Consider the following 135,129-nt stretch of genomic DNA (forward strand, 5'->3'; position numbering starts at 1 on the left):
GTTTTATGCAAGCTACCTTGGGGAATCCTTGGGATAGAAATCAAATAATAAATAACAAAGTTTGTGAGGAAACGGAGGCCGCCTTTCACTGTGATAATCTTCTCCTGTGCAGGTCCCACTGACATGAGCAGGAAGCTGGGGCTGCACAAAAGAATGCCTGTCCTCTTGGCTTGCTCCCTTTTGTTTCATTGGAACTTGCAAAAAAGATGTTCCTGGTGGATTGTGTCCACAATCTTATTTTGGTATAAAAAGGGGTATTAAAGGCCTGCAATTAATATAAGAAACTGGGGATATTGTACAAAAATAAACAGGATGTAGACAAACACTTCCAAACAGCAAATTATGTTCTACAAATCAAGAGTTAAGCTTTGATAACATCAGATGAGAAAGCTTCCGTGATTTCTGTGTCTCCATTTTCCAGTTGCTACCATGCCTGCTACCAACGACAGGTGGCCTGAGGAATTTGGTTTTAGGATCAGCGGGAACGGTCCCTGCTATATCTTGGATGTGGAAGAAGGCAGCAGCGCCCAGCTGGCTGGCCTCCAACCGGGAGACCAGATCCTGGAGATAGAAGGGCAGCATGTTTCGTCCATGAACTGTGAGGCTCTTGTTGCCCTGGCGAGGCAGTGCGAGAACGTGCCCCCCAGCATCGGTGTGGTCTCCCGCATCCAGCAGGTGGGCATCAAACCAGGGCACAAGGGACGCTTTGGCTTCACTCTGACGTGCAGTGGAGGCTGCCCCTTGCAGGTGGAGAGCGTGGCCCCTGACTCACCTGCTTCCGAATGTGGGATCAAAGCTGGAGACTATATCCTGGAAGTCAATGGGAGCCCCGTGAAGCTTTATGATCAGGCAGCTGCCATGATCCAGTCCTGCCAGGAACAAGGCCTCCAGTTGGGGCTGCTACGGCTTGGGCGGCTCCAGAGGTGGACCAACACCAATGTGCGGGAATTTGTCCAGAGCGCTGATGCCATCCATCAAGAGAGGAGGCAGAAGGCTCAAGAGTTCAGCAGGAAGGTAAGTCTAGGGAGACTGCCGTGTGTGTGTGTGTGTGTGTGTGTGTGAGGGCCCAGCAGAGTCACAAGCGAACAGCATGGTCCAGGTAAGGTCCAAAAGGAGCAACTGAGAGACAAAAGCAACAAAGGCAGGCTACATGGTCCCAAGACAGGCCAGTGGTTAAATTCTGGGCAGGCAGCCAAAGATCAGAGGGGCCAGAAGCATCACACAGGGGTCTCTATGTCTGTGGAAGGAAGTGGTCACCCAGACTGAGGAGCCAAGTCTGAACCAACAGCCAGGCCCGCCAGGCCCCTAGTGGCTTCCTTGGGGCTGACCAGCTGCCATCTCTGTTCCTGCCATTGTCAGAGAGGCACTGTGGAGCACAAGCCATTGCCTGCCCCTGCAAGCTGCCCTGGGTCCTGCACCTGCTGCCACATTCCCTGGCATGAGGCTGCTGGCACCTTACAGGAGATGAGTAGCAGGCCCAGGTCGTGGAGCACCATTCACACATCTATTTGTGATGTGGTACAGCAGCCTTCCCCAACCTGGTGCCTCTCGGGTGTTTTGGACTTCAACTCCCATCAGCCCCAGCCAGAAAGGCTGATCATCAGGAATGCTGGGAATTGTAATCCCCAAAAATCTGGAGGGCACCAGCTTGTGGAAGGCTGTGGTAGTCTCCACAAGGTGTTCCTAACATGTCAGTCCCTCCACGTGTCGTTCCCCTGCCAGTGTGATTCCTGAGCTGCAGCAGTTAGCGTTCCTGTGAGGGGCTTCCAGGGGGGTGTCTCCATGAGCAATTTACTCCAAGCTGGCCGCATTTGGAGGTCATTAGGGATTTATGACATTGTGGCCATCCAGCAGCAGTCACCCTGGAGCTTATCAGAGAAAACCCGGATTTCCTGAGACGGCTTAAAGTCCGATTCTCTTCCTTACGTCGGGTTCTCCACGGTATAGTTGCTGTGTACCCCAACCCTCATATTTACCTCAGATATGCTAGCTCTGCCCAGGGGTGACCCCAGTCAAGGAGAGTTTCCTGTCCCTGTGTTTCCCAGCACAAACCAGCTAGTGTCATCTCAGGAGTAATTCCCACTGTGGTCAAATGAGGCTTGTCCCCTGAATGCGAGGGAGCCTCTCTTATTCTCAGAGGGGAAAGGGGGCGGGGGAGAGCCTATCTTATAGGTTGAGCAGCCCCTGCCTGTCAGATGATGTTCACTCCAACCTCCCAACCCTACACAGATGTATGTTCTGTGAAGTGACTTTTACTGGTGCGATACATTCGCTTGTGGAGCCCTGTGCAGAGCAAAGCCGGCTCCTTGAAAAATCCCAGTAAGCCATGATTGGCTTCTTCTTCCATCTCCTTCTGTTGTCGTAGAGACACTCCCAGGTGAGAGTGCATTTACAATGTGAAATTGGTGCGGGGCCACTTTTGGTGGCATTAATGTTTGTCATGATAATATTTAGATAGAATTAATTCTATAAGCTGGGGGTGCACAGCCTCTTTGGCCCCGAGGGCCATGTGTGATGCAGGCTCAGGGATCGGGTGCTACACGCACACACACAAGCAATAGCATAGATGCTCACATACATACAGGCATCCCAGTGACCTGTCTGAGGATCTCTGTGGGAGGGAATGGAGAGTATAGACAGTCAGGAAATCACCCAGGGCTGGGGCGGGGGGGGGGGATTTCACATGGGTCAGGGCACCATTGGGGGGTTGGAATAAAGGCCGGGGGGCGGGCATAGGTTGTGCACAGCTGCTGTAAGCAGAAAGTCAGACACCAGTTTTTGTAATGTCCCAGAATTTAATACTTATTTTTAATATCAAATGCTAAAGTTGCATTAAGTTGTGTGTGGTAGCATACAGGCAGACATGAGAAACTTTAATGAAAGTAGTGATTAGTTGAAGTTAAATTAGCAGCCTTTAAAATTAACTTGAGTTAAATTGAATATTTTCACTTTCAAGTAGTTAAAAGATAATTTAAAAAGTGGATAACTAGTTAAAAGTTAAGCGGATCTGTGAAAATTGCGTGAAACATGGTGAATGCCCTATTTTAATTTGAAAATGAAAAATAAGGCTATGAGTGTGTTTCTTTTCCATAAGCCCACAGAAAGACACCGTTTTATTTGGAACTTGCCGTGCTTTACGTGAAGACAATGTTATATTTGCTATAACAATTTACCAATTCCTTTGTGAGATTTTTCTCACCCTCTTCATCTACAGCTGATCTTTGGTTTCTCTGAACAGCAGAAAACACATTCAAATTTTAAGTGTTGCTGCTGTCAGGTTCAGTGTCGTTATGAGGTAATTGTGAAAAAAAAAAACCTCTTTAAATTAGGCCACCATTGGGTAACATTCATAATGTGTTGTTTTTTAAAATAGTCCCTGGGCTATTCTGACGTAAAAAGTTATTCTCAGCGTGTGCTGACAAATATGGAGTTTTGCAGCATGGAATTGTGGAAGGTGGGGGGAGGTGGGGTGGCTTTGAGGACTGGTCTGTCTAAGCTAGGAGGGGGCACACATTTTGAAGGATGAATTTTCACTGGGGGTGACCTCCAAAGACCACTTTTATGTCATGCAAAGAGGAACTAAGTTATAACATACATTTTAAAAACCACATTTATTTCAGTAAAGAAATATAGTGATGATGCATGGATTTTAAAATTAAATGGTGGATTGTTATTTCAGAAAACTTAGTACTACTCTAAAAATGTCCAGGATTTTAAAGGAATTTTTATTACAAAATCCCACTGGCATCAATCTCTGATAGGTTTATAACCTTGTAAATTATGGTGCCCCAAGACTCTGTTGTTTTTGCTGCGGTAGACTAACACGGCTACCTCTCAGGAAGTGGTATATTAAGGATAGCTTATTTATCTACATATCTTCTGGGGCCTCTAAATGTAGCAGCAGAAATGGCTCCCACCCTTACTGGGATCAATGCCTTTCTTTGCCTGTGCTTGTTCCCTTTCCTGCAGCCAATTTGCTGCATTGCTGACTTCTGCAAGTGCACAGAAAATGCCCGCATGAGTTAAGGAGCTCTGGGACTTCTTATTCTTAAGAGACAATATCTCATAGGAATGCACACTACTGTCTCTAAAACAAGGGGTCCTAGAGTTTCAGTGAAAAAAATATTGTTCCATATAGAGTCCTGGAGTGAGACTGTGTTAGGGAAAACTCTAGGGAAGCCAGATTTTTGTTTAACTTTTAACGTACACTTTTTAAACATTTAAAGTTAACCTTTTTTAAGTAGTTAAAGAAATGGCTAACTTTTAACATTACTTTTTAACTAGTTAATTAACTAGTTAATTCCTATTACTGTATTCAGGATATATGTCTATTGTCGCACTGTCATCTTTGGCCAAATAGGAGGATAAAGAAGGCTTTTTCTCCCTCTCCCATAATACTAGAAATCAGGGTTTACCCAATGAAATTGAGTAGCGGGAGATTCAGGACAGATAAAAGGAAATACTATTTCACACAAGGCATCATTAATTTATGGAACTTGCTGCTAAAGAATATGGAGATGGCTGTGGGCTCAGATGGCTTTAAAAGATTAGAAAAATTCATGGAGGGTAAGGCTATTGGTCATGATGGCTGTATGTTATCTCCGGTATGCCCCTGTATACCAATGGCTAGGGAACATGAGCGGGAGTGTGCTGTTGGCCCCATGTCCTGCTTGTAGGCTTCCCAAAGGCATCTACTTGGCCACTATGGGAAGCAGGGTGCTGAACTAGATGGATTCTTGATCTGATCCACTAGGGCTCTTTTTGCATTCTTATGCTCTCAGGTATTGCAGATTTTTGAAACAATTTAAGTGTGAGTGATTTAAACAGTAAGGAACTAATTACTCATCATTTATTGGTAGCTGTCAGATCCACAATAGCTAGGTTTTGGAAGGGATTCGCCTTCCAGGGATTAGATTATTGGTATGCCATGATCTGGCAAATTGCCATAATAGAAAAAAATATCACACAAGTTGAAGATGGCCAGGGGTCAAAGTAAACACGATTCATTTCATGCGATATGGTTTGACTTTATCACATATACGAACAGAATAGAACATTCATATTTCATTCCCTCGCACTATAAAACCCTATGGCTCTTATAAGGAAGAAAATAGATGAAGAGTAATCCTGAGTCTCTCCGATAAAATATCTAGTAGCATTTACAAGAATTACCTGTGACCTCAGTTTACCCATTAAAATATAAATGTATGGTAAGAAGGTGTAATCCTGATGGAATTAGCTTTGTTTTAGTTTTAGTTTTGGTTTTGTTTTATTTTGCATTGCTAATATTACTGAAATTCAATAAAAAAAAAATTGGGGGGAAAAACACTACCGAAACCTGTGAAGAGAGGAGAATATGAACACCACAAACAATGTTATTCTAAACTATGTTGGTGTAATGTTATTTTAAACAACACCTTTCTAAAAAACAATATTCTGTCTCCAGCCATAGAAGAGTCAGAGTGCTTTGCACACATTATAGTAATAATCCTTACAACAACCCTGAAAGGCTGATTTTTCTCCTTCTTTTCCTTCTACTGCGGGGGGAGGGGGTGCATGCGTGTATGCATGTGCGTGCTGAGGCTGAGAGGCTTTCCTGAGACCACCTTCTGAGTTCATGACTTAGGCAAGATGTAAAGAAGGGGCTTCTCAGTTCATAGTCATAAGCCTCTATTCTACATAATACTATACTACAGTGGTTGGCTAGATGGACCCTTGGTCTGATCCAGCATGGCTGTTCATATGTTCTTACGCTATTATCTCTACACCCCACTATTTATATTTTTTCCCTCTACATCCATGTGTACAACATATACCTACAAGCTGAGGGGTATACTTCATGTTTCTCATGAAAGCTTATGCCATTAATACATTTGATTGTCTTTAAGATGCTACAAGACACCTTATTTGCAGCCACAGCCTAACAACATGGCAACCCCACTAGACATATGCTACACCAGCTACCCATCCTTCAATTGTTCAAGTCTAGGGAAGGAGGTGAACATCTCTTAAGAGTGGTGGGATTCCCTTTCCCCCAAATCTAGCATAAAGCTGGCCAGGTCAGAAGTATTTGGAGACACTGGGGATGGCAGAACAAGGAAGGCGGGAAGGAGTGGTGTTGATGATGGATGGGATTAGCCCAGAAGCGGTACAGGTGGGAGGTGCAGGGATGTGGTAGGAATGAGGATATGAAGCAAGCAAAGAAAGGTTATTAATTTTGGAAAGGTTGGGAGAGGACAGGTGGGCCTGGGGCAAGTGGGGGCGGGGAATACTGAGCTATGGCAGAGTGATGTACAGAACTGGGGCTCAGCCAAGGGATCCAAGATGAGGTGGTACAGCCTCCAGCCCTAATACCCTTATGTACCTGCCTGGATATTAAGATCAAGTGGGAATGCCCTCTTGATGGCAGCACATTTGCCCGGGGTTTGATATGCAGCAACCTGAGAGAAGGCATTCTCCAAACAGGACTGCAGAATTCCCTCCTTGCTCATATACCCGCTGTTCCAAGTCTTCCAAGCTTTTGGCACCAGCTGAAGACCCATTTGTTTACCCTGGCTTTTGAGTGCATTTTCCTCTTCTCTTTTGCTGCATTGTGTTAACTCTTTTCTGTTACTGTGCTTCCCTGTTTGATTATGTTTGGGGGCAATATTGTATTATTTTATTGTGTTTTTTTGCTTGTACCCAGCTTTGGGATTACTTTATAATTAAAAGTGGGTAAGAAATGTCTTAAATAAACCCCTTAGCCCTAGTTCTATCCAGCACAGATTAAAGCGTCCTTTGCTATGAATAGAGAAATAAATAAGTATATTGATTTATATATTTGAATTATTTATTTACTTGACAGCTCCCTGAGCAACTTACAGACGTCAAAACCAAGACAGTCTGTGGTCACAGGCTTACAAACTAAAATATATGACACAAACAGAAAGGGGATTGGGTGGGAAGAGGAAAACTTTGCAACTAGTTCTTAGTTACAAAGTTTTAATAATGACCAGCTGAAGTGCATACAGTTCAAGGAGAGGAGGGAGGGCCCTAAGAACATAAGAAAAGCCCTGATGCTGGATCAGACCAAGGGCCCATCTAGTCCAGCATTCTATTCACACAGTGGCCAACCAGCTGTCGACTGGGAGCCCACAAGCAGGACATGGGTGCAACAGCACCCTCCCACCCATATTCCCCAGCAACTGGTGTACATATGCTCACTGCCTCTGGTTCTGGAGGTAGCACATAGCCGTCAGGACTAGTAGCCATTGATAAACTTCTCCAGGAATTTGTCTAACCCACTTTTTAAAGCCATCCAAATTGGTGGCCATCACTACATCCTGTGGTGCAGGTTCCATAGTTTAACTATGCACTGTGTAAAGAAGTACTTCCTTTTATCTGTCCCGAATCTCCCACCAATCAGCTTCATAGGATGACCCCGGGTTCTAGTATTATGGGAGAGGGAGAAAAAATGTCTCCCTATCCACTTTCTCCACACCATACTTAATTTTGTAGACCTCTATCATGTCTCCCTTTACCCACCCTTTTTCTAAGCTAAACAAGCCCAGCTGTTGAAACCTTCCCTTGTAAGGGAGATGCTCCAGCCTCTTGATCATTTTAGTTGCCCTTTTCTGCACTTTTTCCAGCTCTACAATATCTTTTTTTAAGTGTGGTGACCAGAACTGGACACAGTATTCCAAGTGTGGCCGCACCATAGATTTGTATAGGGGCAGTGTGATATTGGCCGTTGTATTCTCAGTTCCTTTTCTAATTATGCCTGACATGGAGTTTGCCTTTTTTACAGCAGTTGCACACTGTGGGAGTGTTTCTACCAGCGATTTACTCCGAGCCAGCTGCATGTGGAGGTCGTTAGGGACAGATGACGTCGTGGCTATCCAGCAGCCACGAGCTTATCAGGGAAAAACCGGATTTCCGGAGACTGCTTAAAGTCCGAGTCTTTTACTCAAGTCGGGTTCTCCCCGGTACAGTTGTTGTATGCCCCAACCCCCGCACTTAGCTCGGGAATGCTAGCCGTGCCCAGGGGCATGCCTTTCCCCGTGACCCCAGTCAAGGGTTGTTTCCTCCCATTGTGCTGAATGAGGCTTGCCCTCTCAATGACCACAAAAATAACAGAGAAGCCCCTCAATTGACACGGCACATATCACAGCCCAATTCCTTAAGTGTGATTAAGGGTGATCTCAAGGCTCCGATTCATTGCTTTAGGAAGTAACTACTTCACAGCTTCCATTTAGAGATCCTGTGCATTAAAATGGGAGCTGGTTTCCATCTCTTTCTCACAACAAACCCATTAGTGTCCCCTCAGAAGTAACTCCCATTGTGGTCAGTGAGGTCCTGTGGGGTTAAAATGGGGGCTGGTTTCCATCTTTGTGTTCTCCCTCCCCTGTTTTCTAGCACAAGTATGTGTGTATCTACGTCGAAGTAACTCCCACTGTGCTCAGTGAGGCTTGCTCCTGAAATGCAGGTGCATCTGGACTTTCAGGGGAAAAGAGAAAGGGTGGGAGAGGGGGGAAGCCTCTCTTATTGGTGGAGCAGCCCCTGCCAGTCAGATGACGTTCACTCCCACCGCCACCAGGCAGTATGTTCTGTGAAGCGATTTTTACTGGTCCAGAGAATCTGCTCATGCGGCCCTGTGCACAGCAAAGCTGATTCCTTTTTAAAAATCCGGTACTCCTCCATTTGCTTCTCCTTCCGTTGTCATGGAAACACAGCCTGGGCTGACATTTTCATCAAGCTGTCCACCACAATCCCAAGATCTCTTTGCTACTCAGATCCCAGGTTATATTTGAAGTTGGAATGTTTTGCCCCAACGTGCATCACTTTACACTTGCTCACATTGAACAGCATTTGCCATTTGGATGCCCATTCTCCCAGTTTGGAGAGATCCTTTTGGAGCTCCTCACAATCCCTTTTTGTTTTAACCACCCTAAATAGTTTGGTGTCATTGGAAAACTTGGCCACTTCCCAGCTTACTCCTAATTCCAGATTATTTATGAACAAGTTCAAAAGCATTGGTCCCAATACAGATCCCTGTGGGACCCCACTATTTACTTTTCTCCCTTGGGAGAATTTACCATTTATTCCTAATCTCTGCTTTCTGTTCTTTAACCAGTTACTGATCCATAAGAGGACCTCTCTTCTTATTCCATGACTGCGGTGTTTGCTCAGGAGTTGTTGGTGAGAGACTTTGTCATTCTCTCCCTCTGCTGTAAGCTCAATGTCACTGCTGGTGACAGCTGAAGGAGGGAGAAACCTGCTAGAGGTGGCCTCTCAGCATTGCTTAGAGGCTTGGCAATAGGCAGTGGATCTCATAGTATGTTCTGGATGGAAACTGGAAGCATTTAGATATGTGTAGTAGTCAGTGGGTTTCCAGCACAAGGCGGTTCTTACATTCCATTGTGTATTTTCACAGTAGTGTCCAGAAAGTGAATCTGTTGAATGGACTGGTCCAGGCTCAGGTTGATGGTGGGGTGAAGGTTATTGAAGTCCTAATGGAATTTCTCCGGAGCCTCCTGTCTATGGATACAGAAGATGAAGATACCATCAGTGTATCTCAGGTAGAGGAGAGGCCTTGGGGACAGGAGTTGAGGAAGGAAGCCTTTTTCTAAGTCAGCCATGACTATGTTGGCACAATGTGGAGTTATGCGAGTACCCATGGCAGTGCCATTGGCCTGGGGATGTCCTCGAAAATACTTGTGGGTGATGATAAAGTCAGAGCATGCTGGGTCAGACCAAAAGCCTATCCAGTCCAGGATTCCGTTTCCACCGTGGCTGTCAGGGTGGAAACTGAGCCCATAGAGCCCCAGAGCAGTTCTGATTCTGAGGAGGAACAGCAATCCGTGGGAGAGGAGCTCACTCATCTCTCACAAGCACAGCAGCTGGCAGAGATTCCTCCTGCCAGCATTCCTGGGATAGATAGTGATCCTGGCAGTGACAGAGCGCTGGAGGGGGGCTTGCTGGACGCTCGGCGCAGACGCAGGGAGCGGCGACAGATGGAGGATGTAGAAAGGAGGCGTAGGGCTCTCTTGGCTACGGTCAGGAGAGCAAACAACGGTCACATCCTGAGGACCCAAAGGAAAGAGGGAGGATTTCTCCCTAACCCATAAGTTCAGGGTCTTCCCGTGGTTCTCCTTCAAACGGGGACCAACTGCCTTACCTGGAGCTTAGGCTACTCTGCTATCTTTCCCAGTGCTGTTCCTTGCTTTGTCGCTAGTGATTAGTATCTGAAAGAGCCATAAAGTAATAAAGGAATAAAGTCTTGGAAAGAATTCCTCATCGTCTGTGTCCTGAGTTGGCTATTGGTGGGGACTGCAAGTGGCAGCTAGGGCACTCCTGACAGTGGCCAACCAGCTGCCTGTGGTAAGCCCATAAGTGGAGACATGAGTGCAAGGCATGGCCGTAGCATCATCAGGAATAATATTCCTGATGCTCGTAGTTCCTCTGTGAGAGATATTGTTGTATTGCGCCTAAACATCCCCGATTGCCAGGATGGTGTACTCTGGGAGATTGTTGGAGGCTGAGAGGCAACTCTCCAACATCACATTTTACAGGCTTCTCTCCTCGGGATCCCACTGAGGACTACTAAAAGGAATTCAACAGCCTGATGTAAAAATTTCCTTCAGATGTGCAGGAGCAGATCAGCACAGACATAGCCCAGGACTTCAACCAGGGTTCTTCTATCTACTACCCAAAATACGCAAATCAGCCAGGCCCGGTCACCCCATCACTTTGGTATTGGCATTATCACAGTAGTGGTGTCTGGATATACATTCCCATTCTCAGGCCCTGTGCCACCAGCTCCCCAAGTTACTTGTGGGACACTGTGGATTTCCTGAGGAAACTACAGTCCATTGGTAAACTTCCCAGAGCTCACCATCCTAGCAACTATACACCCTTCCTCTATGCAGCTCTAGATGTGCAAAGGAATGGACCTGTCCCTGGATCAAACCCTGACAGTGCTTCCTGCCCTGATAGTTATGCTGAGTGCCATGGGTTCTAAAGCTGAAGCCCTCTGTTGATGTGTTGCATTCTGGTAAATAACTTGCTTCAGAATTATATTCTGTTTTATTCCGTGCTAACAAACAGGCCCGGCTTTGCATGGGTTGGAATAGCCCTTAGTCTGATACAGCGAAGCTGTCGAGCAACCTTACACAGCTGTCAGGGTTGGACACATTGAGCCTGCCCTGCCTGAATGAAACCACGTCTGCTGGCACCTGTAGGCACAGCCCCTGCCATGCGGCACCCCTGTAGCCCCCTGAGGTAGGGGTCTGCCCACTCCATCCCCCCGAGGAAGGCAGCCGCATAATTGTGCTTCAGCCTGCGAATCCGCCCTGGCCTCAAACTGTGTTCACGGCAAAGCGATGGGCTGGTTTGGGAAGTCTGCCACCTAGTGACTGAAGTTGGTACTGCAGGCTTCAAACGCACAGACACATTACGATTAATGAATGCATTTTAAAAACCAAATAATCCAGAGGTGCACACCCCTACATTCCCCTTAGTATCTGTGCCGAGTTTCAGGTGTCTGGGTTTCATGGTCTTGGAGCTATAATGCTGACAGACACACACATCCTCTTTTGTTGATTGATGGAGATAGATTGATGCATGTATTTGGTTGTTTCCTAACACTTGTTGTTGTTGTTGTAATCCTCTTCATACTGCTTGGGAAATTCAGAGTTCTGCCTCCGTCCTTGGTGCCTAGACTGCTGATGCCATTCAGGGCTACCGGGGGGGGGAGCAACTGGGGCCATCTGACCCAGCCCCCCTCAAAGCAAGGGGCCCCCTTCCTCTGTCCTGTGCATACTGCTGGCCATGGCCCCGCCACATTGCTCCCCGGAGTCTCCACATACATGGGCAGGGCCCCCAACATCGCTCTGACCTCAAGCCCCATAAACCCTCTGGGCAGCCCTGATGCCACAGCTAAACTCGGAATGCCTTGTATGTTGACTTGTTTGCCTAGAGGCCGTGGCAGTGAGGACAAGACTAGAGGATTCCTTCCTCAGGTATCCCTCATCATCGCCTGTTGCACTTAGCAATGTGAGTAGACTTCAGCAGGTGTTGAAACAGAATGGTAACTTCCCTTGGATCAGGTCCCTGAACTGAAGGAACTTGTGTGCTTATGACAGAGGCCTTTCTGGCTCTCAAGACACAGTGGTGGAGTTTATCCTTCAGTGGATAAAACCCACTTCTCCCCTTCTCAGTCCTTCAAAGAATAATTTCCTCCCAATCAACATGAGGGATGGGAAGGAGGCCAGGCGCACTGTCACTGCTCCAGATGTAGTAACCTTGAAATGTCTGGTGCCTCAGGAGGACTTCAATCCTCATCATGTGATAGAGCTTTGAAACCACTGTGTACCATGTGGTTTCAGGATATAGGTCACAAAAGCCTGTGATAATTGACTTTGGAGAGCATCAAAGTGGGACGGGCACCAGGGGGCTGGAAATGAGCCCCTTTCTTCTGTGTGCTGGCATGCTGCGCATCTCACTCCAGTTTCTGTCACCTGTCTGACATTGCTGCTGGATTGCAGGCATGGGAAAACCTGCTGTCCTCTTGATAGCCCATGGGAGAGGCCTGTGGAGGGTCCAAATGGTGAGTTCACACAGTGTTTGCAAGTGTCAGCATGGAGGGATTGACTTTGCTAAAGCCAGGGTGCCACAGAGTGAGAGCTCTCTCCTGTGATGCGCATGCGCAGTTCTCCTAGTGTTGCTTGTGTGCTCCAAAGTATCTCCAAATATGGGGAAGCAGGCCTTTGCCAAGGAAGAAATCACAATCCACCATTGCTTCTGGCCATCCTGTAGAAAAGGGAGAGGGGAACCAGGGTTCCCACCCTGGTGTGGATCCAAGTAGGGCTGTCAACCCTAGTTTGTTGACATTTTATTGATGTTTAACTCTCTTTTAGCTTTTGCAAACTGCTCTGATAATTGTATGTTGAAGGGTGGTATAAACAATCTGATAGATATCAAACTTTTGAGCTGGCCTCTGTAGCTGTCCCTTTAACAGCACTTTGATCTGAAGCAATGAGCAAGTTGAGCTCAGGCTAAGCCAGGTTTATTTTGGAGCCACTTGAGAACCCTCTACCCAACTGTAGGGGCTGAGTCAGCTCATCTAGGGGAAGGGGAGGGGAGTGGGCCTGTTTGTAAGGAATGGAGAAGAATATGGGAAGTGGAAAAGGTATGCAAGATCATTTCATGGTGATTAATCAACAAGGTTCAACTGCTGTTCAATACTTACCATGAAATGAGCACTTATGTTCTTGTAGGGGAACGGAAGTGTCGGTGATTTAAAACTGCATATTTGATTTTGAGTATGGTGTAAATTCGGTCCCGTTTAACCTCAGAACCTGCACCAAATGGGTCCGAAGCACCCCAGTGGGTAACCAAGCTAATTCCAATGGACAAACATCACTACAGACAAAAGTGTAGCTTGAAATCTATTCAAGGCTTTATTTCAGAAAAATACTAAATAAAGAAAGTGGCATGGTGGTTATATGAGTGTTGGAAACTTTATAATTACAGGGAAAGAGAATACAACAAAAATAGAAGATTAATCAAAAGGATTGCAATTGCCAAAGCTGGTATTATGAACTTGGCCAATAAGATAACGGCTTGAGCTTCTAACATTGTTATGACCCCTCTTTCCAACTTTCTTTTGTTTACTACTTGCGGTTCAAAGTTAAACTAGAACAACCTAAACTAAGTGTTAACCCTCCCGCTTCTTACTTGAATAATGGCTACGCTAAAGCATTACTAAGTTCCTCTAGGCATATGAAGAATAGAGATAGGAGTTAGAGTGAACAGAAAACCCAAGACCTAGAAATAATTCCATATGCCACCTCTGAAGATGGGATTCCGAGCTCCCATTACCTGGGCTTTTATACCCCTGCTCTGGTCAAAGGTGGGGCCCAAGGAGCAATGAGAAGATCGGCTTCCAACAGAAATGGGGTGCACGTGGTTAGAGCATTTGCCCACCAATCAGAAGCAAGGTGTCTCATCTATCTCCCACAATTTCATGTGTCTGGGGAACGTGTCTGGCACTATTACAAATGGGTTACTTTGAAATGTCCCAAAATATGACCCAAAGTCTGCCATCTGGGCATGTTATCTTGACTGATGCATTTCTCTTTGGTATATCTTCTTTGAACTCCTGGTCATCTTTGGCCATTTTTGGTCATATCCGCCCAAACACCACCTCCTAGTTGTCGCTCGTGCTCAGGGCTACACTTCCCCGCCCAACTAGCATTGAGTAAGGACATGCTGTTATCAGCAGGTGTACACCATGAGATGTCAAAACAGTACTTTTCCTCCTCTCAGGAGGCATCTGAGCATGCTCAGTTCTGCTGTTCATCTCATTTAGACACTCTGCCAGCACATCGTGGCCTTGAGCAAGCTCTGTGAAGCCGCTTATAAAGACAGCTGCATTCCCCCCCCCCCCGCCCTTCTTCAAAGACAGTCCTGCAAAATCTCAGAGTCTCAGTTAGTGAAATAACATCATTTAGCATAGAATCAAACTTCATGGTCTTCTCGCCCAGGGATCAAGAGTCTGGAATATAAAGCTGGTTACAAATCTGGGCTCTTCTAGGGGCTCTTCTTAGAGGCCTTCTTGTAGGCCTCCCCCAGATCAAATCAGCCATCTTCAATCTTTGTTAACCCTTTTAGTTCCAGATTAACATATAGAACCATGGGGTGCATGATCATTATCTCTGATTAATTCAGAATAAAAGGGTGAAGACATTGCTGATGGCACTGGGGACACAGCGGGGACCTTGTGGGGTGCATATAAAGACTGGTTTTTAAAAAATGATTTAACGAGCATTTCCCAAAGTAATTTGGACACAGAACACTTTTGTGCTTGAAATATATTTGCAGAACCCATAAATGCTAATCCAGGGGACCCAAGGGGGGTATGAAATACCCCTGAGATACAGTGGGTTGGGGAAATTTTGGAGCAAAATAGAGGAAATTAAACCTATTTTCATACTCCAAAATTGCCACACATAATGCTAAAAAATAGGTCTGAATTTTGGTCTTAAAAAAAGTTATGTGGGGATGATTTATATTTTACAAAGAACAAATAAGAGGGCAGAATGAAGGAAAATTATTTGAATGAACAACTGTTCTTCTGATTAATGGAATTAATTTGTAGAGCCTAGAGCTGCGTCCAAGCCCTAAAAATTAATTCACAGAGCCTAGAGCCTTCAAATTAAATTTACAGAACTTAGAGCTGTACCCAAGTTGTAAAAATAATAATAAAATTCCCTACTTTCTGTCTGCTGCTGCTGTCTGCTGAGGGTCTGGAAGGATTCAAGTTGGCTGCCAGACTTGCAGCCCCCCCCCCCAATTCAGAAATAAAAATTAAACATACGCACACACAGAAACTCTGCTCAGTTTTCTGCAGAAGGGACTGAGGCTTGGCTCCATCTGTGAGTCTATGTACTGAGTCCAGGCTCTGGCTGCATGCACCAGCCATGTGATGTAGATGCTGTGGTCTGATAGAGCTGTGTGTTCTCAAGGTTGCCTGTCCTGAGGGGGGTGGGGGTTGTTCTGTGTTTCATATTTTAAAGGGGAAAATATAGCTATCATCAAAATTTCCTCACAGAACCCCTAGTCACATCATGTGGAAGTGGAACACTGTTTGGGAAATGACTGGATTTAAGGCCTCTCTGCTGCCTTCCCCTGGGGAGCACTAGAACTCCCCCCCCCCCACGCATTAGAATAGACCAGTAACGGAGCAGAGCCTCTCCACGCAATCAACCAAAGTATGACCTTTGGCACATGGTATTCTTAGCAGGATAAGCCAGAGCAATTACTGGTCCAGTGGCCAAGAGCACAACATCCCGTCTTCTTGTGGTGTGATGGGGTTGGCCAGCCGTGCTGCTCTTTGCTGCCCCTGCCCCCTTGCCATCCCCCAGAACAACACACACCTGATGGAGCAGATTCTAGTCCATATTACATCTTCTGCTGTAATAAGGTTGTCCATCTTTACGGTGCCACAGGATGGCTGTTACTGCTGCAACAGGCTGACATGGCTCCCCCCCGGAAATTCTAGGGCTGTCACATTCACCCTGAGAAGACAGAATATTTGTGAAGAACAACCCTAAGACTAAAAAAGAACAAAAGTAAGGATGCATAACATGGAACATATGATGGCGTTAGGGAGCTTGCTACCTTTTGAAAAGTTGGTATGTTTCTAAGGCACTTGTAGGGTTGCGCAACAATGAACTTGTTGTTGTTCAGTCGTTCAGTCGTGTCCGACTCTTCGTGACCCCATGTATCATAGCACGCCAGGCCTTCCTGTCCTGCGTTCTCTCCCGGAGCGTGCTCAAGTCCATATTCATTGCTAAGAATTGGGGGAAATATAACCATTCAAGGACATCACAAAAGTTCACAGAATGGATAGGAGGTGGGCTGGAGGCAGACCATATGTACATGGCATTATTTCTGTCAGAAAGACACAGGCAGTAAGTTCCAGTATTTCCCATTTTGTTGTTTCATTTGCAGGTGCAAGAGATCCTGGGTGACCAGCCAGAAGTAAAAGAGAAGATGTTCATGATCCTAAAGCAGTACGCTGCAGAGAGGAAGGTTGATTACTTGGCTTATGCCCTTTCAATGATTCTCACCAAGGACTCCCACCAGCTTCTCATAGAAAATATCAGGTACTGGTAGCCCTTCCATGGTATCTTTTTCTCATGGACCACCTGCCCGCTGCATAAGTATGTGTGATGTGGAAGGCAGCGGTGTTTGAATAGCAAGGTGGCCTTCTAATGGCACATCCACTCTCTTCCTGGCATGGCTTGTCCTTGTTTCCATCTTGCATCTCTTCATGTTTCCCCTCCCCCTATGCACCCCTCCCCCTTGGGACTGCCAGGTGGCTTTGGGGTTGGGTTGGTATTTTTTTTTTAATGAGAACTCTGCACATAGATGGCAGTGCAATCTGACTGAGGCATGGGAAACAAAGAGTAGGAGATGGGGGAGGTTGAGACTGCAAAATATCTAGGAATGTGGTAAGTCAAGGGAAAAAGGGGAATCTGTAAGGATATTGGGAGAGGTGGTGGAATGTTGGTATGGGCATATTCAGATTACATGTATGGGAGAAGCAGCAGCATGAGGGATCCTGTCCTAAAGAACATTATTGACATTCCAGTGTAGTTAGGACCTACTGTGAGGATCTGCCAAGGCCAGATCCAGAAACCCAAAGACCTGTGAACTGCTCTCTCATCTAGTGAGCCCCTGGGCTGGCATTTGGGTTCAGTTGGTTAGCCACCGAGAGTACATTTTAGAGTGTCCCTTGGGTAGTCAAGGGTTACTAGTGACCCCACTACCCAAGCCAGCTATTGGCTTCCCTGACTGATCTGGAAAGGCTTCTGGGTCAGGCCAAGAGATTATCTGGACAACTACAGTTTCCACTCTGTCAGGCTCATGGCTTGCTCTTGCTCTGCGGCTGGCTGTGACACCTGCTTAATGAAATGCTGAACCTAATGCCAAGAAATCCAAAAGATTCCTCTTCTGGAATGTGGTTCCCCATGGAGAACATGCTTCCAGTTCCTCCTCTGGTGTGTTGTTCCTGATGGAGAACACACTTCCAGTTCCTCTTCTGGAGTGTGGTTCCCTCTGTTGTTGTTCAGTCGGTCAATCGTGTCCGACTCTTTGTGACCCCATGGACCATAGCACGCCAGGCCTTCCTGTCCTGCGCTCTCTCCCGGAGTGTGCTCAAGTTCAAATTCATTGCATCGGTGATGCTATCTAGCCATCTCATCCTCTGTCATCCCCATCTCCTTTTGCCTTCAGTCTTTCCCAGCATCAGGGTCTTTTCCAGAGAGTTTTCTCTTCGCATTAGGTGGCCAAAATATTTGAGCTTCAGCTTCAGTATCTGTCCTTCCAATGAGCACTCAGGGTTGATTTCCTTTAGGATTGACTGAGTTGACCTCCTTGCAGTCCAGGGGACTCGTAAGAGTCTTCTCCAGCACCACAGTTCGAAAGCATCTATTCTCTGGCGCTCAGCCTTCCGTATAGTCCAGCTCTCACAGTCATACATTACTACTGGGAAAACCATAGCTTTGATTAGACGGACCTTTGTCGGCAAGGTGATGTCTGTGCTTCTTACTATGCTGTCTAGGTTTGCCATAGCTTTCCTCCCAAGGAGCAAGCGTCTTTTAATTTCATGGCTACAGTCACCGTCTGCGGTGATCTTGGAGCCCAAGAAAGTAAAATCTGTCACTGCTTCCATTTCTTCCCCTTCTATATGCCAGGAAGTGATGGGGCCAGATGTCATGATCTTCGTTTTTTTAATGTTGAGTTTCAAACCAGCTTTTGCACTCTCCTCTTTCACCCTCAACAAGAGGCTCTTTAGTTCCTCTTCGCTTTCTGCCATTAGGGTGGTATCGTCTGCATATCGGAGGTTGTTGATAATTCTCCCGGCAATCTTAATTCCGACCTGTGATTCATCCGAGCCGGCGTTTCTCATGATGTACTCTGCATATAAGTTAAATAAGCAGGGTGACAATATGCAGCCTTGTTGTACTCCTTTCCCAATTTTGAACCACTCGGTTGTTCCATGTCTGGTTCTTACTGTTGTTTCTTGACCCTCGTACAGGTTTCTCAGGAGACAGGTAAGGTGGTCTGGTACTCCCATCACTTTAAGAATTTGCCACATTTTGTTGTGATCCACACAATCAAAGGCTTTAGCGTAGTCAATGAAGCAGAAATAGATGTTTTTCTGGAATTCTCCTGCTTTCTCCATGATCCAGCGAACGTTGGCGATTTGATCTCTAGTTCCTCTGCCTCTTCGAAACCCAGCTTGTACTTCCGGTAGTTCTAAGTTCGCATACTGCTGAAGCCTAGCTTGTAGGATTTTGAGCATCACCTTGCTGGCATGTGAAATCAGCGCAATTGTGCGGTAGTTTGAACACTCTTTGGCGTTGCCCTTCTTTGGAATTGGAATGTAAACTGACCTTTTCCAGTCTTGCGGCCATTGTTGAGTGTTCCAAATTTGTTGGCATATTGAATGCAGCACTTTAACAGCATCATCTTTTAGGATTTTAAATAGCTCAGCTGGAATACTGTCATCTCCGCTAGCTTTGTTGTTACTAATGCTTCCTAAGGCCCACTTGACTTCACTCTCGAGGATGTCCGGCTCCAGGTCAGTGACCGTACTATCATGGCTATCAGGGACATTAAGATCTTTCCTGTATAGTTCTTCTGTGTATTCTTTCCACCTCTTCTTAATCTCATCTGCTTCTGTTAGGTCCCTGCCTTTTTTGTCCTTTGTCATGCCCGTCTTTGCACAAAACGTTCCCTTGAGATCTCCAATTTTCTTGAAGAGATCTCTAGTCTTTCCCATTCTGTTGTTTTCCTTGATTTCTTTGCATTGTTCATTTAAGAAGGCCTTCTTGTCTCTCCTTGCTATTCTCTGGAACTCTGCATTCAGTTGGATATATCTTCCCCTTTCTCCCTTGCTTTTCGTTTCCCTTCTTTCCTCAGCTACTTGCAAAGCCTCATCAGACAGCCACTTGGCTTTCTTGCATTTCTTTTTCTTTGGGATGGATTGAGTTGCTGCCTCCTGAACAATGTTACGGACCTCCGTCCAGAGTTCCTCAGGCACTCTGTCTATCAGGTCTAATCCCTTAAATCTATTCGTCACCTCCACTGTATATTCATAAGGGATATGATTTAGGTCATACCTGAATGGTTTAGTGGTTTTCCCTACATTCTTCCATTTAAGCTGAAATTTTGCAACAAGAAACTCATGATCTGAGCCACAGTCAGCTCCAGGTCTTGTTTTTACTGACTGTATAGAGCTTCTCCATCTTTGGCTGCAAAGGACATAATCAATCTGATTTCAATATTGACCATCTGGTCATGTCCATGTGTAGAGTTGCCTCTTGTGCTGTTGGAAAAGAGTGTTTGCTATGATCAGCGTGTTCTCTTGGCAAAACTCTTATTAGCTTTTGTCCTGCTTCATTTTGTACACCAAGGCCATGCCTGCCTGTTATCCCGGTGATTTCTTGACTTCCTACTTTAGCATTCCAATCCCCTATGATGAAGAGGACATCTTTTTTTGGTGTTAGTTCTAGAAGGTGTTGTAGGTCTTCATAGAATCGATCAACCTCAGCTTCTTCGGCATCAGTGGTTGGGGCATAGACTTGAATTACTGTGATGTTGAATGGTTTGCCTTGGATTCGTACTGAGATCATTCTATCGTTTTTGAGATTGTACCCCAGTACTGCTTTTCCCACCCTTTTGTTGACTATGAGTGCTACTCCATTTCTTCTAAGGGATTCTTGCCCACAGTAGTAGATATGATGGTCACCTGAATTAAATTCGCCCATGCCTGTCCATTTTAGTTCGCTGATTCCCAAGATGTCAATGTTCAGTCTTGCCATCTCATGTTTGACCACCTCCAGCTTACCTTGACTCATAGTTCTTACATTCCAGGTTCCTAGACAATATTGTTCTTTACAGCATCGGATTTTCTTTTCTCCACCAGACACATCCACAGCTGAGTGTCCTTTCGGCTTTGGCCCAGCCGCTTCACTCTTTCTGGCGCTACTTGGAAATGCCCTCTGCTCTTCCCCAGTAGTATATTGGACCCCTTCCGACCTGAGGGGCTCATCTTCCGGCATCATATCTTTTAGCCTTGTGATACATTCCATGGGGTTTTCTTGGCAAGAATACTGGAGTGGGTTGCCATTTCCTTCTCCAGTGGACCACATTTTGTCAGAACTCTCTGCCATGACCTGTCCATCTTGGGTGGCCCCGCACGGCATAGCTTATGGCTCATGGCTTGCTCTTGCTCTGCGGCTGGCTGTGACACCTGCTTAATGAAATGCTGAACCTAATGCCAAGAAATCCAAAAGATTCCTCTTCTGGAATGTGGTTCCCCATGGAGAACATGCTTCCAGTTCCTCCTCTGGTGTGTTGTTCCTAATGGAGAACACACTTCCAGTTCCTCTTCTGGAGTGTGGTTCCCTCTAGTCCCCCTCAAACTGGGACTAGGAATGGGTGAGAATTTTGTTTCAGTTCAGTTTTGATTAAAAAATTACCAAAATTCACAAAGTTCTCCATATTCAGGACAAAAAGAACTTGAGATTTAAAAAATGCAACTTGGGAGCAACTGCAACCGGCAAATTTGTCCATCCAGGCCCAGGGCTTTGAGTGCTTTGCTCTTATAAGTCTGGGTTTGAATCCCTGTGTTAGTGCTGAATTAGGGTTGCCACATCTTTTTTTCTGCCAGGGTCCTCATCTTTAACAGTTGTATGGGAGACAGGCACAAAATGGTCCTCTCCATGCTGGGAATAGCTGTGCTTATTGAATTTGGCTGGTGGAAATGGGTGAGAATTTCATTTTAGTTCGTTTTCGATAAGAATTTACCAAAATTCGCAATGTTCATATTCAGGAGACACACCCAGAGTGAGAGAGAAAGAGTGGGCAGAGTTCTAGGCCACAGGCCTGCCCTTCCAGGTCTGCCCCTATAAGGCTCTCCACTCCTCAGCAAGGAGAGGGATCCTGAGAGGTCAAGAAGTAAGTAAGGGCTAAATTTGAACTAGCCCTTGTTGAAAGAAATGGTCTGCATGCTCCTAGTGACCTGGCTGTGGTGTACTAGGGGAGTCAGATACAGGTCTTCTGTATTCTAGAAGACCTGTATCTGACTCCCTGAGGACTAATGTCAGATGGGACTTTGCCTGATTTTTTCTCCTACCACAGACTTGATAGATCTACTTTCTCCATTCTGTGGGCCCCACTCCACCAAGACTGCACCATGCATTTGGCAGAGGGCAAGGGTGGGTTGCACCCAGCTCCTGTGAACTGTGGGGTGGAGTAAAGCAAAGGCAGAGGAGAAGCAACGTGAAGGCTAGACTGCTGCAGCTAGCAAAAGGCAGGTCTCCTAGTGGCACAAACCAGCAAGCATGTCTCGCCCAGAAGCCTTTTTATTGGTAAGGGAATCCTGTCTGCCTGCTTTGGCCAACTGGAGTAAAGAAATTTCCTTGCCTCCCTGGATGGCTTTCCCACAGGGCCCCCTTTGGGCCAAACTAGCTGTGACTTGTGTGAGGTAGTGGCCTCTCCCACACTGGAGGCATTCAAGACAAGGCCGGACAGCCATCTGTCAGGGATGCTCTGACTTGGATTCCTGCATTGAGCAGGGGGTTGGACTCGATGGCCTTGTAGGCCCCTTCCAACCCTACTATTCTATGATTCTATGAATGCAACGAATATGTGTGTTTTTGTTACATAGCCTCAGGGAAGCCCCAGGACTATGGAGGGGAGGTGGGTAGAATCATAGAATAGTAGAGTTGGAAGGGGCCTACAAGACCATCGAGTCCAACCCCCTGCTCAATGCAGGAATCCAAAGGCATCTACACCAGCCTAAAATCCTGCATTTAAAATGGGGCTATCTGCTTCCGTTTTAAATGCAGGATCACAACTCACTTTTTTACCTGCTTCCCTTCCCCCTCCCCTTCCCCCTCCTTCTCCCCGTGTCTGGGTCTTCCATTATCTTTCATTGATCTCATTCTTCTTCTTGCTGCGTTCACCCTTTTCATGGCAGAAACTGAAGCGGAACACAATGGGGTAATTTCACCATCTGTGATCTATTTAAAAAAGGAACAAAAGGCATTTAGTGCAGGAGATGCTTTGAATGATCACGGCATCATGTAAAGAGCCTGCAAACTTCAGTGAAGGAGCAATCTCAATCACAGGATAAAAGCTCAGTGTGAAGGAGCCCAAAGTCAAAACATCCATGGCAGATGGCTGTCCAGCCTCGTCTTGAATGCCTCCAGTGTGGGAGAGCCCACCGCCTCCCCAGGTCATGGGTTCCATTGTCGTATTGCTCTAACGGTCAGGACGTTTTTCCTGATGTTCAGCCAGAATCTGGCTTCCTGTCACTTCAGCCCAGTATTCCGTGTCCTGCACTCTGGGATGATCAAGGAGAAATCCTGGCCTTCCTCTCTGTGGCAACCTTTCAAGTACTTGGAGAGCGCTATCCTATCTCCCCTCAGTTGTCTCTTCTGAAGACTAAACATGCCCAGTTCAACTCTGTCTCCTCCTGCCAGAGTCCCAAGAAAAATGGCCTCTCTGAAGCTGCTCTTTTCATGTCAAGGGACATGCTGGAGGAGGCTTCCCTTGAAATGCAAATAGCACCTTTGGAAAGTCTAGTTTTGTCTGCATCATTGCAGGGGGAGAGAGTAAGCCTCCTGTTCCCCATCTCCCATGGTCCTGAGGTAGCTCAGCTTCCCTGTGGCTGCTGTGAACATTACGAAAATTGCATTCAGTTTGGTTCTCAGTGGAGGTGCAGAGGCTGAGTCCCTGCATGACATCCCTCTGGTCGCCAGTTCACGGTCCATTGCAGGCGAAAGTCCTCCTGGCACAGCACAGACTTATAGTGGAGCTCTGGCTGATGTCAGAGGCAGCTAGCCTGACCTTCCATGTCATCATTGCTCAAGGAGGTGGATTTTTTAGATCCATGAGTTCAGGTTTGGAAGCATGGATGAATCATGGCATCTGATAGTGCATTCATCAAAAAACTGCACCGAAGCAGACAAGGCAATCAGAAGGGCGATGTAGCTCTTCATTGTTCACATGAAGCGTTCGCCCTGGTCATCAGGGCCACTGCTGCTAACTGTTATAGCTCAAGTATCAGTAATGTGGGCATAAGCCCTGCTTCCTGAAGTTCCAGCAGGGACTGAACACCTTGGGGAACTGTTTAATAACCTTGCCTAGGCAGTGGAATTTATGGTGGACTCTTCCTTGGACTGCCTGCAGTACTTGACTAGGGTTTCTGGCCCTAGCCCATCAGAATGTAGCCAGTCATAATCTATGGCTTCGACAGTGGGAATTTGATCTCCAGTCCAGGGTTAACTTGGTTGTCAAGCCTTTTAAGTTGGTAAATTTGCAGAGGGGCAGGGAAATCCCAAAATGTGGTGTTGGTCAAGATGGAGAAGAAAACCCTTCCATTGGCTCCAAAGAAGAATGACAGTAAGCAAAAGAGATAAACTCAGTCCCTTTGTTCCAGGTGTTTCATGCTCCATACCAACCTCCCAATCAGTTGAAACATTACTGGTCTGGTCGATAACCTTTCACGTGGAGAGGCGCTCGCTTGCATGCTTTGGCTGCAAGGTATCCTGCCTGTGGATCAAAGGCAGCCCAGGAGCCTTTCTCAAGCCAGTAGCTATCCTGTATGTACACTTCCTTGGGAGTAAGCCCCACTGAATTCAATGGGACTTGCTTCTGAGGAAGCATGCACAGCAGGCTTGGTTTGGCCACAGACTCGGACTTGCACGCAAAAGCCCAGTGGAGCAGGGGAGGGGAGCCAGGCCTGGTCCAGCATTCTCTTCTCTCCCCTGGAATGTTCTCTCCAGCACATAGTCATGTTCTGAAGAAGGGGCAAAGGCAGTGTGTGTGTGTGGGGTGGGGTGGGGGGGGGAGAGTGGCTAGAGCAGCTCAGGGCCCTCCACCCCCAAACCTGGTATCACCATTGATGCTGGTGCTGCACCTTCCCCTTTTGCATCCATGGAGATTACCCTGCACTGTAATCACTGGCTGCACGTGAGGGGATTCATACATGGGATTACAGACCTTTGGAACCCTGGCTGGTCATTAGGCAATCAGGCCTCCATCTGGCTCTGTTTTCCCCACTCTTGCCTCTAATCTGTGGAACTGGGGGTTAGGCCAAGGGGGTATCAGTCACTCAGTCAAGTCAGTCAGTGAAAACCTGCACTTGAAACAAACATGAACTCACAGCAAAGCTCTTCGGGGCCTCCTCTGAGCTATTTCTTAGGGCATCTCTACACCATCCTAAAATCCTGCATTTAAAAGGGGGCTTTCTGCTTCCACTTTACATGCAGGCTCACAACAACTCCCATTTTCACCTGCTTCCTTTCCCCCCTCCCCTTTCCCCCTCCTTCTCCCTGTATCGGAGTCTTCCGTTATATTTCATTGATCTCGCTTCTCTTCTTGCAGCTTTTCCTCTTTTTCACGGAGGGAAATGAAGCGGAACACAACAGGGTAATTTGATAGCTCATTATCTGCCATTTATTTAAAACGGAACAAAGGGCATTTAGTTTAGGAGATGCTTTGGACGGTCATGGCATCATCTAAAGAGCCTACAAGCTTCTGTGAAGGAGCCATCTCCATCGCAGGATAAAAGCTCCGTATGAAGAAAGCCTTACTCTGCCAAAAGAAGAGAAGCAGCTCTGGAATCGAGTCAGGCTGATGTTCCATCTAGCCCACTTTGGACTCTGTTGGCTGCAAGAAGCTCCCTGCAGCCTTCCCAGCCTTGTCAGCTGAGATGCGGCACTTGCCATATAAAGAAGGAACGGCCCCTCCTGCTTTCCTTTGCTGCAGATTTCACCAGACTTTCCCAAACTGGATTTTAAAAGCAGCAAACATTCAGAAGTCCATTGCTGTGCCAATTGAAGCATATTAACAAAGGTGTTTGGGGGGGGGGGGCATCCTGGGCAAATGCAATCACTTCTGAGGCAAACATCCCTGCCTTCCTTGCCAGGCTGACAGCAGTGGAGGCAGAGGTCTCTGGTCGAGGTCACTTCAAGGCTGTTGAGAGAGTCCTGGCTGAAGAAGCACAGGTCTGGTGAAGGGAAGGCCCTTGGTAATTGCCGGGGAGCCCCAAAGCACTCCAGGAAGAGGCTGGCTCAGGGAGGTTCAACATTCCCTCTCCCCAGCTCCATAGAAGCCTGGTCCTCATTACCACTCTCCTGAGACTGGGGGAGGATAGCTCAACAGCCTTTTGTGGCCATCCCTGGTTCTTCAGGTCTGTTGCTTGTACCTATCCAGTTCTTTGTTGCTCCCGTGACTTCAGCCTCCCATGGGTGAGTGATCACCTCCTTTTATTCCCTGCCAGGAACTGCCTTGTTGGCCTCAACCCATCCTATGAACTTGGTCAGACTCAGGCACAGTGTCCTTCAGCCATTATTTAAGCATTATTGTGAACATCGGTGGAGTACCTTGCACATTTGTTGTTGTTGTTCAGTCGTTCAGTCGTGTCTGACTCTTCGTGACCCCATGGACATGCCAGCAAGGTGATGCTCAAAATCCTACAAGCTAGGCTTCAGCAGTGTACGAACCGAGAACCTTGCACATAGGGCACTCCATATCCCGTTCTCCAGGCAGTGGTCCACGGAGTCTTTTGGCCTGAGGTCTGTATGTTTTGCACAAATAAGAACACTTTTCTGGAAAAGAAGAACTGTGTTCTAAAACATTAGAGTTGATCCCAATTAACTTGGTATGCTTTTAAAAATCTGCAGTTAAAATTTAACCAATCATACCCATTTGCTGAGCATTAAAGCCAGAGGTGGCCCTACCCGGATGCAACCTCAGCAGCAGATTTTAGATTCCATCAATGATGGCAGAGTGGGAGTCAGACAGATCTAGCTAATGGGGCTTGATCCATCAGAAGGTTCCCCTTTCCTGTGCAAACTTCTCTGAAGAATGGGAATCCACTGGCAGAACGTCCCATTGGATTGTGCCTCATGATAGCGAGTGTGTGTGTGTGTGTGTGTGTGTGTGTGATGCTATTTGGATTTTCTGTCTTGGGCACCACCAGTATATTGTCAGTCCACCCCAAGTGTGCAGCCATTTTGGAAAACATAATATGGGACCAAGTCTGAGAGGGCCTGTATTCCTTAGCCCAAAGCAGAGCCCATGTGGCTCTCCTGGAATAGTTTCCCAAAGCTGTTGAAACCCCAGAGAAAGATTTCACGACATACAGTAGAATAACTGATTAAAAGAAGCACGGCCAGGCCTCTTCCTAATCACTCCTTGATGTGAAAGGGCAGAGCTGGCATTACAGTGTGGCAGCTCAATGGGGGCAGTTAATCTACAATGAAAATCCTTAGCCCTCTACCCTCAAGAAAAAGATTTCTGCTGTCCAAACTAATTGGACAAAATAACACACATGCACCCTGCTTAGGATGAAATGATTTGCTGTCTGGCTTCCTGGAAGCTCTGGGCATTCTCTCAGTTGGGCCTTAGGCTGGAAACATCTGTCTTGCCAATATGGACACATCCCAGGTTCATAGAATCATAGAATAGTAGGGTTGGAAGGGGCCTATAAGTAGGGAAGTTGGAGAATTCCGCCACGGACTCCAGTGAGGCCGGATTCTTTAGAATCCGGCCCCCCGGAGTCCGTGGCGGAACAGACTACCCCCCTGCCACCCCCCAAAATCCCCAGAATGGACCCACCTGGCGGTGGCTCCGGCAACAGCTCTGAGCCGTCTTCTGGGCTGCTGCGGCCGCAAATGGCGGCTGTTGTAGCGGCCGCCATTTGCGTCCCCGCTTTAGCAGTGATAGGCTATGTAAATATATACTTAGCCTATCATGGCCTAGCTTAGGGACGCAAATGGCAACCCCTGTGCAGGATGCCATTTGCATCCGCAGCAGCCCGGCAGCAGATGGAGGCCCCGCTGCAGATTGCTCCGCAGATTGCTCAAAGATAATAGACAGTGATTGCTCCGCAGATTGCTCAAAGATAATAGACAGTGGTTCTGACAGCTCTTCTGACAGTTCCTTTATTTCTCTAGGATGCAGTTCCTCTGGCCCTGGAGATTTGAACTCATTCAAAGTAATTAGGTGTTCCTTGATGATATGCCTATCAATCTCAAGCTGCAATCCCACCCCTTCAGCCTGTACTTTGCTTTTTCCAGGGGGCTCATAGACCCTCTTTCGGGAGAACACTGAGCCAAAGTAGGAATTGAGCACCTCTGCCTTTTCGTTGTCATCTGTTATCGTTTTGCCATCCTTATTTAATAGTTGAACCACCATTTCTTTCCTCTGTCTTTTACTATGGACGTATCTGAAGAAAGCCTTGTTGTTGCTTTTAGTATCCCTCGCTAACCTCAGCTCATTCTCAGCTTTAGCCTTCCTGACGCCATCCCTGCAGTTCTGTGCTACCTACCTGTACGCTTCCTTTGTAGCTTGGCCTTCCTTCCACTTCCTGTATGTGTCCTTTTTTGTTTTCAGGTCACCTCTAAGCTTTTTGTGAAGCCACATTGGCTTCTTCCGTTGTCTTCCACCTTTTCTTTTTGTTGGAATTGTTTGTAATTGTGCCTTGAGAATTTCCTTTTTTTAAAACTCCCACCCATCTTGGAGTCCTTTTCTCATTAGAGTCGCTTGCCAGGGGCCCTTGCTTATCACTGTTCTGAGTTTATTAAAATCAGCTTTCCTACAAGCCAGGGTACGCATTTGGCTACACTCGGCTTTGGCCTCCATTAGAACCAAGAACTCAAGTATAACATGGTCGCTTTCCCCCAGAGTTCCCGTAACTGCTACTTTATCCACTAAGTCATCTCTGTTGGTTAGGATCAAGTCAAGGATAACTGATCCTCTAGTTCTACCTCTACTTTCTGTAGGGGGAAGTTATCAGCAACACAAGTGAGGAATTTCCTGGAGGGGCCATGTTTTGCAGAATTTTTCTCCCAACAAATATCGGGGAAATTGAAGTCCCCCATTACTACTGCATCATGCTTCCTTGAAACATTGGCAATTTGCTTTTAAAAAGTTCGTCCTTGTCTTGTCCTTGATTGGGTGGCCAGTAGTAGACTCCGACCACCAGGTTCCTTTTATTCTTTGCTCCATTTATTTTAACCCAGATGCTCTCGATGGGGCTACCATGCTCGTCCTCCTGCATTTCTGTGCAGAGATACATATTTTTACCATATAGTTGGGATGCCAGAGTGGGAGCAGCAGAAGTGGGGGCATCAGGGGAGGAGAAGGGTTATTCAACTGTTTCCTGGTCAAAATGATCCCCTGAAGCTTCTATTGGCCACACTTGGAAAGGTTCTGCCAGCCAAAGTCGAGCAGACACAAGGTGGAGTTAACACGGAATAGGCCCTCACTTGAGCTTGAATCAGTGTCTGGTTGGATTCATTTTGATCCTTCCATCAAAATCCTTCGTCTCAATGCTTCTAGCACTCTAGGCCTCCCTCATGAAGGCTCCTCCTCCTCCTCGCTCCGCTGTCACCGCCTGCAGCCATTCCAGCAGGCTGAGTTGAGGGAGATGAGGGGAGAACAGCCATCCCAGCAGCCCCGCTAAAAGAAGATTCCCCCTACCCTTCCTTCCGCATCCCTTTTTCCTTTCGTGTTGTGTCTTTTTAGGTTGCACGTCGGCAAGCAGAGACTGCATGTCTAATGGATTATATATAAGCTGCTCTGGAAGGCTCTTTGTGCTGAGGAGTGGCATAAAAATACCGCAAATAAATATTAAATAGATAAATAACAATCTCCCTTCACATTTCATTGCCCCCAGCTCCTCAGAAGGATGGGGCTCTCTAAGCAGTGAGAGGAGTGTTGAGGAGCAGCCACATCTGTTGCTGGGTCATATCCCTGTTCCAAAGGTCGCCTAGAACATAAACAGGAGCATCATATATCCCATTAGGAAAATCCCCGAGAGACATCGGGCTTCTCTACACCAGCCAGAATCCTGCATTTAAAATGGGGCTGTCTGCTTCTGTTTTAAATGCAGCATCACAACAACTCCCTTTTTCATCCGCTTCCTTCCCCCCCTTCCCCCTCCTTCTCTCCATCTCTGAGTCTTCCATTATCTTTCATTTATCTCACTCCTCTTCTTGCTGCGTTTACTCTTTTCACGGAGGAAACTGAAGTGGAACACAATGGGGTAGTTTGGTAGCTCATTATCTGCGATCTATTTGAAAACGGAACAAAAGGCATTTAATGCAGGAGATGCTTCGAATGATCACGGTGTCATGAAAAGGGCCCACAAACTTCTGTGAAGGAGCAATCCCAATCGCAGGATAAAAGCTCTGTGTGAGGAAAGCCATGATGAGTCCCTCTGCATCCATACCTCTTTCAGAATGGAGCATCTTAATGGGCCTCCCACTCCTGCAGAGGACGATGGCCCAAATCTGACCAGGTCATGATGTGTCCATGACAGAAGAATCCACAGATCACCATTCCCCTGCCGCAGTCTATCTGACTTCGAGTGATGGCCTCTTCCTCCCCCACTACCACCAGAAGGGTATCTGAGGAACATCGTGTCCTGAGGGGATGGGAGAAGAAGCAGATTAAACTTGAAAAGGAGAAGAGAAACTGCAGAAGAGAAGAAAGAAAAGAGGAACAGCCAGTTCAGAAGGACAATAGATGTTGTGCAAACCTAAGTTCAACTGATGTATTCCCATCCCTTTGGGCAACTGAATCAAGTGTCACCATCCCTCCTCATCTCTTTCCTTGTGTCTCTTGTCTTTTTAGATTGGGAGCTTGGGGGCAGGGACTGTCTGATTGTTGATCCTTGTAAGTCCCTCTGAGAGTCTTTTGAGTGAAGACCAGGATAGACACGCTTTGAGTGAATGAATGAATGAATGAATGAACGAATGAACAAACAAACAAATAAAGTCAAACATGTGCCTAGCTAAGTGTGTCAAGCCAGGTGTAATTTGATACAGGCCCATGTCCTGTCACAGAGGCCATGAAACTCTGGGCCACTCCAGATCAGGGGCAGGGGGAGGGCTTGGTGTAGACGTTACTGTCCCCCAGGATAATATGTTTTGGTGTCTTCGGCACCCAGCCAGGTGAGATGGCTGCTTCAGACGTTAGTCAGTTTTGGGGAGCCATGACAGGATGGCTGAATGGAGACAGACAGCTCTGGCCCGTGGGGCACAATCCATCAGGACATTCTCCTGCACAGGCCTCAAGGAAATTCACCAGAGCTGCGCAACAGGAGCTGTTGCAGCCCCCGTGTGGGTCTATAGGGCCAAAAGGCAGAGTATACATGGACAAAAATTATTAGATCAAGAATATGGCCCTTTCTGGGCTTCTGTGAGAATTGCTGTGTTAATGGCTGCAAAACACTGTGTATGGTCCAAAAGTTTTATCTCCCCTCTCCCACCCTCCCACACCCATACCAGTTCCTTGCCCCCCCGACCCACCCACCCACCCAACCCACAGCATTTTATCATTGTAAAGCACTTTTTAAAACATTGTAGCACTTTATAAGTTTTCAAGCTCTTTAAACAATCCTACATGGCAGGCCTCTGTTATTCTCATTTTACAGATGGGGAACTGAGACACACACCCAGAGAGAGAGAGAGAGAGAGAGAGAGAGATCTTGCCCAAGGTGACATAATGAGACTCTGGCATCATAGTCATCATTAATGGCAAAATGAGTCCCATTGGGTGGGGAGGGAAAAATTATTATTTCATCTCTTCCAGCGCTCAGCATTGGCATCCATAATGGATTCTAGGGCTGTGCTCCAGTTTCAGAGTCAGTCCTCCTGTTTGCATGGTAGAACTGGGACATCTTCCCTGCTGCCTTTGCTTTGAGGGAGGGAGGGTGTGTGTGTGTGTGCGCGCATGTGGGTGTGAGTGTTAATCATATCCTATCTCCCTCAGTGCGCACCTTTGGCTGCTGGTGTATTTTGTGCGCCCGGCAATGCAGCTCAGAAATCCCCAGGAGAGCCAGGAACCTTCTGCAGCCGCCTGATTGGATCTTTTCTCAGTGTTGCTTTTTGAGGGGGGCGGCACAGCTGCTGTTCTGGACAGCCTCCTGTGTTGAGCCCACCATGCTCCCTCCCCCTTGCCAAAGAGGTTTAACATCTTTCTTGCAAAGCATTTTGTTTATAGCTTCATCTGGGACTCCCTTGATCTGCCACATACCAAATCTCCTCACTGGATAAGCAAACCCCCCTCTTGAGCACTAGGTTGGTCCTCCCCGTCCCCCACTGCCTTTTAATCATATTATTTGTTTGTTTATGCTTTTTCTTTCTTTCTGGTAGCTCCAGTGGATTTCCACTCATTTATCCAGAATTAAGCTCTTTCCTATTTTAATTTGCTGACATTTTCTTTATCCGCTTGGCTGTGGAGATGCAGCACGTGCTGCCCCTGTTTCCTCGCTGTGCCTGCCTGCACTCCCATGCCCCCTCCCTGCCATAGTTTTGCAGACACTGGGAAAGTGCTGTTTCAGCCTCCTGTTCAAGCATGTGGGGAAACGGCAACAAGAAAGAGAGATGAGCTGCCTTGGGTAAGTGGCGAACCAGTCCTTTTCCAGGGATGCAAGGCTGTGCGTGTGTGCATGTGTGAGAATGTCACGATGATTCTTTCTGGATCTGCTTAATGCTGCAATGAGATGTAACACAATTGTGCCTGCGAGGGTTTATTATGTTTTAGCATCCTCTGGAGCGCGCATACATATAAAAACACTTTTGTGAATGTAGATTAGTGATTCATCATTTGGACCCCGTTAAAAAGTGAGAGAAACTTTGATTTCAGACTTTGATTTCTGGTGCAGTTTGGTACACGTGTGAGAGTCCTCTGGTCCTAAAGCATTCCATGAGGGTTTCAGCCTCTTGTTGCCAGAGAAACGGCTGCTTGTATGTAGGAGGTTAATGTCACACACCAAGGTCAGGGGGTGACCAGATGTTGCTGCAACATATGTCGGTCTGGGGCTGCTGCTGGTGAGCCTGATGATGGGAGGCTGCTGACACTCAAAGCTTGTGACTTCTGTCCATTCTGGACCTATAGGCAAATTACAAAGGAATCGGGTGCCATACTCTTTTTTAAAGGTTTCTTTTAAATAGCAATTCTGGATCTGTGATCCTAGAACTATCTACTTTAGCTCCATTATTTGAATATAGATTCGTTAAGAGTGCATTGGCATTCTACACTAGTTTCCTTTCTTTTCTTTAAGTGAGTCTGGAGAAGCAAGGAAAAAGCACACACAAAACAACTGAACCAGTTTAGTTTGGTATAGGAGTATGCAATCTTCTAGTTTTCAAAGACTTCTTCAATGGAAAGGATGCAGACTAGAGGCATCATGTAGGGTTACAAGCAACTGGAAAACATTTGCACTTTTAGGGTATCTTTGCAAGCAGCCCGCTTTCAACAATGCAGATTTTCCAGCTTTGTCATTATCACTGCCAGCGTGGCAAACATTTTCCAGTCACTTCTGAGTGCTCTGCATAGACTGAAAATATTGCTACATTTCCATTCTGAAGTTTTCTGTGAAACTCAAAAGCTTGCATACTTCCATTAGCCTAAGTTACTTCAGTATAAAAGACAAGCACTGGATGTTGGAAATCAGGGTTGTTCACTGATTTGTTTGTTCTTTCTCTTGTTTTAAACTACTCTAATTAGGGAGGCAAATTGTGTTGCTTCTAGTGACAGTATTATAGAGAATTATGGCATAAGGGGCTGTAGTTCAGTGGCTGACCACTTGCTTCGCCCATGGGAAGCCTAAGGTTCAGTCCGTGGCAGCTTCTGTTTCGAAGCGATCTCAGGCAGCTCTTGGAATGGCCTGAGACCCGAGAGAGAGGATAGACCAATGGTTAGATTCTGCATGGGGCAGTTTCCTAGAGCAGCCTTCCCCAACCTAGTGCCCTCCAGGTGTGCTGGACTACGACTCCCATGCTGGTTGGAGAATTATGGGAGTTGCAGCCTAATACATCTGGAGGGCACCAGGGTGGGGAAGGCTGTCATAGAGTCTAAGGATGGCAAGTGGACAAACTCTGCTCCAATCTGAATCACCCATCGATCCTTATGGCTGCCAGGATTTTAAGGGGAAAGTGACTTGTAATGCCTGAAAGAGCAGCTGGGCCTTCCCCACCCCTGAGCTCTGCTACACCCACTATTGCCATGAGTTTCGGGGAGGGTGTGAAATCCCCCCTTGCTTTTCCTGCGGTAACTGCACTCAGAAGCCACTCTTCAGACTAATCCATTCAAACGTGTCCTTGTTCTTATAGCCACCACTTCATTGCCCTTGCTGACCTTGGGTACACTTTGGATGTAGAATATCCAACTTCTCCCAACAGAAGAAGGGTATGACCACATGCTGGCTTCCAAAATTAACTTGGATTGGCCTTGACGTTGACCACTCTTTATGTACTGGAAGGTAAACACTGATTAACCTTACAGTGTTCTTTTAAACAGGGACCAGAAGATCCTATCTAGCACCCTCTGCACTGTGGTTTCAGCATCCAATATTTTGAAAAAGTTATTTCAGGCTGCGCATAGGTTAAGAGTGTTGTTATCTACCACACAAGATTTCCAGAGACCTTTTATACTGACCTATATGTTTAAAGTCCCTTTTCTGAAAGGCTGTTCCTTGGGTTTTATTGCCTCTTCATATTAACATTCTGCAGTGCAGTGTAGCATTACCTTTCTTAATCCTTTGGCTACTCTTTAAACATTGGCCAGCAAGGATGGTTGGTTAAACAGCCTCCTCTTCTGCTAACCTGTTCTCTTTCTGTCAGGCAGTTTGAGTGAATGGATACTTTTAGAACCAAGCGGCTTTCATTCTCTGACAGATATTAAATCCATTCCCACTGGGGAGCTCTCTTATTACAGAAAAAAACATGTCACTGAACTCATTCTAGCAATAGCTGAAATACAATCTTTTTTCTCAGCTTGGGTGTTTTGTGTTAACAAATTCCTCAGAATGCAGCAGTATGAAAATGTTCCAGCCATCTGTGTGACTTACTGGATAAATAAAACTAAAGAGATTTTGATTAGCATCTCCCAGTAGGCGCGCCAAGGGGCAATCGCTCCAATGACTGAGTCATGGCTGGGGGCCAGTGTTGCCCATGCTTCACACACACACACACACACACACTTCATTCACTGTGGTTCGGAACCCAAAGGAGTCCTCTGAATATTTTTCTGCCTCTCCCTGACACCTAATATTTTATGATTTATAACCCTCCTTGCTATAGAATTCCCAGGATGGAAGATATAACTTCATTTCCTTATTCTTAAAACACCCTTTCTTTACCCTACCTGGGGGCAGGGGTGGTTATAGAGTAAAATAAGGGAAGAAACAGCATTAGGAAACAGGAAATAATGCTGCATCTTTTTCATGCATTGAAGACATGAAAAGGATCATGTCTACATGGTGAGCTTAAAAGTAGTTTGAAACCTGATGAACTGTCACAGCTCCAGGCCAGTGAGCCTGGAATTGTTTGGTAATGGGGATTGGAATCTCAAGCCAGAAATAAGATATTAGCCCTGCAGTTTTCAAGGTCCCTGCAAAGGTGCAGGGGGAAGTAATTCTCTTAGTTAATCTAGTCTGAAACTGGTTTACATTTTGTAGTGTAAATGTGCTCCGAGGTTACTGCTGCTTAGGTCAAGATTGGGTGCTGTGGAGGACAGGAGCATGCCAAAAGGCTTGCTCTTCTCATGCTTGTTGGGGGCCCACGAAATCTTCTCACTTGTCCTGCCCCCACGTGGACCTAGGAAGCTCTTGGACTGTCCAATAGGGACCTAGGGCGTGGACTGGCTCATCTAACAGAGGAGTGAGGTGGATTCCGTGTTCAGGCATGTGGAGTGAGAGGCTGCTGCCCAGTTCTGTGTGTGTGTCAGGCATGTGGAGTGAGAGGCTGCCGCCCAGTTCTCTGTGTGTGTGACCATTCTCCACATGCGCATACATGGATTATGAGGCAATAAGGGCAGCCTGTCGTGCAGGGTTGTTGCTCCAGCTTTGCCATCATTGCTTTGCCATCATTGCTTTTCTGGAAAAAATGGGAGGGGGGGCTAGCAGCGCCTGCTAGGACCTAAATAAATGTGGCCCTGTTCCCCTCCCCCTCCTCTCCTTTCAAAATGGGTCTGACTTTAGGTGCTGTGAAAGACTTAAGCAGTTTTGCAAAGGTTTTTTGTGTGTCAGATGGGAACCATTTGAGCCAAAGACCTGCTTTGCCTCCTCCACGTCATCGCTTTAGGGAGCCAAGATTGGATCTGTTATTTCAAGCATGCTGGAGTTTGAAAACTCAGAACTGGTTGCGAAAAAAATAATGTCATTGACTGTGCTTAAAGATTGCAAACAACTGCTGCAACCCAGCCCTTGGGAGATGGGAGCGGAGACTTCTGAAGCCCCTTGAAGAAATGTCCCTGTTCTATCCAACAAAGGCCAGGCCTCCCTCCTTCTCTCTTGGATGTGGCAGCACATCCTTTGGTGCTTCCTTTCAAGGCCAGCCCAAGATATTTTGCTGCCTGAGGCAGAGCAACAGATTGAGTGTGTGTGTGTGTGTGTCACTCCCCCCCCGCCCCACCCCGGGCAAGGGTCAGTACTTTAAAAGGTCTTGCTGCATCATTGAGACCTCAGTTCCTGCCTTCATCTATCCCCCTAAATCTGGGGTCTCCAGCATGATGCCCACGGACAATGATGTACCTGTGGACACCTCTTTTGGCACCTGCCAGGCTCCCTGCCCATCCTGATTCTTATTTTACATTTCAAGATTTTAATTTTTTTTTCTTTCTAACCGAGAGGCTGTCCTGCTGCAAAGCAAAATGCTGTCTTCCAGCACCGTCTTTATTTCCAAGAATGCCTCTGGAACCCAGAGACATCCGTGGAAGAAAATAAAAATGGTGGGCAGTTGCAGCTGAATGCTGCATCGTGAAGTGTGCTCAGCCACCTGGAAAAGGGAAGCCAGGGGGCCATAGGGAGTGTCCTGGGGGCTGGAGGTGGGTGGGGAACAAGGAGGAAGCTTTCCTTGTGCTGGCTGTGTGTGTTGCTTTGTTTCTGTGTGTTTTGGGGAGGTGTGTGTATGTTTCTCTGAGCATTACCAGTTTGCCTTCTGTAAAATGGGTATTTTGTTGTGCTTTCTGAGGGCAAGTATGTGATTTGGCATTTGGTGCTCAGTTGTACTCAGCTTCTTGACCAAATGACTTGTCTCCAAAGCTCATCGTTTGCCTTCTTTGAAATGGGTGTTGCAGCAGAAAACGGTGGGTTCAAAAGAGTAGCTTTATGTTTTAGGGTTCAGACCCCACCTCTGTCTTGTACTTAGGTTCTTGGCAAAGTTACTTTTCCTATAGTCTGGGAAATGAGTGTTTTGTGACTGACCATGCCCACCATGGCAGCCATTTTATTAATAGGCCAACCTCCCATAGCAGCCATTTTGTGAGAATGCCCTCAACATTCTTTGCAAATTCCAAATATTCCACCAATCCAAAAAGTTTGGAGACCCCTACCCTAAATTCTACCACCTGAAGCAACCTGTTTCTCCTTATGTATTAATTTGTTTCATTTATATCCCACCTTTTCCTCCAAGGAGCCCAAGGCAGCATATCTCCTCCTTCTCCTCCCCTCCGCAGCCCTGTGAGGTGGATTAGGCTGAGAGTCAGTGACAGCCCAGCATCACCCAGTGAGCTTCATGGCCAAGTGGGGACTTGAACCCAGGTCTCCCAAGTCCTGGTCCAACGCTCTAACCACTACATTGCACTGTCTTTCTTGGTTCTTGCTGCTACAGCCTTGATCCCTTGGGAGGAATTTTGCACTGACTTGACAAGGGCTGTATGGCTGGCCCAAGAGAGGCTTGTGGTGGCCAAAGGTCCACTTGAAGAGAGCCAGTTGCAGAGGGGGCCGAGCCTGGGCCCACCACCCCAGCAGGCTGACCATTCTTGCTTTGCATGGGGCACCCAGAAAGTTCAGATGTCCTTTGGGGGAGAATTCTGTTTGCACGCCCTCCCTCTTCTGGGCTAAAAGGGCCCACTGAGGGACCGCACAAATCCTGGATCCTGCGCCAGGTTGGAACGTTCTCTGTGGAAAGTGCCATGGTGAATGGTGGCATGACAGCTGGATTTGGAGGTCTCACAGATTGGGGATATTGGAATTGCAAGGTTGTAAATGGCTCTGCAACGCTCAAGGTCTTAGGCAGGTCCTCCTGTGCTGTCAGGAGAAAGACACATTGGCAGGTTAAGAGCCAGGCTTGTTCCTTGGCAGGGACTCTCTGAAGACACTCTAAGCGGTGCACGTACCAGGAGGATGCAGAGTGAGTGGCGTGGAGTCCTCCTTCACTGTACCTTGGCTCCAGGTCTGGACATTTGCACCAGTCTTGCCTCCCTCCTCCCTTTTGCAGGCCTTGTCATAGAAAGAACAACAAGCCAGTTATTCTGGATTTTGACCCTGGAGAGGCCACCTCTGCTCACACATGGCCTTTGAGAAAGAGGGGAGCAGCTGAGGTTAAATAGTCCCTGGGGAGCAAAGCCACCATTCTAACAGGAAAGCTGGGGACCCCCGGTAGATGATGAGTAAATTTGGTTGACGGGGCCATAGCCAGGAGCGACATAGCTACATAGCCGCTGCTTGTAGACTCAGCACTCCTGATCCAACTGCTCAACCTTTCCACAAAAAATGGCAGTGGGCAGGCCAGCTCAGGCACCCATAGCGCAGACAAGGCTGGAGGCCCAGAAGGAGCTCCTGTGGTGATGGCAGAGAGGCTGGCCTCTGTGAGCGAGGGAGGTGTGTCCGCTAGCATGGCCAGGAGGGCTTCTTAGACAGGCTTTCTCTCTTTGCTCTCCAGTTCTGATCTGACACCTCAGGTGCTGTGCACTGGGATTACCTGCGATGCCACCCCCTCTGCAACTTCCTCGGACACATGAGAAAAGCTGAAGTAGTCCACTCAGAAGACATATGTGGGGCCCATTAAGGGTGCAGTGTGGGAGGCAGACAGCCCTGCACAAGCCCTTTTGCAAGGCACGGGAGCCGTGCAAGAGCACAGCCCCACACCACTGTGCCCCCTGCATTTCAGTGGGCCTTGTGCAGAAGGAAGCACCAGCGTGTCCGGGGCCAGGCCTGGGACACACACACACCCCTTCCCCACTCCAGGAAAGGGCTCAAGAACATGAAGTCCGAGCTAGCAACCCCTGGTTCAGATCTCGGCTTGGCCCCACACTGAGCAGATCGGTTTGCTGGCCTGGCTGAGAAGGCCGCCGTTGGTGACGGAAGCTCCTGGCTTGCCAGTCCTGGTTTGCCTCTTCAGCGCAGTGTCCTCCTATCTCTCTTGGCCACTTCTCTGCCAGAATTGCCTTGGGCAGGTGAAGGACACAAGCCACTTGATCGGCATGTATAAAATTACGTGCGCAAGGAAGGTGCAGGCTTCTCTGGTTACCAAAAGGTGCATTGCAGTCCCCACTCCCATGGCTCTCCGAGGAATCCTAGCCGATTCTGGAGCACTCCAAGTTACTTCAGTGGTGGCATCCCAGGGACTGAGCACCTGTCTGTTCATAGGGAAGGTCACCCATTAACAGCAGAGCCTGTTGGACCCCCCCCCCCCCCGGTGCAGCTCTTCTTGCCTTTTGCACTGGACAAGGGTGAGCAATAGCAGTTGAAGCAGATGGTGGCAGGATGTGTGTGTGGATGGGATTAAAGGGGGAGGGGAGGTTGCCCTACAAAGCCTGTGATCAGAGACGAGCGTAGGACGAGTGTTCCCACGGCAGGGCATGTTGTTGACATCTGACTTCAGCCAAAATCATGTGCTGGAGTTGTCACAATACAAAAAATTCAAGTTCTGTTGGCAGTACTTTCACCATGTGGAGCAAAATGTGTCTCTTATAGTGGGGTCACTATGGCCAAGGAAGGTGCTTTGGCAATCTTTGTCATTGCAGCCCCCTAAAGTTTTCCCATAGAAGTCGGTAGGACCTGATGATTACTGCTCTGGGGAAAGGAGGGGCCTTTGTCCACCCATTCGCTTTCTAGCTCTTGGGCCAGGGCTCAGGGCAGAATAGGAGACAGAGCAGGCTCCAAGCCCTGAAACCCTGGATCACCAGGAAACCCGGGGCAGGGCGAGAGCTCTTTAGCCACAGATCCGCCCCAAAGGAATTGTTAGTGTAAGTATAAAGACCAGGCCACTGATGTATCTCTTGGTCACCCCTGTGGTGATGTGCTTTTGTTTCGGGGGGGGGGGGGGACACACACGCTGGCCATCTGCATGAGGAGACTGCTGGGGAAGCAGGCTCTGCAGAAATGGACCAAGACAACCCCCCACACGCACACAGGTCCCAGACCCCTCATCAGTCTCAGTGGATCGTGGCGTGGTTGACAAGCCACGGTGGGTTATTTCCCTTGCCATGCGTGTTGGTTGTGAGCCAGCGATTGTGCAAACCGGGTCTATGGGCTGTTTGCCACAATCACAGTGAGGGAAATAAACCCCGGTGGCTTGTTAATCCTGGCACGCGCGGCAGGGTTAACAAACCACTCTGGCTTGTTAACCAAGCTGTGGTCATGTGGATCTGGTGTGTCTTAATTGCCCATTCAAGACCAAGCCACCCCAAAATACTTTGCATTACAACAGGGAACAATATATTGTTCCTGGAAAAATACATTCACCGCCCCACCCCTTACTAGAGGATTGCAGCTAAGCTCAGAGAGAGGGAACAGGGAAGTCTGAGGGGGTGGCAGATGACGTCAGCGTTCCCAATAATAAAAAAGAAGTGCAGGTGCTGCGTCCCGGCGAGCCCTGGCTCACGCCCCCACAGCTATCAGGCCATTCCCCACTCTCCTGAAAAAAGTTCCGGACTGGCTCTAGCCTGAGGCAACAGCTTGCCACCAGCTCCTTTTACACACTCGTTGGAGGCTTCGTCTTGCACACATCAGAGATGTACTGAACTACTGGCAGTCGGTGTGCCAAAATCAGCAGCTTCACTTGTGTAAAGTCCTCAGTTTCGAGCTAATGTTGCCCGTTTGGGCTGCCGCATTTCCCCCTCCCCCCCAGTCCGCCTGCCTGGCCAGGTTCATCTGCGCCAAGCTGAGAGTAATCCAGTCTGGTGCTGTGCTTTTGATTCACCCCGAGATGCACCTCCCTGCACAGCTGATGGGTCCAAGGCAGGCGTAAGCTGGCTTGGCAGTGATCGACCACCCATCCATCTCGCCCCCCCACCTGCTCTCCATTTGCTCATGTTGTGAAGCCACGGCCTCAGGCAGTAGATTTGGGGATTGTTAAAGGCTGCTGCGTGGGAGAGTGGTAATGCTGAGCCACAGGGCACAATCCACCAGGAGCATCTCCTGGACCAGCCTATTGAAATGGGTGGGAGTTTCTGTTTTAAGCAGCTAAGCCTGCCTGGCCATCTAAATGAATCCGCAGTTGAAGTGAGCGCTTGACTCGTTGGCCCAGGACAGGGATCAGGCCTGGCCTTCCACCTTGGAGCATTTTATACCGGTGTAAAAACAGGAGATGCCTGTTCAACTTGTGCACAAGGTCGGTGTATGTGGGAAGTTGGGCATGAACAGGAACCCACAGGCTGGCTGGACTGGTTTCTTAATCAGGGAAGAGACACCCACCCAGGGGACTGGCTAGCAGTCAGGCAAAGGGCCATGCCGCGTGCGTGCGTGCCTGCGTGCGTGCTGTTGATGACATTGCTGCTGGTATTTTGCTTGGATGTGTGAATTGGCTTCTTGTGTGAGCTGAGAGGAAAGTTCTGTTTGTGGCATTTGGTATGTGGCAGCTCCATTCACAAAGGCCCTTTAGGAACATAGGAAACCTAGGAAGATGCCTTATCCCGGGCAGACCTTTGGTCCGCCCAGCCCAGTATTGTCAATGCTGACCGGGAGCAGCAGCTCTCCAGGGTTTCAGGCAGGAGTTTTCTCTGCCCTACCTGGAGATGGCAGGGATTGATCCAGGGACCTTCTGCGCTGAGCCCACGAGTAGCACAGCAGGGGAGGAAGGAACTGGAACCCAAGACCACAGACGCCCAGGTGGCAACTGTTCTCCCCAGCTACATCCAGCAATGACATCTCAGTATGTCTCACCATCCTGGAGTGGTGGCCTGCTCCTTAGCTGTGGGGCAGATTTCTCCCAATTATCAGAGGGAGGCCAGTAAATGTAATTTGAGGCCAGTAAATGGCCCTGTCGGAAGAGTCTCCCCCTTGTCAGGGAAGTGGCAACATTACCCCAGTGGGGGAACTGCAGCCCTTTTAAGAGTTGGCCAGAAAGACTGCCTGGCTGGGCTTGAGATATTCTGGGCAACCTTGACGCCACTCTGGACAGAAGGAGAAGCCAGGGAGAGGTTGGGGGAGAAATGTGTGCAGTGCTTATCTATCCTGTCTGGAGCAGGCAAGGGAAAGGGAGGAGGTGCAACTGATGTTCTGCAAAGCCATTTTGGATACAAATAGGCATGCAGTAAGATGGTGAGAAGATGCTCTGGGGACAGGTATTCCCTACGGTGGTCTAAGATCGCCAGGGAGCTGAAGAACCAGAGCCTGAGGAGTCCTTCAGCTTTCTCTGCTGCACGCTTAAAATGAGGAAGGGCCGGAGCTTCCGTCAACATTTTCAGTACTCCCCCCCTTCTCTCCACATATAATGCATGATGTTGGTTTTATGTCTCAGTATCTCAACTAGTTATTTGCAACACAGGCTAACGTAATGGGACTCTCCCCTGCTGTGACATCTAAGCCACTTTTCTTGTGCGTTGTATTGGAAGATGAGGAATAAATATGTGCCTAGCAGGGAATCCTGTTTCAAGTGCTGGGGCTTTAGAAAGGGGGAAACCCCTCCATGGTCTTGCCCTTCACAGAGGCTATAATAACTGTGGGCTGCCTCACCAAAGTGAAAGCACAGCAGTGCTCTTGCCCAGCCCCAGTTCATTGCAATTGGGCTGGCACAGAATACATTCTGGCAATCTCCATGTGGTTTTGCAACTGGAGAGGAAAGAGCCCAATCCTGTACAAAGCAGTGGGGGGGGGGGAGGTTCCTTTGGAAATGGTAACATCTGGCCATGCAGCATTTCCTCTATAGCATCGCTCTGGGTTGGAACACCTGAGCCCCAGATTGAAAGCTGGATCCCCTCTGGCATTGACTGTGCCTAATATTTGAGGCATCTAAGTAGCCGTTAGACTGCCAAAGCTTAGAGTGTCCTCAGCCACTCTGCCAATGTGGGCAGGGTCGACGTGGGCGTCTGCACACCTGTATGCCAGTAGCAGCCAAGATGCCTTCAGTGGGGTTGGATGCGGGGCTGGTGAGCTCATGGTGATTTTGCTGTCAGACTGTAGCAAAGAGAAAACACCATCTGGGAGTTCAGCTTTAAAAATACTCCATGCTTTGCAGCAGGCTTTCAAACTACAATGTCACACACACACAAACACACATGCGCTCTGCGCTTCCTACACCGGAGAAGAAATAACTGGTGAAATCTTAGTCAGCCAAAGGCACCAAATTGTACCCAGATTGTGCCCGTAGTAAGAACCTGCCTTGAAGGCTTGGGGAAGGCATCTAGATGGGGGAAGGATCAAGCACCCAAGAGGAGCTGCACACTACAACTAGAACAGCAAGACATAGCCGCTGAGAAGTGGAGAAGGGGGAGACTCGGTGCTTTGCACCCCCCCCCCCCGATGCTCACCTGGATGCTGTGTTTTATGCTCCACCTCATGGGTTTGTAAGGGTCTGGATTGCTGACTGGTGTCAAGCAGGCTGGCCCAACCTCTTGCCAGAGTTCTCCGCCACTTCCCTAACTGCCCTCCCTTACCATGTTCCCCAGGATCTTCGTCCCCAGGAAGCACCGCCAGCGCTTCGATGAAGTGGTCTCCCAGAGCCTCCTCAGCAAGCTGTGCCGTGCCAAGAGCGAGCAGCCGGCCGGCCGGCTCAGACGCAGCCGCAGCGAGGACCACCATGAGCGCCTGCTGGTCTCCACCCGCGCCAGTTCGGTGCCACGCAGCCACGAGGAGAACGGCAAGGGTTTGCGGAAGGCCCCCTCCCTGGTTGCCAGCAGCGTGGGCTCAGGGGCGGCTCGCAGGTAAGTCCCCTTCCATCAGATCTTTTCGCCCCACCGCAGGCATGTTATTCTACGATTTAAAATTAGCCTTCCCCAACCTGGTGCCCTGCAGATGTGCTAGGCAGACTACAACTCCCATCTGGATCAACAAGGTTCCACTTGCAGAAGAATCAGGACTGTGGAAAAAAATCAATCTCTCTGTGTCTTATGTTAGCATTTTATTTTATGTATGTGTTTATTTAGCGGGTTTGTAAGTCTCCCTTCAGCACAATGCGCCTGGCCTTTTACATTGTTACCCCTATTAAATATGTAGTAAAAAATGAACAACCCATGCTTTGAAATAAAATATATTGCCAGGGGTGGGGAACCTCAGCCTCGGGGGCCAAATCCCTCCCTCCTGGGGACCCAATCCAGCCCTCCACGGTTCTCCTGATGGCTTTCCCCCACCACTGCTTTTGTGCCGCCCTCCACTAAAAGGTGGTGGTTGTTATTATCTTCATTTCTATACCACCCAATAGCTGAAGCTGTCTGGGCAATTCACAAAAATTACAAACCATAAGATGCAAGATAAAGATGCATAGTATAAAAAAATGTTAACATACAAAATTTAAAACAATTTAAACAGCTAAACAATTTCAATAAAATACCAGACCTGATCAAGACAGCTGCCATAAATGCCCCATCATATGCCATTCAATGCCTGGGAATAGAGGACAGTCTTTACCTGGCACTGAAAAGAAGACAGTGTTGGTGCCAGATGGGCCTCAGTGTGGAGATCACTCCAGCATCGGGGAGCCACCACTGAGAAGGCCCTTTCCCTCATTGCCACCTTCCAAGCCTCCCTCAGAGGAGGCACTGGGAGGAAGGCCTCTGATGTTGCTTGTAGTGTCCAGGTGGGTTCAGGTCAGGAGAGGCACTCCGTCAGGCCAGGCCGCTCCTGAGGCTCAGTTACCGGCAATAAAAGCCTTGTACTAAAATACGTTGGCATTTGGGTTACCTTGAGCCCTCCCGTTTTGCCTCTGGCCCCGCCCCTTCGCCTTCAAAGTCCCCCGCTGCCCCCCGCCCCCCCCGGCTACTGCAAGTAGGGATGTCAGAGAATTCCGCCACAGATCTCGGTGAGGCCAAATGCCAGTGCATTCAGCCCCCCGAAATCTGTGGCGGAACGGCCCCCCTGCCCCCCCCCACGGATCCCCCTTGGGACAAGACGTACCTGGGGCGGATGTTCTGGGTGGCGGCGGCTGCGGCAGCTGGTCTTCCGACCGGCTGCCACCACCGCCATTTGCAGTCTGGAGGTGTTTTTTTTTTTTACAGGGACGTGATAGGCTACGTAAAGATTCGCTGTTTTAGCCTACGTAAATATTTACGTAGGCTAAAACGGCAAATCAAAAAGGGACGCAAATAGCGCCTGCTACGCTATTTGCGTTCCCCTTTGTTTTCGCTGTAATAGTCTACGTAAATATTTACATAGACTAAGACGGCCAAAAATAAGGAATGCAAATGGCGGCGGCCATAGCCGCCGCCATTTGTGTATGCGGTTTTGGTTTGTTTGTTTTTACCCAGAGCCCTCCGCGGCCGGAAATCCAGCTGCGGACGGCTCTGTCCTGGGCTGGGCCTGGCCAGCTGCTCCGCAGAGCCGCCGCGGAGCACAGCCAGCCTTCGAGGATTCCGGGGGGGAGGAACGGGTCGCCTCCCCCCCACCATAAACATAATCCGCGGAAAGGTAAGTGACTTTCGTACATCCCTAACTGCAAGGTAGCTCCTCAGAGCTTCCCTGAAGTTGAATTTAGCCCTCGGGCTGAAAGAGTTTCCGCGCTCCTGGCCTATGTTATCACACTCAGACATTACATTAATGCAGTTTAAGAAATGAGACCAAATGACCATGATTTAAAAAAAATAGTTTGAAAACTCCTGAGTTCATTTCCCATTTTTCTATCCCCACAATATGTCTGCATGTTTGATGTCTGGGTTTATAGCTACGTGGCCTGCACTGTGAGGGTGGGTCAGGCTAAAACAAATAGAGCTCCACTGCTCCTGCAGCTTGAAGGGCAGAGCCTGAACGTGGGAGGCTGAGAAGGCAGGAGCCCTGCTGCCTGTGTAGGTTTTTGATACAGGAGGAAGCAGCAGGTGGGGGGGATTGTAGGTTTCTGTTGGGAACGGCGCAGGCCCCGTCTGGCTGAGGACAGCATTGTAGTGCAGATTTGCATAGATCTGCTTACTTTTCATAATGTCTTCTGCTTCCAAGATCTGATGCACCAAGCACTGGTGACCCTCCAGATGTTTTGGCCTACAACTCCCATCAGCCCTTGCCAGTATAGCCAGTAGTGAAAAATCATGAATGGATTTTTGAGGAGCACTAGGAGAAGGGAAGAAGGGAAGGATGTGGAGATGCCCGTCTCCAAAGGACATCAGGGGGACTGGGCATAAGAGCCATAGGGAGGACAAAGAGCTCACACATTCACATGGCTCACGCATTTGAAGCTTCTCTGTCCCCCTGCAGACATAAGGACTAGTAACTTGCTTTTACTCCCCCAGGACTGTTCGTGTCTACAAAGGCAGCAGGAGCTTTGGTTTTACTTTACGTGGACATGCCCCTGTGTGGATTGAGTCAGTCTTGCCTGGTAAGGAGAGTTAAGAACTCCTGCATAATACAGGTGATGTTTTCATTTTCATTTGAGCAGATGCTTGGAAAGGTGGTTGTTGTCCTGCTGCTGCTGCTGCTGCTGCTCCTCCTCCTCCTCCTTTACATTGCTATACTGCCCCATAGCTGAAGCTCTCTGGGCGGTTTACAGAAGTTAAAACATTAAAAGACAATATACAAAGTTTAAAAGCCATTTACATGAAAACACACAAACAATATATAACTAAAAACAACTTTGAACAATCAGTCAAAGTTACCCAAAGTCTTGCTTGCTTGTGTTTTCTCTGAACAAACTCGGGATCTTTGCTTACCTTGAAGTACGACCACCACTACTGACTCTCTTCATGCATAACGCTAACCCATGGTATGGGTTGTTGAATTCTGGGTTGCTGTAAGGTGTGAACTCAGCCACACTAACAAACCATGGTTTGTTAACCACGAACAACCAAGGAAGAGAACCCATAGTTTGTTGTTGGGTTATGAGCTCTGGGTTGTTTAAACTATGGGTTGTGTGAACTCAGAACTGTGGGTTGTTCGTGGGTTGTTTCGCCAAGCTATGGAGGCAGCAGGCAAGAGTAAAAAACCCCAGCTGCTCTACATGCCAGTGCTACAGCATGGCAAAGGCATTTGGAATAGAGGGAGGGAGCAGGTGAAGGAGGAGGGAAACAAACAACTCAGGGATTGAGAAAACAAACCACGGTTTGTTTGACTGTCTGCCAGGCAAACCCTGGGTAGGGCAAAAAAGCATGGGCTAAATAAACCATAGGTTAGTGTTATGTAGCAGACAAATTGAGGGCTTCTTGGTTGCAGTGTCATGAGACATTACATAATTTAATTACTTTTTCAATGCCAGTTCATCACTTTGCCTGGGGAAGGGGCCAAGGGGCCCATCAAGGGGGATTGGTCTGTTGCCAAAAATTTCAGGGTGATACTGGGAAACAGACATCCTAGGTGTGCAGGTGCACCATGATGCCGTGGCTTGTTCCACAAAGTGGGGGGAAAATATGGGAAAACAGGTGTCGCCCCTCTGTCGCAGAACTGAGGGGTTGCAATGGACGAGGTCTTTGTAACTTGCATAGGCCTGCTGTGGTAGACCTCTGTTGTGTCCGTGACTACAAAAGGGAAGAGAGTTGGACAGCCTGGGTTGGATGCAAGGCTTCTGTGTGGGGGTAGGAGAGAATGAGAGGCCATCCAAGGGGAAAACATCATCGACACCAAACCTCTCTTCCTAGATCAGGAGAGGGAAGGCGGGGCCTTCATCACTCCAGCAAACTCTGTGTGGAAGGCAACACGGGGGCTTCTGAGGCAGGTGAGAGTCAGTCTAGCCCTGCATGGCACATCTGAGTGTATTGCTTTTTCTAGGGAGTCCGGCTGACAAAGCATCCCTGAGACCTGGAGACAGAATCTTGTTCCTGAATGGCCTGGATATGAGGTGAAGTAGCAGCTCCTTGGTTTCTCCCCGGGACAATCCCTGGGGTTTGATGCCTTTCTGGAGCTGGTGGTGCCTGTGTCCAGAGGGCTGGGATTGCCCCTGGCATCCCAGAGCAAAGGAGGGGGCCAGCTTTCTCTCAGCCCCACCCATGCAGAACCCACCTGCTTCCGTAAGGGCTCTTCTTTGCTATTTCTCCCGCTGACGTGTCATGGCTTCTGTCTTCTGCTCTGCAGGAACTGTTCCCATGAGAAGGTCGTGTCCATGCTCCAGGGCAGCGGGGCAATGCCCACCCTTGTAGTGGAAGAAGGCATCGTTAGCTTTTCAGGTGGTAAGATCACAAATGAGCAGAGGGGACGATTTGGTCCCTGTGGTGGAAACTGGTTCTGCCTCCTTCCCATCCTCCTCCTCCTCCTCACTGTGAGTCCGATGCCCTTTCCCACCCGTGGCTCATTTGTCCTTTTAGCCCCAGGGCTCCCAAGCTAGCAGCCCTGGGAACTGTAGTTCTCCAGAAGGTCTATGTGAAAGAACATTCAGGACTTTGCAAAAATACAGTCCCCAAGGTTCTTTGGAGGGAACCATGGTCCTGCTAGACAAAGTGTGTGGTGCAGATGAGCGTGAGGCCAAAGTGGCTAGAGAGCCGCGCCCTGCCCAAAATAACATGTGGGGCTTGGTTGTTACAAACTTGAGGCCTCTTCATGTATTACTTTTTCTGACATGGCAATTAATGTTATTCGCTCATTTATGAAGCACCTCATATTTTACTAGACTTTCTATGTATCTGGCTTTTGGGAGGGGGAACATACGTATTTGGAAAAGCTTGAAAGGAGAAGTCTGTTCTAATGACTGCATGCTGTCAGTATCCTGATTAATCGCGGTGCTGGAAAAAGTAAAATTTGAGGCAGCTGAGGGTTCACTGGAAGAAAGTGTGGCAGCTAGAGATGTGTGTGCAAGCAAGGCTGGAGCTTGAACAAGTTCTCCAAATTCCACCTCAGGTCTCATTCCATTTTGTGTCCAAATGAGATTGCAACCACTGTTTTTCACTTTTCTCATGAAACTTTGTGCATATTTTCATGCATATTTCCCCAAATGTGTGTGTCAATTGTACACATCTTCGAAATGTACGCATTCTTCTCCCACTGATTAAAGCATGCTTGTGTGCATTTTTCATGCACAGTTTTGAAAGGTACGCATGCTGCCAGATGCATTTATTTAGGTCAGCAAATCACATTGCAAGCTCTGACTTCAGCCACAGATTGCATTTGGGTCCATGTTCAGTCCGGGAGGTGTGAAGTGGGTACATCCTGATCAAAATCGCACTGAAACAGATTTCTCATACATCCCTAGTGGCAGCAGAATTCAGCTGATGGTTTGTTGCTTGGGAAATGCCTGCTCTGAAATGGGGCGATTGATCTGCTAATGGAAATAGTGCCCCTTCAGAAGACAAGCTCAGAGAGGTGCTTAAAGCAGGGAGAGGAGGAGAGGCCTGGGCATCACGCCTGTCAGTTCAGCTCCTGGCTGAATGCGACCTTGAATTTATCCCTGCGGGTGTTGTTTCCGGACTGCTGGATTTCAAAAGCATCAGGGTTGACGACATGCTGTAGCCTAGCTTCCTTCGTCTTCCTCTCCCTTCAAAGGGCTAATCTGCCCAGTTGGGTTTCGCCCGTTTTAGAGAGTGCCTGCTTATAGCTTGGGGAGATAATGCACATACAGCAATAACGGAAGATGTCACCCACCAGTTTTGCACCAGATGTACAAAACCTTTGATTCTCATGTCACATTAACCGACAACTAACATTGTCAACTAAACTTTGATTCTCACGTCACGTTGACTGACAGCTAAACATTGGGAGGGCCTTGGTTGAATCCTTGAAATGGTCCATGTCCTATGCAACCAGCTGGAAACGGTGAAGCTGCGATCCGAAACATGCTAACTAGGGAGTAAGCCGCATTGAGTGGGACTTCTGAGTAAACTTACATAGGATTGTGTGGCACGTAGTGGACGTAGTGCTGCAGTCTGTGTGCCTCCGTCATACGGCAATAATGCAGAGAATAACACCATTCCCATTTAATTCCACGAGGCTTGCATAGGGGAACTTCCTGCTGGGTTGTACCCACTGTGTGAGGGTCTTTTCTCAAGTGACGTTAAGGATGGGTGGGATGCTCCTTAGTCTCTCTCGTGTGCGCTTGGGACTACTGCAAAATGCTATTTGAAATGTGTTACATATGGATTCCCCACAACAAATATATGGTGACATCCTGGCTCAGCTACTGTGAGGGGCAATGTGCAAGACCACATGTAAAATAAGAGAAACATGCTTATTTTAAGTGACTGTGTAAAAGCCAGATCATGTGCAAAGGGAGCCAGGATGCAGTTGGGGGGCTGGATCCTGGCTTCCCACCTTAGCTCAAGGGATCCCCGCCTTGCCTGCTGCTTTGCCACTGGTTTGTCCTTGTGTGTGCAGACTGTGCGTCTTCAGAGACCCCCAGCTCCTCCTCCTCAGCGCTCACCTCCTTGCAGTGGGTTGCAGAGATCTTGCCCTCCAGCATCAAGATCCAGGGGAGGACCTTCCACCAACAACTGGAACATCTGCTCACGCCGCCAGAGCGTTACACCATCTGCAAAGCCCTGGAGAGCTTCTTCCAGCACAGGTAACATGCTGGTTTCTCCATCCACCCATCCATTGGTGAGGAGAGGATTCAAAATCCTTTTTGGAGCAGCAGCAGCATCTGTTCCCTGTTGCAGGAGTGCCACATCTGGGCTGGCCCTGTGTGGTGCTTGCAGAATTAGTGCATGTACAGGTCTTCATGGAACTGGAACCCTGCTTGATGTGGCAGGAGGAGCCAGGGGGGCTTGCAGCTCAAGGCGGAAGGCAGGAGACTGTTAGCGAGTGCCCGCCCTCTGAAGAACGAGCCATGTTTGAGTCCGCTCCAGTGCCTTGAACAGCAGCCTGGCAGGAGCGAAGCTTTTCCTTGGCATGGAGGTGAAGTGATGGGGAAAGCTTCACCTGCCTGGTCTGTGCATATCTAGCTGCTGTTAAGGGCACAAGCGCAGGGCTGGTGTGTATGTGGCGGGAGGGTGCCAGTCCTTGTCGTGGTCCAGAGAAGAAGCAGCTCCATTCTAACCCTGGTGCCAAAGATGATAGAACAGTTTTTCCCCCGTGAAGACTGCTGCCTTCTCCCTTGTCCATCCAGGAACATTGACACCCTCATAGTGGACGTCTACCCTGTCCTGGACACCCCATCCAAGCAGGTCATCTGGCAGTTCGTCTACCAGCTGCTGACCTACGAGGAGCAAGAGCACTGCCAGCAGAAGATTGCCAGGTTCCTGGGATACACGTCTGTGGCAGGTGAGCGGCAGGCTCCTGTTTGGGGGAGGAATGCCCCCAGCACCCCGGGGGGATGCCCTGAGCTTCTCGGAAGCTTCAGCCGTCCTGTCACACATGGAATGTGGTTTGGATTGCTAAGCGAGGCTGTGAGCCTGCTCTGGGCTCCTCTTGGATAAATTCCCCACATCTTCTTCCCCAGCCTTTCAGGGGACTTTGGACAGGCTGACTTTGGACAGCCTGAGAGGAGGGAGGAGTGGAGGCAAGGCTGGCGACAGGCAGAAGGGAGAAAGCAATGCAGATGGGCAGACGGCCCCGCAGCCCTTGCACCATTGCAGGTCACCTGGGGACTTGTACTCAGCTCACACATGGCCCAGCCAGGCCTGAGAGAGCCTCCTGCCCCTGCCTGACCCACAGGGTTCTCCAGAGGCCTGCCCAGGGATGGTGGGGCCTGCTCTCACTTGGCCTGGGACCTAGCTCTGTCACAGACAGGCAGTCTGAGAAAGAGACTAGGTGGTGCAGATCCGAGGGATATGAGGGAGGAAAAGAGGAGAGCCAGAAAAGAGCAGAGGAGGGAATGATGTGGGTGGGAGGATGTGCAGACCCAGCTCCAAGCCAGGCTTCCTGACTGCCTAGGCCTCCCCTGGTGGATTGCACCTTTTTTGCCAAATCAGAAGGGCAGCAAAGGTTTGAATGCCCAGGCTGTGGCAGGCAGCACCTTTCAGGGGACCTGTAGTTGGATGCCTGCTTTCATGCAGCCAGTCCCAGGTCCCAACCCTGGCATCTCTGGTAGCAGGGCTGGGGAAGCCCCCCCCCCCATCTTCTTGAGACCCTGGAGAGCTACTGACAGCCAGGGGAGACGCTGGACCAATCGCCAGACTCAGTATAAGGCAGCCTGGGTGCTGCTGAGAAGCTTCAGATATGAGCAACAGGGCAGATGAAAAGGCACTGAGAAAATGTCCCATTTGCCAAGGGCTGCTGCAGCGGTCCCCATTCACTGGACACTGCTCTTGAGCAAGCCTAGTTGCGAGGAATAGGAGATGCAGCAAAGCCCTTGTCTTTGGTGCCTGGAATCCTGAGGTTCAGCTAGAGAGTCCAGGCAGCTCCTGGAAAGAGCAGCTGCCAAGGCCTCTTTTAGGGAAGAAGGTGTCAGCCTTACAGAGCGGCAGGAGGGTATTAACGCATCACACGGATTCCTGCCGTGAAGAGCCCACACCAACTTCTCCACGCACGTTGCTCTCTCCAGTTGCTGTAGCAACCTCGGCACCAGCTGTGTGTTTTGGGGGATTGTGGGCATTACATCCCAACAGGATAAATTTAGAATGAAAGGTTTTAATCTTCAGCTTGGGACGTGTTGTTTAAAAGCAAATGCCTGTGTTTGTTCCAATGAGATTATTTTTACACCAAAGAGCAGCTCAAATGTGAGGGGGAAAGGGCCCCATTTGTGGAAGGGGGTGCTTTTGGCAGACAGACTTGAAGGACACAAGGCCCATCGCAGAAAGGGAAGTGGATTTGTGAGGAATGGCTCCCGCAGGCTCAACCCAATGGCAGGACTGCCCAGCATTCAGGGCTGCTGCCTGAGGCAGTGTTGGACCCGTCCCTTTCTCTGCACACACAGCCTGGCTGGCTGTGGGCAATGAGTAGAGAGAACCCCTGCAAGCATATTTTAGGTGACAAATACCATCAGGAGAAGGCCCGTTGCTCCATGGCAGAGACCCTGCTTGGCATGCAGAGGGTCCCTGGTTCGATCCCCGGCATTTCCAGGTAGGGCTAGGAAAGGATCCTGCCTGAAACCCTGGAGAGCCACAGCTGCCAGTCAGTGTCAACAATACTGGTCTAGATGGACCAAGGGTCTTACTCAGGATAAGGCAGCGTCCGGTGATCCTAAGAAGTGGAGATCTCAGAAACAGCCTTCTGTGAAAGACGGGCGCAACAAAATGTGGGGCCTAGCAAGGCGGGCTCAAATACCTCATTCTGTTAGAACAAAAGAGAAGAGACAGAAATGGGATGCCTTTAAAGAAAAGTGGAGTTTTGAAACTGATTATTGTAGAAAAGAATGAATATATCCTAGTCATTTTCATTTAGATTGTATCATTTATCATAGTATTTTTCTTTAGACTCCTGTTGGTTTACATTAACAAAACATGGTGTATATATTGTAATGTTTCCCCCTTATTCTTCATGTGCCATCGAAGTTTATTCTTATACAGAAATTTATTTTGAGGATTACTGAAATAATGTGTTTTGTCTGCCTATTGTGTAATCTAATGAATTGGCATTGTTTTATTCCAATTAACTGCAATAAATGGCAAAAGCAGTGGGGGAGGAGGGGGGAGAAGATGTTCCAGCAGGACAAGATGTTTGCAGCTCAGCCTGCCAAGGAGCAACACGGTGGTGCAAGTGATGTGCCCGGCCAGAATGTGCCAGGTGGGACCCGGCTGGTTCCTCAGCACCTGGGCCCAAGCCCTTAGTTCGAGACCATCGGAGCCTTACAAAATGGCGGCCTTGCTTTGTGAAGAAGGAGGGGGTGCATCTGAGGTAGAAACCCTTCCTGTCCTTTTCAGATGCAGCTGAGCCAGAGGCGGAAGAACGGCATCAGAGCTCCGTGTGGGCAGCCCCCACGTGCCGGAGAAGCGTCCGCACCCACAGCCTGGAGGACAACGGTGCTGGAGGTGGGTCCCGGGGCGAGGGCATGGTCTGCTCTCATTCTGGTCTTTCCTACTTTTGCCCCGATCCCCAGGCTGACGCATGGGAGGCTGGGAGGCTCCTCTCCTCTCTGCTGGCTCCCCTTCGAGAGACTTGGGGTGGTGATGTTTTTTAGAGTGGCAGTAAGCCAGAGCACGATCTGGGCTGTGTGCCCCAGGATTGCTTGCACTGGCCAAAGACCTATACGGGAGTCTCCCCATTCCCTGCACCAGCCTTCCCCAATCTGGTGCTTTGGACTACAGTTTCAGCATTCCTAGCCATGGCCCATGCTGGCTGTTGGGAGCTGAAAGCCAAAGCAACTGGAGGGCACCAGTTGGGGAAGGCGGCTCTACCCTGTTTCAAGGGACCCTGGGACACATCTTGGATTGCAGACTGGGTGACTTAACCAGCTAGGCTACCTGAGGAGACAAGGCCTCTGTCCACAAGCAGAGGGCTCCCCCTTGGGTACAATGGGGGTGAAGTTACTGTGGAGAGCACAACATCTAAAAGGTTCTCCTGCCCAGCTTCTCCTGACAGCAAGAGCAGCGAGACCATTCCTTAATTAATTTGTTTGGATTTCTTGTCCACCTTATTACTTGATCTAAGTAATTTAAGGGGTGTAACTGAGTGGTGCCAGGGGTCTCAAGCCAGGGATTTTGGCAGTAGGGTCCAAGAACTGAATTCCTTATGCCACTGGACAGAGGGAGCTGTTGGCCAGGACTTTACGGCGCTGCAGCCCGCCCAGGCAAGGCTAGAGAAGGGTACTGCAGCTCATTGGCCTGGCCGGACCATGTGGTCTGGGCAGCCAGCTCAGCTGGGCTTCAGGGAAAAGCGGGTGGAGCTTCATGGAGAGCAGCCAAGAGCCACATGTGGGCCATGGGTTGCCCACCTCTGCAGAAGGGAGGGGCTTGGCTGTCCTTATAGAATTGTTGGTTTGGGTTTGGTTCTTCAGGGCTTCTTCACGTGGAGCTTTTATCCTGCCATTGAGATTGCTCACTCATGGAAGTTTGCGGGCCTTTTAGATGACGTCACCAATCTCCAGGGCGTCTCCTGCACTAAATGACCTTTATTCTGTTTTTTAAAAGTTCGGAGATAATAAGCTATCAGATTACAGCATTTGATTTCCCCTTGAATTCCCTCTGTGAAAACAGAAAAGCCGCAATAAGAGGAGCTACACCACAGTGCCATCTAGTGGCTGTATAATGAAACATATGGAAGACTCAGATAAGGGGGAAAAGGAGCCGGGTGGGGGGAAGCTTGTGTAACAGGAGTCTGTTGTGATCCTGCATTTAAAACGGAAGCAGAAAGCCCCCTTTTAAATGTGGGATTTAGTCTGGTGTAGAGATGCTCTGAGTCTGAGCAAGTAGTTGCTAAGAGTACATGTGTGTGTCCTGTGCCATCTTATGGAGCCTGATCACCTTCCTGATCTTGACTGTGCGCTTGTCTCTGGACCTTGACTTCGGCCTGACCTGGACCACATACAGGCCACAAATGGACCTCTGGCCCACCCAGCTGGCCACTTGCGGGCTGGACCATGCAGGGCACCCATCCACGCAGCCCCCCGCCCCATTTCTCTTTGCAACAGGTCCCAGTGAAGCTGCTGAGGTGCCCACCCGCTTAGTTCCCGGGGAGAGGCAAGCAGGAGACGGGACTTCCCTCCCAGAGACACCCAACCCCAAAATGGTGAGAAGCGTTGCTAGCAGTGGGCCTGGCCCACGAGGGGAGAAGACAGCAGTGTGTGGCGTGGGGGAGGCAGGGGCAGGCCTCCGAGGACACAGGGACCGCTTCCTCCCTTCTGCTCGCAGATGTCAGCCGTCTATGCAGAACTGGAAACCCGCCTGACCTCTGGCTTTGGAGGGAAGCTGAGCAGCGTAGCTGCGCATCGGGCATCACCTCCGGTTCTGGAGCAAGCAAACCCAGCAGGTAGAACCGCCAGTGTCGCAGCTTCGCGGCAGAGCCATTTGGCAAAGTTTAGTTGGCATGGAGGGGCTGGTGCACAGGCTGATTCAGAAGGCACTGGGAGCCACGTCACAGGCTGACGCTGTTACTCCGTAATGGTGCAGAGACTGGAGGCAAGTATATCCTACTTGGCAGATTCTTTCCCTTAAGACAAGATATATGTGGTGCTCAATTAAGCCAGCAGACAGCAGGGGCAGTAGTGGTATGGCTACCCTGCAAATGTCTTTAAAAATGCAACATTAATAACATACAAAACCGTTCATGTCAGTACATTTATCAAAAAGCAACTGATTGATCAGTAAACAAATTGCATGAGTATGGTCTGTGCCCTTGTCATCTTTCTCCTTGACTATGGCAAGCTTCTTCTCTCTGGTCTTTTGTTGTCTCATTTTGGTCTGCTCCCATCCATCCAGCATTTGGCTGCCAAAATGATTTACCTCTCATCTCTCAGACCGTTTGACGCCCCTCCTTTAAAACCTACACCAGCTTCCTGTCCACTCCTGGATCCTACACAAGTTTCTCATCCTTTCCTGCGACGCCTTCCATGGTCTTGTCCCCCCGACCCCAGTATCTCATCTTTTATAGCCCTACCTGTGACCTTCACATCAAGCTCCATCACCCTCCATCATTGGGGCAAGGTCTTGTCAAACCTGTCCTTTGTACAGTGCCATGCACATGGAGAGAGAGAGAAAGAGAGAGAGAGATTATTGAATACCAAAATATTTCAGTTCATTTTCAGTTCAGTCTATCCTTGCGTAACATTGCTTCTGTTCTCCATCCCACCCTCCTCCCCCAATATTGAGAAACATGCATTAAGCATATCCAGCCTTTTAATATCTATTACCTTCTCTGAAACGGATAGCATATATGAAACAGCTGATAATATGCTTACAATTTATTGTCCCATATCTGAATTGAGGGTATTTTCTCGCACCTCTCACTCCCAGCGTTGAGTTATTAGATGTCTTTCTGTAGGCAGCATATGCAAAATTAACTCTTTCCTTGTTTAGCACCAAGTTTTTTAAGATGTCCCAAGATTACCTGAATGGGGTCTAGCAGTCCTGCTGTGCCTCTTTCCTCCCTATTCTTTTGGGTAGTCATTTGTTTTCATGCTGAGGCCTGCCTGTGCTGACATCCTGTAAGCCTCCAGCTAACCTAGGCTGGCCCCAGGGGTGAGGGCAATTCCCGCCTTCCTGGGAGCCCCCACTTGCTCCTTCTGTACCCTCTGCAGGTGCCCGGAAGACAGGCCTGAGCATCTCCTGGCAGAAGGATGCCCCCTCTGCCCAGTCGTGCTTTTACCACTCGCTTGGCGGCCTTCCTTCCCCCAGCAGCACAGAATCCAACCCCTACGTCAGCCTGGACAGCAGCCCAGCCCCTTCCCCCAAGCACACCGGCTGCGGGCTGAGCCCGCTGCCTCGGAGGAAGAAGCTCTTCACGTTCTCCCGCCCACCACGTAGCCGGGACACGGATCGCTTCCTGGATGCTCTGAGTGAGCAGCTGGGGCACCGGATCGCCATCGTGGATGAGTTCCTCACGCCTGAGAACGATTACGAGGAGGTGAGAAGAGCGCAGTACTCAACTTCTCAAGCCAAAAGTGCCCAGGTGATGCTTCTCCTGGGGGTCTCATGCTCTGGTCAGAAAGATTGCCCTCTGCCCCAAATCCCAAATTTCTGGAAGCTGGTAAAATAGGCCAAGGGGACCTGTTCTCCCACAGAGCAAATTTGGGATGTAGTGAAACAAGTGTCAGAGAACGTGCATTGGAACAGTCCTTCTGGAGAGGGCCATTAGAAGCCACGACACCCGACGAGGCTGGCGTGGGTTCCAAGTTGCACCACTTCAGCCTCGTTTCCACCGATATTAGTCACTTCCACCAGGGACTGGCAGAAGGTAGACTGGGACTTACCAGTAAGTCTCTGGTAGATTGGCGAGGGGTTCCGACTCCCAACTGTCTGATGATAGTAACAACTAGAAAGCTTTTCTTCCCCTCCTGCCCTGGCCCCAGTACATGGGGCTGCTGAAAAGGAATGCTTGGGGGGAAACCAAGAGAGGGTTTTTGTGTGAAAGGACTTAGGAGCTTGGTTCTGGCACTGCTCACCAATTCCTGGGCTGCCCATGTGCTCAGAGGCACCCCGTGCCTTCATTCTGAGTAGATGCCCACCCACATGAGCCACTATTTTGCACGTAGCTCCCATAAGCCAGGAGTGGGCAGACGTCAGGCTTGTGGGATCTGTTTTGGTTGCTCCTAGAAAGTCTGCCCACCCCTGGCTTCCACTGTGGTTTCTAGAGGCTGTTGAGGTGGCAGGACCCAAGGCATTGCTACAGCCATATGGGACCTCTGTTGATTTTTATGCGGATGAGTTGGGGGAGGGGGCAATTTGGGAGGATCCTGCCTGGGCCAATACATTTATGTAACCGTATTGAAAACATTTCTGTCTGGCCATTTGCAACCACTCTGTAAGCCATCAGAACACCCAAGAAAGAGAAGAGATCAGGCTGCTTGCGGAAAGCCAAATCTTTATTTATTATTTATCTTTTAGAAATATTTTTAGATTGTTCTTCCATAAAACTCCCTGGGTGGTTAACATTTTAAAAAATACAAAAACAGTTAAAATACTAATATTAAAAATTAAAGCAATCACAACAGAGACAAAGACTAAAAGGCAGCAAGATCTAAGAAGCCAGATACTAACAAACCAGCAGGGCTAAAATATTGTCTGGAAGGCCTTGGAAAATCGCACGTCAATAACATAGGCGAGCGTATTCCAGAATTGGAGAGCCAGCACCAAGAAGGCCCTTTCCCACCTGCCTCACCAGTGATGGTGGAGACACCTGCAGACAGCCCAGCCTGTGACTGCTGTCAGGATCAGCATGGACCAGCATGGCTGGAAACACAGACACACACACACCCCATGTCTGCCTTGGATGGTGAAGGTAGGGAGTGCTGAATGGACCTCTCTTAATGGTTCCACTGGTGAGCAAGAACGGGGCAGCAGACATCCCCCTTTATCCCACGGCCACTCCTGGGAAAGAGACCCCCGCTGTGCTCTGGAGTGGCTCCCTTGGAGTGCTGGCCCCTGAGCTCTCCTCTCCTCTCTTCTCCTCTCCTCTCCTCTCCTCTCCTCTCCTCTCCTCTCCTCTCCTCTCCTACCTGCCTTTCTCAATCCAGATGAGCTTCCACGATGGCCAGGGCAGCTACATCACAAGCGACGTGAGCAGCGCCAGCGAGTACCTGAGCAGCAGCGAAGGGAGCTCTTTGACCTACTCCACCCTGTCCGACCATGTCCCTCCCCCGCCCGTCAGCCCCCCGCCACCCCTGCCTCCTCCGCAGTTCCACGATCTCAAAGAGGAGTACAGGAGCACTGAGGCTGTGCAGAACCCCTCCTCCTTGTCTCCCCATCCCAACCCCCCATCCAGCCACTCCCACCCCGCCCCCCCGCCCCCACCCCCTCCACCCCCGCCAGTACCCTGTGTGCCTCCGCCGGCGCCTCGGGGAATCATCCACCGCAGGAGCGAGTCCAACCACATGAGCGTCAAGCGGCTGCGCTGGGAGCAGGTGGAGAACTCTGAAGGCACCATCTGGGGGCAGGTATGGCACAGGAGCTGGCTGAGGCATACATTTTGGGTACATTCCCTATCCTGAGGGTACACACAACCTCATTTGCCCACTCACTCTGGCCCTGTCTCTCTAGCTCTCCATAGTTGAAATCCTTGTCCCTTTCCATTCAGCCCAATGAAAATTTCTGTGAAGCTTCAAAACGTGCACATTCCTACACGTATCTCAGCCCAATAAAATCCATAATTTCCCTGTTTTCACATGGATATCTCTACCACACCAAAAGGTAGAAATTACCCTTTTTGTGAATTGTCATTCGGTATGTGACTCTGCATCTGAGCACTATAATGCAGCACTCCTCACTTAAAGGTCCCGATCAGACCAGGCAGTTGCTCATCCCTCGGCACCTTGCACATTAGTCTCCACTGCACAACATCTGGTGCAATGAGCCGCTGCTCCCCCCGTTCCCCGCTGCCCTCCCCAGGTAGCTGAACTGTTTGTCAGCCTGTTGCTCTGTTGGGAGCACTTCTCCACAGCTACAAACGTGCTGTCTTTGCTCCCCAAACCACCCCCTCCACACACACACAGAGTTATTTGTTGAGTGCCTAATAATTTTAGCAGCTCCGGAGGAGGAATGGCAGGGCGGTTGCTCAATCTTGCACCGCTGCAGTCCCACCTATAGTGTGGTCCAGGCTGCCTCTCTGCAGTTAGGGGGGCATGCGAGGTGCAAAGGGGTTGACCCCAAATGGACAGAATGTGGTACGATCAAGCATCAGCTATGTGCCTGGTGCAGCCTTTGATGGGGATGCCACGAGCAAAGGGCACATTGACTCTCATCCCTCCGGCCTTATTTGCTGTGCGTCTTCCCTTGTGTAGCTCGGTGAGGACTCAGACTACGACAAACTGAGCGACATGGTCAAGTACCTTGATCTGGAGCTGCATTTTGGAACGCAGAAGCCAGCAAGTGAGTCCTCCATCTGCAAGTGCCAGAGCCCTGCCTGGCAGGGGCGGGGGGGGGAGAGGAGCCGCCTTGTCCTGGGAGGTGGCTGGAGGCAGTGAGAGGCACCTTCCTGACCTCCTGGCGCAGACTGACTTGCACGGCTGTTGCCAGGGCAGCTGAGGGCGTGGCTCCGCACTTAGAGAATCCAGGGCCCAACCTCTCCGTTGGCATGAACAGAAGGGTTTTTCTGAGATTCATTGCCATGTGTGTGGGGGGGATTGGGGGGTGTTGCAGCATGTGAGGAAGTGAGAGTTGAGCTTTCCCTCCCTTGTTGCAATCCCCACTGGAAATCACCCCCTGCATGGTCATTAAGCTGAGGAAAAGCACCTTGCATTGGCAGCAGTAGACACTCAGGGCTCTGGGGAATAGATTTGGGGCTGGGGCCCTCTGGGCCCAGGCTCAGCAATGCCCCTGGGTGCTGCTCAAGCGATCTGCTGTGAACCTCATCTCAGGGGGCGTCCCAGGCAGCTGCAGCATGTAGAATCCCTCCACCCCGCATCATGCCTGTGCCTGTTGGCACAAGGGCAGCATGAACTGGCCCTCCCTTCATTCTCTGTGTGGCGCTGCCTGTTTCTCCTGTGTCTCAGTGTGCTGGGAGTTTCTGGCCTCACTGTTCCATCCTGGTGTCTGACGTGCTTCCCTTTGGATGTCGCATAGGGGGTGCGTTTGAGAAGCACCAAAGGCTTCTTTGGCTGGCCTGCGGGGCATTGATGGAATCATCCATGCTGTGCATGTTCATGGTGGATTTGAACTCAGAAGCACCCCCCTTTCCCAGGTCTTTTTGTTTGAGAGAGGCCACATGCCTGCAGATGTGTCATGCCCTGGACTAGCACCAGAGATGCTGGCAAGATTGCATCCATCACACAAACAGGGCAAAGCGCATCCATTGGGCCATTTGGATCATATCACCACAAGGGTTCTTGACTATCATTTGGATTTTAAAGGGCTCTTTCCCATATTGGATGTCCCAGGAACCATATTCAAACATTCCCCCCACAACCCCCAAAATCTGTTAGTACAAAAAAAGAAAAAGAATATTCTTAGCATCACTTATGAAAGGCCCCTCAGTGAATAATAATAGTGATAATGTTGATGATGATGAGGAGGAGGCATTTCCATTGTTCAAAGGACTTCACACCCATTATGTAAGTAAACCTTACAACAGTCCTGCAAGGTGGGCCAGTATCATTATTCCCATATTGCAGATTTGCGGGGAAGACTGAGGTTGGAAGAGGCTACCTTAAAGCCACAGGGAGTTCATGACTGAGGGGATCTTGGGGGTGTGGGGGTGGGGAGCATACAAACAGAAAACATAACAGAACAAAAAAATTAAAAATATAACATATTCTAAAATCCTCAGTTTCAAATATTACAATATTCTAGAAAGAAAAAAGGAAAGAAATAGGTTACACATAAACTTCAGCTTATGAAAGAAAAAAGGAAAGAAATAGGTTACACATAAACTTCAGCAGACCTGATATCCAAATATAAGTCCATTTGCAAGTTCCTGGCTCACACTCTTTGTCCTGCTTTCCACAGTGGCCAGCCAGATGCTTCTGGGAAGGCCACAAAGAGGGCATGATGGTAACAGCCCTCCTCCACTGTTGCCCTCCAGCAATTCATTTTCAGAGGCAGACTGCCCCTGGACCTGGAGGTTTCATTAGCTGTCAGGACAAATAGCTGTTGATAGACCTTCTCCTCCCTGAACGTGTCTAATCACCTGTTAAACGAGCAGTCATCACCGTAGCAGAGTACATCTGCTTATTCTTCTTGCGACTCCTTTCCCAGCAGCTCTCCCAGTGAGAGCCAAATTCCCCTTTCCCAGCCCCAGCCTGCTGAGAGAGATTTCCAAGAAAGACCATAATGCTCCCTCAGGCTGGAAAGAGTGCGTGCCTCCTTGTTCCATGGGAACAGCTCACTTAATCCACCCAAATGACATCCATCCATCTTGCTCCAAAGACTCCAAGACTCAAGAGGTTTGTCCCTCTCCATTCGTGGAAGGCACGATAGCAGTAATCCAGCCCCTGCGTGGAGGTGGCAGGACACCGAGCCTCAACCCTCGACCTGCCACCCCAGGGCCAGCCAACAGGCATCTGCCACTGGCAGTGGCTGTTGCCGATGGCTAGCGGCATCCACAGCCCTGGCAGCAGAGGCCAGCCTGGGAAGCTGGGAGTGGAGCAGCAGAGCATGTCAAGGAGGACAGCCGTGGCCGCTGCAGGGAGGACACTGCAGAGAGGCACAGGCTTGACAGGCAATCTGGGGAGGCCCAGTGAACTCCCTTGGGGATCAGGAGCTGGGCGTGAAGATCCTGCCTCTCCCTCGCAGGGAGAACTGGGAAGCAGTGGGGGTGGGCTGGGCCGGGGTCCCGTTTTGAGCTGTTGTCTGAGGATTCCTGTGGATCTCATGTCTTGTCTTGCCTTGCCTTTTCAGCTGAGCTCCCGCTCTCTCCAGCCAGGAGTGCATGTGGGGACACCCATTGTGGAATTCAAGGATTCCCAGCATGCATCGTTCCAACCCTGCTGCTCCATTTGTCTCCTGCAGGACCATTTGTCCAGCCCCCTCCTCATCCCAGAATTCCCCCATCCCCTTCTTTTCTCCTTCTTCCCAAAGTCCGTGGAACCCTGTCCTTATCTCTGATTAAATCTTTCAGTTTCTCTTCCAGAGCCAAGCCCTTTACCAGAGTCTTTTAAAAAGAAAGATGTGGTTGAGATTCTGTCACACAAAAAGGCCTACAATACATGTAAGTATCCTCCCACGTGCCAGCCGGGTACAGCGCAGACCCCGGGGTCGAGAGGCAGGCGCCTGGGATGCGGAAAGGTAAAGAGGGCAGAGGGCCGGGCCTGGGCCCTCCCCAGAACGTCTAGCACTCTCCTTCGGAAGAGTCGAGCCCCTCTGGCTTTCAGGGCTAGGCTGCTGCCTGGGCAGGCAATGCATGCAAGCAGTCCCGGGGCGTGTGGGGCGCGAAGGAAGTGGTGTGGCGGTGTGGCACTCCCTGCACTGTGGCAAGGCCTCCTAGCAGCCCCTTGTGGAGGACTCAGGTGCCTCTGCCCACTGGGCCGGTTTTCACTTGTGCCGGCGCCTGGCCTGAACTCCCGGGGCGTGTGGGAGGCCCTGCTGCTGACCCCCTCCCCCTTCTCCACCCAGCCATCTTGATTGCCCACCTCAAGCTCTCACACATGGAGCTGCGCCAAGTCCTCATGACCATGGAGAGTGGCCGCCTGGAGGCCTCCCACATCAGGCAGCTCCTCCTGTACGCTCCCGACGCAGTGGAGGTGCAGCAGTACCACAGCTACCAGGGCGACCGCAGCAAGCTGAGTGAGCCAGATCAGTTCATCCTGCAGGTGCACCTGAGGGGCGGTGCTGCACGGCAGCCAGCATGCGGGTGGCGGGCTGGGGCTGGGGGTGGGCAGGAGGCGGCGCGGTTCTGCATTCTGTGTGGACGCTGGGCGGGCTGCTGGCTGTACATTGGGGGCCCTCAAGACTGGTCTGGAGTGGGAAGAGCCTCACTCGCGATGGGGACGCTTCCGAAGGCGGGCCTGCTGCTCTTCTGATGCGGAGATCGAGGCCAGCCCTCCCCAACCTTGGGCCGCCAGCCCGCTCTGATGGTCTGGGCTACGACTTGCATCGGCCCCAGCCAGCATGACGAGTGGCCAGGGATGAGGGGAGCTCTAGACCCATGCACCGGGAGGGCACTAGGCCAGGGAAGGCGGGCCTAGAGAAACGAGCGGCGTGTGGGCCTGACTAGACCCACGTGGCCTGCTCCTCAAACGTGCACATGGCCATTTGCCTGTGAAGTGGAGGGGGGTCACTTTAGAGCAAGGTGGGTGACCCGGGGCCACGGGCTGCATGTACTCCCCCGTTCTCTGGTGCAGCCCCTGCCCCTGCCACGCCCCCGAATTGGCAGAATTCTGAAAACAAACTCTGGTTTAACCCTCCGTAGTGGTCTGTTACTGAAATTCAGTGGCAAACAATTTTTTTCTGCCGCCAACCAATTCAGTGGTGTGGCAGTGGGAGGAGTGTGGCCTGTGGGGGGTCTGGGGGGTGCAGAATGGTCCCAGACCCCTCAAATTGCCCCCCTCCGGTTTAAAGAGTAAACTGAACATGCAGGGGACAGAGTGGCACCTGCTTCCTTGCCTCCCACTTTGAAGCTGATTCCCCCGGCTCTGCTACTGGAAGCGACGGGGAGGAAGGCTGCCTCAAGCCATGGCGCACAGGGAGGCGAGGAGCGGCCAGGTTTCGTTCCCCCTCCCTGCACTCTGTTCACTCTTTACGTTGAACCCAATCCTGCTTCCCAGGCAAACTGGCATGTCAGGTTTGACTCTGCGTGGTTTGTTTTTTTAACCTTGTATCCTGGTTTCATTCCTTCTCATGTATTGGAGGTGCAAAATTAAATCCAGTTGAATGCCAAAGCAGTTTATTTCTTGAGATGAACACATCTGTCCTTTTTCAAAGCCTCTGCCTGGTCACGAGGCTAGGAAAGACCACAGCTGCCTGGGCACGTTGCTTCCTGTCCACTTTTGCCCTCATCTCCAGAGCTGTGCACACTTTGCAGGAAACAGCAGGATCTTTTCACAGCCATTTGACAGCAAAAACGACCACCTGCCCCTAGCACCGGCCTCTGGTAGTCCTCCCAGGGAGGGCGAGCGGCGTGCAGAGAAAGAGAGCAGGGTCCCTGGCCAGTCCAGGAGAAGGCAGTGAGGCAGGCCATGTGAGGAGGGTGTGAAGCTGCTGCAGCTGCCCAGAGCAGTAGCTCTTTCTCCACAGCTGTTTAAGGCAGAGGAGCCCTTTGCGTGCCACTGCCATGGTCTTTGTTTTGAAGGTGCCTTTTGTTGCCTCTGCATGTGCTCGTTCACGACTCCAGCACAACCCAGGGCTAAAGCGGCAGCCTGAGCTCCCCTGCAGGCAGAACGTCTGCCTTCTGCCCCAGGGCTCCTGGAATGAAGAGTTCTGTTGTCAGATTTGAGTGCTCCTGTACACATGTCTGTTGAGTCTGGGTGGCCTTTCACTGCCAGGCCACAGCGCTGTTTCTCCTCCAGATGCTTTTGGTGCCTGAGTACAAAACCCGGCTGCGCAGCCTTCACTTCAAGACCACCCTGCAGGAGAAGACGGAGGAGATCACAGCCAGCTATGAGTGCATCTACAATGCCTCCCTGGAACTGAAGAACAGCAAGAAACTGGCAAAAATCTTAGAGGTCAGGAGTTCTCCTTATTTCCAGCTGTAGCCACAAGGGGGCAGCCACTTCCCACTCAGCCAGGGATTGCTGCTCTCTCTCTCTCTCTCTAGGGATGGGCACACATCTCATTCCTCTTCACGCATCGCATCGTGAGAACACATCCCCTTCACCATCCCAAACACCAGCGCTATTTTCCGGGAAATGTTTGCAAATTTCTGAATTTGCGATTGTGTTTAAAAAATGCCATGTTTTTAAAAACACGCACTTTGAAGTGCACATTCTGCCCCCACTCCTGTGCTTTTTCATGCTTTAGTCAATGGGGGGAAATGTGCACTTGGAAAAATATGCACAGAAAAGTTCACTTTTCCAGTTCGAAACGCACACTTTTCCCATTTGAGCAAACCAAAAAGTAGGCTGACAACAAAATGGAAGTGAGCCGAAACAAACGTTGAAGTGATTTTTGGAGAATGTAGGTGAGCTCCAACATTGCTCTTTTTCCTATTGCTTACTCTCTCCATCCATGTTTCTGGAGCGCTCCTTGCCTGGGGTGCAAAATAGCCATGCTTCATTCACTCATAGAATCATAGAATAGTAGGGTTGGAAGGGGCCTACAAGGCCATCGAGTCCAACCCCCTGCTCAATGCAGGAATCCAAGTCAGAGCATCCCTGACAAATGGCTGTCCAGCCTCGTCTTGAAGGCCTCCAGTGTGGGAGAGCCCACCACCTCCCCAGGTAATTGGTTCACTTTTTCTGGGACATCTGCGTGATGTTATTACCCAACTGTGGTCCTGCCACATTTTTGCGGTGTTTCTTTTGCCTCTTTTGAGAACTCAGAAAACCCAACTTTTTGCAGGAAGGGGACAGAAATGCAATCCGGGCAGGTCACTGGTGCACTGCTGCATTCTTTGATGTTTGCAGTCCCAACACTTTTACTTTTCACTTGAATTTTGTGGAGGTGATGCCAAAGGAAGGTGCATCCAGGACCCTTTTGGTGGCTTTTTAAAAAACGTTCTCCTGTAATGTACAAGAACATTAATGAAACAATGTTTTAAAAATGGAGAAAACAGTGGGATTGCTTGAGCAGATTGAAATTGCCCCCCACCACCAAAAGAGCCCCTCAGGCAATTCAACCCAAGAGTAGGGATGTCAGAGAATTCCGCCACGGATCTTGGTGAGGCCGAATGCCAGTGCATTCGGCCCCCGAAATCTGTGGCAGAATGGCCTGCCCCCCCGCCCCCCCACGGAGCCCCCCCGGGACGAGACTTACCTGGGGCGGATGTTCCGGGCTGCGGCGGCTGCGGCGGCAGCGGCTGGTCTTCCGACTGGCTGCCACCGCCGCCATTTGCAGTCTTGTTGTTTTTTGGGTTTTTTTTACAGAGACATGATAGGCTATGTAAAGATTTACGTAGCCTATCATGGCTGGGTTAAAAAACAACAACTGTGTATGCAAATGGCAGCAGCTATGGCCGCCGCCATTTGCGTTCCTTATTTTTCGCTGTCTGAGTCTACGTAAATATTTACATAGACTATTATGGTGAAAATAAAGGGGAACACAAATAGCATAGAGGGCGCTTCACTATGTAAATATTTACATAGGCTAAAATGGTGAATCAAAAAGGGACGCAAATAGCGCCCGCTACACTATTTGCGTTCCCCTTAATTTTCGCCCCAATAGTCTACGTAAATATTTACGTAGACTCAGACGGCATAAAATAAGGAACGCAAATGGCAGCGGCCATAGCCGCCGCCATTTGCGTACGTGGTGTTTTTTGTTTTGTTTTTTTTACCCAAAGCCCTCCACGGCCAGAAATCTGGCTGCGGATGGCTCTGGCCTGGGCCTGGCTGTCGAGGCTGTCGAGGATTCCGGGGGGGAGGAACGGATCGCCTCCCCCCCCGTTGAGGATTCCGGGGGGAGGGACGGAACGCCTTCCCCCCCACCATGAACATAATCCGCGGAAAGGTAAGTGACTTTCGTACATCCCTACCCAAGTGCCCTTTTTGCATTCAGGGTTTTGTTTCCATAGATCTGGTTATACAGATACCCATTCCAAAGACTTGTGAAATAGCTTGCAGCACTTAAAATCCCCACCACAAGCACTTGGCTTCTTCACAGCAGAGGCCCCTCAGTTTGATTCCTGGAAGGCAACCTGAAGCTAAAATCCTTTCAGGGTTGTAGTTCCCACCCAAAGGCTGACATAGATAAACTCAATACCAGGTTATTAGGGCTGTGCACCGCTTTGGCCCGAGCTCCGAGTTGAAGCGGACTGCTTCAGGCCACCTCTGAGGCAAGGCGGAGGGGGCCCAAAGCGGCCAGAAGTGAAGCAGATCGCTCCAACATGCTTCGGTGCAATCCGGAAGCCCAGCAGCCACGCCGCCGTCAGTGCCCGCCGCCCAGCCTCCGGCTCCTTATCTGGGTCCTATGGACACCCACTGACAGCCGTCTTGTTGTTCTGGAGGGGGGAGCCATCTTTAAAATGGCTCTCCCCGCCCCCTGGAGCAACAAGACAGCTGCTGGCACGTGTCCAGGGGGCCTAGGAGCTGGCAGTGCGGCGGCTCCTCCGGTGGCACCAGCAGCCGCTCTGCCAGCTCTGGCACCGGCTCCCTTGGCAGTACCGGAGGCTCCACAGGCGGCGGCTCCCCAGTGGCGGTGGGCCCCTGCGCGGAACAAAGGCCTAGGTAAGGAGCTGGGGCCTAGGCGGCGTGGGGTGGGGGGCGAAGCAGGATTCGGATGTGTGAACCCTGCTTTGGCTTCATAGGCCGAAGTGAGTCGCGGCCCTCTGAATCAGTCCGAGCCGAATTGGGCCCACTTTGGAAGCTTCAAAACAGCCTCCGAGTCGGATCGGGGATCCATGCACAGCCCTACGAATTATCATAAACAAGAGTTCAGAGAGTGACCAGGAGGATTCAGACCTGGCAGCTATCCAAGCATAAAGGATGCTGATCTCCGCGAGGTCTCATCAGCCAGGGCCTACTTTAAATACCAGGCTAGGCCTCTTCTGATCACCGTTCCCGACCTGACCCTTTAGTCTGTAAACGCAGAGAACGCTGAGTGGGTGTCGCCACTCCTTCCTCTCGATTTGACGTCTCACCCTGGGTGACATCCCTGATCCCCCCCCCCGAATCCTCTCGTTCTCCGGTTCCCATCACCTTGGACAATAAATCGGGTGTGACATGACGCCTTATCCAGCAGCTGGGCCAGATCCGATGCTACATTCCCCATTGTCAGGACTCTGCTGCAGAGTCAGGCTGCGCCGGGGCCCCCGGCTTTAAGGTTCCCACTGCCATCCTGGAGTCTATATCATCCCTCTCTGATTTGGAATCAGACCCAGGCTCCTCAGCGTACAGGCCCTCGGTGATCCTGGGGCCAGGCCCCAGTCACCAAGACCCCAGGCAGGCAAATTCTATCAGGCGCACCCGGTCCTGGGAGTCAGATCCTTTTCTCATCACTGAAGGAGCGCTCTGTTCTACTCCGTGCTGCAAAACCTCCCAGTGGAGGTCCATGTTGCTTTCTCTCGCGCACGCCCCTGCATTCAATTTCCCCTCCACTTCCAGCCCCTGCACAGCACATCACTGCAGCTGGCCCATCACATTGCTCTTTGCCCCTTGGGCAACTCCACCACCATAGCTAATTGGTTGATTGCACCTGCATTCTCCTCTTCTGCCCTGTCACCTTACAGCTGATGGGTCTCCTGATCTCCTCCCCTGAAGCCTCCTCCAGTAGCCCAGATCACAGCAGCCAGCCCACCACTAAAGCAGAAAAAGGGAAACCAAAGGGTCCCTGCTGAGACTGAGCAGCTGCCACAAAGTGAGGGAGGCAGAGAGGCAGAGAACCACACTGGAGGTGACTGGGAGCCACAGCAGCCCTCAGGCCTTGCCATGAAGAGCACTGACCCAGATCCATTTCAGTCTGGCTTCAGGCCTGGTTACTGGACAGAGGCTGCGTTGGCCACCTTGTTGGACAGCCTATCCTGGCGACTGGAGTGTGTCCCTGTTGGTTCTGCTGGACCTCTCAGTGGCTTTTGATACCATCGACCATGCTGTCCTTCTGAGGCATCTGTCTGAGACAAGATCGGGAGGCCCTTCCTATGGTGAATCTGGTCCTTTTTGGAGAGTGATTTCGGGGTGGGGGAGAGATGCCCGTTGCTGGGAAATCTGGCCTGTGGTGCCCCCGACTCGGCTTTCATTTGTGAGCCAAACTGTGGATTTCTTCCTGAAATCCAGGAACGTTGGGGTTTTCCCCCTTATTTGCGCAAATAATGGCCGTAATTTGTGTGAATTATGGCTGCAATTTGTGCAAATTGTCAATTACCATTTAGAACAAAAACAAAAATCTGTGAGCTAGCCCAGCTTGATGCAGATCAAGTCAGGCCAGCTGGTGGGAAAATGAGCTGAAGTGCAGGGGCCTGCGCTGATGGGAGCTCGGTGAGCTCCACCCCCAGATGGATCCCTCCGACACCCCTAGCTGGGGGACTCCGGCTCAGCATCAGCATCATGGTCATTGGCCTGTGTTATCCCTCAGGGCTCCGTCTTATCCCCCGTGGTATTAACTTATACATGAAACTGCTGGCAGAGGTTATCTGAAGTTTTAGTGTTCAGTTAGGGTGACAGTGTGTTTGGTGGGGCTTCCTCCCATGTAAGTGTGCATAGGATTGCAGTGTCAGTGTAGCATGACCACGCTGCTAACTGGATCTGCTGGGATTAAGCGTTTCCCCACCTTTCCAGCATGCAGAAGGAACTGGAACTGCTGGGGGCACACACTGTTGGGAAGGCAATTTGGACTGGAAAGACAGGTGGCAGGGAAAGGGTTAAGCACTGCTCTCCCCAGCTGCTTCTCTCTTCAAAATCCCCACCTCCAAAAGCAGCCCTGGGGTGGGAGGCTTCCTTCCACGCATTCCCTCGTTATGTGTGGTTTGCCCCTTGGGAACGAAGCAGGAGGTGACTGGGAGGAATTCCAAATGCTCCCTTGTCCCCATTAATGATGCCATGGATAACACCTGGTTAACAGCACAGAGTCCTTTGCTGGCTACCCATTAACTCAGAGTTATGGGTGAAGCGTGCCGCTCTGGAAGCTGCCGCCGGCCCCAGGGAAATCCCGGCCCCGTTCGCTCCGTGGGACATGGAGCGCATCTTTGACCCACGAGTGGGGGAGGGGTGGGAAACTCACCATGCTGCCTGATGAAGAGCAGCACGCCTGATGCAGGTGGGCATCTCTCCAGGGACCTACCAGCAGGTGCTTCAAGCAGCGGATGCGCTTGAAGCTCCTCCTCACATTGGTTGGTTGGCGTCCTGGGGCGACTCGTGACCGCGTGAAGCTGCCTTACACTCAGTTGGCCCATCCAGCCCAGCATTGCCTGTCCTGACTGGAGGGAAACAGCTGCCTCTCTGTCAAGACCTGCTGCTCCCTGCGGCCCCATGAGTGGACTGGTGGGTAGCGCCTGGATGTACCACTGAGCCACGGCCCCTCCCACAAGCCCACAAGCCCTCTCCGTTTCTGCCTCTTCCCCTCCTGCTTGGACGGCCGTCGAACCTGACCTCTTGCTGCTGCCCTCCTTGCTTGGGCCACTCTGATTCTGGGTCTGCTGTACAGTTGCACGCGCAATGCCATGAAAAGAGTAGAAAACACAGTGGCTGGGTGCATTCAGGGGCTAGCTGCCACTCCTGAGGTCAGGAGACCCCCACCCCCATATTGGTTTACATTCCCCTGCCTTCACTTGCAGCTGTGCCTTGCTGAAGGCCTCTCCATCGGCCAGCCTCTCTCTTCGATGGATCCACCTTATACTTGTGACCTACTGTGATCTGGATTGAAGAGGATGATGTGGAAGGGCAGGGGGGTGGACTTGATGGCCTCTGAGTTCCTTTACATCTCCAGTGTTCCTAGATTCCCACAGTCAGAGTCCTCACCTGAGCATGGCTACCTGGAATTTGCTCTCTGGTTTCTTCTATAGAAAATTTAGGCTGGGCCCTGTCTCTGGCTGGGCTGTCATTCAACCGCTGCGTGACAGGTAGAGATACAACAGATGAAGCTTTACCTACATGGAAATGCAGTGAGGGGAGAATCTGTACCTGCCAAAACTCTGCCTGTCACATGGACCACTGATGAGCCCTGCGAGAGAGCAGCAGTCATATGAGCAGTGCTTCCTTTGCCTGTCTCCCCGGCTCAGCTCTGATCAGTGGGACCACTTGGGTGTGAGCGGAAAAAGAGAAGGAACCGGCGGGGCTCACTCATGTGGGATTCTCTTTGCAGTTTGTGCTGGCCATGGGGAACTACTTGAACCACGGGCAACCGAAGACCAACAAAACGACCGGCTTTAAAATCAACTTCCTCACTGAGGTAAGTCAGAGCCCTCCTGGGACATGAGTGCTCTACTGAGATGAAAGGGAGGGCTTCATGTCCAGCCTCCCATGTAATTCTGAGCCACGAAAAGCTGGATTTGTAGTCTCTTGGCACTACCCAAACCACTTAATTTAATGTGTTTATTTACAGCAGCCTTTCCCAACTTGGGTTCCTCCAGAAGTGTTGGACTGCAGCTCCCAGAATCATCAGCCAGCATGGCTGTGCTGGCCGGGAATGATGGGAGTTGCAGTCGAACACCTCTGGAGGAACCCAGGTTGGGAAACGCTGGCTCACAGCATGTAGAAGCTGCCGTATGACAGAGCTCTCTGGGCAGCTCACGAAGCCGCTGCAGCCCCTGCGCAGCCCGCTTCCCCTGGCTTCTGAGGCATCCTGAGCTCCCCGCCACATGCACACATCTCCAGGCGGCCGCCTGCTGCAGCCACACAGCCTAGGAATACAGCGGCAACTGCAGAGCCCCCATGGGGCTGGGCCAACGGTGCTCTCGGGCTGAGCAGCCACAAATCAGGCACCCTGTGGCCATCAGATTCCCACTGACAGTGTTTGCTTTGTGTCGCTTTGCTCTGCTCTGCTCTAGCTGAACACCACCAAGACGGTTGATGGGAAATCTACCTTTCTGCACATTCTTGCCAAATCACTTAGCCAACATTTCCCAGAACTCCTGGGCTTTGCCAAGGACCTACCCACGGTGCCACATGCTGCCAAAGGTAAGCCACCGATGGGGCTGGCCCCCCATGAGGCAGGGTGAATCCTTCACCTTAGTTGGTGGAGCAGTGAATTGCGTAATCCCCCTTCCCCACCAAGAGGACCCCCAGCCACCACCCTGTTCCAGCTGCAGTAGGAGAGCAGCCAGCGGGGCTCTCCGGAGCACCCACCGACCCTCTCAGGGTGATCCAGAGGGCGGGCTCTCTGAAGAGCAACGTCGCCTGGAAAAAGAGAGCTGACCAGGCCCAAATGCTTGGCTCTGAGGGGGTCCTTCGTCAGAGCCAGGCATCATAGGAGGGGTGTCTTAGGAGATCTCCTGAGAGCAAGCCAGGCGGTGGTGCCAGGGTAAGGTAGGGCAGGGGGTCTTGGGCAATGTGGGGAGGGGCCAGGTGATGGGCAATGTGGCAGGGGCAATGCGGGGGTGATGCAGCGGTGCTCTTGTGATCTCCTGCCTCAGCTGGTGGGAAAGCTTGCACCGGCCCTGACCACTAAGAATGGAGCAAAACAATACCTGAAAAGCTCTTGTGGGCCTCTGAGATCAGCCTGTTCAAGGGGCAAATCAAAGGCTGTGCACTACCTAGTCATGTTCAATTTAAAGTCACAGGAACCCAGAAAGCCTTAGTAGGGTGTTGCCTGTTCACAGAGGACGGGTTGGTCCTGCAATCGTGGCTTATTGCAAAAAGAAAAGGAAAAAAAGCCACAAATCATGTCTGAAACAATATGGCAAGATTATTCAGAACACACTGAAATACAATGGGCCAACATTGACATCATGAGGAGTGAACAAAGGGTGGCATTTCCAGGAAAAGGGGCTAGTGCAGAAGAACCTGGCATTGATAGCTGCCTATAATAACTTACTTTTCCACCAACTTTTCATCCGCTCCCACTTCCTCTGAGGCTGCAGGAGTTTTCCCTAGTGGTGCTGATGCTTTGCTATCCTTTGCAGGGTGTAACTCTGTAAGCTCTTCAGGCACCTGCCCTCTACTTGTGGCAGAGCACACGTTTCATGGGCTGGAGGGTGGGTGGTTGTCTTCGCAGCTGAGGGCTGGGCACTGGCCTTTTGCTTCCGTCCAGTGTGATGAAATGTGTACATGTCACTGCAGAATCCAGCGTCAGCCCTGGAACAGCCTTGAATTGCTTCACAAAGGAAGGCGCGTCACCCGCTTTTCTTCCTGCCCAGATGGTCAGCCATTAGCTGGGCAGCAAGGAACACAATGGGGGGAAAGCTGTATTAATGGAACACAATGGGGGGAAAGCTGTATTAATCAGGATCACTGGTGGGGGGTGCAGGAAAATTAAAACATCTCCCCCAACCCACAGCGATCCAAGTCTAATCGAATAGCTGCTAACCGAATAGCAGTACGAAAACGGCAGTCTTGATCAAGAAGGCTGGGAGCGGGGAGGCTTTACCTTCCCCCGCCTGTCGACCCAAGAGGAGGCTGTGTGAATGGTGCACACGCATGTGAGCATGAGTGTCTGTGTGTGCCCTGCCCCCACTCTGGAGGGTTTAACAGGAGCCAATGTGCCCCACCCTAAAAAGGCTGTCCACCCCTGCCATAACACTCAGGGCCAGCCCAAGACATTTTGCTTCTTGAGGTAGAGGTCAAGATGGTGCCCCCATCCGTTCCACCTACAGAAGCCAACTGGACCGACAGTTGTTTTATACTTCAACAGGATGGTGTCTGTCCTCCATCATACGAGAGGCAGTAGCCTAGTTTAGGGGGCCCAGGTCAGGGGCATGTGACATACCTAGGCTGGGGACTCAGGGGGAACAGGCGAGGAGCAGTTGCCTCACTGTGCCTATGGTAGGGCTGGCCCTGCTAACACTTTCTCTTCCTTAGTGAATCAGAGAACATTAACGGCTGACCTCAGTGACCTTCATACCACCATCACCGAGATTGAGATTGCTTGCCAGAATGTGGTGCCTTCCCCCGAGGACAGGTTTGCAGCTGTGATGGATGTATCCTTTGGTTGAAAGGGCCAATTAGTTGTGGGCTTTCACCCTGCCACGGATGAGAAGAAAGGCGTCAGCTGGGTTGGATCCTCCATGGGGCAGGAGCACAGTCTCCACCATGGGAGGAGGGCTGCAGGGGAAGCAAGAGCTGCGCTCTGGCTCTCGTGTGCACCCCACGCCTGCCCACATGCGTGTTGGGCGGGTGACCGAAGGCTGGGAGTTGCAAGTGGGAGCCATGGGGGGCTCACTTGCACTTCTGGTGCATCATTAGTCTTCATATCACAGGGCTCCTCTGTGCATCCCTGGGGACAGATGGCGCTGGGGTTGGCTGTCTGCACCTTCTGAATGAGACTAAGGGCACCTCTACACCAGCCTAAAGTCCTGCATTTCAAACGGGGCTGTCTGCTTCTGTTTTAAATGCAGGATCACAGCTGACTGCCTTTCCACGCGCTCCCTTCCCCCCTCCCCTTCCCCCCTTCTCCCTCTATCTGCGTCTTCCATTCTCTTTCATTGATCTCGCTCCTCCTCTTGCCACTTTTACTCTTTTTACGGAGGGAACTCAAGCGGAAGACAACGGGGCAATTTGGTAGCTCATTATCTGCGATCTATTTCAAAACGGCACAAAGGGCATTTAGTGCAAGAGGGTCACGGCAGGGTCAGGGCGTCATGTAAAGAGCCCTCAAACTTCCGTGAAGGAGCCATCTCAGTCGCAGGATAAAAGCCCGATGTGAGGGAGCCCTAAGGAAGAAAAGCTTCTTTCGTTCTTCTTTGCATGTTGCTCGGAGCCTGTTTCTAGCTGCAGGCTCAGTGGTTCTCCTCCGAAGTGTTGGATCAAGGCAAGCGTGCCCTCTCCTTGCGTGCTGCCAGGGGCCTCGTTTCTCCTTAGCCCTCCTCCTCAGGCCTTCCTGGAAAGTGCTCATCCCACCCTAGAGTCTCTGGGTGATCTTCAGCACAGAGCCATGGAAGAGTTCAGCAAAGTCCTGTCTTTCTTTGGGGAAGATTCCAAAGTCACAACCTCTGAAGCTTTCTTTGGCATCTTCGCTGAGTTCATGAGCAAGTTTGAGGTGAGCTCCGGGTGGTTTGTGGCAGCAGTTCTCTGGTGTGGTCTGACTGTAATGGTCAGCCAGGTGTGTTGTCCTTCATCATGTGCTGATGTGGGGGGGTGGATTGCTGCCAGTTAGAACATTTGGCTTTGCAAGGGAAACTTCAGTCTCTGAAAAACATCAAACAGCGGAACAGGTTGGCTCAGCAGCCTTGGGGTAGAGTGGTGCTTTTGCTTTGAGCGTCCACCGTCTTGAATCTGGGCAGGCTACCAAAGAGCACACCAGGGCCTGTGTGAAGACAGCAGAAGGTACCAGTATAGGTCCTCAGCTGCTGATGCCCACCTAGAAGGTGCCACAGCCCCACAGAGAGGCTAGAGGTCTCCCAGGGGCAGAGGGGCCTGAGAAGGTGGCTAGGAGTGTGCTTTGCTTCCACACCACCTGTGTTGCACAGCCACAGCCGCGGGGCTGGTCCAAATATCAACCCTCATGTAGCAAGATCTGTGTTTGGCCTAATGCATAGGGCCAGGCCTTTTGTGGTCGGTGCTTCTCCTCTACTTGTGGCAAATGGGTCATCTGAATCATTTGTCACGCGCAAAAACCATAATCCAGCCTGGGAACTTAGTGGTGAGCCAGCTGGCACAGCAATGTCCTTACTGGGCTGGTCTCCCACCTTTTAGAGTGCATGGGCACATTTAGATTTTTTTTAAAGTGTGGTGTGGCCACAAAATGGCTGCCATGGTAGGGGGGGCATGGCAAGTCACAACATGTTGGGAGTGCCCCTGCCCCAGCTATGTGTGTCTGTGTATTCTCACACACACAAACACACACACACACACACACACACACACACATGGTGAGTACGCAGACCATTTCCTCCCTATGCTAGTTAATTGAGTCATGTCTCCGTTGTCTTACTGTCTCTTGAGAGTGACCAGAAGACATTTCAAAGCTTGCAGGACAGCCTTGAAGTGGTGTTTCTGAACTAGCTTCACCTCCAGTCCTGGAAAGTGAAGATCCTACCTTCATCTGCACTGCCTTACATTCCTCCTGCCCTCCGCCCCCAGCAAAGACCATCCCCTACTCTACAGCCCATGGCAAAAAGGAGGCCCAACTGGGAATGGGACCCTGAGGGGCCCAAGTGTCTCTATTTTAAAAGAGAAGAGGCTGCAGTAAGCAGCACTGGTTTGCCCCCACACTTGGGACCTCCCTGCCCATCCTGATTTTTATTTTATGTCTTAAGATTTTTTAATTTGGGAGGCTGGCTTGCTGCAAAGCGAAGTGCTGGCCTCCATCTTCGTTTGGGTACCACCTCTGCCTTGTACTTAAGTTCTGGGGCAAGTTACTTTTCTTTTAGTCTCACCATTTAGGCTTCTGGGCAATGAGCGTTCTGTGACCAACCATACCCACCAGGTCAGTTGTTGTATGAATGTGCAAGGCGCCCCTGTGGCAGCCATTTTGTGAAAGTGCCCATGACGTGCTAGCAGAATTCCAAATGTGCCCCCTGAGCCAAAAAGGCTGGGGACCCTGACCTCAAGAATCAAGACATGGCAGAAATGCCGGCAACGGAGCCGCCCCAGTGCTTGGGCTGCTTCTGCTCGAAGCAGCGGTCTCAAGCTGCCTCCCTATTTCCTCACAGCCAGGCTCTCATTTCTTTAGCAGCCACAAAGAAGCGGAGGGTCCATGGTCCCCCCCGAATGCCCCTGTGTCTCAGCATGTTCTTGCGTTGCACGGCCCACCAGTGCTGCCTCTCACTCTGTTGCCCTCCCTTCTTTGCCTGCAGCGGGCCTTCAGTGATGTCCAGGTTGGCGAGCCCCAGCGCAGCCCCCGAGTGACCCCACCTCTTGCCTGGTGACGGGACGGCGCCTACCTTGCAAGGTGCAGCGCAGTGCTCTCTTGCCTGCGGAGGGCCACTGGTTTTGGACAAGGCTGACTGTAAATATGTATAAGGCAGTGGCATCTCAGCAGGGATCGAGAACCATTGGAGAAAGGGAAAGGACATTGCTCTTTCTGGGGCTAGGGAAAATGTCTCTGCAATGCCTCCATGGAGCCAGATGCTAGGGGAGAAGAGAGGACATGCTATGGGCATGCAGGCTGTGATGACGACACCCCCCCCCCTCCGGACTCTCCAAAGGTTTCTGTGAACTCCTCAAGGGAAGAAGCTTTTCTCCTCTACCTTCAGGATGGACGTTCCTTAGGCCCAGCAAACCCTTGGGTGGCAATTGGAGACACAACAGGGGTGCATGCAGAGCTGCCCTTTCTTTCCCCCCAACTCTAAAGGCCTTTCTGAGGATTTTTCTTTTCAGGGAGACACAGCAAAGCCCGAGTGTGGTGGTCGGCATCATCCGCCCAGGTCGTTGGTGCACATGGGCAGGGTGGGAGGAGCACGTTTGTGTACCAAGCCCCACACCTTGGTAAGCTTCTGCCCGCTCTCCAACTCATGGCAGGACCCGGATGCTGTGGTCACACAGGCCTGATGGCACCACTGCCTCGCTCTTGCGCTCTCAGCTGTGCATCCTGGTCTCAAAGGGGGCTGGCCGTATCACTGCAGGCACACCGAACTGGTCTTGCAGGAACCTTCTGCCCCAGACAGTTCTCCCGGGGGTGGGGGTGGGGGGTCAAAACAAAATTCCAGGCAAGCAGGATTGACCGCAGCGCGGTGCTTTTCCCGAGGAACGAGCTGATGGAGAAACTGGCAGTGTTGTGGTTGCAGCATATTCACTACAGAAGGAGTGAAGCAACCAAGGGGCCCGGGATATTCTTTGCCCTCACTGTCATTCCAGTAGCTTTCTTTTCTACTGGGCAGGAAATGGGTGACTAATACACACACACACACACACCCCTCACTATTGTTGCTCCACAGGTTTGGCAGGTTTTTATGGTGCTTCAAAAACTTGACAAATCTCTTTCACCACAGAGGCTAGGGCAATGAAAGGAAGGTATCTGTTTAACAGGGGCGAGGCAGGGGTGGCTGTGCCCCCCCCTTCTGCTCCCTGGTCTCCCGCCTTGGTCCAATGCCCGGGAGTGAAGCGACCCTGTCCATGCCTCCTGGGAGCGCAGAGCTGGGCTTCGCAGTGGGCGTGCTTGTTGCTCCATAAAAGACACAGAGCTGCCTTATTGCGAGTCGACTCATGCTCTATTTGGTCCAAAACTGCCCATGGCTCTGGAGAGCCATGGGCAGAAGCCTTCCCCTGCCACTTATTGGAGATTCTCTTAGCTGGAAATCAAACTGGGGGCTCATTTTTGTTCTGCCCCAGCAGCCTGCAGCCCTTGTGCCCTAGGAAGAAGAAACTTGCTCCATCCAGCCATTTTTGTCCAAGTAAGACCAGCGAAAGCAGAAACCACAGACTCACCACCGAGTGCATTAACGACACTAGACCTTTGTGGGCAATTACCCCAGGCTATGGTTCTTGGGGTTCGCTTTCTTCTCCTTTTTCTAAAAGCCCAGCTGCCACCCCTCCCACAGCTGCAAAGGGTTTCTTCTTGCACTGCTTCCAGTGCCAGGTCGCTCCTTGCCTTGTAGGATCAAATCACGCAGGCCCTTTTTTGTGGTTTGCCACAGTGTATAGCACCATGGCCCCTCTTCGTTCTGGGCGGTGATATGCAGTGTGTCCAGCTAAGCGTTTTCAGAGAGCTGTATTTATGGCTGTCCTGGTTGTGCTTGCTGTGGTAACGCTGCAAGGCAGCAAGAAGCACTCCAGCCCTGTTGTTTCCAGATGGTCTTTTCTTGTGGTATTCTTCAAAGATGGAAGAGCTCCTGCTGAGGAGTTTGGGTGCTTCCAGACAGAGGGCTCCAGCACTACCAGTCAAAAGGCCTTGTGCCGCTCTCCCATCTTTTCCTCCTTAACGGGTTTTTTTCTGGTAAGAAAACAGATGGACAAAGTGGTGGGAAAACATGGGAGGGTGATAAATTGAAGATGTCATCTTCTAGACGCCCTGTAAAATTCCATGAATGAGACAGGGTGATTGCACAATAAAAACCTCATCTGGAAGCACCCTATGCAGATATGCGCAGATCTATGTCTCTGTCCAAATCCATGTGTTCCCCTACAATAAAGCAAGAACCTCCTGCAGCAAAACCTGTCCTGTGCAAAATTAGACCCCTTTGATGACACTGTCTCTCAGTTCCTGATCCAAGGCCAAGCATCTTTGCAGTGAGATTGTGATTCATTTCTGGGATGTATTGGTTTTTTAGAAAGAAATGCTTATGATGCAAATGTAGACAGGGGGTTTCTCCATACGACTGGAGGTTCACGACGTCATGTAAAGGACCCGCAAACTTCCATGAGTAACCTATCTCAATGGCAGCCCCGTGTGGAGTGCCACACACAAATGCATAGTGTTGTAATTGCTGGAGGAGGAGTTTGAACTGTCATGTGCATTTTATCATTTGTGTAGATAGCATGAGAAATTGCCGCAAACCATAGTATAGTGCTGCAGTTGTGGGGGCCTGGTCTTGTTGTTCTGTTTGACGAACTGCATGTGCACCTTTGCTGCTATGCAGGAATGGAGGTTTAAAAATAAAGAGTGGTTATTCCCTGCTGCACAGCTGTGTAGGTACACAATGAGAAATAGCTCCCCCCCCCCCGAAAACAACAACAACATGGATTTTCTACCCACAAATCCCATGAAAATCATTGTCAGGAAAGAACAGCAAACAAAAGGAGTAAAGTGTAGACCCTACCATGGGGAAGGGGGTGGGGGAAGCTACAGGGTCTACAGCCTTAAAGCCACTCCCGCTGGTAGCTCTTATAATACCGCTAGATTGGAACACATATGTAATCGTAGCACATGGAAACTGCAAGCACCAGGGCAAAAAAGGCAAAAAGATAGCTTGAGAAAAAAAATATTGAGGAACAGTGACAGGACAACGGGATGGGTGTGGGGTGCGTGCCCTGTGCGTTACCATACCAGGAGAAATGCTAGCGTACATTGGCCCCTGGCCTGTTGCCTGTTCAGCATTATTCCTTGGCATGGATCTCCCCATATCTTCTTGAGAGCAGATTGTTCCTTACTGATAATACGAAGTCTTTGGGTGAGGTTATCATGTACAGGCCAGCCTTGTGGCCTTGGGGGAGGTGATCATTAACTGTTCATTATAAAAAGGAAAAAATGCCTTATTTCTCAATGGAAAGCAGATACTTTTTAGTATTAACCTCTGTTTGCTCTCCCGCTCCCATCTTCTGTCTCTGAACTCTGCCAAGGCATTTAGGGGATGATGCAGACATCTTGCCTCCATCTAGAATGGTCTGGCACTCAACAGCCAGTATTGCCCCGTGGGCCAATTTCCATTTGAATTTCATGGATGTTTTATTTTGAGCTGTGCACAAATGGCCTCTCAAAATTCTCCACCCTATTTGTGGGCAGAGAAATTGGGGTAGGGTGGTGGGACAATTTCACCAAATTTCTTCAGATGAGGAGAAATTCCCAAGCAGTTTCTCCAAGGTGGAGCTCACCATTTGCAGCGTTTGTGGCACAGCTTCTTTCTTTTTCCCTCAGGGTTGTTTTGTGCTGCCACTGCAAGTGCCAACAGCAGCCCTCACCCCCATTTTGCATCCTTCACCATGCCCCGTACCTCGTGCCATCCAAGGGCATTGTGTATGAGGGGAGGGGGCCACCACAAAAATGGTGGAGCAGATTTGGCCAAGGGGGAGTCTGCACGGCAATGGAAGGAGGAGCGCTTCCAATATTATCTGGATGTTCATGAAAACAGCTTTGGTCCATCAGGAGCACATGAAGCAACAAATGTGGAGCAAACACAACCTTAAAACCTGCCTTTCACAGGTCAATCAGCACTTTAATCTGCCTGGCTGTGCGGTTGGATGGGCAGAGTCCCACTAGTAGACGTGAACGTCATCCACCCCTTCGATGCTGCTCAGCCAGCGGGAGAGGGCCCCCCCCACTTCTCTGCTCAGGGACATTTGATGGAAGAGAGGGGTAAGGTCGGGCAGTTTACCCTACACCTCTCCCCGTCCTCACATCCGCCGACTGCGAGCCAGCACTGTGGAAGCCCAGGGACAGACTGGCAGGAGGGCAGGCAGGAGGCGCCTTGGTCCCGCACGGAGAGAATCCTGCACACCCGGGATTTAGTGTGTGGGGGACAGAGCGCGCTGCTGCGGAACCGCTTGGGAGCTCCACTTGAGAAAAAACAACTGAGTAAAAATACTTTCTGAAAACGCACATTTTGGGGACGGACGTCACAGGATCGTGGCGGATTGGCGACGTCATCTGCTACAAATTACCCCAAGGCGCTCCTCCACGGCATTGGATCGGCTGTATAGATTGGCCCCGAGAGGGCTGCGGGTGTTTTCTTTCTGATAGCCACCTCTCCGTTGCTTTTTGCAGCCTCCCGGGCTGCCTGCACTTCCTGATCCTCAGAAGCCCTTATGGGAGGAATGACCTCATGACGTCTTCCCCTGGGCTTTAACTGAAGTGCAGGAAGCCAAGGAGGCTACAGGCTGCCAGAGAGGTGAGTGGGCAATGAAAGACAGGACACTTGCACGCACTCCTCAGCCACCTCATAAGTAAGGTGAGCACAAGCACACTGGACCCACCCTGGGAGGATTTCGCTGAAATTGTCTTCTCCTTTGAATTTTGTTTTGAAAGCAATTTCTTTTCAATCAACTTGAATGAGAATGTTGGGGGAAAAGTGGAAGAAATTTTTGGTGCAGCACTAGTTTTGTTTAGCTGCTGTTGCATGCCCTGGACCATTGTGAATTAAATAAATCCAATAACATAAGTCAGCACCCAGGATGGAACTCTCCGTCCCCCGGGAGAGATTCTGGCTAGCAGAGCAGCCACAAGAGGGATGTTTTGCTTGGGGAAGGCAGGACCCCTGTTCACTTCTTGTGCTGAGAGTCATCACTCCCCCCACCCAGCCAAGAGAAGGATGGGAAGAGTGGGGGAAGGGGGGCAGTTGCACACCGGCTCATGTGACAGCCTGAGATCATTTTGGGCAGAAAGCCCAGCCCCGGGATAAACATCACTTTGTGTTTGCCTCTGCGAGGGTCAGAGGGGCGAGGCGACCAGGCCTTTCACTTGCTCACCCTGCTGGCTGATGTTACAACAAAGGAAGCTGTTCCAGAGTGCCCAGTGGCCACAGATCTTGCCTAGAAGCCTTGTCGAGAGTCCCGGCCCAAGAGGAGGAGGGTGCTTTGACTGGTGGGTACACTTTGGTCATTCCCTCTTCAGACACGTAAGCACTGCAGGGTGGGAGACGATGGATCTGCCCCGAGCTTACACACAAGGTGCAGAAGTAGCAGTAGCAGGTGCGTGAAGGGTGCTGTAAGAAGGAAGAGCTGGGATGTTCCGCATGCCCCAAGAAGGCCGGTTTAGATCCGCTTGTAGCAATGGACAGGGGCAGATCTGGTTCTGGGATCTTTAGAGCCAGTACTTGATCAGAGTGGGACTGCCGAGGCATTGAATGCCGCCCCCTCCCCATAGCAACCCCCCTATCTTCTAGCTGGATCCTCCTCCCAAACTCTGCCCCATGCTCTCCCTCGTGGTGGGGTTGGGCACCAGTGGCCTTTGTTACGATGGCTGGTTTCTCACCGCATGACTGGCCCCTGGGCTGGCGTTGGCCCTCATCCCCCAGTGTCCCACGCTGCGCCCTCCTTGGACAGCCCCTGCCTGCCAGTGATGAGGCTGATCATCCTCCAGAGCCCACCAACCTGCCCAGAGGTTCAAGATGGCCAGTGAGATGTGCAAGGATCCCAGCCAGTCCAGTGTGTTGGCTGTGGCGATGGGCACAATCGGCCCTGGTGAAGAGTCTCCACCCTGCCCCCCCACCCACCACCAGGCACTTTTGCAAATGTCTCTTTCCATCTTCCCTGGACCACCTTGCTTGTTCGCAGTGGTTGGCCCTGACAACAGAAGAGCCTGCTGCAACACGTGGGAGGTCTCACCCAGGCCCTGTTCTTGGCCAGGCACCTGAGGGTGCTGGGTGGCCTGGCCTGGCTGGGAGGCTGCAGCAGCAGTGACGTCTGTGGCTTGCTATGGGAGAGGGTTACAGAAGCTTCTGTCACCCACTGTAGCCTTCTAACAAATGTAACACAGGCTAGACGGGCCCTTCAAGCACTGTGCCGGACAGCTTGGGGAATGAATGGGGGGGGTGGGACATATGCTGAGGGAATGCCCGCCACCCTGGATGTTAAGTGGCAAGGTGCCAGCGGCCATGGGGGGTACCTTGGCATCACCCCAGGATTACCAGCAGCAAAGAGGACTACTTTATGGAAATGCTTGGTGCAAAACGTGGGAGAGGGGAGAAGAGAAAACTGAGGGGGGCTGATAGTACTCTTCAAGCCTCTGAAGGGTGTCACAGAGAGGCGGCCAAAGACTTATTTTCTGCTGCCCGGGAGGGCAGGACTACAGCTGGGTTGTGTGTCAGGGGGCTTTGCATAATTATCCTTGCCAGTGTGGCTTGCCCATGTCATGCAAACCTGGTGAGGGTGGCTTGTTGCTGCGGTTAACATGCTGCCTCAGAACCCTAAAACAGCCCAGGGGCTCTGGACAGCTTGTTAACCACAGCAAAAAGCCAGGTTGGCATGACAGGGCAAGCTGCACCAGCGAGAGTAATTCTGCAACTCCCTAGCACACGTGGCAGAGGAAATACATCACCATGGCTTATTTCCCCTGCTGTGGTCATGCGAACTGGGCCTTTGCCTTCTTCTGCCCCTTCTCGTATCAGAACATCTACTGAGCAGAGTTGTTTCCTGATGCCACTGTGGGATGTCTTTGCTCTCTGAGCAGGGGTAAGGATGTGCATTGAGAGACCTCCTAATTGGGCTGAAAGGCGACTCATAAATTTATAATGCCTTTGTCAAGAAAAGTCTTGTGAAAAGGGTCAGTGGAACAAGCGGGTCAGCAACACAGATTTGTTTGATATCTTGTTGGTACACATATAACCTCTACTTATATAGGTCCTATGGGGCTTAATAAAACTTGCAAAGATATAACTGCACAAACATGACCTTAGTAAGAATTACATTATAGGAAACATGCAATAATTTCCCAATACAAATAAATGCAACAATTAGTCCTTCTGAGTCCAAATGAAAGTATGGTGTTATTGCTTGCATCTTTGTAGTAGCCCAGTCCAAAGTGTCTTTGGGTTCACAAGATGCTGGATACTTAGAATCATAGAACAGTAGGGTTGGAAGGGGCCTACAAGGCCATCGAGTCCAACCCCCTGCTCAATGCAGGAATCCAGGTCAGAGCATCCCTGGCAGATGGCTGTCCAGCCTCGTCTTGAATGCCTCCAGTGTGGGAGAGCCCAACGCCTCCCTAGGTCATTGGTTCCATGGTCGTATTGCTCTAACAGTCAGAACGTTTTTCCTGATGTTCAGCCAGAATCTGGCTTCCTGTCACTTGAGCCCATTCTTCCGTGTCCTGCATTCACTAGTCCCTGTTGTAGATTCCTTAACTGTAGTCCACAGGAGAATCCACAATTAGTAGCTTATACACTGCAACTCAAGGTACTAACTAGCCCTTATACAAAGTGACAAGAGCCCATAACCATGCATCTGTCCTCTAGCATTCAGCTTCCCAGAAGAACACACAGACTCTTTCTGCTCTTTTTCCTCTTAGCCCTTCCTCTGGATGAAGGCTCTGCCCCACCGGACTAAACCATCTACCCTATAGGGGTCACACACATCAATGAATGGTTGAGCAACAGCACTGCCTGCACTGAGCAACTGAGCCAAGTTGAGAAACAGGATCTGTGTATTGGCAAGACTGGAACAGGTGCGACGCCAGGAAGACTGGCCAGTCCCTTGTCCTCCTGATTGGTTTCACACTTGAGGATCTGGGTGAAGGACTTGAGCTTGGGGGGCATCTTGTCTGGGCATATGTGAAGGAAAGACATTTGAAAGCTATGAAGTGACTACCAAGGTCACCTCTCTATGAGCCCTTCTTGTGCCTGCTCATGATGGCTAGGATTGCTAAGAAGCTATTCTTGGCAGACCACGGAGGGGGAAGGGCGTTATTTTATTTATTTGTAAATGTATGGGTCACCTTTCAGCCCAATTAGGTCCCCCAAGGTGACTTACAACTAAAGGCTGGGGTGGGACAAAGGGGAAGGGGCCATCTTGGAGGTATGGAGGGTCCAAGCCACAGCAAAGATGTTTCCTGCGCAGGCTTGACTCTGGCAGCTGGGGCCTTGGCTCAGAAACCTCTTCAACTGAATCAAGGATGTGGTTTCTAGGCAAATCCCTTTCAGAGCTTGGCTACAAAGCTGATGGTGCGCTGTAAGGTCGTGTAGAGGAGCATCAACAGAGTAATGCCGGCACCAATCGAAGCTGCGCTCCCAATGCAAACAGCCATTTTGGAGGAGTGATTTTCCTCAGGACCACAGGAGGGAGGAAAGGATTAAGCTCCCCCTCCCTCCTCCAGTGGTTCCCAGTAATTATGAGTCCCCCACCCCAAAGCAGCAATTCTTTGCATTTTTAATAAAAAGGTACACTTAATGTCACATCTAGTTTGGCCCAAAGCATTTAAAATAAGGGCATCGGGAATCTAGACTCTTTCTATGGCTGTTCTGAAATGTGTAGTCCACTGCAGGCCACTCAAATGACTTGCCAGATGAACCTGATCTCATTTTTCAATCAGATAACCTCCCTTATGGACTGTGAAATGCTGTGGACATAATACACCTCGACTTCAGCAAAGCTTTCGACAAAGTGCCCCATGATCTCCTGATGAGCAAACTAGCTCAAAGTGGGCTAGATGGAACAAGGATCAGGTGGATCCACAGTTGGCTACAGAATCGGACTCAAAGAGTGCTTCTCAATGGGACCTTCTCAAACTGGGGAGAGGCAATGAGCAGGGTACTGCAGGGCCCAGTCCTGGGCCCAGTGCTCTTCAACATTGTTATTAATGACTTGGAGGAGGAGGTGCAGGGAACGCTGATCAAATTTGCAGATGACACAAAATTGGGCAGCTAATACTTTGGAAGACAGAAACAAAATTCAAAGTGATCTTGATAGACTGGAGCGCTGTGCAGAAAACAACATAATGAAATTTAATAGGGATCAATGCCAAATTCTGCACCTAGGAAAAAGAAACCAAATGCACAGTTACCACATACATGGCTCAACAACACTACAAGTGAGAAGGATCTTGGAATTGTTGTAGACCACAAGCTGAATATGAGCCAACAATGTGATGTGGCTACAAAAAAGGCAACTGCTCTTTTGGGCTGCATTAATAGAAGCATGGCTTCCAAATCCTGGGAAGTACTAGTTCCCCTTTACTCAGCACTGGTTAGACCTCATCTGGAGTACCGTGTCCAGTTCTGGGCACCGCACTTTAAGAAGGATGCTGGAGAGGGTTCAGAGGAGGGCAACAAAGATGATCAGGGAACTGGAAACAAAGCCCTGTGAGGAGAGACGGAAAAAACTGGGCATGTTTAGCCTTGAGAAGACTGAGGGGAGATAGGATAGCGCTCTTCAAGTACTTGAAAAGTTGTCACAGAGAGGAAGGCCAGAATCTCTTCTCGATCATCCCAGAGAGCAGGACACGGAATAATGGGCTGAAGTGATAGGAAGCCAGATTCCGGCTGAACATCAGGAAAAACTTCCTGACTGTTAGAGCAATACGACAATGGAACCCATTCCCTAGGGAGGTGGTGGGCTCTCCCACACTGGAGGCACTCAAGATGAGACTGGACAGCCATCTGTCAGGGATGCCCCAACTTGGATTCCTGCATTGAGCAGAGGGTTGGACTCGATGGCCTTGTAGGCCCCTTCCAAACCTAGTATTCTATGATTCTATGAAATGCCTTGAGGGAAAGTGCAGAGATGTGGACCATCAGCAGTGCTCACAAGACATTTCTTTTCAGGCATAAAAGTATTTCTTCTCGACCAGGGTTTCGGGATGATGCATGCATGTTTTGTGTTAATCACCTGCAGTAGCTCAAGATGAAGGTTCAGTTCTCAGCAAGGTGTTCGGAAGTGTCCTTCAAGGAGAGCCCTCTGTTATTTCTGATCAGAACCAGGCCCTTTGCTTGCTCTAGGCCCTCAGTTGCTCAGCCCAGCCATCAGATATTCTTTCTTACAATGCTAATTGTAAAAAGAGGCCTGAGATTTTAGGTCTGTCAGTTTCTCTCTGTATGGGCTAGAACAAAAATTAGCTGACATTTTGGCTACAAGGTAGTTCCAAGGTGACTCGTGCAAAGAGACAAAAGGACCCCTTTGTCCTGGCATCAAATGGAGGCTGGGCTTTGTCTATAACGGGCACATGAGGAGAGCGTGGTTGAGGCAGCGTGCGAGCCCACCCTCCTCATGGTGCCCAGAGCAGCCCCCTGCTTCCGGCAAGCAGGTTGGTGCTCTTGCTTGGAACGAGCTAGCTGTGCAATGTTGCCCACTGACAGAGAGGCTTTGCAGTGGCCACAGTGAGCAGCCTCGGCCACAGTGAGTAGGGCAGTTGTGTTTGCACACTCGCCTACAAAATACCTGGATCCTAGAGGTGAGGAAGTGGGCTTCACCCACCTGGGCAAATGGAGATGTGGGCAGCCTAGAGCCCTGGGCTGCAGCTGAATGAACGCAGATGGCCACGAGTGGCGCCACTATTTCTTTTAAGGCAAGGATAAGAGGCGGGTGGAGGTAGATAGAAGAGAGGGTCAGACCTGAATTGGCCTGTCTTGGAGGTTGGGCTTACAAGTGAGTCTTGGCTCTGAAAAGGGGGCAATTACAAACCTAGAGGAACAAGAAGCCTTTCCCCCATCCCACTTCAACTGCATATGATTATTCTTCAGGAGCACGCAGGCCTCTGGCAGGCACGATCGCTCTTCCTGCACAAAGAGGGCCAACCTGGCATGACAGGAAAGACCTGCACACACTCTCCCAATGCCCTCCCCCCGGCCACTTTAGCCAAAATGCAGGGGGAAGGGGATGCCGATTTGTTCAGAGGCACCGAAACTTTCCCCTTTATTAGGACCAACTAACGTCTCAAAATTGTGAGCAAACTTTGGGGTGCTACAGAACTCTCCCCCAATCTGGGTATTAAACAAAGCATTTGAGTTGCCCTGAGAGAGCTTCTGCTTTAGGGTGACTCACAAACTGAATATATACATAAAATAAAAAAGGAGAAGCAGTTGTGCAGCATGAATAGCTCTCAGATCTGCAGTTGGCAACTGTCTGTGTGCAGGGTTCCTCCAGACTCCAGTTCCTCTCAGCCTTAGCCAGCATGCCAGGGATGATGGAGTTGTAGTCCAAGAGCGGGAGGGCCAAAGTTTTCCCCACCCCTGCCCAACCTGGGCAGGGCATTAAGCGCATGGATGCAGCCACCTCACTCCGCCTAACGGCAGGGCCGGCCCTGGCAGAGGGGTGGGCAGAAAGGGGCTGCGTGACCTGTTTACTCGCCTGCCATCCGTCAACCCGAAACCACGCTCCCCCCGGCTTCCCTCCTCCCAGGGAGACAGATGCCGAGGGCCTGTGCGCGCGCGCGCGTGCGGTGGGGAGCGGCCTCATGGGGAGAAACCCGCCGGGCGGGGGGGGGTCCGCGCGGGCGGACGCCGGTGCAGAAGACAGCCGGGACGCGGGGCGCGTGGCATTCGCCCCCCGGCCTCCGGCTTGGCTTCGGTCGCCGCGGCTCGCGTCTCTCGCGCGGGCATCGAATACCCGCTTCTCGGCGCGACGTCGCAAGCGCGGCTGCCAGCCAGCTGCGAAGTTTCGCCGCGACCGAGCGAGAGCGCGGCCCGCCTGAATCCGGCGAAAGCCGCTCACGCCCCCCGCGGCTGGCTAGCCGGAGGCGACGCCGAGCGGAGCGGCAGCCTGCGCGCGGCCCGCCCGGCGCTTTCCGCCGGCGCGGGGCTTCCGCGCGAGCGGGAGGAGTCCCGCTCTGCGGCCGGGACGGGGAAAGCGTCCCGCGGGAGTCCAGTCCGCGCCGCCCTCCCCCCGGGCGAGGCGCCCGGACAGGCGGCCCGGGCCGCCGGGGCGCCCCTTCGTCGGGCCGGGGCGGCGCTGGATGGGCGAGGCGGCCCCGCGGCTCCCGCCCCCCGGGGCTCCTGGCCGGCGCGCGCGCGCCCCACTTTGGAGTTTGACCGCCCGCTCCCTGACGGGGCCGGCGCCGTTCTCCTCGCGAGCAGCATCCCGAGCTGGCCCAGGGCTGCGCGGCTCCGCCCGCGAGCGCCCCTTCCACGCCTCGCGAGGAGGCAGCCCGCCCGCCGCGGCACTGAAGCCGCCGCGCGCTGGCGGCGCGGAGCCGGGGCCCGGAGGAGCGTGGTAAGTCCCGGCCCGCGCCGCCCGCCTGCGCGGGGATCCCCGCGGCCGCTGCGCGGGCTGCCGTCCCGGAGCCCCCGGGCGCCGAGCGCGCGCGGCGCGAACGACGGCCGGAGCGCGGGGCCGCCTCGCAGCCCGAGGGCTGCCCCGCGCGCCCGTGCCCGCGCCGCGGCTGTCCTCCGCGGAGAGCGCGCCAGCCTGCGAGGGGACGAGGCGCCACGCGGCGGTGGCCGGGCCCGCCGCGCTGCCGCGCGTCCCGCTGCCCGAGGCGCGGGGCGGGCTCGGCCGCCCCGGACCCCGCGCGCTGCAGAAAGAACCGGGGGCGGCGGGGCCCGGCCCTGGCTCGGCCTGCGGAGCTCAGCGGCGCTCTGCCCCGGGCCTCGTCGGCCTCCCACGCGGCCGCGAACGGGCGCCCGGGCCCGCTGCCTCCCTCGCCGAAGCGCAGGGCGGCGGCCGGCCGATGTCACGGGAGGGCACCCCTCCGCTTGGCGCAGCGGGCCGTGACGTCCGCCGGGCCGGGCGCTCCCGCCGGGGGACGCGGGCGGCGCGGCACCCTCCGGGGGCGCGTGGCGGCGAAGAGGCCGGCCACGGCGTGGCGGCGCGGGGCTGTCTCCCGCCGCCGCTGGCCCGGCTCGCACGGCGAGTTCCCCGGGGCCGAGGAGCGGCGTGAGGGGACATCCGGACGTCCGTTAAAGGTGCCTTGGAAGCCTCCCAAACTGGTCTCCCCCCACACGCCGAGGGCCACGCCAGGCTCGAGCTGGCCACTGCCTGGTTTGCGGGCGCTGTGAGCGACACCCGATCCGGAATGCGGCCTCGGTGTGGACGGACGGGGCTGAACTGTTTGCACCTCCAGTGATCCTGATCTGGATTCCGCACCCCCAGCCCCATATCCGCTATTCATGCCGTGAGGAGAACTGCCCTGGGGGCCAATGGCGCCTTTCCTCCTGGACAAATGGCAGCCATGGGACGGGGGGGGGGGGTCTGTGTCAGGACAACTGCAGCAAAGAGTTAAATCTCCTCTCCCCTTACGCCAGGGTCCCAATTCAGATGCTCCCACCCACACAACTGCTTTTTAGTAGACAGAAAGCAAGCCCACAAGGGCCAATCACATGCTTAACATCACATCTAGTTTGGGCCTTAGTATGACATTCCACGTGGGGCCGCGGTGGCTCAGTGGTTAAGACGCTGAACTGCAGACTGGAAGGTCGGCAGGTCAGCAGTTTGAGACCGGAGTGCCGCGTGACGGAGTGAGCTCCCGTCTTCAGTCCCAGCTCCTGCCAACCTAGCAGTTCGAAAGCAAGAAATTGCAAGTAGATAAATAGGTACCGCCTCGGCGGGAAAGGTAACAGCGCTCCGTGCACCTCGGTGTTCAGTCATGCCGGCCACATGACCACGGAAGTGTCTTCGGACAGCGCTGGCTCTTCGGCTTAGAAACGGGGATGAGCACCGCACCCTAGAGTCGGACACGACTGGCTGGGGACACCTTTACCGTTACCTTTTTATGACATTCCACACCCTGAACTGGCTCTAAGGGCTTTTGTACACAAGGCATTTATGCTTGTCATTCGTACTCACGGTTGTTTACGGATTCTTTAGAGGATGTTGTGACCAGTTTCACGTCTGTGTCTAAAGAGCACTTCAGGCAAGTTTTTTAGAGAAAGGAAAATTTAATTGTAAAAGCGACAGAAACCGCTGTTTTCACTTGTGTATTTATGCTATTCTGCTATACCTCTAGTGCCACCTAGAGGTTATGTAGCAGAAAAGCAGGAAAGAAAACACGCTTTGTGTAGTGCTCAGAGCTCAATTCTGTGATGAAACCAAAAGTAGATACAGCCAATTAACAGCCGTGTGTAGAAAACCTCTAAGTAGGAGTAAAGTTTTGTCATCACCGTTCAGCTTTATTGCCTCCCCCTCCCCCCGCTTCTCAGCTGCCTGGACCACCTTGGGATGTCTGGCCAGGTGGTGAGATCACTTGCAAGCTTCATTCCCATCATATTTATGAAGTGGCTGCCCAGTGCAGGAACGATGTTTACCTGATCCACACAATACCTGTTTTCTCACTGTGTAGTGGTTGTAGGTGTGTATTTGATTTGCACCTAATACTCCTAGCTTCTTTGCTAACCTGCACTGTTACTGTCTTGGAAATTAGATCTCTTTGCTTTGTTAGTATGTGGCACAGTCTGAAATTTTGGATTTATTCCAATTATGCCCGTCAGTCTGCATCTGCACGCATGGTGGTTTACAGCATGCCACTCCTCTCTTCCACTGTCAGACTTTAGATAAGGAGCAGGGGCCTGTCATTTCTTTTTCTTTGCTTGGTGGTGGTGAAGATGAGTGAGAAGCTGACCGATAAAAGGATTTTATCAGATTTAAAACACCTCAGCATGAAGGTATGCTTTCTGGCTTTCGGGGAAATTTCTACTTGGAAGTTCATATATCACAAACATTGTGGAGGGCAGTACAATAGCAAGACCTCATAGGAACTGCATGCGTGCTACTTTACCACAAACTCCTTAAGAACTTACTCGGTGCCCTGCTGGATCAGGTCAAAGGTCCATCTAGTCCAGCAACAGCAGTCCGATGCTGCTGGGGCAATGGCATCTCTCGCTTGTCCTCAGCATCTGGTAACTGGAGGTATCGTATCTCGAGTGGTGCCACCCTGAGCTATTATAGCGAGTAGCCTCTCCTCAATGAACTTGACCTGGTCCATAAAACATAAATGTAATGCATCTATTTTCCTCTGGACATTCCTCTGGAATGGTCAGACCATTCCTTTGGCACCCTTTGAATATCTTCAGATAGGCCTGGCAGTATCACCAGCTCAAAGGCACCCAGCCTGAACACCATGTTGGATGCTCCTTTAGAGCACCCGAGCTGCCACTGCTGCTGCTGGACACGATCCATGCTGTACAGAGGCAGATAAACTTCCTGCTGAAGGCAGGTCTTGGCCCATCCTGAAAGTGACACCCACAGCCAAGGGGATGCTTTGGCTCCCAGCCTCCCCCTCCCTTGGCACCCCGGAGCCAGGGAGACGCAGTTGTTTGTCTGCTGCCAGAACAGCCACACAAAGCAGCACAGGGTGTCTGCTGCTGCTGCTGCTGCTCATCCTCTGGGACTCTGTGCCCACACCCGGCCACAGCATCACTGCCCGTTCTTGGGGGTGGGGGAGCCGACATCCCAACTCTCTCCTGGTGACATCCCCTTGGCTTGGCCCAGAAGCACGCATGGAACAGTAAGTGTTGTCTTCCAGCAGCTGGCGCACATGCTAAAGCAAGCCGCTCCCACTCTCTCTACCTAACTCAGGTCAGAGACACAGCCTCCAGACTCCGTGGCCGAGGTGGCAGGGGAAGTCATAGCAACCAGGGGCTGCCTTTGTCTCTGCATTGCACTCAGAGCTGGACAGCATCAAGAATGGAATAGCCTGGTTCAAAGCACTCCTCCCTCCCCCTCCAGATGTTTGGCTTAGTTCCCCAAGGGTTCTTCCAGACAGTGGGATCCTAGTGTTATTAGTAGTGGCTTTGTGCAGCCATTCCATCTTTTTTCTTTAATGGATGTTCTGCAGTAAGATAAATGATGGAACAAGTGGTGGGAAAATACGGGAGGGTACAAGAGGAAGATGTCATCAGGACCCCCCAAAACATTCAGTGAATATGGCAGGGGAATGCCCTGACAAAAGCCTCTGTGAGCACCTCAAGCCCGGAGGCAGCTGTGGAAACTGCGGGGAAGATCTCCTGGTGGTGGTTGAGAGCATGGTTTTATTCTGCAAATCTTATGGGCCTCGTTTTTTTTAGAGAAACCAAACTTCCCCTTAGCGTCTGCTTGACCCTGGGATGAGTGGAGGACCACTGCCTCTAATTTTTCACCGCTGTGCTCGTTATATTGTAAAATAACAGTGCTCCATCACCCAAATGCAAGCAATGGGAGATATTGGTCTCGGGTTACTTCCCTCTAAGGGGCTGGGTTGGATTCCTGGGGCCATAGCCTGAGGCTCAGAACAGTTCCTTCTGGTTCCCCCCACAAACCTGCCTGAATGGTTCTCATTGAGGGGACCCGCTCGTTCTCATGGAGCCTTTCTGTAGTGAATGTCCAATGGCGCAGCTTCTTCCAGAATACCCACTTCCGACGACGACCTTGGAGAAGAAGGAGTGGAAGGCCACACAGTTTTAAAATGAGGCTGGGACTCGGGGCTCCATCACATGGGCGGAGAATTCCTCAGCACTACCCGTGCTTTCCCCATCCAGTAGCCTTGCAGGATTAGCTGGTTCTCTTTAGACAGCTGCCCTCGTCGCGTTACTTTAATGTCCTTCCTTTTCACGGAGGTGGTGATGCTGCTCAGAGTCATCGCCACCGTTCTGCGCAGAACCATTACGTGTGCTGGGGGGCGTCACGATGATTCCTCCTTGGTTCCTGCCCCTTACGCATTAGTGGTGGCTGGGCTATGACTGACATGTAGACAGCCCCCCTGCCCCCCACCCACCCCCATTTCATGTTTTGCTGATGCCTCTGCCTGTTACTCTGCCATTTACTCGGCTGCTGGGAATGCATAGCATGGGCGCCACCATGCTGGACTGATTTCCCCCTCTACGGAGGAATGTGTGTCTGGGTGTCAGGGCGTGCTAGTGAAATGCCGCTCTGCCACCTTGTTCTGAGGGCTGCAGGCCAAAAATGGTGAGGACCTGAAGTGGCGCAGGCATGGCAAAGCGACATGCCCCACAGCCTGTTGTCACTGCCTTCGCTATCATGACCATACCTCCAACATCCCAAGCCACCAACACACAGTCCCGTAGCAACAAGTTTATTCATGCTACGGGAAAAATACATGGGCAGACCATGGTGCACCTGTTGTGTGGACTGGAAAAATACCACATTTTTTCCGTTCGGGGATAACATGGGATAGGCAGGGGGAAATGGCAGGATGATGACTTCATGTAATGGACCTGCAAACTTCCGTGAGTGGCCAGTCATGAATGTGTGATAAACTGCAGGTGTAGAGACAGCCTCAGTCCTTCTGTTCCCAGGAGTGTGAAGGTGTACACACACTCAGATGACATGTCTTCATTATTGCTTCAGAGTTTAGGGATAAGTCATGGCATTGGGAACAGGTTATGTTAAACGTTTTCTCATTCAAAATCAGAGCACTCGGCCACTGAACCCACCCCTGTGTCTACTTCAGCTGGCCCTGCTACTCCAAAGCCTGGTCACAACATCTAAAAACCCAACCCATGATGGCTTTGCCAGCCTAGAACACATGAAAACAATCTTTTAAAGCTGCCCTTTGTTACTGGTGCTGAGAGGTTGGGATGCAACAAGATCGTTTCCACAACTTTCCTGCAAACATTGTGGTAAAGATTTGCTTCCTGTGTAATCGTTTTGATCTATCAGGTGGCACAATGTGGCTGATCTCAAGGTATGTGACCATTCAATTGAAGTGGAACTTTCTCTCTCAACAAGCCAGAAAATGGCCCTTCCCTCTGGGATTCTGTGTGTGTGGGGGTTCTTGTTGATTTGGAAAACTGCCCAGGTCAGAGACAAATAAGCTTTTTGGCCTTTGCTTCTGTGTTCAGTCTATCAAACAGGGTGTTTGCCACAGTAGAAAGGGTTTTCCTTGCAGCACCAAGGAAGTTCGAACTGGAAGTCTAGGAGGACCCATTGGATTCAAACTCAGACTGGGGGTGGGGATCTTCACGACAACAGAATGAGAAGCGCTTTGGAATATTATCTGGATTTTCATGGAATCGGCTTTGGTCGGTGAGGGGCACACGAAGCAAGAAAAGCAGAGTGTCCCATGCCTTTAAAATCCAGTTTTCACGGGTCACGCAGTGCTTGAAAGGAACATACTTCCAGGTTTGGTGGGGGGATTAGAATGGGATGTCATCAATCTGGCAGGGGCTGCTCAACCAATGAGAGAGGCTTGTTTCCTGCCCCTGTCCAGGCTCCCCTGCTTTTGCATGATGAAACCAAAATCTCTGATTCTCCAGTACAGCAGCTCACTATGAGAGCAGCCCACCACCCCAATTTCACCCGTTCCAGCAAACTGTCACGGAGTCATTGCTTTTGCTCCTTTTCCCAATGTGTGCAGATTTCCCTGAAGAAGCCAAAATCTCCAATTCTCCAGTGCAGCATCTGAAGGCTCCCCCTCAAGGCATCCCCCCCAATTTCACCCCATTCCAGCAAACTGTCATGGAGTTATTGCTCCCCCTCCTTTTGCCAATGTGCGCAGTTTTCCTTGAAGAAGCCAAAATCCCCAGTTCTTGAGTGCAGCATCCCCTGAGAGCAGCCCCCCACCCCCAATTTCTCCCCATTCCAGCAAACTGTCCCAGAGATATAGCTTCCACCTCCCCTATCTCCTTCTCTGGGCACTTTTTCCCTGCTCACAATGACAGGCTGCCTTGATCCTGAGACCTCGTCTGATAGCTACTGCAATAAAGCTCTTATGCATCAGAGAAGTGACTTTACACAATATCAGGGAAGCAGTTTCACACTACTTCGGGGAAGCGCAGTAAAGCAAAAATCAGAGAAGTGCATCATCACAGAGGCTTATTAGTCCCACTGGCAAAAAGGAAGTGCAGGGCGATTCTGAAGGCCTGAAAGAGTGCTGGACAGGCAGGCACCTTACTTTAGTTACCTAGGTTACTGAGGGCACGGCCAGGTGAAAGACACACCTCTAGGAACTCCCTGATCATACCAAATTTAAAGCAGAGGGATGGGCAAACAGCAGCTGAACTGCAGTGAAGCCGAATTAAAGAAGAACAAGTAAAAGTACTTTGCAAAAATGCAGCTTCCCTGCAGGTAAACTCTGGGGTGGCTGCAGAGTGGCCATGTGTCCCTAATGACTTTAAGTCACAGCAGCATTGGAGAAAACCACCCATGTAGCCTGGCCGGATGGGCCGCAGTGGCTTAGTGGTTAAGACGCTGAACTGCAGACCGGAAGGTCGGCAGGACAGCAGTTCGAGACCCGAGTGCCGCGTGACGGAGTGAGCTCCCGTCTTCAGTCCCAGCTCCTGCCAACCTAGCAGTTCGAAAGCAAGAAATTGCAAGTAGATAAACAGGTACCGCCTCGGCGGGAAAGGTAACAGCGTTCCGTGCACCTCGGTGTTCAGTCATGCTGGCCACATGACCACGGAAGCGTTTTCAGACAGTGCTGGCACTTCGGCTTAGAAACAGGGATGAGCACCGCACCCTAGAGTCGGACACGACTGGCTGGGGACACCTTTACCTTTTAGACTGGCCACAGGGCTCTCTGATGGACGGCAGCAAATTTGCTCAGGAACGTAGCTGATCCCTGTACATGTGTTGCATCTTGTTTTTGTTTTTTTTACCAGATAAATGCATCAGGAAGGAAAGGCATCCAGCCAATATAGGAAGCAATGGAACCAAGCAGTACCACTCCATCATCTGCCACCACCAGCAGCTGGGACGCCTTTCCCCAGCGGAACTTGGAGGCTGTGGATATCGTTGTCTTGGTTTTGTACTTTGTATTTGTTCTGGCTGTTGGGCTGTGGGTAAGAAAGTGTTCTTGTGTATTCTGTCCACTTAGAAAAGAAAGGTCTCCTCACCCTGCTAAAGTTAAAAGGTACTGCGTTCCAGTGGGACATTGAGCATGGATGTCCTGCTGCAAGGTCTCTTAGCCAGAGGAATTGAGGCTCTTTAGAATTTGACCATTTGATGTTTTGGGGAAGAGCTAAAAATCTAAGCTTACATAGTCACTAGACTTCCCAGGGACAGATTATCCTACATCACTGTACATTTTTTGTTAGCTTCATGCAAAGTCAGCAAAACATACAAATACATCAACAATTTTTTTTTAAATGTACAACTTGGTTCTGGCTGTAACAAGCTCATCCTTTTTCAGTGCCTAATTTGTAAAAAAAAAAAAGAAGAGAGGGGCACAGGGGAAAGCCAGCCTGGAAGGCAGACACCCCCCCCCCCTCCCAATCTGAGGTTTCTCCTTGCTGGGAGGAGATGCTAGATATACATAGAGGTTGAATGGCCCTCAGGTGTAGAGGAAAAATACCATTCCAGGGTTTGATGGCAGCTTATAGAACAGGTGCTGAGCCTTGGTCTGGCACTGAGTGGGCACATAAGTCTAGCTGGAGTCCTGCTGGATCAGAGTGCAGGATGGATCTATTCTGTACTAGAACCAAAGTTGCCACCTCTGGAAAATGTTCCATAAAGGCTTTGAATTTATCTTGCTTTAGCAGAATATCTTCCTGCAAATCAATTATATCCCAATTCACGTGTTCCATGGCTGAGTCCTTGCTTACAGAATCCCTCTCCTGACCCACGCACACAGTTTGCAGAGATAAGTGCTTGGTAAACATGTTGCAAACCCTAGGGTGAAAGGGAGGCCTTGTAATTTCACATTACGTGACTGCAGAGATCTGGCTCTTGCCTTTTTTTGGTAGAATCCAGGCACTAGATATTATTAGCTCCTGACACCCTCTTCCAGGGCACCTTGGCATAGGGTCTGTATATGGCAAACATTGGCGAATGTTGACCAGGCTATGAGCTCTCTCTTGAGATGTGGTTGCACAACTTGATAAGTCAGGGCCGTTAGCTTCCACCTGCCAGCATAATGGTTTCTCACTTGCACGTGGCCTGACCCATGGGCATGCTGTGCTCTGTCCCAAATTCTTCCTCATTGCCTTCTCATCCAAAAAGCTGCCTCTCTGCCTCTGTTTCTGCAACTTCCATACACTCATCCCAGCGCTCTTCAGAAAATATCCAAATGGTGCTCCCTGCCTGAAGCCCTCCTTCAGCTGTAGCTCTCAGCCCTGTTCTGGCCCACCTTCTCCTCCTCCCTTCCTCTTCAAACATCCTCCCGAGAATCCAAAGTTCTAAGGTGGATCTACTCTTTCTCTGTCCTTGATCATGCTCTTGTCCATGGCTCAAAATGATCTGCCTTTGACAGACACCTAGTTGATGCAGATACTTTAAGGCCACTAGGAAAGCCACAGCCTTGAAGCTGGACTTCTGGAAAATACTTGGTCCTTAGCACAGAACAGTCCTCCCGGTCTGCTGGCAGACCCCTTTCTCCTTTTGCTGTTGTCCATTGATCAGAAAACAGCAAGGGCTGGCAGTTTGTTGTTGTTCAGTCATTCAGTCGTGTCCGACTCTTCGTGACCCCATGGACCATAGCACGCCACGCCTTCCTGTCCTGTGCTCTCTCCCGGAGCGTGCTCAAGTCCATAAAGTGGCACCTATTGCATATTCGCTCCCACTTGGTTGGGGTTTTGGAAGATTTTGCTTGGGGAATCACTGCAGTGTCTTCACTGTTCTCAGACCTGCCCCTTTTTATATTTCTCTCAGTCCATGTGGAAGACAAAACGAAGTACCGTGAAGGGCTACTTCCTAGCTGGAGGCGAGATGGTCTGGTGGCCCGTAAGTTATCTCATACGGTCTGTCTTCATAGTGTATTTTGGTTCTGAGAGATTTTTCTTTGTGTTTGTGAAAGGGGTGTGGCTGGTGTTGTTCTCTTTGGCTGCTATGCTCCCTCCCAAAATATGCCAGGCCTCATCCCTGCACTGCATGGCTTCTATGGGAATAACTCCAAAGGGTGAAGAGGAATCCAGCTCTTCACTCAGCACCGGCATGCTTTTGATTATGGAGTACAGTCTTGCCAAATGCCTTTACATGCAAAGGAGCATGGCAAGCGCTGTTGCAGCACTGAAGCGGCAGAAGAAGCAGCGCCTCTGCACATAGGCATAGGATGCTGTCCCAGATGAGGCCTGGCAAGCCTACAGGCGGCCTTGATTTAACAGTGCTTCGCGCTCTTGGCAGGTGCAGAAACAGCTCTGAGACGCAGGCTGCGCTGACTCCCGGCTTCTCTTCACAGGTGGGGGCTTCCCTGTTTGCCAGTAACGTTGGCAGTGGACATTTCATTGGCCTGGCTGGCTCTGGTGCAGCCTCTGGAATTGCTGCCACAGCCTACGAGTGGAACGTGCGTATGGCTTTGATGGCGCAACCTGCTCTTGCTGGGTGCGGGGGGAGGCCTCTCTCTGGGCTGTGAGTGTATCTCCGCCTCTGATGGGCTTGGCTGTTTAAGAAGCCAAAACCGTTTCAGCAGGACACTTTTTAATGGTGCTAATTGAAGTGCGATTGCTCAGTCAGTTCCATGGGCTTTCAGACGGAAGGCCGGCGGTTTGGCTAGCGGGTGGGTGGGTGGGCGGGTTACTTGAGAAATGTGTATTGTGCCCTTCAGTGTTGTTGCTCTCTGAGTGGCTCGTTTGATACACACACCTGTTTGAGACACAGTCCAATACAACCTGGGTACTTAAATATAAATAAATCTGAAACGGGACCCTTAAACATCTTTCCCTCCTTCAGTACATCAAATACATGGTTCAGGAATTCTGACATTAACTAGAGAGTTAACACTAGATGTGATGTGGAGTTAAAGCACAGAGAGCAGCCATGTGGCCCCTCCAATATAGATCAGGACTGCTGCGTTGGGGGCAGGGAATTCAACTGCCATGCCATTTTCCCTATGAAAATCAACCCCCACCAGCTGCTGTTTGCCCCACGGGGCAAGACATACAGGAGGCCGGCTTTGAGTGGTAGGGGCAATTTTGATAGCAAAAAGAAGCATAGGAGAAAGGGTTAACTCTCCCCTTCCCAGTGCTGCAGTCCCAATTCAGATGGAGGGTGGGGTGTCCCATGGGGCTACTATTCACAGTATTAAACAAGTTTCAAGGCGCTACAGCCCCTCTCAGAATGTGCACGTGCGCGCGCGCACACACACACACACACACACAGTATATGACAAACAAAAATTAAAGGCTGCATAAAGCAGCAGCACTCAGGGTTTCTTAATGGTCTGGGAAAACTTTGCCTGCCACTGGAAGGATGACAATGTAGGTTCTAGGCAAGCACCCTGGGGAGCACCTTTGAGAAGTGGGGCACCACCACTGAGAAAGCTCTGCCCCAGACACCATCTGCCATACTTCAGTTGGTGAGTGAGGGCAACTGGGGAAGAACCTCTAGATGACGACCTCAAGGAATGAATTCCCAAATATCTACATGGGCATAGATCCTTATATCTTAACCCCCTGCCTGACCACACTCAAAGCTTATCCAATGATCCTTCTGTCATAAAAACTTAAGAAGAGCCCTGCTGGATCAGGCCAAGGGTCCATCTAGCCCAGGATTCCCTTCACACAGTGGCCAACCAGCTGTCGACCAGGAACCCACAAGCAGGACACGAGCGCAACAGCACTCTCCTGCCCATGTTCCCCAGCAACTGGTGTACATAGGCTCACTGCCTCTGATACTGTCGATCAGCTAGTTCTCTGGCTGGGTCCTCCTTATTTCTGACCTGGGCTTCCTTCCCCTCCTCAGGGCATGTTCTGCGTTTTGGTGCTGGCATGGCTGTTTCTTCCTATCTACATTGCTGCTGGGGTGAGTACGCAGGACATGCTGTGAGTTTGTTGACGCATACTTTTTCAGATAGCAGTAACCTGCTCCCAGATACACTTCTTTAGCAGTCACATCCTTTGCGTCTTTACTGAGCGCACAGACTTTTTCAGTTGGGATTAAGCAGCTGTTCTTTCTTCCTGCTTTGCCTCCAGTATGAGAAGCAGCAGGCCCAAATGCTCAGCCTGGGGTCCTCATACTTTTTGTTTAGTACGATCAGAACTTCTCCCCCCTCCAGTAATGAAACCCTTCATGTCAGTAGAAGAACTGTACTGTGGGATGGAGCAGGGGTGGGGAACCTCAGGCACGGGGGCCAAACCTGGCCCTCCGGCATTCCTCCAAGAGCCCCCAGCCCCTTTCCCCCAACCACCCAGTGTTTGGTAGTTTCCCAGTTCTTGTGCAGTTTTTTCCTATTCTAAAAGGCTTGAACGCCTCTTTGAAACCTTAGCTACAGGCAGTAGGAGCGCTAAGCTTCAATATGCCAATTGTAATATGCATATTACAATATGCTTTGTATCCCCCCCCCCCCCCGGAAAGTTTCTCTAAAAGTGAACTTGGCCCTCAGGCTGCAAGAGGCTCAGCAACCCTGGGACAGAGGAAAGGAGAAAGAGGCCTTCGCCTCCTGCAGCAGCCCCACAAACTGGTTCACCTCAGGAAAGAGCTTGGGAGTGTTGTGGTGGAGGGAGGTCGCCTGTGATCCACTTGGACTCTCTGAGAAGGAAGAGAGAGGAACGTTGATCCTCGCCCCACCCTGTTGCTCTAGGTGCTGGCTAGGGCGTAGGCCTGGGAGGAATATGCAGCTTGAATTTCTTGCACAGCAACCCATGCAGCAGAGCCAGCCAGCCAGCCGGGCCCTTATGCGACTCAGGCACATGCTTGAGAATTGTGGCCACGCCAAGAACTGCTCCTGTCTCGTAGTATACTCAGCAATCTTGTATTTGCATCTGAGCGCGAGAAGGATCTCCAGCCTCATGTGAAGGCCCTTGATTTTCGTTAAATGTATGAGAAGAATACTTGTGTGTCTGGCAACGCTGCTGAGAAAGTCATCCCATATTGCCTTGTTAGAGTGAGATTGCAAGGGATTATGAGGTAAAGAGGAGGTGCCCTTTGAAAAGGACACACTGAGCCTCTCCACATTAAGGAAAATCCCGCAGTCTCATTGGGGCTTCGTCTTCTGGAGTCTTTGTGGGTTTGTAATGGGCACGATACAACCCCGCCCCCCCTTTTTTCCCCTGGTCCCTTTGTGGGCACGTTCCTTATGTTTCATTTATGTAGCCAGTCAATGGCACTGCAAGATTTCTAAAATGTCACATGATTCGAAGTACACCACCTCTTTCATGCAGATTTTCACAGCAGCGGCGGGGTGTGTGTGTTGTGTTACTGCATTTTCAGCATTTTTTAAAATGGCAGAATAAATGTAGAAAACATTGAGAGAGGTACCGGAGGTTGACAACATCATGAAAATGACCAGTGAGCTTCTGTGAGTGAACAATCACGAGCTCACGATAAATGCCATGTGTAAAAATGCCCACTGTCCAACTTTTTCTGCCCAGGAGGTTAAAGAGAGATGCCCTGTCCTCCTGCACTCCCTTTTTCCTGCAAGTCCTGGCCATGAATTGTAAATGTGTGTCCCTGAAGTTGGTTGGGCTGACTCAGTGGTGAAGGTAAAGCACTCTGCATGTGCTCAAAGCACCCACTTCTTTATTATTACCTCACATGCTTTAATAGGCTCTGCAACTGAATCAAGATCCATGGGGGACTTGCATATTTGCATGAAAGGTTGCAGAGCTGGAAGGTGAGGGCTGCAAAACAATTCATATCAACCAAACAACCAAAGTATCTTACAAAACTTCAGACACCTCCACAGACAGCTGCTTTGGCTTGTTTCTCCTCACAAACATATCTTTGCTTGTCCTCTTCACCAGTGCTGGCTCATTCCTTGCAGGTTACAACCATGCCGGAGTATTTACAGAGAAGATTTGGTGGCAAAAGGATACAGATCTTCCTAGCAATTCTCTACTTGTTTATCTATATATTCACCAAAATCTCAGTAAGTAAGGAGACGAGAGGAGACAGAACAGAATTGGCTTGGAAAGAGTAGGTCAACACAGGCTAATATGTGACCTTTCTGCCTTTTGATGTTTCTAATATATTGTAATAGCAGTAGAATGGCAGACCAATGGATGAAAGGAGGCAAAGATACTGAATACTCGATTTAGGCTTGCATAGACTTCTGAAGGCTGATGCTGGTCTAGTCCCAAGTTCACAGGCAGGTTTATGGAGAGACATGCTTTCCCGACCTGTCAGTTCTTTAAGAATTGATTTTGACACTATAGATTTTGTGCACTGGAAATGCCAGTTTGGAATTGTCTATCAATACAATTCTTCCAGGGCCAAATTCATGGGCAGGACATTAAAGGAATCTAGGGTATTGATCATAGGTCCATTCTGGAAAGGTTAAGTGGATGACTTTTCCACAAACATGTGTTCACTGGATTACTTCTAAAATTGTACCTGCAAAAATTACATTGGAGGAAACTCAGAATTGGTGACTAGCACCATATAAAACCCGAGTACCCCCCAAAACACTTAATTATCTTTGCCTATAAATCTAGGAACAATATGAAAGAACTGATAGTTGGCTATGGTAACGTGGACAGGCCAGAGTACAGGACCTCCCTCCTTATCTATTTTGTCTGTCACTGGGTTTTCTAATGTTGGTTTCATCTATTTAGCTTGTTCCCTTTTTAAAATTTCTTTCTGAGTATAGCTGTATTGGAAACGCCAACACAAGCAGAATATGTTGTGTTGTGTGTGGACAAGCAGGCACTTGCCTGTCTGTTGAGTAATTTACTTTTCAGTTTGGCGGCCAGTGGACTTTAATGAGTAACTCACTAAACCTTTCTCTCTAGCTGTTTATTAACAACTGAAGAGCACTCAAACTCTCAGAGAAAAAGATTCTGGATCCGTATTTCCAATTGGGTGTCTTTCTCTTCTGTTTCATCAACAGCAGGCCAGTGTATATTTTGACATCTAGACATGAAGATGCTCACAGTTTGGACCCTGGACAGCTGGATTATTTTGCTGGCATCATCTATTTGTTTTATTTATTTATTTATAAGCTGCCTTTCCACCAAGAAAATTATGCTTAAGGCAATTGGCTTGTTATGATTTCCTGGGAAGTTTCAGGCCCTAGGGTTCAGCTTCAGGGAGAGTCCTATATGTCACTGGCTGAAGTTATTGTACATATATATATATATGCAGGTTTTCATGGCCTGCACCCTTTTTTTCAACTCAGTTATAATGACATGCAAGGGGTCTGTGACCAGTGTGTTTACGCAGAGTAGGGGCATCATGGAGAATTTCTCAAGCTTTGGGCTTCCAACACTGTTAGCTCGCAAACAGTTAAATTGTGATGACTTTCTTTGCTTTGGGGCAGAAAAATCCAAAACAAGAAGGTAGGATATTGTGGGGGCAGGGGGCATGGTCTGAGGGCACATGATCATCACCTTGCTGAAGCTAAGCAGGTCTGAGTCTGGTCAGTGCCTGGATAGGAGACCTCTGTGAATGCCTTAAGATCCAACATGGAAGAAAATTCACTATACTCACAGAGAAATTTCACAGAGAGCTTTGGCTATTGGGCGGTATAGAAATGAAATAAATATACAAAAAAACACAAATAAATAAAGTTTCTGTGGAACACGTGGCGAGGCAAGTCCTGAAGTTCTTTAGCGTGGCATTTCCTATCCTTTTCTGAGGCAGGGTGCAGGCCACAGTGTGCCACTGAAGAGGAAGGCAAGGCGTGTAAGCCCGATGTTAGGACATCAGTGGGCCTGCTCCTGCCCAGTTAGCTCCATGGATGGGAGTTACTCATGTTCAGGGTCTGCCTGATTGCCATGCAGGGCACTGTGAAGGAATTTCCCCCCAGGTCACGCTGGCCAATGATCTTGAGAGAGTTGTGTGTTCTTATTTTTCTTTCTGCATTTTTTTGTTTTTGCAAAAAACACTTATTTGTTTTTGTTTTGCAACAACCATTCTGCATTGAATCTAACCTCTAAGGTGGTTTGCATTGTAATTGATCTGCAAAGTGTTATGGTGGATGCTCCTTCTCACACAGAAGGTGGCATTTTGATCCATTCTATATTGTGCCTGGGCCATGGTGTCCCCAAGTTTAGTGATCCCCGGCCCGCCCTCACATAGGCCGGTGGCAACACTGGGCAATCCTGACAGTTAACATCAGCAGCATTCTTTTTGGCAATGCAGTGTGTGAATTCCCACATTTCACTACAGGAGGTGTGTTGAAGCAAAGGGAAGATCACACCATGCTAATTTTGTTGGCTGTACTCAAACTCCCAGCCTGCTTCTGATCTCCAACACCTAATGAAAATCTTGCTCCTCTAAGCTGTCTCAGCACATAAAATTAAGTTCTTGTTAAAGCTCTTCCTCTTATGAATAAGCTTCTCCTTTGTACAAAAAGAGCATGAATAGATCTTGGCTGTCAGTCCCGTGAGGGGGAACAGGTGTCTGAACTGAGAGCAATGGCTGGTTATAGGAATACAGAACTTGGTTGGCTGTCTTACAGCCTTCTTCTGCCTGGCACAGCTCAACATATTCCTAGTGAGATGTCCACCGCAGTTTAATCCTCATGAATGTCTGAATGTTCTCTCCTCCAGGTTGACATGTATGCTGGGGCGTTGTTTATTCAACAGGCTTTGCACTGGGATCTCTATGTGGCTGTCATTGGCTTGCTGATCATCACAGCAATTTACACTGTGGCAGGTGCGTCTGAACATCTTGAGTGATTAAGGGCACTCTGTCTTGGTTCCTTACTAATGCACTAACAGTAAAAGAGTTTACCCTTATTAATGTACTAAGCATACAGGTGACCTTTGGGCAGGTATCTTCTGGTGGGGATCCATATGGAGCATGAGGCTGGACAGCCATCTGTCAGGGATGCTCTGACTTGGATTCCTGCATTGAGCAGGGGGTTGGACTTGATGGCTTTGTAGGCCCCTTCCAGCCCTACTATTCTATGATTCATGTTTATGTGACTGATTGTCCTCATTTGTCCTATCACCAAGCATTGGGCAGTTGAGGCTTGGTTAACCTGCTGCTCTTCCTTGGGATTATTTAAACTCCCCCCCCCCAAAAAAAAAACTGGGTCAAATTTACAGTGTATGAAGTTAGCAAATGTGCATCAAGATTCTAACTAGGGGTGGTAGATAGGTGTCTATCTGATCTTTATTATTATTTTCGAAGCACATTTGGCCAATTGTCCACAACACAATTATTTCAGATCAAAGATTACAGTCATAGACTGTAAACATGTAAAACACTGACCTGGTTAGCACATGATGCTAATCCATGATATATTTAACCCATGGGTTGTTGAATTCTGGGTTGTTGAGATGTGGGAACCCAGCTGCACTAACAAACCAGAAAGAGAACCCATGGTTTGTTGTTGGGTTATGAACTCTGGATTGTTTAAACCATGGGTTGTTATGTGTGAACCTAGAACCAGGGGTTGTTCATGGGTTGTTTCACCAGGCTACAAAAGAAGCAGGCAAGCATGGTTAAAAAAAAAACCCCCGCTGCTCTATATGCCCGTACTACAGCACTGCAAATGCATTTGGGATACACAGAAAAAGCAGTTGAAGGAGGAGAGAAACAAACAACCCACGGACTAAGAAAACAAACCACAGTTTGTTCAATCGTCTGCCAGACAAATACTGGGTAGGCAACAAACCATGGGTTAAATAAACCATGAGTTAGTGTTATGTGCGAACTGAGTCATTAAATCAGCATTGCTCTAGTCTTCTTCTCATTACAGTTCCAAAAACTTTGCCAAATCTCAGTCTGACATCTGTTACTTACAAAAAGAATTATCCAGTTAGCTGAAAGACTTCCCTAAATCTGAGAATAATTTCAATCTGGTTTGTACACAATTGTCACCTTGCATATAACAAGCCTAACAACCCTCAGAGAGCCCTAGTTTAGATTAGGGTACCTGTTTATGAATTGCCAAAAAAGAGGAAATGCATCACCAAACAAGAGCACAAAAGAGGTCACCAATTTGCATAAAATTTGCATATCCTAATTTATATGTACAAATGCAAATTTAGAAATAATTATAATTTGAACAGAAATACAGTCCATCTCATCATAGTGTGGAAGGGTGGAACCAGGTGACTGGGGTGCTTTCCTGTTTAGCCTGCTGTTCAGGTGCTAACTCTTGATGGGAACTGTTCTGGAGGTTCTTTAGCTTTAAACTGGAATTGGACTAGACAGCCCTTCAGTTAGAGGGCACTTTCAAATAGAGGACAGTCCTCTGATAGTTGACTGTAATTAGAACTGGATATTATATTAATTTATCTGCTAATAAACAAAAATACAGGGAGTGTGTTGTTGTTGTTCAGTTGTTCAGTCGTGTCCGACTCTTCGTGACCCCATGGACCATAGCACGCCAGACCTTCCTGTCCTGCGCTCTCTCCCGGAGCATGCTCAAGTTCATATTCATTGCATCCGTGATGCTATCTAGCCATCTCATCCTCTGCCATCCCCTTCTCCTTTTGCCTTCAGTCTTTCCCAGCATCAGGGTCTTTTCCAGGGAGTTTTCTCTTCACATTAGGTGGCCAAAATATTGGAGCTTCAGCTTCATTATCTGTCCTTCCAATGAGCACTCAGGGTTGATTTCCTTTAGGATGGACTGATTTGACCTCCTTGCAGTCCAGGGAACTCGTAAGAGTCTTCTCCAGCACCACAGTTCGAAAGCATCAATTCTTCGGCGCTCAGCCTTCCTTATAGTCCAGCTCTCACAGCCATACATTACTACTGGGAAAACCATAGCTTTGATTAGACGGACCTTTGTCGGCAAGGTGATGTCTCTGCTTCTTACTATGCTGTCTAGGTTTGCCATAGCTTTCCTCCCAAGGAGCAAGCGTCTTTTAATTTCATGGCTACAGTCACCGTCTGCGGTGATCTTGGAGCCCAAGAAAGTAAAATCTGTCACTGCTTCCATTTCTTCCCCTTCTATATGCCAGGAAGTGATAGGGCCAGATGACATGATCTTAGTTTTTTTAATGTTGAGTTTCAAACCAGCTTTTGCACTCTCCTCTTTCACCCTCAACAAGAGGCTCTTGAGATCCTCTTCGCTTTCTGCCATTAGGGTGGTATCGTCTGCATATCGGAGGTTGTTGATAATTCTCCCAGCAATCTTAATTCCGACCTCTGATTCATCCAACCCGGCATTTCTCATGATGTACTCTGCATATAAGTTAAATAAGCAGGGTGACAATATGCAGCCTTGTCATACTCCTTTCCCAATTTTGAACCAATCGGTTGTTCCATGTCTGGTTCTTACTGTTGCTTCTTGACCCTCGTACAGGTTTCTCAGGAGACAGGTAAGGTGGTCTGGTACTCCCATCACTTTAAGAATTTGCCACAGTTTGTTGTGATCCACACAATCAAAGGCTTTAGCATAGTCAATGAAGCAGAAATAGACGTTTTTCTGGAATTCTCTTGCTTTCTCCATGATGCAGCGAATGTTGGCGATTTGATCTCTAGTTCCTCTGCCTCTTCTAAACCCAGCTTGTACTTCTGGTAGTTCTCGGTTCGCATACTGCTGAAGCCTAGCTTGTAGGATTTTGAGCATCACCTTGCTGGCATGTGAAATGAGCGCAATTGTGCGGTAGTTTGAACACTCTTTGGCGTTGCCCTTCTTTGGATTTGGAATGTAAACTGACCTTTTCCAGTCTTGTGGCCACTGTTGAGTGTTCCAGATTTGTTGGCATATTGAATGCAGCACTTTAACAGCATCATCTTTTAGGATTTTAAATAGCTCGGCTGGAATACTGTCATCTCCGCTAGCTTTGTTGTTACTAATGCTTCCTAAGGCCCACTTGACTTCACTCTCGAGGATGTCCGGCTCAAGTTCAGTGACCACACTATCATGGCTATCAGGGACATTCAGATCTTTCCTGTATAGTTCTTCTGTGTATTCTTGCCACCTCTTCTTAATCTCATCTGCTTCTGTTAGGTCCCTGCCTTTTTTGTCCTTTATCATGCCCGTCTTTGCACAAAACGTTCCCTTGAGATCTCCAATTTTCTTGAAGAGATCTCTAGTCTTCCCCATTCTATTGTTTTCCTCGATTTCTTTGCATTGTTCATTTAAGAAGGCCTTCTTGTCTCTCCTTGCTATTCTCTGGAACTCTGCATTCAGTTGGGTATATCTTCCCCTTTCTCCTTTGCTTTTTGCTTCCCTTCTTTCGTGAGCTACTTGTAAAGCCTCATCAGACAGCCACTTGGCTTTCTTGCATTTCTTTTTCTTTGGGATGGATTGAGTTGCTGCCTCCTGAACAATGTTACGGACCTCCGTCCAGAGTTCCTCAGGCACTCTGTCTATCAGGTCTAATCCCTGAAATCTATTCCTCACCTCCACTGTGTATTCATCAGGGATATGATTTAGGTCATACCTGAACGGTTTAGTGGTTTTCCCTACGTTCTTCAATTTAAGCTGAAATTTTGCAAGAAGCAGCTCATGATCTGAGCCACAGTCAGCTCCAGGTCTTGTTTTTACTGACTGTATGGAGCTTCTCCATCTTTGGCTGCAAAGGACATAATCAATCTGATTTCGATATTGACCATCTGGTGACGTCCATGTGTAGAGTCGCCTCTTGTGCTGTTGGAAAAGAGTGTTTGCTATGATCAGCATGTTCTCTTGGCAAAACTCTATTAGCTTTTGTCCTGCTTCATTTTGTACACCAAGGCCATGCCTGCCTGTTATCCCGGTGATTTCTTGACTTCCTACTTTAGCATTCCATTCCCCTATGATGAAGAGGACATCTTTTTTTGGTGTTAGTTCTAGAAGGTGTTGTAGGTCTTCATAGAACCGATCAACCTCAGCTTCTTCGGCCTCAGTGGTTGGGGCATAGACTTGAATTACTGTGAGGTTGAATGGTTTGCCTTGCATTCGTACTGAGATCATTCTATCATTTTTAAGATTGTACCCCAGTACTGCTTTTCCCACCCTTTTGTTGACTATGAGTGCTACTCCATTTCTTCTAAGGGATTCTTGCCCACAATAGTAGATATGATGGTCACCTGAATTAAATTTGCCCATGCCTGTCCATTTTAGTTCGCTGATTCCCAAGATGTCGATGTTCAATCTTGCCATCTCATGTTTGACCACCTCCAGCTTACCTTGATTCATTGATCTGACATTCCAGGTTCCTAAACAATATTGTTCTTTACAGCATCGGATTTTCTTTTCACCGCCAGACACATCCACAGCTGAGTGTCCTTTCGGCTTTGGCCCAGCCGCTTCACTCTTTCTGGTGCTACTTGGAAATACCCTCTGCTCTTCCCCAGTAGCATATTGGACACCTTCCGACCTGAGGGGCTCATCTTCCGGCGTCATCTCTTTTAGCCTTGTGATACGTTCCATGGGGTTTTCTTGGCAAGAATACTGGAGTGGGTTGCCATTTCCTTCTCCAGTGGACCACATTTTGTCAGAACTCTCCGCCATGACCTGTCCGTCTTGGGTGGCCCTGCACGGCATAGCTTATGGCTTCACTGAGTTACGCAAGCCCCTTCGCCACAACAAGGCAGTGATCCATGAAGGGGACAGGGAGTGTGTAGCATTTGTCAAATGTGTAATATATTGCTCATTATATCTACATATATCTTCCTAAAGATAACTGGGATACACAAAGTTGCTTCGCAAGATGGAAGTGTCCAGAAAATAATGACCCAGTTTGCACAATCACTGCTGCCCACTGTGGCTTGTTTCAGCCACGGTGAGTCATAGCCCGTGCCATGTGTGCCAGCCAGGCAGTTTTTGGATGTTCAAGCTGCAGCTGCAACTTGTCGTGTCATCCGAAGCTGGGGACTGTAGGTTATGCGAGGGTTAAAGAACCTTCCCATAATCCATGGTTCGGATGACAGCACAAGCTGCAGCTTGAGTATTCAAAATAGGTGCCAGCACAGCCGCAGCCCACTGTGGCTTAAATGAGGCACGGTGGGCTGTTTGATCATGCAGCTCATCCCATTCACTCATTAAGCTTTGGGAAAGTAAGAGAACAGGGAGGTTGAATTGGCTGGCACTGCACAACTTTTGGCTGACCCTCTAGAGATTAAGAACAGAATGAAATTTTTCAAAGAAAGGATTATTCTGTTCTGGCTTTTGTCGACAAGTGTCACCACTCTTTCATCTTCTTTTGTTTTGCGTTCTTAAAACACTTCCTGATACAGTTTGACACTAGTCCTGCATTTTTTTCCTTTTTATCTGCTTCCTTGTGGGGAGAAGTTGGTTGACAGTAGCTTAGTTAAATATTTTGGTACACTGCCCAGAGAACATTTTGTTAATGGGTGGTAAATAAAATATAATAATCAATTAAACTAAGGGTGGGAAGAGGACAGGTCAGGATCTATTGGTAGACCATTGGATGAATTACAATACATTGGCAAAGATTTTTGGCTCCCAGTTACTTAATAATGGCAACAACAAAAGGCCCCCTACCCTGAAAAAGGGGCTGCTAGAATCTCTGTTCTGCTATAATTCAGATGTAGATTTGTATTTTATGTGCCTGTCATCCAGTTCATGGGGTGCAGTGGGCAATCGGCTCTGACTCTGAAGCATTATTTTGCCCCTTGCTCCAGTTGGTGGACTTGGGTTCCTAGTAAAAACCCCAACAAAGTAGATCCTGCAAAGCTGAGATCTGCCCACATTTGAATTAAAGCATGAAGCACAGGACGCAGGCACACGCATGTGTGTGTGTGAGAAATGATCCTTCGGTTCTAACAAAGCACAACCTCTTGAGGTTTTCAGTGTTTGAGGCTTCTGGTGTTTGTCCAAACCCTTTGGCAAGACATGTGCTCACACCTTGCTCCTCCTCTTCTGTCTGCAGGTGGCCTGGCCGCAGTGATATACACAGACACCCTGCAGACTGTCATCATGCTGGCTGGTGCACTGAGTCTGATGGGCTTCAGTGAGTAGCTTGTGGAAGGTTTGGGGGGATTTACCCATTGAAATTTGTTACCATACTGCGTGTAGGAGACAGCTGCAGTTGTCTCCTTAATTGCTGTCTGTCTTTGCTTGTATGTTTGAGAGCTGGTGCCTAGGAGTGCAACCTGGAAAGGCCCTGAATAAATCTGACCTCAGCCATTAATTCATTAGCTGGCCTCAAGTAAGCCACCATGTTCTGTGTATGCCTTTGCCCCCGTCTCTCCAATATGGGGATAATTATATTAGCCTGTCTTAGAGTTGTTATAGTAGGTAATATATCTGAAGAGCTTTGAATACTCTGAGGTGCTATATAAATGCAAAGTATTATTTATGTTTATATTTGGTGGTAGGGTCTTAGGATGTGTGCATGAACAGGAATGTTCCATAAAACATACTTGGGGAAGAGTGTTGGTTACATACATTGGAGAACTTGCAGCAGCCGTCCCCAACCTGGTGCCCTCCAGATGTGTTGGACTGCAACTCCCAGGCAGCATGGCCAATAGTCCATGGCCATGCTGGCTGGGAATGCTGGACACTGCAGCCCAAGACATCTGGAGGGCACCAGGTTGGGGACGGCTGACTTATGGTATGAAACCAGGATTCTCCATTGTGAAGAACCTTTCTCCCAACCCCTTTGTTTGAACTTAGCGATTTCTCAAAACGCTGTAGCAGGCCCATACAAAGCAAATACTCAACACCTAGCCATCAGTGTGAGGACCGCTGCCTGTTCATCTTTCTAGGCTTTGCCAAAGTTGGAGGGCTTGAAGACCTGAAGAACAGATACTTCAAGGCAATTGCTAGCAATCATGATGGAAACAGCACCTGTGGTGTGCCAAGAGAAGATGCCTTCCACATATTCCGAGATCCTGTCACATCTGACCTTCCCTGGCCAGGAGTCTTGGTGGGAATGACCATCCCATCTTTGTGGTACTGGTGTACAGACCAGGTAAGAACATGCTCATTTCATTAGATATGATGTTTGCTTTATGGTGGACGGTGAGCCACTGTCCATGCACAGCTCTGCAAGAGAGATCAGGGTCAGGTCTTATAGGAGCAGAATGCCACCAGGGCTGGCCCAAGTCATTTCGCTACCTGAGGCAGAACAGCAAATGGCGCCCGCACCTCCACCCAGCCCAGGCCAGCTATTTTGGCAAAACTCCCATAGGCAACTCTCTCCGGCAGTAAAAAAGCAACAACCATAAATTCAATAACTAACAATTTGCTGTCCTTTCATGACACCCAAGTCTGCCACCTGAGTGGGTTCCTCACTCTGTCGAATGGCACTATCCCACATCATGGTAAGTGGGAACTAACCATGTTGCTAGTCTCTTCCATGTGAGCTGCCTTATTAATCTCATGTTACAGAAGCTGTGAGGAAGAGTGGCAGCTAGAACACTCCTGTAACGTAAGAACTAAGCCTAACTTCTCCTGGCTATGCCGGGATTTAAACTTGGGCCCACTCACACCCAAGGCTAAAATTCTGTCCATGGCACCAAACTGGTTCTCTGGGCAGCTCTTCTGGTGCTTCAAAATCTCTGCTGTGCTGTAGAGAAAATTCTGGCCTGAGGCTTCCAGAAAGGATCTGGCCTGAGGCTTCCAGAAAGGAGCAGATGCACAGTCATAATTATAAATAAACACTACCTACTCGTGCAGCTTTCAGTTTGCCTTAGAAGGCCCTGGATTTAGAAGTTGGTGGATTTGGGGTTCCAGGAAAAAAAACCCTAACGTAGATCCTGCAAATGTCTCCTTCATTCTCAGGTCATTGTTCAAAGGTCTCTTGCAGCCAAGAACCTGTCTCACGCCAAAGGAGGAGCATTGCTGGCCTCCTACTTGAAAATCCTGCCCCTCTTTATGATGGTTTTGCCTGGCATGATTAGCCGCATTCTCTTTCCAGGTAAGAAGGAACAGTAAGATACCTGCTGCTCAGGGATACCATTTCAGATTTCCATGGGTAAAGAGATTTCCATGTGTGTGTGTGTGTGTGTGTGTGTGTATGTGAGAGAGAGAGAGAGAGAAAGAGAGAGGAGGCATGATTCACAGCAAGGTTCAAAGGGTGCCATTTAGGGAACATAAAGGAGGCAATTTCTCCTCTCCAAAATTGTGAGTCTTCCTCAAGAGCACACCACATTCCTCAGTGTATAGAACCAGATATGCGTGCTCTTGAGGAAGACTCATAATTTTGGAGAGGAGAAATTGCCTCCTTTATGTTCCCTAAATGGCACTCCAGATACTGCCCACCATCTAACCAGTGTAAATGATCTTGTGTATCCAATAAAGCAGGAGTAAACAACATGTGGACCATCAGCCACATGCCCCCCCCCCCCGGTTTCTGGCGCAGCCCCCAGCACAGTGCAGTGGCAAAAAAAGGCAGTTTGCTACTGAATTTTGGCAGCAAACCACTACTGAGGATTAGAAGTGACAAATTTAGTGGGGAGTTTAGTGCTGCTGTCATGGAATGTGACTGTCAAGGGGAGGGTTCCAGGAGGGGGAAGTGGACCCTGCGCCCCCTGAAGTTGCTCACCTCTGCTATAAAGTAAGAGTACACAAGAATATCTGCTACAATAGTTTATCTCTATTAGATAAGGACTGGAATTCTATATGTAAAACAGAACTTCTTGGGAATTTGTTGTGTTGAAGGAAAACTTCCACAATATTATTTTCCAGTGGTCCTATCCATCTGTTAGGATTAAAATGATGTATAGATTAATTGGCAGCAGATGTTAGAGATGTCAAATATATTGTTGTTTATTCACTCAGTCACTTCTGACTCTTCGTGACTTCATGGACCAGCCCACACCAGAGCTTCCTGTCGGCCGTCACCACCCCCAGCTCCCCCAAGGTCGAGCCCGTCACCTCCAGAATATCATCCATCCATCTTGCCCTTGGTCAGCCCCTCTTCCTTTGGCCTTCCACTTTCCCTAGCATCAGCATCTTCTCCAGGGTATCCTGTCTTCTCATTATGTGGCCATAGTACTTCAGTTTTGCCTTTCATATCATCCCCTCAAATGAGCAGTCTGGCTTTATTTCCTGGAGTATGGGCTGGTTTGATCTTCTTGCAGTCCAAGGCACTCTCAGAATTTTCCTCCAACACCGCAGTTTAAAAGCATCTATCTTCCTTCGCTCAGCCTTCCTTATGGTCCAGCTCTCGCAGCCATAGGTTACTGCGGGGAATACCGTTGCTTTAACTATGCGGACCTTTGTTGTCAGTGTGATGTCTCTGCTCTTCACTATTTTATCCAGATTTGTCATTGCTCTCCTCCCAAGAAGTAAGCATCTTCTGATTTCCTGGCTGCAGTCAGCGTCTGCAGTAATCTTTGCGCCTAGAAAGACAAAGTCTGTCACTGCCTCCACATTTTCTCCCTCTATTTGCCAGTTATCAATCAAGCTGGTTGCCATAATCTTGGTTTTTTGTGGTTTAACTGCAACCCAGCTTTTGCAGTTTCTTCTTTCGCCTTCGTCATGAGGTTCCTCAGCTCCTCCTCGCTTTCAGCCATCAAAGTGGTATCATCTGCATATCTGAGATTGTTAATGTTTCTTCCAGGGATTTTAACTCCAGCCTTGGGTTCATCAAACCCAGCACGTCGCATAATGTGTTCTGCGCACAGGTTGAATAGGTAGGGTGAGAATATACAACCCTGCCGTACTCCTTTCCCAATCTTTAACCAGTCTGTTGTTCCGTGGCCTGTTCTTACCGTTGCTACTTGGTCGTTATACAGATTCCTCAGGAGGCAGACAAGATGACTTGGTATCCCCATCCCACCAAGAACTTGCCACAATTTGTTATGAAAGTCAAATACATTAACTTTATGCATATCTTGTGGGATTGTATGGTAATAAGGAATGCCTAATAGAAATTAAAACTATTATATATAATATAAAAGGCAACAGATTAGTATTTATACCAAATGTAGTTCTCCTGAACATCACCAAATGCTGTGTAAGAAAAATAAGAACTGAGTTAATATGCTAACAACAGTGAAAGTGTTCTTTGTCAAGAATTGGGCAGAAAAAGACCTTTGCTTTAAGATTGGCCTCTGAAGGTTTTGCATATCATTTTGTATGCAAAACCTTCAGAAGCCATATCATGCTTATGTACAAAATCACTGCATACATGTTTGGGGAAGCCAAGTAATATTCAGAAATGTATAAATGAGTGGCATATATTTATTATATTGGAATGTTACTATTAATATAATAATGGTAATAATCATCAACGATAATACTAATTGATACTGGTATTCCTGCTGTCTTAAAAGGTTTTAATTAAAACATATCAACCTCTTAATTAACATTTAAACAAATAATATATGAATGTTTGGAATAAGGAGTACACAACAGTGCAGATATTATAAAGGATATAGGTTTACTAAACATAATCTAGAAAGCTCTGGATTAGGAGCAGGGAATAGTTTGTAATGAATTGTTCTACTGAATTGTTATATTGAGTTGTATTGAATGAATTGTTGTATTGAATGTTTACATGTATTCCTTTTAATGTTTTTAACTTTGTTTATTCAACCAGAATTAATGTTAAAATAGCATCTAATGTGCCACAGTACTTCATGCTTTTGCTCTGATAGGCTAACACAGCTATGCTTTTGGAATGGACCCTATGGTGTGCACTCAGCCAACATTTCTTAATCTGCGGGGTGCAAATCCAGTGAGGAAAGTCTCAGGTGGACTGATGGGAGCTCTCTCTCTCTCTCTCTTGTATTCACACATATCTTTAATTACATTCTGTTGCAGATTTAGTGGCCTGTGCTGATCCAAAAGTCTGTAAAGAGATCTGTGGCAACCCATCTGGATGTTCTGATATTGCATACCCCAAACTTGTCATTGAACTGCTGCCAATAGGTAAGAGACTTCTCAGTGACCCAAACAGATGTACAACTGATGAGGCAGAGGGAAATTTAACTGTAGGTGGGGAAGCAATGGCACTTTGTGATGGCAACAAACACAAATGTTCAGGACCCATATCTATAGTTACAGGCCCTTATTTTATCTGTTTTAGAAGCAATTTGCATATTAACCATCAATATTAGAAATTCATGGTAAAAAATATGAACTGTGAGTCAGGGAGCTCTTGGTTCAGATCTCTCCTTGGCTACATGAACTCACTAGGGACCTGAGGCATCTCCCTCTCTCTCTCTCTCTCTCTTTCTCTCTCTCTCAGTCTCTGCCTCCCCATCTACAATATAGAGATAATAAGACCAAACTACCTGCAAGGACAATCTAGATGTGACATTATTGTATTCCATGTGTGCATTTTTAAAAGTGTAAATAGCCACTGCAGAAGAATTGTCAGGAACCGTGGCAAACAGGGAGGGGGGAGTTCCTATTTGCTTTGGAAGGGAAGCTCTCATTGGCATGTTCATGTGGCATGTAGTAAAGGCACTTAGCAGCATTCAAAACTCCAAACAGGGAACTGCAGTATCCCAAAGAAATGCATCATGGAAACTCAAAGGTTAATTCTTTGCTCACTGTTACAATAAAGTAGCTGCAAGATGTATTAGCTACTGGGAACAGGAGAATAACTTTTCTTGCTGGTGGACCCTTTCTTTACAAGGGTTCCCCCCAAAAGAATTACTGATAGGCTGCCACCAGTCAGGATGGACCTCCTTACTCACCCTAGGCCGTTGTGGAGTTTCTCAGCACTATTGTTAAGGACCCCTCCCTTCTTCCCAGTCCTATGAAAAAATAAAATACGGCGCTTTTCTACATGAGGCTTTTATGGTGCACTTGCAGTTCCTCACTAACAGTTGTTTGCAGGTCCTTTACACAATGTTTGCAACCATTATCACTTTTTTTTCCTAATGAGAAAAGTCTGGTATTTTTTCAGTGGTGTTATAGAAGCATCCTGTATTTGCACAATTCTGCTATTTCAGAGCGCCACCTGGCTGTTGTGTAATGGAACATATAGAAAGGCAGAGAAAGACACCCCCCCCCCCCGGAAAAAAAACAAGTGTAAAGGAGCTATCTTCATCCCACAAAGAATCTGGAAGCAGAATCCTTGGTAAAGGTTCAGGTTAAAAGCCTCATGTAGAAAAGCCCAAGGAAGGCACTTTGGGTTTCCTTGCCCAAAGTTCAGAAACATAAGACTCAACAAAAGCCTTGTGAAAATCCTAAAAGTATGAAGCAACATCCAAGCCTGCCCATGTGCCAGTGGAACACACTGCTTGTGCAACAGGGAGCTAGCGGTTCCAAAAGTAACCTGAAATGAGCAAAAATTCTCATTTCCGGAACTCGGCAGGTCAGCAGAGCATGCGGAAGGAAGTTCCACTGGCTGGTCCCGATCTGGAAACAAGCCCATTATAAAAAAGAGCTTAAATTTTTGGAAGCATGTTGGAGGACAAAAAAGTTAGATGATCCTATTCAGGGATCCTGGCACGGTGGGGGCACTGTTGAGCTATATCAATATATTGGGGTTTGTCATATAGTGATGTATGAGAATTTTGTCTCGGTTCGCAAATAACTCAACAATTTATTGTCTGTCTATCTATCATCTATCTATCTCATTTGTATACTGCCCAGTAGCCGAAACTGCCCTGTTTGTACACCCAAACACAAGCAAGAGTGTATGTTCTCTGAAAATGTTCACAAATTTCCAAACTTGCATTCATGTTCACAACATGCACACTTAAAAAAATGCACACATTAAGAAATGCACAATTTTTAAAGTGCACAATTTTTTAAATATGCCATTTAAGTTGTGCATTTTTTAAAGTGTGCATTTTAAACAAATGCATACGTTTTAAAATGCACACTTTTCCTATTCAAAATGCACACTTTTTCCGTTTGAACAAACAGAAGAAACTGGTCACAAATGAGAATGGGAGCAAGCTGAATTGAGCTTTGAAGTGAAGTTCAGAGAATTTCAGCAAGTTTGAGCATCCCTCGTTCTCCCATCCCTATTGTCACACTATTTAAGATTTTATTTCTGAATTTCTCTGATCTCACAAAGAATGCCCATATTTTAACGGAGCCAAAGAACCTGTGATGGACTAACATTATCTGCTTGCAAGATGACCTTGTACCTCTCAGAAGATTTATATCTCCCTGGCAAGCTATTAAGGTTAATCAGACAAGTGTTTTAAATGTCTACTTTCCAAGACATAGAAACATAGGAAGCTGCCTTATACTGACTCGGACGCTTGCCCAGTATTGTTGACATTGACTGGCAGCAGCAGCTCTCTAGGGATGTCAGAGAATTCTGCCTGAATTTTAAATGGGATCGAACTCTGACAAATCCGGTCCGTGGAATCCTCCTCAGAACGGGGTGGCCCAGTTAACCCGGACCGGAGCTCACGTGGACTCTTTTTTTTTTTTTGTCCGCTGAATAGCAGATTTTATTAAAATAATTACGAAAAGAAATCCGTAAATCAGAAACGGAGGAAGAAGAACATGAACGGCTTTACCCTTTTTATGAGGCATTTTCCCGAGGCTTTCTTTCGCTGGGGCTGAGTTGCGAAGTCCACGGAAATCCTTCGTCTTTTCTGTTTATTGTCTGTGGAGGTGAGGTCACGTGAGGTGAAGTCAGTTCAGGTGAGGTCCGGTCCGGTGAGGTCAGGTCAGGTCCAGTGAGTTCAGGTGAGGTCAGGTTACCAGAAGTTACATGGGGAATCCCTGCAAAGGGCTTTACTCTTATGGAGACCAATGGCGGGCACGCGAAAAGGATTTTTCAGCAGTATTTACAGAATTATTTACGTAAGTTCGGGGAGCCGAAAAAATCAGGGGAATCCGGGGCATGCTCCGCGAGGATTCCAGGGGGGAGGAACGGATCGCCTCCCCCCCCTGCAGATTCCTCACCAGAACGGGCGGTGGGGAATCCGTACATCCCTACAGCTCTCCAGAGTTTCAGGCAGGAGTTTTTCCAGTCCGACCTGGAGATGCTGGGGATCGAACCAGGGACCTTCTGCCTGCAAAGCAGGGGCTCTGCCCTGTCTTTCCCCTAAGACAAGTAGTGAGATTAATGGTCCAACGCTCCCCAACTCCACTCCCCAACCCCTGGAACTGGATGCAAGTTATGATGCAGTAAATGGCATAGGCTTGGTGGTCCTGGGTACGTAGGAGAATGGTGGATCCTTTACTTAGTTCAGGCTGTACATTGTGACGCACTCATATCAGCTTAACAATTCCTTTTGCTTCCAGGACTAAGAGGGCTCATGATGTCTGTGATGATTGCTGCACTGATGTCCTCTTTGACTTCCATCTTCAACAGTGCAAGCACCATTTTCACCATGGATCTCTGGCGGCATTTTAGGCCTCTGTCTTCTGAATGGGAACTCATGATTGTTGGCAGGTAGGACTTGCCAAGCACATGGCACACGTCCAGCAAAGGTCTCAGAGAAGTCAGACAAATAGCAGACAAGCAGTAACCATGCAAATTAGTGGCTAAGACGTTCTGTACAGAGTATTAATATGTGTCAGCAATACCAAAACTTACGTTGAATGACTGACTCTCTCACCCATAAAAATTAATAGTTAAAACATAATTATTTTTATAATGGATTATCTAGATCCATTTCAGTCAGGGATCAGGCCAGGTTTTGACACGGAAACAGCCTTGGTCACCCCATATGATGACCTATGTCTAGGGATGGACGAAAGTCCCTTACCTTATCCTGCAGCTTGCTTCGCGGTGGGGGGGAGGCGCTCCGTTCTTCCCCCCGAAATTCTGGGCGGGGTGGAAGGCGCCCCATCCCTCCCCGCTGAAATTCTGGCTGGGGGGGAGGCGCCCCGTCCCTCCGGCCGAAATTCTGGCCGGGGGGGAGGCGCCCCGTCCCTCCGGCTGCGAATCTCGTCTCCTGCCGGGACGCAAATGGCGGCGGCCATAGCCACCGCCGTTTGCGTCCCTGCAGTCAGCCGTAATAGGCTACGTAAATCCTTACGTAGCCTATCACGGCTGACTTTGAAAAAAAAAAAACCGCATACGCAAATGGCGTCGCCCATGGGCGCCACCATTTGCGTACGTGCTTTTTTTTTCTTTTTCCCCAAAGTCAGCCATGATAGGCTACGTAAGGATTTACGTAGCCTATCACGGTGTTTTTTGAAAATCTAGCCGTGATAGGCTATGTAAATCTTTACGTAGCCTATCACATTTGTTGTTGTTGTTTTTTTTCACCTTGGAAATGGCGGCGGCGGCAGCTGGTTGGAAGACTGGCCGCCGCCGCCGGGAGCCGCCAGCACCAGGGACATTCGACAAAGGTAAGTCCCATCCCGGGGGGGCGCGGGGGGCGGTGGCGGACCGTTTCTCCACCAATTTTGGGGGGCCGAATGCGTTGGCATTCGGCCTCCTGGAGATTCGTGAAGAAATTCTCCAACATCCCTACCTATATCGGGAGAGAGACAGAGGGAGTGTGACCTTGTTGATTCTCATTGACCTCTCGGCAGCTTTCAATACCATCAGCCATGCTATCCTTCTGGGACGATTGTCTGAGCTGGGAGTGGGAGGCACTGCATTGCAGTGGTTTCGCTTCTACTTGGATGGTCGGCTCCAGAAGGTGGTGCTTGGGGAATATTGCTCGGCCTCATGGATTCTCCAGTATGGGGTTCCTCAGGGGTCAGTTTTGTCTCCCATGCTATTTAACATCTACATGAAATGTTGAGTGCAGTCATCCGGAGTTTTGGAGTGCGTTATCAGTACGCTGATGACACGCAGCTCTATTTCTCCTATTCATCTTCAGGTGAGGCTGTGGATGTGCTAGATCAGTGCCTGGCTGTGACAATGGACTGGATGAGGGCTAATAAATTGAAACTCAATCGAGACAAGACTGAGATGCTATTGGTGGGTGGTTCTTCTGACTGGATGGAGGGTGTTCAACCTGTTCTGGATGGGGTTCCTCTCCCCCTGAAGGAGCAGGTTCGTAGCTTGGGGGTTCTCCTTGAGCCATCTTTGTCACTTGAGGGTCAAGTGGCCTCAGTGGCACGGAGTGCCTTCTACCAACTTCAGTTGGTGGCCCAACTATGCTCCTATCTGGATAGGGATAACCTGGGTTTAGTTGCCTATGCTCTGGTAATCTCCAAGTTAGATTACTGTAATGCACTCTATGTGGGGCTGCCTTTGAAGATGGTTCAGAAGCTGCAGCTCGTGCAAAATGCAGCAGCCAGATTGATAATGGAGACCAGAAGGTCCAAACATAGAAGACTGACTCTGGCCCACTTTCACTGGCTGCCTGTATGTTTTCGAGCCCGATTCAAGGTGCTGGTTTTAAGCTATAAAGTCTTACACGGCTTGGGACTGCAATGTATGATGGAGCGCCTCTTCCAACGTGAACCTACCTGTACACTATGTTCAACATCTAAGGCCCTCCTCCAGCTGCCTACTCTGGGGCAAGCTCAGAAGACGGCAACAAGGGAGAGGGCCTCCTAGGTGGTGGCCCCCAAACTATGGAACTGGAATGATCTCCCCGACGAGGCCCACCTGGTGCCAATATTGTTATCTTTTCAGTGCCAGCTTAAGACCTTTCTCTTCTCCCAGGCATTTGGCAGCATATGATAAATTTTAATCGATCGTGGAATGTCTTATGATTATGGTTGTTTGCTTTGAGATTGCTTGTTTGAAGTTGTTTTAGACATATGTTCTTTTGTGTATATTGTCTGTTCGTGTGTTTTTAATGTAAATGGTTTTTAATCTCTGTATACTGTGTTTTTAATGTTTTTAATCTTTGTAAACTGCCCAGAGAGCTTTGGCTGTTGGCTTTATTGTAATAAAGAGATAAATAAAAGGAAAGGAAAAAGAAATAACCAGGCTTTTCTTCTTGACACAGGGTGTTTGTACTGCTCCTTGTAGTCATTTCCATTTTGTGGATCCCGCTGGTGCAGGCAAGCCAGGGTGGCCAACTCTTCATTTACATCCAGACCATCAGTTCCTACCTGCAACCGCCTGTGGCCATAGTTTTCATTCTGGGTTGCTTCTGGAGGCGAACAAATGAAAAGGTAACTCTGTGCTGCACGTCTTTTTGGGCCATCACATTATGGCTGTTATGGTAGAGGAGGTGGGCAGAGCAGATGGCACATGCTACACCTAACTATGGTATAGACGGCTCTCCTTGTTCTAACATGAGATTGTTCCTTTCTCCTAGGGTGCGTTCTGTGGTCTTTTGGTTGGAATGGTAATGGGCCTGATCCGCATGATTCTGGATTTCATCTACCTGCAGCCACAGTGTGGTGAGCCAGACAACCGACCAACTGTGGTGAAATACGTTCACTATCTCTACTTCTCCATGATCCTGGGGCTGGTCACACTAGTCCTGGTGGTGGTTGTCAGCCTCTTGACGGAGCCTCCTCCTGAAGAAATGGTACGGAATTTCAAATGGGCAATGCCACTTTTTGTTACTAAACAAATTTTCTTTGGTGTCCTGCTCTTAGGGCTGCTCAGGTCTGAGCCGGTCAGAACCCTGGAGCAAAATTAGTCAGGAAGCCTTTGGCTCAAGAGTAACATATCACTGAGTAAGCATTGGAAACACACTCACACCTACCTATCAGGGAACCTATTGTATGAACGCAAATTGTTTCATGTGCCTCCACTGCTCTGAGCAGCCTGTTTGATGTGTACACACAGGCACACAAGCATGCACACACACTGGTGCATGAAATGCACTCCCTAGCATATGAGATTAGTACACATGTCTCCAGTCATTTGAAACAAGGCCAGGCTGTTGTCCCAGTCTGGCTCTAAGAACACATCTTCAAAGGGAACTGGATGCTCTTATTCAGCACACTGACTATAAACATCATTCCAGATTGAAAGGAAAAGAGATTAAATGGTTGCGTGAATTGGTCCTTATTTATTGTTACATTTATACTGTGCTTTTCTATAAAAAATGTCTAAGGTGACTGACAGTAGTACAGATACAATGGAAAACAACCAATCCACATGAGATAATAGCCTTAAAACAGCCTTTCCCAACCTGTTGCCTTCAAAATGGGTTGGATGAAAACTCCTGTCATCCCCAACCAGCATGGTCAATGGCCATTCTGTCTGGGGACGATGAATGTTGTTGTTCAACATAGCTGGAGGGCACCAAGTTGGGGACAGCTGCATCACAATCAGACTGTATAAAAAGCAGACAAGAACAGATAAAAAGTGTTTTAAAATGGAAGCCAGTTAAAAACATAATTAAATTAAACATACAGATTAAAAACACAGAGCAGCAGAGAACAACAAATCAACTTAGTAGGCCAAATGCCTGTTTTTATATGTTTTGGTTTGACTTATCTGTAAAGTCAATGGAACCAAATGTCATTAAATCCTAGGACTTGGGGGTTAACTGGAGTTCTGTATTGGGTGTTTCCAAAGAGGTCTCATAGGTCAGAGAGGAGTACTTTTTCAGAGGGGCAAAGGTTGTGGTGCAAGTGGTGTAATTCTCACCACAAGCCATTTTGCAGTTTGCTATTCCCACATGCCCCTTTATGGATCACTGCCTTGTTGTGGCGAAGGGGTTTGCGTAACTCAGTGAAGCCATAAGCTATGCCGTGCAGGGCCACCCAAGACGGACAGGTCATGGCAGAGAGTTCTGACAAAATGTGGTCCACTGGAGAAGGAAATGGCACCCCACTCCAGTATTCTTGCCAAGAAAACCCCATGGAACGTATCACAAGGCTAAAAGATATGACGCCAGAAGATGAGCCCCTCAGGTCAGAAGGTGTCCAATATACTACTGGGGAAGAGCAGAGGGTATTTCCAAGTAGCGCCAGAAAGAGTGAAGTGGCTGGGCCAAAGCCGAAAGGACACTCAGCTGTGGATGGGTCTGGTGGTGAAAAGAAAGTCCGATGCTGTAAGGAACAATATTGTTTAGGAACCTGGAATGTCAGATCAATGAATCAAGGTAAGCTGGAGGTGGTCAAATATGAGATGGCAAGATTGAACATGGACATCTTGGGAATCAGCGAACTAAAATGGACAGGCATGGGCGAATTTAATTCAGGTGACCATCATATCTACTATTGTGGGCAAGAATCCCTTAGAAGAAATGGAGTAGCGCTCATAGTCAACAAAAGGGTGGGAAAAGCAGTACTGGGGTACAATCTCAAAAACGATAGAATGATCTCAGTACGAATGCAAGGCAAACCATTCAGCATCACAGTAATTCAAGTCTATGCCCCAACCGCTGATGCCGAAGAAGCTGAGGTTGATCGATTCTATGAAGACCTACAACACCTTCTAGAACTAACACCAAAAAAAGATGTCCTCTTCATCATAGGGGATTGGAATGCTAAAGTAGGAAGTCAAGAAATCACCGGGATAACAGGCAAGCATGGCCTTGGTGTACAAAATGAAGCAGGACAAAAGCTAATAGAGTTTTGCCAAGAGAACATGCTGATCATAGCAAACACTCTTTTCCAACAGCACAAGAGGCGACTCTACACATGGACATGACCAGATGGTCAATATCGAAATCACATTGATTATGAACTTTGCAGCCAAAGATGGAGAAGCTCCATACAGTCAGTAAAAACAAGACCTGGAGCTGACTGTGGCTCAAATCATGAGCTGCTTCTTGCAAAATTTCGGCTGAAATTGAAGAATGTAGGGAAAACCACTAAACCGTTCAGGTATGACCTAAATCATATCCCTTATGAATATACAGTGGAGGTGAGGAATAGATTTCAGGGATTAGACCTGATAGACAGAGTGCCTGAGGAACTCTGGACGGAGGTCCATAACATTGTTCAGGAGGCAGCAACTCAATCCATCCCAAAGAAAAAGAAATGCAAGAAAGCCAAGTGGCTGTCTGATGAGGCTTTACAAGTAGCTGAGGAAAGAAGGGAAACGAAAAGCAAGGGAGAAAGGGGAAGATATATCCAACTGAATGCAGAATTCCAGAGAATAGCAAGGAGAGACAAGAAGGCCTTCTTAAATGAACAATGCAAAGAAATCGAGGAAAACAACAGAATGGGAAAGACTAGAGATCTCTTCAAGAAAATTGGAGATCTCAAGGGAACGTTTTGTGCAAAGACGGGCATGATAAAGGACAAAGAAGGCAGGGACCTCACAGAAGCAGATGAGATTAAGAAGAGGTGGCAAGAATACACAGTAGAACTATACAGGAAAGATCTGAATGTCCCTGATAGCCATGATAGTGCGGTCACTGAACTTGAGCCGGACATCCTCGAGAGTGAAGTCAAGTGGGCCTTAGGAAGCATTAGTAACAACAAAGCTAGCGGAGATGACAGTATTCCAGCTGAGCTATTTAAAATCCTAAAAGATGATGCTATTAAAGTGCTGCATTCAATATGCCAACAAATTTGGAACACTCAACAATGGCCACAAGACTGGAAAAGGTCAGTTTACATTCCAGTTCCAAAGAAGGGCAACGCCAAAGAGTGTTCAAACTACCGCACAATTGCGCTCATTTCACATGCCAGCAAGGTGATGCTCAAAATCCTACAAGCTAGGCTTCAGCGGTATGCGAACGGAGAACTACCGGAAGTACAAGCTGGGTTTCGACGAGGCAGAGGAACTAGAGATCAAATCGCCAACATTCGCTGGATCATGGAGAAAGCAAGAGAATTCCAGAAAAACGTCTATTTCTGCTTCATTGACTACGCGAAAGCCTTTGATTGTGTGGATCACAACAAACTGTGGCAAATTCTTAAAGTGATGGGAGTACCAGACCACCTTACCTGTCTCCTGAGAAACCTGTACGAGGGTCAAGAAGCAACAGTAAGAACCAGACATGGAACAACCGAGTGATTCAAAATTGGGAAAGGAGTACGACAAGGCTGCATATTGTCACCCTGCTTATTTAACTTATATGCAGAGTACATCATGAGAAACACCGGGTTGGATGAATCAGAGGTCGGAATTAAGATTGCCGGGAGAATTATCAACAACCTCCTATATGCAGACGATACCACCCTAATGGCAGAAAGCGAAGAGGATCTCAAGAGCCTCTTGTTGAGGGTGAAAGAGGAGAGTACAAAAGCTGGTTTGAAACTCAACATTAAGAAAACTAAGATCATGGCATCTGGCCCTATCACTTCCTGGCATATAGAAGGGGAAGAAATGGAAGCAGTGACAGATTTTACTTTCTTGGGCTCCAAGATCACCGCAGACGGTGATTGTAGCCATGAAATTAAAAGACGCTTGCTCCTTGGGAGGAAAGCTATGGCCAACCTAGACAGCATAGTAAGAAGCAGAGACATCACCTTGCCAACAAAGGTCCGTCTAATCAAAGCTATGGTTTTCCCAGTAGTAATGTATGGCTGTGAGAGCTGGACTATAAGGAAGGCTGAGCGCCGAAGAATTGATGCTTTCGAACTGTGGTGCTGGAGAAGACTCTTACGAGTCCCCTGGACTGCAAGGAGGTCAAATCAGTCAATCCTAAAGGAAATCAACCCTGAGTGCTCATTGGAAGGACAGATACTGAAGCTGAAGCTCAAATATTTTGGCCACCTAATGCGAAGAGAAAACTCTCTGGAAAAGACCCTGATGCTGGAAAGACTGAAGGCAAAAGTAGAAGGGGACGGCAGAGGACGAGATGGCTAGATAGCATCACCGATGCAATGAATATGAACTTGAGCACGCTCCGGGAGAGAGCACAGGACAGGAAGGCCTGGCATGCTATGGTCCATGGGGTCACGAAGAGTCGGACACGACTGAACGACTGAACAACAACATTCCCACATGATACATATTTGGGGAGAGTCAAGGAGCTATGCAGAATATTCGATGCTCTGATCTCTGGAAATCCCACTGAGCCTCCTTTTGGCTTAGGAAACGTCATCAAGTATTGCCCCCACACACTTGCAAGCCAATTTTCACATCCATGAGGAATAGACGCTTGATGTTTTTAAACATGAAGGAGAAGGTCTTCTAATTCTGCACCAAATAATTCAGCACTTTCACCATTCATAGAACACCCGCAGGCCTGCTGGTGGCAATGCAAACCTATGTAAGTGCCCAATCTAGTTTTGTCTAACATATGGGTGGGATCACCACATGAGTCATCACACAACGTGACAGAATCCTTGACAGCTGTTGGGCGGTCTTTTCTGACCAAACTTGGAGGCTGTGAAGAGGACCTATTTGGTTTAACCAGTTATTTTGTCCCACCAGATCAGCCGCCTTACTTGGTTTACACGTAAGGATGTTCCAGTAGAGAAGGATGTTCCAACAACCTCTAGCAGTCCCTCACCCATCCCTGCCAATGGAATCCATGAGGCTGACCCTCCAGTGCAGCTGGATATCAGTGACGGCCCTGAAAAGGTTTGCGACAAGCATACTTGTAAGTGAGCTGTTACTCTGTCTGCAAAATCCTATAACAGTACAAAACCTTTGCATTTAGTATACCCCAATGATTATGGTAGGGATTAATTTTACATTGTCTCTTACTTCATTATACTGACAAATTTCAGGCTTTAAGAGTTTTACTTCAACTTATGAAACCCAGTTTTTGTGTGTGGTGATGGTGAAGGGTTTCTGTTTTTTGTTTTCAATAAGAGATAGGAACATAGGAAGCTGGCTTATCCCGAGTCCATCTAGACCAGTATTGTCAACACTGACTGTCAGCCATGGCTCTCCAAGGTTTCAGGCAGGATTCTTTCCTAGCCCTACCTGGAGATGCCGGGGATTGAACCTGGGACCTTCCACGTGCAAAGTAGGTGCCCTTCCGATGGCAGTAGAAGGAGCCTCCTAGTTCAGTAAGCTGTCTACTCTGTTAGGCAGCAGGTCTCCACACTCTCAGGTGGAGTGAGGTCTTTTCCACCCATACTGTTCAAGATCCTTTTAATAGATGCTGAGGACTGAACTGTCAGGAGCGCCCTAGCTGCCTCTTGCAGTCCCCTCCAATAGCCAACTCAGGACACAGACGACGAGATTCTTTCCGAGGCTTTATTCCTTTATTACTTTATGACTCTTTCAGATACTAATCACTAGCGACTAAGCAAGGAACAGCACTGGGGAAAGATAGCAGAGTAGTCCTCCAGGTAAGGCAGTTGGTCCCCGTTTGAAGGGGAACCATGGGAAGACTCTGAACTTAAGGGGTATGGAGAGATCCTCCCTCTTTCCCTTGGGTCCTCAGGACGCGACCGTTGTTTGAGCACCAGATGAGTGGAGTGCCTCCTTTCGGCGCCCTCCATCTGTCGTCGCTCCTGTCAGGAGCACCCTAGCTGCCTCTTACAGTCTACTCCAATAGCCAACTCAAGACACAGATGAAAAGGATTCTTTTCAAGGCTTTATTCCATTTACAACTTAATGACTCTTTCAGATGCTAATCACCAGCGATTAAGCAAGGATCAGCACTGGGGAAAGATAGCAGAGTAGCCTATGCTCCAGGTTAGGCAGTTGGTCCCTGTTCGAAGGAGAATCATGGGAAGACCCTGAACTTTTGGGCTAGGGAGAGATCCTCCCTCTTTCCCTTGGGTCCTCGGGATGCTACCGTTGCTTGCACGCCAAACGAGTGCTACGCCTCCTTTCCGCGCACCTCCATCTGTTGTCGCTCCCTGCGTCTGCACCGAGCATCCAGCAAGCCCCCCTCCAGCACTCTCTCACTGCCAGGGTCATTATCTATCCCAGGAATGCTGACAGGAGGAATCTCTGTCAGCTGCTGTGCTTGTGAGAGATGAGTGAGCTCCTCTCCCACGGATTGCTGTTCCTCCTCAGAATCAGAACTGCTCTGGGGCTCTATGGGCTCAGTTTTCACCCTGACATGAACTTGCGGCCTTCTGCATGCAAAGCATGTGCTCTGTCACCAAGCTGTTGTCCACTAATATTAGAATATACCCACAGCTTGAAACTGATTTCAGTCCTCTTGCTGCTGAGATCTTCTTACAGAGAAGAGGCAACTTCACTCCGTCTCACAGTGGCTCTTGAAGGTGATACTCGACAAAGTACAGGTTCTTTCCTAAAGATCTTCAAGTGCAAGGGCTTCTTCACACAGAGCTTTTATCTTGCTATTGAGATTGGTTACTCATGGAAGTCTGCGGGTCCTTTAGATGACATTGTCAACATCCAGGGCATCTCCTGTGCTAAATGACCTTTATTCTATTTTTTTAAAGATTGGTGATGATGAGCTATCAAATTACCATGCTAGAGTTCCACTTTAGTTCCCTTATGAAAAGAGGAAAAACCTCAATAAGAAGAGCTAGACCACAGTGCCATCTAGCAGCTGTATAATGAAACATATAGAAGACTCAGTGGAGGGGGAAAAGGGGGGTGGAAAGGAAGCACATGTAAAGGCAGTCCGTCGTGATCCTGCATTTAGAATGGAAGCAGAAAGCCCTGTTTTAAATGTGGGATTTTAGCTTAGCGTAGAGATGCTCCAAAACAGACTTCTGTGAACTGTACAGTGCCTAGTAAACCCTTGGTAATGGTTTTAAGGGTCAAATGTTAGGAATAATAGATCTAAGAAACTTTAAAATCTGTGCTTACAGATTCTGGGGTGGCAGTTATGCTGCCTTAATTATTCCAGAATGAAAGGTGGTAATGTTTTGTATGTCATGCGAAATGCCAGAGGGACTGCCAAATGTGGGATTTCTCTGACCATGGAAGGATATCTGTGAGTTCCGCTCTCAAGGGATGCTAGGTTAGACTGCCAGCTGTGGGTCTTCAGAATAAGGCTCATTACAGAGCTCAGCCTAGGCCGACTGCCTTCACGAACATAATCATTGCCTCACTGCTGACTGTCTCCTCTTCAGGGGCCGTGCGTAGTAAGAAGGCTTCTAAACTAACAAAGTTGTTTCTGTGGATCTGTGGAATGGACAGCAAAGATAAGGATGCTACTGAGACTGCTGTTGAGATTAAAGCAGAAACTGCTGTGCCCTCACTGGCTGAAGCACCATTGGTGAAACACATCCTCAACATCAACTTGATATTGTGTATGAGTGCTGGCGTCTTCCTCTGGGCCTACTTCGCATAGCATCTCCCTGTACTGGTTCAGCCCCACACACTTGGATTACACTAAAATGACTAAGATGAACAATAACCCTACATAATGATTTGGCACTATTTGATACATTTCTTAAATTCTAAAGAAAAGAAAGGAACTTGAAATACTTAAAGAATTCAGATGTGGTGGGATATGGAGCATATTCAACATAATCAGGTCCCCAGCAGTGATTATGGGCAAAGGCCTGTGGAAGGTTTGCTTGGCAGAAAGTTCTTCTGGAACAGAACAACACACCTTTCTTTTGGTATACACTTCCTTGCAGTCGCATGGTCCTAATGACCAGTATTGCCCCATGTCTCACTTGTGGTTCTGTGTCTTTAATATCACGATAGTTTGGTTTTTGTGCTCATGCGACGGGGATACAATGGCTCGCCACAGCATGGGGAAAAGAACTGTGTCAGCAGGGGCTGCCATCACCCACATAACCACCGACAATGTCAGTAGTGTAATTGCAGTACAACATGGTGTAGTTCAGCACAGCGTGGTGTAGTGCTTAGAGTGTTGGACTGGGACTCTGGCGATCCGGGCTCTAGTCCCCACTCGGCCATGAAGCTCACTGGGTGACTTTGGGCCAGTCACTGACTCTCAGCCTAACTTACCCCACAGGGTTGTTGTGCGGATAAAAGGGAGAGAAGAATCATGTACTCTGCCTTTGGTTCCTTGGAGGAAAAGGCGGAATGCACGTGTAACAAATCAATTATGTCAGCTTGGTGTTCTCTGTGGTACGTTCACTTCATGGATATCTTGTTTGTAGACATTCAGTTTGTCTCCAGTTTGGCACTTTAATATCATTCTTGTACAGATAGACCTTGGGGGCATTGCAAATGTAAGTCACTTTGAAATTCAAAAGTCCATATTAGTGTAATACCTTTATTAGGCCAACCAGAAGGTCACAAAAATGTACAAGCTTTCAAGATCTCCAGATCTCTTCATCAAACACAATGTTATTTATTATTTATTTAGGTTATTTTTATCCTACTGCTAAGCCAAAAAAGTTCTTGGAGCAGCTTTAAAATAATCTGTGAGAGAAAATAGCCCCTGCCTGCAGGTTTACAATCCAAAAAGACACAAGAAAAAAGGAGGAGGGAGGAGGGAAAAATAAGTCTTTCAGTAGGGCTGGTGGGATGGGCCTGCTTCCCCCTCTCATGAAGATGTTACAAAAAGCAGGGGGAAGGAGGACACACACCCCTGGCGCTAACTTGATGGTGGAGTCATGGTGTCTGCAGGATTACAAAATGGAGTGGGAGAGGAGGAATCTGCAGACATTCAAATTAGGCTGTAGCAGGTCCTATGATGGTTACAGGCTGGACCAGGGGCTGACTCTAGGACTGCTGGGAGCAAGAAAGGGGGAAAGGTTTGATGCTTTTGAAAATATAAATCCAGCTGTTATTTAGAAGTGTGTGGGCAAGACAGAGAAACATCCCCCCCCTTCATCTGCCTGATGAAGACATCTGGAGATCTTGAAAGTTTGCACATTTATTGTGATGTTTTGGTTGGCCTAATAAAGATACTACACTAATGTGGACTTTGGATTTTTTTTTAATGGTCAACACTTTTGCTGTTTGAAATTCAAGTAACAGTCATGACTTTCCTGAAAGAATTATCTCAACTGCAGTGCTTTGAGGATAAGAACCTGAGAACTGCCTTGCTGGATCAGACCAAAATCCATTTAGTCTAGCGTTCTTTTCCCAGCATTAGCCAGTAAAATGCAGGGCATGACAGCGATGGCCTTTTCCCCTGTTGTTTGTCTGCAGCATCTGATATTCAGAGGATTACTGCTTCTGAGCGTGGGGATTCTGTTGAGTTAATAGCTGTTGATGGACCTATTTAAGCTAATGGTAGTGAATCCCACAAGTTAATAACACACACTGGTGGCGCTAGGTAATTTTAGACCCTGGGTGTGATGGTCTTATGCCACCCCCACCCCTTTGTATGGGCATATGTACTACTTCAGTCGTGAAGCACACAACTCACATCTCACATCTCTCCCCCCACCCCCGCGATCATTCCATGCTTTACAACTGCTTCAATGCTGGATTTTTTTTTATGGCCAGCACTTCTGCATTTTGAAATTCAAGTAACAGTCATGCCTTTCCTGAAAGAATTCTGTTGATTGCAGCAGTCTACATGCTGGAACAATAACAAAGTTGTTTGCCATAACAACAACCTCTGAGCACATGCAGTTTTGCATTTTAAACTCACTTAAATCATGGCACCATCACGTCTACAGGAATAAAATGGAGCTTGCTTCTGCTACCCTGATGCGCTCATCACCTGCCGCTCTCTGGGTGGTCAGCTGGGGGTCCCCGAGGCTGCGGAGCCCTGGATCTTGGCCCCAAGGTCCAGCCCAAGCGGCACTGCTGATCATACATTGTGAGCAAGTATTTTTGTCTATCCTAGAGTTACTGCAATTCAGTGTGGGTGACCCTAGTGCTGGCTCCAGGTTTTGAAGACCCTTGGCCAAGATACCCTCAGTGGGCCCCCTCCTTCAGTGAGTCTCCATTCTCACCACCATTGTCACCAGCCGCTGTTGCTCCTCCTCCTCTCTCTCATCATTGCTGCTACTTCCTTTCTTGACAGGCAGTGCGCAGGGAGCAAGTAGGCCGTGGCATTTGCTGCCCCTCTTCTCCACCACCGCTATCTGGGCCTGAGCAAGAGGCAGGTGAACAAGCAGGTGGCAAGGGTGAAGAGGTGCATCTCCTGGGGCTTCTTCTCAGTGGGCCCCTGCTGGGGTGTGTGGGCCCTTGGCAGGTGCCCGACCACACCTGCCCTTGATGCTGTCCCTAGGCGACCCCTCCTCCTGAATGATAGTGCCTAGGATTGACTGGCTGGGACTGGAAGCCATGACAATTCAACAGGTTTGCAATTGATTTACCTTTGTAGTACAGACATGCCTTAAGGTTCTCATTTACTATGAGGACAAAATGTGATGTTCCTTTTCCTCTCCTCCGTATATATTCAGATATGCTTGATTTACAGATGTATTTTTAATGTACAGCTCTGCATATCTCAATGGTGTTTTATAATCCTAAGTATTTGCTAAAATAGTATTAAATGCTAATAAAAATTTTGTCTAAAAAAGTAAATATTTAAAGTGAGAAGCTGGATCTTCAGCATAATGCGGAGGATGAGAAAGCAAAATGGCATTTTCCAGGGTGCAGGGCAATTGTATTACCTCTCACAAAGCTTCTGTGATAAGTTATAAACTTATGTGCTACGTTATAAAGGAGAATGGGATAGTTTTTGAAAGGTACAGAACATTTGTGAGATGAGGAGGGATTCATTCATTCATCTGGAGGATGTGTTGACAGTGTCTCTCTTACTGTACATAAAAATGAAGATAGTATTTTTTACAAAGTATTTTGTGTCATATTTTTATGGTTTTCAAAAATATATCAAGAAATGTGTATTTTATTTATTCTGAATGGAGTTAGGTGCCTGTGCAAAGATGCCTCTATTTGTCTGTGCTGCTACTTGTTTTATTTTGGTCAATTTTCTTCACAATGCAATAGCCAGTTTAATCCAATTTACCAGCTCCGGTGTGATGTGGAACGGTTGCACATGATCCACTGGGAAATTGTCCTGTATGGACCTCATAGGAATTAGGGTTGGTGCCCATGCCATTCTTTACTTTGGGGCACATGCAGGAGTAGCTCCTGGTTGAATATGCCAATAAATTTGTAAAGCTCAACTGTGTGATTCTTGTGCAGCACAATTCTCAGCTGGTATCCTCAAAAACAGGTCGCATGGAATTTAGTGGAGCTTACTTCCTGGGAGATGCATTTAAGACTGCAGCCTTAATTGTGCAGAAGATCTAGATCAAACTGATTGGCAATAAATTTGTTTAGATAACATGGTGACTTCTGTGTGCGTTTTCTGGGAAGGAATGCTTCTCCCATTGGAACGTTCTTTAAAACACATACATTCTATAATGGCTCAAAAACAACATACATCCCCATACCACCCACAGACAAATATCGGGGTCAAATCCAACCCAGCATAAGTCCATTTGTTCATCGGCATAATATTCCATATCCTACACTTCCATTATCTCAATCAGTGCTAAATATTGCTGTTTCCAAAATTGTTCCAACTGAATCCTGCCTGCCATTAACAAATTTGCCCCTAATACTCTCCTTGAAATCTATCAAGTAATAAGTACGTGCATAGTAAAAGGCAGAGGAAAGAAATGGTTGTTCAGCTATTAAATAAGGATGGCAAAACAATAACAGAGGACAAAGAAAAGGCAGAGGTGCTCAATTCCTACTTTGGCTCAGTCTTCTCCCGAAAGAGGGCCTATGACCCCCCTGGCAAAGGCGAAGTACATGCTGAAGGGGTAGGATTGCAGCTTGAGATGGATAGGCATATG

At 49.1% G+C, this 135,129-nt stretch overlaps 2 protein-coding genes across 3 annotated transcripts; both read left to right on the top strand.

The window, feature by feature from the left end:
• The first annotated feature begins 429 nt into the window (after positions 1 to 429).
• On the top strand, positions 430 to 77,095 carry GRID2IP (Grid2 interacting protein). Its single transcript, XM_084817887.1, is given in 25 exon segments — positions 430 to 657; positions 660 to 675; positions 797 to 1,014; positions 16,495 to 16,649; positions 43,192 to 43,446; positions 45,958 to 46,043; positions 47,426 to 47,495; positions 47,729 to 47,823; positions 49,958 to 50,144; positions 50,688 to 50,859; positions 51,899 to 51,911; positions 53,389 to 53,490; positions 55,089 to 55,186; positions 55,309 to 55,401; positions 56,663 to 57,019; positions 58,629 to 59,048; positions 59,892 to 59,979; positions 62,678 to 62,755; positions 63,160 to 63,356; positions 65,052 to 65,207; positions 71,434 to 71,520; positions 72,119 to 72,248; positions 74,088 to 74,206; positions 75,100 to 75,264; positions 77,024 to 77,095. Coding segments are annotated over 25 exon segments (3,657 nt in total).
• Positions 77,096 to 96,137: 19,042 nt separating this feature from the next.
• SLC5A11 (solute carrier family 5 member 11) lies at positions 96,138 to 133,736 on the top strand. Of its 2 annotated transcripts, XM_084819074.1 has the most exons (16): positions 96,138 to 96,245; positions 96,779 to 96,958; positions 98,766 to 98,837; positions 99,292 to 99,396; positions 100,794 to 100,853; positions 102,814 to 102,918; positions 105,542 to 105,647; positions 111,773 to 111,853; positions 112,611 to 112,816; positions 113,629 to 113,764; positions 116,617 to 116,724; positions 120,019 to 120,169; positions 122,637 to 122,805; positions 122,952 to 123,167; positions 127,931 to 128,099; positions 130,510 to 133,736. In XM_084819074.1, exons 2-16 carry the CDS (start codon positions 96,824 to 96,826, stop codon positions 130,728 to 130,730), a joined length of 2,040 nt encoding a protein of 679 aa, XP_084675200.1. In that variant the 5' UTR covers positions 96,138 to 96,245; positions 96,779 to 96,823; the 3' UTR covers positions 130,731 to 133,736. The 2 variants fall into 2 exon arrangements, with proteins under 2 accessions (XP_084675200.1, XP_084675198.1); XM_084819072.1 differs by having other exon boundaries at positions 96,138 to 96,958.
• The last annotated feature ends 1,393 nt before the right edge of the window (positions 133,737 to 135,129 follow it).

The sequence above is a fragment of the Heloderma suspectum genome, chromosome 12, assembly GCF_057233095.1.
Source record: "Heloderma suspectum isolate Gila_16-S chromosome 12, 16-S_ref, whole genome shotgun sequence".
NCBI classification, from domain to species: Eukaryota; Metazoa; Chordata; class Lepidosauria; order Squamata; family Helodermatidae; genus Heloderma; species Heloderma suspectum.

Excerpts from the sequence above, each read along its gene's own strand:
- SLC5A11 (XM_084819072.1), top strand. The coding sequence starts at position 96,824 with ATGGAACCAAGCAGTACCACTCCATCATCTGCCACCACCAGCAGCTGG. Across the intron at positions 102,919-105,541 it reads ATATATTCACCAAAATCTCA|GTTGACATGTATGCTGGGGC; the intron begins GTAAGTAAGGAG and ends TCTCTCCTCCAG. Across the intron at positions 113,765-116,616 it reads TAGCCGCATTCTCTTTCCAG|ATTTAGTGGCCTGTGCTGAT; the intron begins GTAAGAAGGAAC and ends ATTCTGTTGCAG.